This window comes from Hyla sarda, unplaced genomic scaffold (genome assembly GCF_029499605.1).
Source record: "Hyla sarda isolate aHylSar1 unplaced genomic scaffold, aHylSar1.hap1 scaffold_1034, whole genome shotgun sequence".
Lineage (NCBI taxonomy): Eukaryota > Metazoa > Chordata > Amphibia > Anura > Hylidae > Hyla > Hyla sarda.
This window is the reverse complement of record NW_026607653.1, coordinates 1-129,972: the sequence shown is the minus strand read 5'-3', so window position 1 is coordinate 129,972 and position 129,972 is coordinate 1. Positions and strand designations below refer to the sequence as shown.

The following is a 129,972-nucleotide window of genomic DNA, read 5'->3' as shown; positions in this document are numbered from 1 at the left end:
ATTCTCCGTTGAGATATTGCAGCCGCTGCTGTGTCCAGGCCCAGGAGCCTTAGCACTGTGCTGTGATGTCACTCAATACCACTGACATCACTAGGTGTAAACAACATCTCTCCTTTGCTGTGTATGTGACTATGGAGCTGTTTGGTGATGTCGTCTATTACGGCCTTCATAGAAGCAACAGGAGATTGTTGCATCCATCTTGAACCCTCAGAACTACAGTGCTATGATGTCACTCACTTCCACAGGCCTTGCAGAGTGTAAACAACAACAACCCAGCTTTGTTGTGTATGTAACCATAGGGATTTGTGATGTCACCTAGAACCTTCACAGCAGCGACAGCTTTATGAGGAGCATCAGCACTGCTCTGCCTGAGCAGAACCATCACCGCCATAGGTTGTCAAATAACCCGGATTTAACCCACACAGGTAAGTCCAATGGGGTGCAGGCATGTCCTCTATGCTTACAGCTTCCCGTGGGTGTTGGTTTGATACCGTTTGGGGACAGCCAAGGAGGCATCTGCAGGCAACAAAGGTAGGTGTGTGCTTGTGTGTGTGTTTCCTATGCAGATCCTAAGCCCAGTGTCACATGCAAGTAGGAGGAGTAAGAAGGGTTCCTGGCAAATCCGGGTTATGGATTGCATTTAAAAAGGCCCCGTGGGAGTGCAATGGGCCCCTGTCTTGCTGCTTAGCAATAATGGTATGGGTTTAGGTTCTGCTGTGTGTACTGGTGGTTGACTGCCCCCCAGCCCAGAGTGTGCATGGAAAATTGTCTGGCAGCCTCCCTGACAGCAAGCAGTGATAGTGCCCATGAAGGGGACCTTGTTGGGCCCGCCCCTTTCACGGTTATCGCTTCTCGGCCTTTTGGCTAAGATCAAGTGTAGTATCTGTTCTTATCAGTTTAATATCTGATACGTCCCCTATCTGGGGACCATATATTAAATGGATTTTTGAGAACGGGGGCCGATTTCGAAGCTTGCTTCCGTCGCCCTATGCATTGACCCGATATGGCAGTATCTTCGGGTACAGTGCACCACCCCCTTACAGGGTTAAAAAGAAAGATTCCTACTTTCATTGCTACCTGCTTGCTGGCTAGCCAGCTAGCCAGCCCTGTGGGCCTTGCTGCTGCTGCAGCCAAAAAACAAAAGGTGGTGCTGCTGCTGCTTCTGCTGCTTCTGCTTGTGTCTGGCCCCTGTTGGAGCGTCCAGGCACAGGACTTCTGCTGCTGCTGACTAAATGGCCTCCTTAATTGGATCATTTGAGTAGCCAGCACACCTGTGCAGGTAGGGCATGACATGATAGGCAGCTGCCTTGATAGCGGGTGGGTGCTGAATGTTCCTAATTGACAAAATAAGATTAATGCTTATGAAGAAATATAAAATCTCATCCCTTCCCCAATATCGCGCCACACCCCTACCCCTTAATTCCCTGGTTGAACTTGATGGACATATGTCTTTTTTCGACCGTACTAACTATGTAACTATGTAACATAACATGGGGGGGGGGGGGTCTCCTGGCTGTTCACACAGGTGTGTCATTGCTGTACATTGACCATGCATTGCTTCTGTGGTATTGCAAAGGCAAAGACAAATGCTTCCAGCCATCCATTGCACTAATGGATTGGTCATCAGCTGGCTGTCTATGTCCCGCATCAATATAGACCAAAGTACAGAGGGTTAGGCTATGCTATTGTGCACCTACCTGATGCATCAGAAGGTGCGAGGCCCTTGCTAAATTCTGTGCACAGACTTTGAGATCTATGCTTTAGACTGTATCTAAACCTGCTCCAACATGGACTGACATTCTGGCCTACTTTCAGCCGATGCGACTTGTCTGTCGCTGAACAGTCGCTTTTTATGTATTCAGCACCTATGTATAATGTTGTAAAAATGCTCTAGAAGCTAAAGTCGCAGAAATGTCACACATATTTGGCCTGCAACTTTCTGTGCGACAAATTCAGACAGGAAAAATCAGTATAAATCCTTAGAAAATTATCCCCCAGTGTCTCCATCTGCTGGCGGTATTGAATAAGCATTGCTGCACTGATGGGGTATGCATTAGACGAAAAAAAAGAAGAAAAAGAAGAATAATACGCCCAGAAAAGAGGCGAAAAGGAGAAAAACGTAAAAAAACGTGAAAAAAAAGTAAGAGGAAGAGAAGGGAAAAAAAGGTGGAAATGGGTTTAAAAGTGATTTCGGCGGAGAAATATATATATATATATATATATATATATATATATATATATATATATATATGCGCACACACACACATAGATATAAACGTATTCTCCGTTGAGATATTGCAGCCGCTGCTGTGTCCAGGCCCAGGAGCCTTAGCACTGTGCTGTGATGTCACTCAATACCACTGACATCACTAGGTGTAAACAACATCTCTCCTTTGCTGTGTATGTGACTATGGAGCTGTTTGGTGATGTCGTCTATTACGGCCTTCATAGAAGCAACAGGAGATTGTTGCATCCATCTTGAACCCTCAGAACTACAGTGCTATGATGTCACTCACTTCCACAGGCCTTGCAGAGTGTAAACAACAACAACCCAGCTTTGTTGTGTATGTAACCATAGGGATTTGTGATGTCACCTAGAACCTTCACAGCAGCGACAGCTTTATGAGGAGCATCAGCACTGCTCTGCCTGAGCAGAACCATCACCGCCATAGGTTGTCAAATAACCCGGATTTAACCCACACAGGTAAGTCCAATGGGGTGCAGGCATGTCCTCTATGCTTACAGCTTCCCGTGGGTGTTGGTTTGATACCGTTTGGGGACAGCCAAGGAGGCATCTGCAGGCAACAAAGGTAGGTGTGTGCTTGTGTGTGTGTTTCCTATGCAGATCCTAAGCCCAGTGTCACATGCAAGTAGGAGGAGTAAGAAGGGTTCCTGGCAAATCCGGGTTATGGATTGCATTTAAAAAGGCCCCGTGGGAGTGCAATGGGCCCCTGTCTTGCTGCTTAGCAATAATGGTATGGGTTTAGGTTCTGCTGTGTGTACTGGTGGTTGACTGCCCCCCAGCCCAGAGTGTGCATGGAAAATTGTCTGGCAGCCTCCCTGACAGCAAGCAGTGATAGTGCCCATGAAGGGGACCTTGTTGGGCCCGCCCCTTTCACGGTTATCGCTTCTCGGCCTTTTGGCTAAGATCAAGTGTAGTATCTGTTCTTATCAGTTTAATATCTGATACGTCCCCTATCTGGGGACCATATATTAAATGGATTTTTGAGAACGGGGGCCGATTTCGAAGCTTGCTTCCGTCGCCCTATGCATTGACCCGATATGGCAGTATCTTCGGGTACAGTGCACCACCCCCTTACAGGGTTAAAAAGAAAGATTCCTACTTTCATTGCTACCTGCTTGCTGGCTAGCCAGCTAGCCAGCCCTGTGGGCCTTGCTGCTGCTGCAGCCAAAAAACAAAAGGTGGTGCTGCTGCTGCTTCTGCTGCTTCTGCTTCTGCTTGTGTCTGGCCCCTGTTGGAGCGTCCAGGCACAGGACTTCTGCTGCTGCTGACTAAATGGCCTCCTTAATTGGATCATTTGAGTAGCCAGCACACCTGTGCAGGTAGGGCATGACATGATAGGCAGCTGCCTTGATAGCGGGTGGGTGCTGAATGTTCCTAATTGACAAAATAAGATTAATGCTTATGAAGAAATATAAAATCTCATCCCTTCCCCAATATCGCGCCACACCCCTACCCCTTAATTCCCTGGTTGAACTTGATGGACATATGTCTTTTTTCGACCGTACTAACTATGTAACTATGTAACATAACATGGGGGGGGGGGGGTCTCCTGGCTGTTCACACAGGTGTGTCATTGCTGTACATTGACCATGCATTGCTTCTGTGGTATTGCAAAGGCAAAGACAAATGCTTCCAGCCATCCATTGCACTAATGGATTGGTCATCAGCTGGCTGTCTATGTCCCGCATCAATATAGACCAAAGTACAGAGGGTTAGGCTATGCTATTGTGCACCTACCTGATGCATCAGAAGGTGCGAGGCCCTTGCTAAATTCTGTGCACAGACTTTGAGATCTATGCTTTAGACTGTATCTAAACCTGCTCCAACATGGACTGACATTCTGGCCTACTTTCAGCCGATGCGACTTGTCTGTCGCTGAACAGTCGCTTTTTATGTATTCAGCACCTATGTATAATGTTGTAAAAATGCTCTAGAAGCTAAAGTCGCAGAAATGTCACACATATTTGGCCTGCAACTTTCTGTGCGACAAATTCAGACAGGAAAAATCAGTATAAATCCTTAGAAAATTATCCCCCAGTGTCTCCATCTGCTGGCGGTATTGAATAAGCATTGCTGCACTGATGGGGTATGCATTAGACGAAAAAAAAGAAGAAAAAGAAGAATAATACGCCCAGAAAAGAGGCGAAAAGGAGAAAAACGTAAAAAAACGTGAAAAAAAAGTAAGAGGAAGAGAAGGGAAAAAAAGGTGGAAATGGGTTTAAAAGTGATTTCGGCGGAGAAATATATATATATATATATATATATATATATATATATATATATATGCGCACACACACACATAGATATAAACGTATTCTCCGTTGAGATATTGCAGCCGCTGCTGTGTCCAGGCCCAGGAGCCTTAGCACTGTGCTGTGATGTCACTCAATACCACTGACATCACTAGGTGTAAACAACATCTCTCCTTTGCTGTGTATGTGACTATGGAGCTGTTTGGTGATGTCGTCTATTACGGCCTTCATAGAAGCAACAGGAGATTGTTGCATCCATCTTGAACCCTCAGAACTACAGTGCTATGATGTCACTCACTTCCACAGGCCTTGCAGAGTGTAAACAACAACAACCCAGCTTTGTTGTGTATGTAACCATAGGGATTTGTGATGTCACCTAGAACCTTCACAGCAGCGACAGCTTTATGAGGAGCATCAGCACTGCTCTGCCTGAGCAGAACCATCACCGCCATAGGTTGTCAAATAACCCGGATTTAACCCACACAGGTAAGTCCAATGGGGTGCAGGCATGTCCTCTATGCTTACAGCTTCCCGTGGGTGTTGGTTTGATACCGTTTGGGGACAGCCAAGGAGGCATCTGCAGGCAACAAAGGTAGGTGTGTGCTTGTGTGTGTGTTTCCTATGCAGATCCTAAGCCCAGTGTCACATGCAAGTAGGAGGAGTAAGAAGGGTTCCTGGCAAATCCGGGTTATGGATTGCATTTAAAAAGGCCCCGTGGGAGTGCAATGGGCCCCTGTCTTGCTGCTTAGCAATAATGGTATGGGTTTAGGTTCTGCTGTGTGTACTGGTGGTTGACTGCCCCCCAGCCCAGAGTGTGCATGGAAAATTGTCTGGCAGCCTCCCTGACAGCAAGCAGTGATAGTGCCCATGAAGGGGACCTTGTTGGGCCCGCCCCTTTCACGGTTATCGCTTCTCGGCCTTTTGGCTAAGATCAAGTGTAGTATCTGTTCTTATCAGTTTAATATCTGATACGTCCCCTATCTGGGGACCATATATTAAATGGATTTTTGAGAACGGGGGCCGATTTCGAAGCTTGCTTCCGTCGCCCTATGCATTGACCCGATATGGCAGTATCTTCGGGTACAGTGCACCACCCCCTTACAGGGTTAAAAAGAAAGATTCCTACTTTCATTGCTACCTGCTTGCTGGCTAGCCAGCTAGCCAGCCCTGTGGGCCTTGCTGCTGCTGCAGCCAAAAAACAAAAGGTGGTGCTGCTGCTGCTTCTGCTGCTTCTGCTTCTGCTTGTGTCTGGCCCCTGTTGGAGCGTCCAGGCACAGGACTTCTGCTGCTGCTGACTAAATGGCCTCCTTAATTGGATCATTTGAGTAGCCAGCACACCTGTGCAGGTAGGGCATGACATGATAGGCAGCTGCCTTGATAGCGGGTGGGTGCTGAATGTTCCTAATTGACAAAATAAGATTAATGCTTATGAAGAAATATAAAATCTCATCCCTTCCCCAATATCGCGCCACACCCCTACCCCTTAATTCCCTGGTTGAACTTGATGGACATATGTCTTTTTTCGACCGTACTAACTATGTAACTATGTAACATAACATGGGGGGGGGGGGGTCTCCTGGCTGTTCACACAGGTGTGTCATTGCTGTACATTGACCATGCATTGCTTCTGTGGTATTGCAAAGGCAAAGACAAATGCTTCCAGCCATCCATTGCACTAATGGATTGGTCATCAGCTGGCTGTCTATGTCCCGCATCAATATAGACCAAAGTACAGAGGGTTAGGCTATGCTATTGTGCACCTACCTGATGCATCAGAAGGTGCGAGGCCCTTGCTAAATTCTGTGCACAGACTTTGAGATCTATGCTTTAGACTGTATCTAAACCTGCTCCAACATGGACTGACATTCTGGCCTACTTTCAGCCGATGCGACTTGTCTGTCGCTGAACAGTCGCTTTTTATGTATTCAGCACCTATGTATAATGTTGTAAAAATGCTCTAGAAGCTAAAGTCGCAGAAATGTCACACATATTTGGCCTGCAACTTTCTGTGCGACAAATTCAGACAGGAAAAATCAGTATAAATCCTTAGAAAATTATCCCCCAGTGTCTCCATCTGCTGGCGGTATTGAATAAGCATTGCTGCACTGATGGGGTATGCATTAGACGAAAAAAAAGAAGAAAAAGAAGAATAATACGCCCAGAAAAGAGGCGAAAAGGAGAAAAACGTAAAAAAACGTGAAAAAAAAGTAAGAGGAAGAGAAGGGAAAAAAAGGTGGAAATGGGTTTAAAAGTGATTTCGGCGGAGAAATATATATATATATATATATATATATATATATATATATATATGCGCACACACACACATAGATATAAACGTATTCTCCGTTGAGATATTGCAGCCGCTGCTGTGTCCAGGCCCAGGAGCCTTAGCACTGTGCTGTGATGTCACTCAATACCACTGACATCACTAGGTGTAAACAACATCTCTCCTTTGCTGTGTATGTGACTATGGAGCTGTTTGGTGATGTCGTCTATTACGGCCTTCATAGAAGCAACAGGAGATTGTTGCATCCATCTTGAACCCTCAGAACTACAGTGCTATGATGTCACTCACTTCCACAGGCCTTGCAGAGTGTAAACAACAACAACCCAGCTTTGTTGTGTATGTAACCATAGGGATTTGTGATGTCACCTAGAACCTTCACAGCAGCGACAGCTTTATGAGGAGCATCAGCACTGCTCTGCCTGAGCAGAACCATCACCGCCATAGGTTGTCAAATAACCCGGATTTAACCCACACAGGTAAGTCCAATGGGGTGCAGGCATGTCCTCTATGCTTACAGCTTCCCGTGGGTGTTGGTTTGATACCGTTTGGGGACAGCCAAGGAGGCATCTGCAGGCAACAAAGGTAGGTGTGTGCTTGTGTGTGTGTTTCCTATGCAGATCCTAAGCCCAGTGTCACATGCAAGTAGGAGGAGTAAGAAGGGTTCCTGGCAAATCCGGGTTATGGATTGCATTTAAAAAGGCCCCGTGGGAGTGCAATGGGCCCCTGTCTTGCTGCTTAGCAATAATGGTATGGGTTTAGGTTCTGCTGTGTGTACTGGTGGTTGACTGCCCCACAGCCCAGAGTGTGCATGGAAAATTGTCTGGCAGCCTCCCTGACAGCAAGCAGTGATAGTGCCCATGAAGGGGACCTTGTTGGGCCCGCCCCTTTCACGGTTATCGCTTCTCGGCCTTTTGGCTCCGATCAAGTGTAAACTTGGTCTGGGTCAGGGGTGCGGGTGTTCTGCTGAGCAGGAATCCGGAGTGGTGATCTTACTGTGGAATCGACAGACAAGAGAAGAATAATGGCTGGAAAGGAATACCTCCCTGCGATTGAGAAGACTGTACGTTTTGTGGTGGAAACTTCTGACCGGGGTAAGAATCGGATTGAGTACATTGGACATGAACTTGTGGAGAAATTGGGCGGTTTTGGCATGGATAGTTTGTTCTGTGTGCAAGAGAATAGGAAGCAAGGAATATATGATGTGTCCTTCATCTATGAAGCTGATTGCCAGAACTTCTATGAATGTTTGAAAAGAAATGCCAATAACTCTGTCTTGGAAAATGTAAAGTTTTTCCCTCTGTTTGAGATGGGAGTGAAGACTCTGTTTGTACATATGTACAATCCGTTCTTAGACCCGGATATGATTAAGAACTTTCTAAGTATCTACTGTGAAAGTGTCCAAGGGGGAGTGAAGCAAACTAGTAGTTTGGGTGTGTTTAATGGCACATGGAAGTTCTTTGTAAAACTGAAGCTGGATCCTGGGAGCATTGGTGGAGTGAAACACCCACCGGCCAATTTTTCAATCGCTGGAAACCGGGGTTATGTCTATTATTATGGCCAGCCATTGTTTTGCCGTGATTGTTTGCTGTTTGGACATGTTAAAGAGGCTTGTCCAGGTAATAAGAAGTGCCGAAATTGTAAAATGCCAGGGCATGAGGCGGGAGCTTGTCCACAGCCCAGAACTTGTGATCTTTGTGGCCTTGTTGGACATGTGTATAGAAATTGTCCGGAGGTGGCTAAGAGGGAGAAGGAGAAAGAGGCCAGAAAAGATTTGGCAATTAAAAAAAGGGAAAAGGCAAAGGCAGACATGGCAGAAAAGAGTGTGATTGCTAGCATTATTGAGAAAGCAACGGTGGTGGAAGAGAAGGTGCAGGAGGAGATTGAAGAGGAGATGGAGGAGGAGGTGAGAATTGAAGAGGTGCCTAGTCCTCAGGTGTCTGGCACTCAAAAAGTTGAATGGTCGAATTCAGAAGAGGAAAGTGCTAAAGAGAGAGAGGAAGATCTTTTTCGTCCCCCACGGAAGGCGGCGAGAGGTGCCAGTGGTGAAAAGATGGAGCAGACGGTGGTGGAGACGAGTAATCGTTTTGCCGCAATATCTGAGGGTGAAATGGATAAATGCATTGGAGAAGAAACTTCTCCCTCGACACTGAGCCGTAAAGTTCATTAACTCTCTTCTAGGTTTTTTCTTCCTATGGGTTGTTATTTGATTTGATATGTCTTTTTCGGTTAGTTTGTCAAATGTTAGAGTCTTTAAAAATAAGAATAGAAGAGCGGCCATTCTGGAGGAATTGGCAGGAACTAATAATGACATAATTTGTCTACAGGAATGTGGATTGGATTTTCCTCCAAAAAAGGAGGAGTGGAGATATGGACCAGCAGTGTGGTCTTGCTCTAATGTAAATAGAAATGATGGAGTTGGGGTTTTGTTTAGGAATAATAAGTTTAAAGTTTGTAGTCAAATGGTGTTAAGGGAAGGAAGGTGTGTGTTGGTGGAGGTTGGGTTACATGGGTTTAAGTTTAAGTTAATTAATGTTTATGCACCTGTGAATAAGGAGGAGAGGGTGGGTTTGTTTGAAATAATTAAGGGGTTTTTGTCTGGGAAGGAACCAGTGTTGTTAGTAGGTGATTTCAACTGTGAGATTGGGAGGGATGCGGATGTTTCTGGAAATATGCTTAAGAGTATGGTGAGTGATTTCAAGTTAAGAGATGTGGTTGAAGTGTGTGGTGTGAATCCTGTGTTAGCAACATATCATGCTGAGAGTGGAAGGAGTGAGTCAAGATTAGATATGTGTTTTGTGTCCAAAATGATAGGATGTATGTGGTATAAGCAAGAGAGAGTGATTTATTCTGATCATGAGCGTGTGAGTTGTGGTTTGGTGTTGGATGAGATTTGCATAAGTGGGAGGGGTTACTGGAAGCTTAATGTGAAACTGTTGGATGAAAAGGAGGTATATGATAGGTATATTAAGAAGTATAAGTTATGGTGTGAGAAGAAAAAAGAATTTTTGGATTTATTGTGTTGGTGGGAGTGGGTTAAAGAAAGAACTAAGGTTTTTTTCAAGAGGGAAGGTTATAAAAGGAAAGCTAGGGAAAGAAAGAAGTATGAATGGCTGAATAAAAGGTTGGGGTTTCTCATTAAGTTGAAAAAGAAGGGATGGAGAGTGGATGGTAAGATTGATGCTGTGAAAAGAGATATAAAGGATTGGTTGAATGAAAGAGGAAAAGAGTTAATGTACCGAGCAAAAGTGGACAAATTGGAGAAGGATGAAAAGTGTTCAAGATATTTTTTTAAGAAAGTGATTGGGAGAAAGGATGATTTAGTGAGTGTGTATGATAAGGATGGTGGTTTGGTGAGAGGCAAAGCTGTACTGAATGTGGTGAAAGAGTTTTATGAGGACTTATATGCAGTCAAACAGTGTGATAGGGGTTTGGCTGAGGAAGTGCTGGAAGTGATTGATAAGAAGGTAGATTGTAATGAGTATGAGAGTTTAATGAGAGAGATTGGAATGGAAGAAATTAAAAGGACGGTTGATAGTATGGCTAAAAATAAGACTCCTGGAGAGGATGGGTTGCCGGCTGAGTTTTATGTGAAATTGTGGGATGTACTGAAGGATGATATGGAGAGTATCTTTAAGTATATGTGGGCTAATGGAAGATTGGTGGAAAGTATGAAGAGTGGGATAGTGGTTTTGATTTATAAGAAAGGGGATGTGAATGATGTAAGGAATTGGAGGCCGATAACTTTGTTGAATGTGGATTATAAAATATTTGCAAAGCTGATTACAAATAGAATGAGGGACGTGATAGAGCAAGTGATTGGGGAGGAGCAAGTGTGTGGTGTGCCAGGAAGAAGAATTAGTGAGAATTTGTGTTTGTTGAGAGATATATTGTGGGATGGTATGTGTAGAAAGCAGGTGGTTCGTGTGTTGTCAATTGATTTTGAAAAAGCTTTTGACCGTTTGTCGCATGGGTTTTTGTTTAAGGTGCTAGTTAAAATGGGGTTTCCAGGTGATTTTGTGAATATTGTGAGAATGTTGTATAAGGAAGTGTATAGTAAGATTCTGATTAATGGATGGATGACTGAGGAGATTAAAGTATGTTCAGGGGTGAGACAGGGATGTCCCTTGTCACCTATTGCTTTTATTTGTGCTATGGAACCATTATTAGAATTATTGCGTAAGGATAAATGTGTGAGAGGTGTGAGAGTTCCGGGGGGTCGTGGTAAAGAGGTTAAAGTGTTGGCTTATATGGATGATGTATGTGTGGTAAGTGAATCTGTTGCGGCTGTAAGAAGATCCAAGTTATTGGTAAGTCTGTTTTGTGGTGCGTCTGGTTTTAAGGTCAATTGGGGAAAGAGTGAATATAAATGTTTTGGTGGTGTGACTCAGAGTGAGGATGTTGGTATGGAAGGGGTGGAAGGGCCTATTCAGGTGTTGGGGGTGAAGATGGATGAACGGTTGGATGGTAGAAATAGTTGGGAGGATGTGGGGAAGAGAGTGCAAAAGAAATTGAATTTTTGGAGGTTGAGAGAGTTGTCAATGGTTGGTAAGGTTATGATAGTGAAGAGTGTGATTTTGCCAATACTGTTATATGTTGCTGTTGTGTTTCCGCCAAGTTATATGGTTTTGCGAAAGGTGAAAAGAATGTTATTTGTGTTTTTGTGGGGTACAAAGATGGAAAGAGTTAAGAGAGAGATTGTAATGAAAGATGGTAAAAATGGAGGAATGGACTTTCCGAATGTTGATGTGTATCTGGGTGTGAATATTGTTTTTGCTTTGAAAAGAATGATGGGAGGTGAAAAGAGTTGTGCATGTATGGTGAGATATTTGGGTGGCAGTGTGTTATGTAAATTGGGTTGGTTGGAAAGAGATTTGAGAGTGCCTTATGCTTTTGTGTGTCCTAGTTGGTATGTATATGTGGTGAAATTTTTGGAGAATTATAGGTTGATTGGTGTGGGTCCAGAAGTGTTTGTGAGTAAAAAGAGTATGATTGGGTACATTAAAAAAGACGAAGTTGAATGTTCAATTAATATGGTGAGAGCTGTAGATGTGGGGAGAGTGTGGAAGAGTATAATGACTGTTGGAGTAACAAATAGACAACGTGAGATAGTATGGCAGAGTTTGCATGGTGCGTTACCGGTAAGAGAATTTCAAAGAAATAGAGGGATTGGAAGGTATGAGAGGTGTCCAAGAGATGGGTGTGATGGGATTGAGAGTGTGATGCATGTATTTTGGAATTGTGAAATGGCGCAAGGTGTGTGGAAAGGGATGAGTTTGCTGTTTAAAGAATTGACTGGTATAAGGTATATGTCGTATGATGTGGTTATGTTTGGACTTAGTATGGTAGGGAGAGATAAGGAAAGGGTTTTTTTTTGTGTTGCTTGCCATTATTAAAGAAGTACTTTGGGATGTTAGGAATTTATGTGTATTCAAAAGAAAAAACGTGTCGGTGGAGGGTTGTATTAAGTTGATTCTAGATAGGTTATATGTTGTTTATTTGTGTGATAGGAAGAATTTGGGGGATAAGGATGCTGAGGGGATATGGAAGTTTTTGAAATGGAGATATCTTGTAAGTTTGTAATTGGTGATGGTATTTATGTTTGTTTGAAATTGAAAATAAAAAGAAAGACCTAATGATGAGTTGGACTTTACTTCAGAAAGTCTAAGTGACGAAGTATGGAGTTGGATTTTGATGTTTTAATGTCCAAACCTGAAGGTTTAAAAAAAAAAAAAAAAAAAAAAAATCTGTTCTTATCAGTTTAATATCTGATACGTCCCCTATCTGGGGACCATATATTAAATGGATTTTTGAGAACGGGGGCCGATTTCGAAGCTTGCTTCCGTCGCCCTATGCATTGACCCGATATGGCAGTATCTTCGGGTACAGTGCACCACCCCCTTACAGGGTTAAAAAGAAAGATTCCTACTTTCATTGCTACCTGCTTGCTGGCTAGCCAGCTAGCCAGCCCTGTGGGCCTTGCTGCTGCTGCAGCCAAAAAACAAAAGGTGGTGCTGCTGCTGCTTCTGCTGCTTCTGCTTCTGCTTGTGTCTGGCCCTTGTTGGAGCGTCCAGGCACAGGACTTCTGCTGCTGCTGACTAAATGGCCTCCTTAATTGGATCATTTGAGTAGCCAGCACACCTGTGCAGGTAGGGCATGACATGATAGGCAGCTGCCTTGATAGCGGGTGGGTGCTGAATGTTCCTAATTGACAAAATAAGATTAATGCTTATGAAGAAATATAAAATCTCATCCCTTCCCCAATATCGCGCCACACCCCTACCCCTTAATTCCCTGGTTGAACTTGATGGACATATGTCTTTTTTCGACCGTACTAACTATGTAACTATGTAACATAACATGGGGGGGGGGGGGTCTCCTGGCTGTTCACACAGGTGTGTCATTGCTGTACATTGACCATGCATTGCTTCTGTGGTATTGCAAAGGCAAAGACAAATGCTTCCAGCCATCCATTGCACTAATGGATTGGTCATCAGCTGGCTGTCTATGTCCCGCATCAATATAGACCAAAGTACAGAGGGTTAGGCTATGCTATTGTGCACCTACCTGATGCATCAGAAGGTGCGAGGCCCTTGCTAAATTCTGTGCACAGACTTTGAGATCTATGCTTTAGACTGTATCTAAACCTGCTCCAACATGGACTGACATTCTGGCCTACTTTCAGCCGATGCGACTTGTCTGTCGCTGAACAGTCGCTTTTTATGTATTCAGCACCTATGTATAATGTTGTAAAAATGCTCTAGAAGCTAAAGTCGCAGAAATGTCACACATATTTGGCCTGCAACTTTCTGTGCGACAAATTCAGACAGGAAAAATCAGTATAAATCCTTAGAAAATTATCCCCCAGTGTCTCCATCTGCTGGCGGTATTGAATAAGCATTGCTGCACTGATGGGGTATGCATTAGACGAAAAAAAAGAAGAAAAAGAAGAATAATACGCCCAGAAAAGAGGCGAAAAGGAGAAAAACGTAAAAAAACGTGAAAAAAAAGTAAGAGGAAGAGAAGGGAAAAAAAGGTGGAAATGGGTTTAAAAGTGATTTCGGCGGAGAAATATATATATATATATGTATATATATATATATATATATATATATATGCGCACACACACACATAGATATAAACGTATTCTCCGTTGAGATATTGCAGCCGCTGCTGTGTCCAGGCCCAGGAGCCTTAGCACTGTGCTGTGATGTCACTCAATACCACTGACATCACTAGGTGTAAACAACATCTCTCCTTTGCTGTGTATGTGACTATGGAGCTGTTTGGTGATGTCGTCTATTACGGCCTTCATAGAAGCAACAGGAGATTGTTGCATCCATCTTGAACCCTCAGAACTACAGTGCTATGATGTCACTCACTTCCACAGGCCTTGCAGAGTGTAAACAACAACAACCCAGCTTTGTTGTGTATGTAACCATAGGGATTTGTGATGTCACCTAGAACCTTCACAGCAGCGACAGCTTTATGAGGAGCATCAGCACTGCTCTGCCTGAGCAGAACCATCACCGCCATAGGTTGTCAAATAACCCGGATTTAACCCACACAGGTAAGTCCAATGGGGTGCAGGCATGTCCTCTATGCTTACAGCTTCCCGTGGGTGTTGGTTTGATACCGTTTGGGGACAGCCAAGGAGGCATCTGCAGGCAACAAAGGTAGGTGTGTGCTTGTGTGTGTGTTTCCTATGCAGATCCTAAGCCCAGTGTCACATGCAAGTAGGAGGAGTAAGAAGGGTTCCTGGCAAATCCGGGTTATGGATTGCATTTAAAAAGGCCCCGTGGGAGTGCAATGGGCCCCTGTCTTGCTGCTTAGCAATAATGGTATGGGTTTAGGTTCTGCTGTGTGTACTGGTGGTTGACTGCCCCCCAGCCCAGAGTGTGCATGGAAAATTGTCTGGCAGCCTCCCTGACAGCAAGCAGTGATAGTGCCCATGAAGGGGACCTTGTTGGGCCTGCCCCTTTCACGGTTATCGCTTCTCGGCCTTTTGGCTAAGATCAAGTGTCTTGCCCTAAGGTATTCGGGTACCCCTCTCCTCGGCCTTGTGGGATCGCCCAGGTTTATTGCCTGGGCTTCACCCACCTGCTGCTATTGGGGAGAGGGCTTAGTCCCAGGATAACGGGAAGGTGATCATCGGAGGACGGGTCTGCCGGAGAGGATGGCTAATGCGCCGAACGCTCCTAATACAGTACGGCTGTTTATCGAGGAGGAAAAGAGGAGTGCCTACGGGATTTTGCATGTCCAGCAGAAGGTCGTGGAAGGAGTGCTGAGGATGCCGCATGCTTCCATCTTCTGTGTCCAGGTCTTTCCCAGCCAAGGATTCTTTGACGTGACCTTCTACAACCTGGATGATCTCCGTACCTGTCTCTACCGGAGTAAGGAGAATGCTTCTCACCCTGACCTACAAGGGATCCGATTCATTTCCTGCGAGGCTCGGCCTAAGAAAGTTCCAGTGGTAGTGCATATGTACAACCCTTTTGTGCGGGATGAGGAGATCCAGACCTTTCTAAGAAGGTATTGTGTGTCTGTTTCTGGTGCGGAGAGGAAAAATAACATCCTGGGGACTTTCACAGGCATGAGACGTTTTTGGGTGGAGTTTAGGCCTGCCCCCGAGGGTGGTGCTGAAGGTTTTTGTCACCCCCCGCAGAACTTTGCGATAGGGAACAACAGGGGGTTTCTGCACTACCCGGGGATGCCAAGTTTTTGCCGGGACTGTTTTTGCTTTGGTCATACCAGAGAGAACTGTACAACCGGGCAGGTTTGCAGGAACTGCCACAAGCCTGATCACCGCACTGCAGACTGTCCCGAGAAACGCAAGTGTCATTTCTGTGGTTCTTCGGATCACCTGGCTAGGAGTTGCCCCACTTACCAGTCCGGGGCACCCCGATCATATGCAATGGCTCTTCGAGGTGGGACAGTTCCTGAGGACTCCAATGCTGCCAGGGCAGGCGATGCAGAGGTTAGCGTGCTGACCAGTGAAGCAAAGTCTGCCCCTGTTTTTCCTTCCATTTCTAGGTCTGTTCCGGATGCTTTGGTGGCAGAGGGGGAGAAGGCGGAGTCTGTTTCGGGGGCATCTGTTTCGGAGGCCTCTGATCCCCCAGAGGAGATGACTGTGGACAAAGAATCCTTGAAGAGAAAGATGCCGGTGGAAGAATCGGAGGATGACTGTCCGACTCCTCAGAGTCAAAGGATTGAGGACTTTCCTAGCCCGGGAAGGGAGGAGGCAGGTGGAGGGTCGTCATGTCAGATTGATTCTGACTCCTCTTTATCCTCCCTGGGCACAGGTTATTTGGAGGAATGTTCAGTCAAAAAATTGACAAAGACTCTTAAGTTTAAGGAAGGGGAGGCAAAAAATAAGGGTAGAGGTCGGGGAAAGGCTAGGCCTCCTTTTGATAATGCTTGATTTTGTATTTCCTTTTTTTCCTTCAAATGTTTGAATGAGTTTAACAATTGGTTCTCTAAATGTCCGCAGTATTAGATCTTTAGAAAGGAGATCCGCCATTTTTGATTTACTTTCTAGATATTCTTTTGATGTTCTAGGTCTCCAGGAGTGCTGCTTGGATGGGGAGCCAAATATCTCCTGGCCTTATGGGCAATCGGTATGGTCTGGTTCAATGGAACGTAATTCGGGGGTGGGGATTTTGTTCAAAAGTAATGAGTTTGTTGTTAAAAAAGTTGTCCATATTGTTCCGGGTAGGGTATTATTAGTGCATTTTATTTTCAGGGGTTTCACATATAAAGTAATTAATGTTTATGCTCCAACTGGGAGGAAGGAAAGAGGGGAGGTGTTTGAGAAATTATATTTCTTTTTGAGTGGGAGGGATGATGTGTTCCTTATAGGGGATTTCAATTGTATAATAACAGAGGGGGATAGGAGTAGTACTACGGTGGGTGGTGGGTCTGGTTTAGACAGTACTAGTAAGCAGCTTAAAGAGATTGTAAATTTATTTGGGTTAAAGGATTCCTTTGTTGCCCATAATGATGGTACTATCGGTTATACATATTTTTCTAACAATACAAGTTCGCGTATTGATTTCATTTTTGTCTCAAAACTAATGTCTGTTTCTAATTTCAGACGGAGGAGGTTACCGTTCACGGATCATGCCTGGATTGAGTGTGTGGTAAAAGGTGGTGGTCTAAGTGAGTATGGAAAGGGTGTTTGGAAGTTGAATGTGTCTTTATTGGATAATGAATGTGTATTACAAGAATATAGGGAGCGTTTTGATGGATGGGTGTTGAGGAAGGATGCATTTTATAGTGTGGTTGAGTGGTGGGAGTGGGTGAAGTTAGAGACTAAAAGGTTTTTTATTAAAAAAGGGTGTGAGAAAGGGAGGAAAGATAGAGAAGAGTATGAGAGATGGCAAAGAAGGTTAGAGTATTTGTATGAATTGAGGCGTTTGGGGATGAGTGTTGAGAAGGAGATTGAGGAAGCTCGTGGAAGTGTGAATGAGTGTCTGGAGAGGAATGGAAGGAAGATTATTGCACAGGCTAGGGTTGAAGTGAAAGAGAAGGATGAGAAATGTAGCAAATTTTTCTTTAAAAAGGCATTCAGTAAAAAAACTGAGATGATGAGTGTTTTAACGAATGATGGGGTAGAGGTCTTTGGTAAGGATGAGGTGTTAGAGGAAGTGTGGAAGTTTTATTCTGATTTATTCACGGAGAAGGAGCGGGACGTGACTCTAGAGGAGGAATGTTTGGGATATGTGGATAAGCGTTTGGATGAAATTGATGGGTTCTTTATGGAAGAGGATGTGAGGAAGAGTGAGGTGGAGGATGCTGTGAATGGGATGAAGAAAGGAAAGGTGGCAGGGAGTGATGGTTTGCCTGTGGAATTTTATCTTGTGTTTTGGGATATGTTAGGGGATTATGTATGGGAGGTGTGTAAGGAAGTACTTAGGAGAGGGAAGTTATCTAAAAGTATGAGTGAGAGTGTGACTGTGTTATTGTTTAAAAAAGGGGATAAGAGGGATCTTAAAAATTGGAGGCCTATAGCGCTCTTGAATTGTGATTACAAAATTATTGCTAAAGTTATTGCGAATAGGTTAAAGGATGTGATTGATTGTATGGTAGGTGAGGAGCAAATGTGTACAGTGCCTGATCGTAGGATTTCTGAATGTCTGTTAGGTCTGAGGGATGTATTGTGGGACTGTAAAACTAGGAAGCAAGGTGTGGCTGTTGTTACGGTGGATTTTGAAAAAGCGTATGATAGGGTGGTGCATGATTTATTGTTTAGGGTTTTGAGGAGGATGAATGTGCCGGACAGAATGGTGAAGTGGATTGAATGTTTGTATAGGGACATTTATAGTAAGATTCAGGTCAATGGTTTTCTGAGTAGGGAGGTGAGTATAAAATCTGGAGTGCGGCAGGGGTGTCCCCTGTCGCCAATTCTTTTTATTTGTATGATTGAGCCTTTGTTGGGGATGATTAGGAGAGATAAGGTGATGCGGGGTATAGAAATACCTGGTAGTCATGGGAAGGATATGCGAGTGATTGGTTACATGGATGATGTTACTGTTGTATGTAAGTCAATGGCAGGGGTAAGGCGTGCTAAGTTATTGATTGAGTGTTTCTGTTTAATGAGTGGGTTTAAGCTTAATGTTGGGAAGAGTGGTTGTAAATTTTTTGAGGGGTGGGGAGAGAGTGGGTTGTGCGAGTGGCCTGTGAGAGAGGGGGGTGTGGAAGTGCTTGGGGTGGTGTTTGATAATGATTTGTATGGGAAAGAAAGTTGGGAGAGGGTTTTGGGGAGGGTGGGGAATAAAATAAACTTCTGGTCTTTAAGGACTTTATCGATTGAGGGAAGGATTCTGGTTATTAAAGCTGTTATAATTCCTATTTTGCTTTATGTTAATTATGTGTTTCCTCCACCGGATAGGTGTCTGGCAAGAATTATCAGGCAGATCTTTGTTTTCTTATGGAATTCAAGGATGGAGAAATTGAGTCGTGGGAAGGTGGTGAAAAGCAGAATGCATGGTGGGAAAGGAATGATGAATGTGGAAGTGTTCCTGGCTGTGAAGTATGTCAGTTTTTGTCTCGCTGTAAGTAAGAAGGAATGTGTGTTTGGGTGCATGGTAAGGTATTTGGCTGGTAATGTGTTGTTGAAATATAAGCTAATGGAAAGGGACTTAAGGGTACCTGTAAGTTTTGAGGTTCCTTGGTTCTATCAGAGAATAGGGCGGTGTGTCAGGAAAAATAATCTGGAATGTGTGACTGAATGGAATGATAGTAAGAAGGTGATGAAAGTATTGGAGCAGAGAGAAACAGTGGAATGTGTGGGAGGTCTGTCTGAGAAGGATTGTAAGGTAGTGTGGAAAAATGTCAGTCACAAGGAACTGACAAATAAACAAAAGGACTTGTCTTGGATGTTAGCTCATGGGTGTCTGCCAACAAGGGAATTTCAGAGGAGAAGGAGATTGGTAGACAGTGAAGTGTGTCCCAGGGATGGTTGCGGTGGATGTGAGAATTATGTACATGTGTTTTGGGAGTGTGGTTATGCGAAGTCTGTGTGGAGAAAAATGTCTGGTCTAATTAAAAATGTTACTGGAATTGAAATCTTATCCTTTAATATGATGATGTTTGGTTTGTGTGCAGTGGAGAGAGAGAAGGCAAGAGTGTTATGGTTCATAGTAAATTGTGTAAAAGAGGTTCTGTGGGATGTAAGGAATATTAGGATTTTCAATCAAACTGAAGTAAGTGTGAAGGAGTGTCTGGGCATGATCCGTGGTAAAATTTACCTTTACGTATTATGTGATAGGAAAAACTATGGTTCTGATGATGCAGAGGGGATCTGGAAACACAAAAAATGGAAGTACTGGTTATGATTGTATTCTTATTTGTCTTTCTTTTTCTTTTCTTACAGATTATATCCTGATATGAAGGGACAGTTGGAGGGACAGAATCCGCTGCAATTTATTTTTTCTGAGGGAAAGTCATGAAGGGAAAGCTTTTTGTTATATGTACATGTAAAGACATGCTTCCTGTATATATTGTATATGTCAAATATGTGTTATTCATGTGTTTTCAGATGAATATGTAATTTTTTGAATGATTTACTTGGTTATGTATTGTATATTTCCTTTTCAATAAAAAAAAAAAAAAAATAAAATCTGTTCTTATCAGTTTAATATCTGATACGTCCCCTATCTGGGGACCATATATTAAATGGATTTTTGAGAACGGGGGCCGATTTCGAAGCTTGCTTCCGTCGCCCTATGCATTGACCCGATATGGCAGTATCTTCGGGTACAGTGCACCACCCCCTTACAGGGTTAAAAAGAAAGATTCCTACTTTCATTGCTACCTGCTTGCTGGCTAGCCAGCTAGCCAGCCCTGTGGGCCTTGCTGCTGCTGCAGCCAAAAAACAAAAGGTGGTGCTGCTGCTGCTTCTGCTGCTTCTGCTTCTGCTTGTGTCTGGCCCCTGTTGGAGCGTCCAGGCACAGGACTTCTGCTGCTGCTGACTAAATGGCCTCCTTAATTGGATCATTTGAGTAGCCAGCACACCTGTGCAGGTAGGGCATGACATGATAGGCAGCTGCCTTGATAGCGGGTGGGTGCTGAATGTTCCTAATTGACAAAATAAGATTAATGCTTATGAAGAAATATAAAATCTCATCCCTTCCCCAATATCGCGCCACACCCCTACCCCTTAATTCCCTGGTTGAACTTGATGGACATATGTCTTTTTTCGACCGTACTAACTATGTAACTATGTAACATAACATGGGGGGGGGGGGGTCTCCTGGCTGTTCACACAGGTGTGTCATTGCTGTACATTGACCATGCATTGCTTCTGTGGTATTGCAAAGGCAAAGACAAATGCTTCCAGCCATCCATTGCACTAATGGATTGGTCATCAGCTGGCTGTCTATGTCCCGCATCAATATAGACCAAAGTACAGAGGGTTAGGCTATGCTATTGTGCACCTACCTGATGCATCAGAAGGTGCGAGGCCCTTGCTAAATTCTGTGCACAGACTTTGAGATCTATGCTTTAGACTGTATCTAAACCTGCTCCAACATGGACTGACATTCTGGCCTACTTTCAGCCGATGCGACTTGTCTGTCGCTGAACAGTCGCTTTTTATGTATTCAGCACCTATGTATAATGTTGTAAAAATGCTCTAGAAGCTAAAGTCGCAGAAATGTCACACATATTTGGCCTGCAACTTTCTGTGCGACAAATTCAGACAGGAAAAATCAGTATAAATCCTTAGAAAATTATCCCCCAGTGTCTCCATCTGCTGGCGGTATTGAATAAGCATTGCTGCACTGATGGGGTATGCATTAGACGAAAAAAAAGAAGAAAAAGAAGAATAATACGCCCAGAAAAGAGGCGAAAAGGAGAAAAACGTAAAAAAACGTGAAAAAAAAGTAAGAGGAAGAGAAGGGAAAAAAAGGTGGAAATGGGTTTAAAAGTGATTTCGGCGGAGAAATATATATATATATATATATATATATATATATATATATATATATATGCGCACACACACACATAGATATAAACGTATTCTCCGTTGAGATATTGCAGCCGCTGCTGTGTCCAGGCCCAGGAGCCTTAGCACTGTGCTGTGATGTCACTCAATACCACTGACATCACTAGGTGTAAACAACATCTCTCCTTTGCTGTGTATGTGACTATGGAGCTGTTTGGTGATGTCGTCTATTACGGCCTTCATAGAAGCAACAGGAGATTGTTGCATCCATCTTGAACCCTCAGAACTACAGTGCTATGATGTCACTCACTTCCACAGGCCTTGCAGAGTGTAAACAACAACAACCCAGCTTTGTTGTGTATGTAACCATAGGGATTTGTGATGTCACCTAGAACCTTCACAGCAGCGACAGCTTTATGAGGAGCATCAGCACTGCTCTGCCTGAGCAGAACCATCACCGCCATAGGTTGTCAAATAACCCGGATTTAACCCACACAGGTAAGTCCAATGGGGTGCAGGCATGTCCTCTATGCTTACAGCTTCCCGTGGGTGTTGGTTTGATACCGTTTGGGGACAGCCAAGGAGGCATCTGCAGGCAACAAAGGTAGGTGTGTGCTTGTGTGTGTGTTTCCTATGCAGATCCTAAGCCCAGTGTCACATGCAAGTAGGAGGAGTAAGAAGGGTTCCTGGCAAATCCGGGTTATGGATTGCATTTAAAAAGGCCCCGTGGGAGTGCAATGGGCCCCTGTCTTGCTGCTTAGCAATAATGGTATGGGTTTAGGTTCTGCTGTGTGTACTGGTGGTTGACTGCCCCACAGCCCAGAGTGTGCATGGAAAATTGTCTGGCAGCCTCCCTGACAGCAAGCAGTGATAGTGCCCATGAAGGGGACCTTGTTGGGCCCGCCCCTTTCACGGTTATCGCTTCTCGGCCTTTTGGCTAAGATCAAGTGTAGTATCTGTTCTTATCAGTTTAATATCTGATACGTCCCCTATCTGGGGACCATATATTAAATGGATTTTTGAGAACGGGGGCCGATTTCGAAGCTTGCTTCCGTCGCCCTATGCATTGACCCGATATGGCAGTATCTTCGGGTACAGTGCACCACCCCCTTACAGGGTTAAAAAGAAAGATTCCTACTTTCATTGCTACCTGCTTGCTGGCTAGCCAGCTAGCCAGCCCTGTGGGCCTTGCTGCTGCTGCAGCCAAAAAACAAAAGGTGGTGCTGCTGCTGCTTCTGCTGCTTCTGCTTCTGCTTGTGTCTGGCCCCTGTTGGAGCGTCCAGGCACAGGACTTCTGCTGCTGCTGACTAAATGGCCTCCTTAATTGGATCATTTGAGTAGCCAGCACACCTGTGCAGGTAGGGCATGACATGATAGGCAGCTGCCTTGATAGCGGGTGGGTGCTGAATGTTCCTAATTGACAAAATAAGATTAATGCTTATGAAGAAATATAAAATCTCATCCCTTCCCCAATATCGCGCCACACCCCTACCCCTTAATTCCCTGGTTGAACTTGATGGACATATGTCTTTTTTCGACCGTACTAACTATGTAACTATGTAACATAACATGGGGGGGGGGGGGTCTCCTGGCTGTTCACACAGGTGTGTCATTGCTGTACATTGACCATGCATTGCTTCTGTGGTATTGCAAAGGCAAAGACAAATGCTTCCAGCCATCCATTGCACTAATGGATTGGTCATCAGCTGGCTGTCTATGTCCCGCATCAATATAGACCAAAGTACAGAGGGTTAGGCTATGCTATTGTGCACCTACCTGATGCATCAGAAGGTGCGAGGCCCTTGCTAAATTCTGTGCACAGACTTTGAGATCTATGCTTTAGACTGTATCTAAACCTGCTCCAACATGGACTGACATTCTGGCCTACTTTCAGCCGATGCGACTTGTCTGTCGCTGAACAGTCGCTTTTTATGTATTCAGCACCTATGTATAATGTTGTAAAAATGCTCTAGAAGCTAAAGTCGCAGAAATGTCACACATATTTGGCCTGCAACTTTCTGTGCGACAAATTCAGACAGGAAAAATCAGTATAAATCCTTAGAAAATTATCCCCCAGTGTCTCCATCTGCTGGCGGTATTGAATAAGCATTGCTGCACTGATGGGGTATGCATTAGACGAAAAAAAAGAAGAAAAAGAAGAATAATACGCCCAGAAAAGAGGCGAAAAGGAGAAAAACGTAAAAAAACGTGAAAAAAAAGTAAGAGGAAGAGAAGGGAAAAAAAGGTGGAAATGGGTTTAAAAGTGATTTCGGCGGAGAAATATATATATATATATATATATATATATATATATATATATATATATATATATGCGCACACACACACATAGATATAAACGTATTCTCCGTTGAGATATTGCAGCCGCTGCTGTGTCCAGGCCCAGGAGCCTTAGCACTGTGCTGTGATGTCACTCAATACCACTGACATCACTAGGTGTAAACAACATCTCTCCTTTGCTGTGTATGTGACTATGGAGCTGTTTGGTGATGTCGTCTATTACGGCCTTCATAGAAGCAACAGGAGATTGTTGCATCCATCTTGAACCCTCAGAACTACAGTGCTATGATGTCACTCACTTCCACAGGCCTTGCAGAGTGTAAACAACAACAACCCAGCTTTGTTGTGTATGTAACCATAGGGATTTGTGATGTCACCTAGAACCTTCACAGCAGCGACAGCTTTATGAGGAGCATCAGCACTGCTCTGCCTGAGCAGAACCATCACCGCCATAGGTTGTCAAATAACCCGGATTTAACCCACACAGGTAAGTCCAATGGGGTGCAGGCATGTCCTCTATGCTTACAGCTTCCCGTGGGTGTTGGTTTGATACCGTTTGGGGACAGCCAAGGAGGCATCTGCAGGCAACAAAGGTAGGTGTGTGCTTGTGTGTGTGTTTCCTATGCAGATCCTAAGCCCAGTGTCACATGCAAGTAGGAGGAGTAAGAAGGGTTCCTGGCAAATCCGGGTTATGGATTGCATTTAAAAAGGCCCCGTGGGAGTGCAATGGGCCCCTGTCTTGCTGCTTAGCAATAATGGTATGGGTTTAGGTTCTGCTGTGTGTACTGGTGGTTGACTGCCCCACAGCCCAGAGTGTGCATGGAAAATTGTCTGGCAGCCTCCCTGACAGCAAGCAGTGATAGTGCCCATGAAGGGGACCTTGTTGGGCCCGCCCCTTTCACGGTTATCGCTTCTCGGCCTTTTGGCTAGATCAAGTGTCTGGTCAGGAGGATCCTGGGAGTTTGTCCTACCTTTTCCAAGGGGGGCTGCTACGAGGAACCGAAAAGGCGATCGACAAGATGGGTGTTCGCATCCGTTACCTTACATCCGGTGAAACGCGGATTCGTTTTTCCTTTCGCTTTGATGTTGATGAAGACAAGCAAGAACTCGTCCAACTTTCTTATTTTGTGAAAGAAACTCTCTACAAGCTTCTTGGGGTGAAGAAAGAGAACATCGTCTGTCTCAGAGATCCTCGGAAGGGCAGCTTCATCCTAACTCTGGACTCTGCTTATGCATGCCAGAATCTTTTTGAGAAGCTGAAAAGCAATCAAGACCTTGCTGAGCTTGATGGGATCACGGTCACAGTGTTGTATACTGGAGGCGATATTCCTCTAGTTGTGTGTATGCACAATCCCTTTGTGACTGTGTCCCATATTGAGCTCTTTTTGGGGAAATACTGCAGTTCTGTTAAGTATTCCCATAAGGTGATGAATTCAGAAGACCTATGGACGGGGAAACATAAGTTTTTTGTGAAAATGAAGGAGGATGCTACTGGCATTGGAGGGTTGTGTCATCCACCCTCCAACTTTTCTATCGGTCGGGATAAGGGCTATTTGTTTTATCCCGAGATGCCTACTTTTTGTAGGAAATGTAAGAAATTCGGACATACTATGGAAGTTTGCACGGACACTACAGTTCGCTGTGGTCGGTGCAATCAAGAAGGCCATGTTTCTAAGGACTGTGCTAAAATCGTCTGCAACATTTGTGGTGAAGAAGGCCATGCCTTTAAAGATTGCAGTCTCCGTTCCAGTGTAGCTAGATCGTGGGCTGACCGTGTAGCGGGGAGAGTGGGTGTAGTGCAAGCTGAAGTACCACCTGCGAAAGCACCCCAGCGGTCTGAGGCGCCTTCAGAAAAGCCGGCTGTAACTTCTCATGTCGTGGCGGAGCTTATGGACCTTTCTGCTGTGCCTGAGACAGAGGGGAGACCTTCTGTGGAGGGTTCTGGTGGTGGAGGGTCACTAGTGAGCAGTGAAGCCATGGAGGTTGGCGTGAAGGAGATCAAGCGGAAGAAGGAACTTGGAGATGAGCCACAACTTGGCATTAAACGGCCTGTCAAAAAAAGCTCAGACGAATGTGAGGACAGTCAACATGCATGGAGGCCTTCTATAAGATCAGCGTCCGATCCAAAAAATATCAAAGAGTTCGAAAGCCCGGAGTCACCTGTGGGTTTCATATCGGACTCAAACTCCAGTAGCGAATAGCTTCCTTAAAGTGCTCCTCTCTTAATGTGAGAGGTCTAAAGAGCCCTACGAGAAGGGCTGCTTTGTTTAGTTTTTTAGAGACCTTGGACTGTTCTCTGTTCTTTTTACAAGAATGTGGAATTGAACATAGTCCAAATTATGAGGACCTTTGTCGTAGCTGGACTTTGGGACCATCGGTCTGGTCGGGTGACAATCTGAACAGATCTTCAGGTGTTGGGATCTTGTTTAGAGGTTCAGATGTACAAGTTTTGTCCTTCTTAGAAATTATACCTGGTAGAGCGCTATTAGTTAATATTAAGTACAATGGCTCAGAGATTAAGCTTTTTAACATCTATGCTTCTCCTGAAAAAAATGAGAGAGCCGACTTGATTAATGATATTCAGGCTTTTATCCCAGGTTCAACACCTATTTTAATGGCTGGAGATTTTAATTGTTGTATGAGTGGTGATCATCGTGAGAGTGGAAGTGTGCATGTCAGAGTGGATAAAACAGAGAAACAGATTAAGAGTATGACTGAGGATTTTAACTTTACCGATGTCTGGAGGAGAAAATACCCAGACGACCCTGGTTACACATGGGAAAATAATGTCTGCAAATCCAGGATTGATTTTATTTTTTTATCGGAAAGTTTTAATCTAGTTGAGGTTTCTCTTTTATCGAATATTTTCTCTGATCATAAGTTATTACATGCACATGTCACTTTACCTGGCCTAGAGAAAGGCAGAGGCGTTTGGAAGCTCAACACTACTTTATTAGAGGACATGAAAACAAAAAATGATTTTATTGCTGCTTATAACAAATGGAGATTGCGTCAATCCCAATATAAAAATATTTTGGATTGGTGGGAGGATGTTAAAAAGTGGACTAAACTGTTTTTTATCCGTGTGGGCATCCAAAAGGCTAAGGAGAAAAAGTTATGGTTTAAAATGTTAAACACTAAAATCCAAACATATTATAAACTAAAGCAAGCCGGGCTTGAGATGGATGATGTTATTGCTCAGACAAAGAATGAAATAAAAAATGCCATTAGTCAAAAAGGAAAAGAAATGATTTTTAACAGCAAGGTGCAATGTCTGGAGAATGATGAAAAGTGTTCGAGATTCTTTTTTAAGAAGGTGGTGGGAAAGAAAGAAATGATATCTGTAATAGAAGGGAAGATAACTAATGAAGAGATGTTGCGAGAAGCACAAGTATTTTATCAGGAGCTTTTTAATAAAAAAGATATTGATATTTCCTTTACTAATGATGTTTTAGATACCTTGGATTCAAAACTTGACAAAACTGACCAAGAGAGCCTTTGTGATGAAATCTTTTTACCTGAACTTTTAAGCACTTTTAAGAGTTTTTTAAATGGTAAAACACCTGGTTCGGATGGGTTGCCAGTTGAATTTTATCTGTGTTTTTGGTCCATTTTAAAAGATGATCTTTTAGGTATTTTTAACTGTGCTTTTAAATCTGAGATTTTACCTGCGTCCTGGAGAGATGGTGTTGTTACTCTGATTTTTAAAAAAGGAGACATCTCTAAATTAGAAAATTGGAGGCCTATTACCCTGCTAAATACAGACTATAAGGTTTTAGCAAAAATTTTAGCAAATAGGCTCAAGCAGGTAATTTCTAAGGTTATACACAGTGACCAAGTATGCGGAGTACCTGGAAGGAAAATAAGTGATCATCTAAACCTTGTAAAAGATGTTTTATGGTATCAGAAACAATGTGATCAGAAATTGGCAATTTTATCCTTGGATTTTCAAAAGGCTTATGACCGTGTTTCTCATGATTTTTTATGGTTGGTTTTAAAGAAAATGAATTTTCCTGATTTTATTGTTGGAAAAATTGCACTTTTATATAAAAACTGTTTTAGTCGTATTTTAATTAACGGTTTTTTATCCCAAGAGGTATGTTTACAGTCTGGGGTGAAACAGGGGTGCCCCCTATCACCCATTCTTTTCATATGTGCAATAGAACCTCTGTTGAATGTTTTGAGAAAAGATAAGCTCATTAGAGGAGTGCCAATCCCTGGAAGTGGAGGACAGAGCGTAAAGACGATAGCATACATGGATGATGTTAATATTCTATGTCCAGATGAACCATCCCTGAAACGTGCTATCAGACAGACAGAATTTTTTTGTGAGGGCTCTGGCTTCAAATTAAATAAAAATAAATGTGATTGCTTTGCAATAGGGAATTGGGGCAATACGGAGGTGAATGTGCAATATGATAAAATCAAAATCTTGGGTGTCATCTTTGACAATGAAAATAATGGAGAGGAAAGCTGGTCCATCGTCAAAGAGAAAGTGCAAAAGAAAATAAGTTTTTGGAAAATGAGGAAATTAACAATAGAAGGAAAAGTACTGATAATGAAAGCTTTGTTGCTACCTATCATGCTATATTTAAGCTTGGTTTTCCCACCGAGTGAACGCACCTTAAAGTTTTTAAACAAGATTTGCTTTCATTTTTTATGGGGGTCTAAAATGGATAAACTCAGGAGAGATGTAATGATGAAGACAAAGAAATTGGGGGGTAAGGATGTGCCTGATTTAAAAAGGTTTTTATATATTCACTTTTTTTCTATGTGTTTTAATGGCTTGCAAAGAAACTGTTATTGGTCTTATTTTTTAAAATATGCTGCAGGTCACATTTTTAGAAAAAGAAAGTGGATAACCTTACCTTTAACGTCCCCAATCTTATTTATTCCCCCAGCACACTATGTGGTTTTAGAAAAGATTATTCGTATTTATGGCATTGCTAATTTTAGTCAAGAAATTTGTAGTAATGCACGAAAATTAGTTCCTGAAATCAGGAAGATAGAACAGATTTGCTTAATATCTAATTATTCCACTGAGAAATCTCTAAGAGTTTGGAGGATGGTGAATATGGGATTCTTATCTAATGACTTAAAAGATCTGGCCTGGCAGATAGCACATCAATGTTTGCCTACCAGAGAATTCCAACACAGAAGAGGATTGTGTCGTAGTGCAAAGTGCCCGAGAATGGGGTGTCCTAGTGAGGAAACAGTTTTACACCTTTTTTGGAACTGTTTTTACGCCCAAGAGATATGGCATTTGATAGGACCCTTACTAAAATTCATTTCTGATCTTAATTTTTTAAATCATGAAGTTATTTTATATGGATTTTATAATGTTTTATCTGTGGAAAAGTCTCGGGTTTTGTGGATTAGTATAAATTGTATTAAAATTGCACTATGGAAGACGAGGAATATTCTTCTTTTTAAAAGAGACACTATTACCTCTAAAGATTGTGTTCGCCTAGCTCTTAGTGAGATGTATGTTTTCTATTTATTGGATAAAAAAAGATTAGGTCACAAAGTGGCTAAAAGTCTTTGGAATCTACATCTGTGGAATATGCTTTTAGCAGACTAAGTATAATCTGGACTGCGTAAGGTCTTTTAGTCTAAGAATATTATATCTAAAAGTAAAAAATCTGTTCTTATCAGTTTAATATCTGATACGTCCCCTATCTGGGGACCATATATTAAATGGATTTTTGAGAACGGGGGCCGATTTCGAAGCTTGCTTCCGTCGCCCTATGCATTGACCCGATATGGCAGTATCTTCGGGTACAGTGCACCACCCCCTTACAGGGTTAAAAAGAAAGATTCCTACTTTCATTGCTACCTGCTTGCTGGCTAGCCAGCTAGCCAGCCCTGTGGGCCTTGCTGCTGCTGCAGCCAAAAAACAAAAGGTGGTGCTGCTGCTGCTTCTGCTGCTTCTGCTTCTGCTTGTGTCTGGCCCCTGTTGGAGCGTCCAGGCACAGGACTTCTGCTGCTGCTGACTAAATGGCCTCCTTAATTGGATCATTTGAGTAGCCAGCACACCTGTGCAGGTAGGGCATGACATGATAGGCAGCTGCCTTGATAGCGGGTGGGTGCTGAATGTTCCTAATTGACAAAATAAGATTAATGCTTATGAAGAAATATAAAATCTCATCCCTTCCCCAATATCGCGCCACACCCCTACCCCTTAATTCCCTGGTTGAACTTGATGGACATATGTCTTTTTTCGACCGTACTAACTATGTAACTATGTAACATAACATGGGGGGGGGGGGGGGTCTCCTGGCTGTTCACACAGGTGTGTCATTGCTGTACATTGACCATGCATTGCTTCTGTGGTATTGCAAAGGCAAAGACAAATGCTTCCAGCCATCCATTGCACTAATGGATTGGTCATCAGCTGGCTGTCTATGTCCCGCATCAATATAGACCAAAGTACAGAGGGTTAGGCTATGCTATTGTGCACCTACCTGATGCATCAGAAGGTGCGAGGCCCTTGCTAAATTCTGTGCACAGACTTTGAGATCTATGCTTTAGACTGTATCTAAACCTGCTCCAACATGGACTGACATTCTGGCCTACTTTCAGCCGATGCGACTTGTCTGTCGCTGAACAGTCGCTTTTTATGTATTCAGCACCTATGTATAATGTTGTAAAAATGCTCTAGAAGCTAAAGTCGCAGAAATGTCACACATATTTGGCCTGCAACTTTCTGTGCGACAAATTCAGACAGGAAAAATCAGTATAAATCCTTAGAAAATTATCCCCCAGTGTCTCCATCTGCTGGCGGTATTGAATAAGCATTGCTGCACTGATGGGGTATGCATTAGACGAAAAAAAAGAAGAAAAAGAAGAATAATACGCCCAGAAAAGAGGCGAAAAGGAGAAAAACGTAAAAAAACGTGAAAAAAAAGTAAGAGGAAGAGAAGGGAAAAAAAGGTGGAAATGGGTTTAAAAGTGATTTCGGCGGAGAAATATATATATATATATGTATATATATATATATATATATATATATATATATGCGCACACACACACATAGATATAAACGTATTCTCCGTTGAGATATTGCAGCCGCTGCTGTGTCCAGGCCCAGGAGCCTTAGCACTGTGCTGTGATGTCACTCAATACCACTGACATCACTAGGTGTAAACAACATCTCTCCTTTGCTGTGTATGTGACTATGGAGCTGTTTGGTGATGTCGTCTATTACGGCCTTCATAGAAGCAACAGGAGATTGTTGCATCCATCTTGAACCCTCAGAACTACAGTGCTATGATGTCACTCACTTCCACAGGCCTTGCAGAGTGTAAACAACAACAACCCAGCTTTGTTGTGTATGTAACCATAGGGATTTGTGATGTCACCTAGAACCTTCACAGCAGCGACAGCTTTATGAGGAGCATCAGCACTGCTCTGCCTGAGCAGAACCATCACCGCCATAGGTTGTCAAATAACCCGGATTTAACCCACACAGGTAAGTCCAATGGGGTGCAGGCATGTCCTCTATGCTTACAGCTTCCCGTGGGTGTTGGTTTGATACCGTTTGGGGACAGCCAAGGAGGCATCTGCAGGCAACAAAGGTAGGTGTGTGCTTGTGTGTGTGTTTCCTATGCAGATCCTAAGCCCAGTGTCACATGCAAGTAGGAGGAGTAAGAAGGGTTCCTGGCAAATCCGGGTTATGGATTGCATTTAAAAAGGCCCCGTGGGAGTGCAATGGGCCCCTGTCTTGCTGCTTAGCAATAATGGTATGGGTTTAGGTTCTGCTGTGTGTACTGGTGGTTGACTGCCCCCCAGCCCAGAGTGTGCATGGAAAATTGTCTGGCAGCCTCCCTGACAGCAAGCAGTGATAGTGCCCATGAAGGGGACCTTGTTGGGCCCGCCCCTTTCACGGTTATCGCTTCTCGGCCTTTTGGCTAAGATCGGGGTTTATTGCCTCGGTCGGCGCTGAGGGTGCGAGTGAACTGCGCCGCGACTAGCTGCGTAGGTGATCAAGACTGTGGTACTCGTTACCGACAGATTTGGAAAGATGGCTGGATCCAACATGTCTGCAGTGGAGAAGACCGTACGCATCAAGGTGCTAACCACGGATCGTCTAAGAAACAGCATTGAATACATCGGCCATACCATTGTGGAGCGACTGGCAGGATTTTCCTTGAGCGACCTCTTTTGTGTCCAGGAGAACAAGCGCCAAGGTATTTATGACGTGTCCTTCTTATATGATGCTGACTGCCAGAACTTTTATGAGTGCTTAAAACGGAACAGTGGAAGTGAGGTTTTGCGGGATGTGTCCTTTTATCCCCTTTTTGAAATGGGGACAAAGACTTTGTTTATCCACATGTACAATCCGTTTGTTGATGTCTCTATGATTAAGAACTTCTTGAGCATCTATTGTGAGTCTATTGCTGGTGGTACTAAGCAGACAAGCAGCATTGGTGTATTTAATGGCACGTATAAGTTCTTTGTGAAGTTGCGGCTTGATGGAGATTGCATTGGAGGCGTTAAGCACCCTCCGGCGAACTTTACCATTGCTGGTTTCAGAGGTTATCTCTATTACTACGGACAGCCATCTTTCTGTAGAAATTGTCTATTGTTTGGACATGTGAAGGAGGCCTGCCCTGGCAGTAAGAAATGCAGGAACTGTAAGCAACCGGGGCATGAGGCGGGTGCATGTCCACACCCGAGGACCTGTGACCTATGTGGGGAAGCTGGCCATGTGTACAAGAACTGTCCAGTGTTGAAGAGGAGGGAGGAGGAGAGGAGAATGGAAGAGGAAATGGTGGAGAGGAGGAGGGCAGCTGCAGCTGCGGCTGCAGTGGTTCCTGCAAGAGAGAGCGTGATTATTGGAGAGGTACTGTTACGCCGAGCGCTCCGGGTCCCCGCTCCTCCCCGGAGCGCTCGCTACACTTCCCTCACTGCAGCGCCCCGGTCGGTTCCACGGACCCGGGGCGCTGCGTTACCACCTCCGGCCGGGATGCGATTCGCGATGCGGGTAGCGCCCGCTCGCGATGCGCACCCCGGCTCCCGTACCTTACTCGCTCCCCGTCAGTTCTGTCCCGGCGCGCGCGGCCCCGCTCCCTAGGGCGCGCGCGCGCCGGGTCTTTGCGATTTAAAGGGCCACTGCACCGCTGATTGGTGCAGTGGTTCCAATTAGTGTTTACACCTGTGCACTTCCCTATATCACCTCACTTCCCCTTCACTCCCTCGCCGGATCTTGTTGCCCTAGTGCCAGTGAAAGCGTTCCTTGTGTGTTCCTTGCCTGTGATTCCAGACCTTCTGCCGTTGCCCCTGACTACGATCCTTGCTGCCTGCCCCGACCTTCTGCTACGTCCGACCTTGCTTCTGTCTACTCCCTTGTACCGCGCCTATCTTCAGCAGCCAGAGAGGTTGAGCCGTTGCTAGGGGATACGACCTGGTCACTACCGCCGCAGCAAGACCATCCCGCTTTGCGGCGGGCTCTGGTGAAAACCAGTAGTGACTTAGAACCGATCCTCTAGCACGGTCCACGCCAATCCCTCTCTGGCACAGAGGATCCACTACCTGCCAGCCGGCATCGTGACAGTAGATCCGGCCATGGATCCCGCTGAAGTTCCTCTGCCAGTTGTCGCTGACCTCACCACGGTGGTCGCCCAGCAGTCACAACAGATTGCGCAACAAGGCCAACAGCTGTCTCAACTGACTGTTATGCTACAACAGTTACTACCACAGCTCCAGCAATCATCTCCTCCGCCAGCTCCTGTACCTCCTCCGCAGCGAGTGGCCGCTTCTGGAATACGACTATCCTTGCCGGATAAATTTGATGGGGACTCTAAGTTTTGCCGTGGCTTTCTTTCCCAATGTTCATTACACTTGGAGATGATGTCGGACCAGTTCCCCACTGAAAGGTCTAAGGTGGCTTTCGTAGTCAGCCTGCTGTCTGGAAAAGCCCTGGCTTGGGCCACACCGCTCTGGGACCGCAATGACCCCGTCACTGCCTCTGTACACTCCTTCCTCTCGGAAATTCGAAGTGTCTTTGAGGAACCTGCCCGAGCCTCTTCTGCTGAGACTGCCCTGTTGAACCTGGTCCAGGGTAATTCTTCCGTTGGCGAGTATGCCGTACAGTTCCGTACCCTTGCTTCAGAATTATCCTGGAATAATGAGGCACTCTGCGCGACCTTTAAAAAAGGCCTATCCAGCAACATTAAAGATGTTCTGGCCGCACGAGAAATCCCTGCTAACCTACATGAACTCATCCATCTTGCCACTCGCATTGACATGCGTTTTTCCGAACGGCGTCAGGAGCTCCGCCAGGATATGGACTCTGTTCGCACGAGGCGTTTCTTCTCCCCGGCTCCTCTCTCCTCTGGTCCCCTGCAATCTGTTCCTGTGCCTCCCGCCGTGGAGGCTATGCAGGTCGACCGGTCTCGCCTGACACCCCAAGAGAGGACACGACGCCGCATGGAGAATCTCTGCCTGTACTGTGCTAGTACCGAACACTTCCTGAAGGATTGTCCTATCCGTCCTCCCCGCCTGGAAAGACGTCCGCTGACTCCGCACAATGGTGAGACAGTCCTTGATGTCTACTCTGCTTCTCCACGTCTTACTGTGCCTGTGCGGATGTCTGCCTCTGCCTTCTCCTTCTCTGCTGTGGCCTTCTTGGACTCTGGATCTGCAGGAAATTTCATCTTAGCCTCTCTCGTCAACAGGTTCAACATCCCGGTGACCAGTCTCGCCAGACCCCTCTACATCAATTGTGTAAACAATGAAAGATTGGACTGTACTATACGTTTCCGCACGGAGCCCCTTCTAATGTGCATCGGATCTCATCACGAGAGGATTGAACTGTTGGTCCTCCCCAATTGCACTTCTGAAATCCTTCTTGGACTTCCCTGGCTTCAACTCCATTCCCCAATCCTGGATTGGTCCACTGGGGAGATCAAGAGTTGGGGGCCCTCTTGTTCCAAGGACTGCTTAAAACCGGTTCCCAGTAAACCTTGCCGTGTCCCTGTGCTTCCTCATGTAACCGGTCTCCCTAAGGCCTATATGGACTTTGCGGACGTTTTTTGCAAAAAACAAGCTGAGACTCTACCTCCTCACAGGCCTTATGATTGTCCCATTGACCTCCTCCCGGGCACTACTCCACCCCGGGGCAGAATCTATCCTCTGTCCGTCCCAGAGACTCTTGCCATGTCTGAATACGTCCAAGAAAATTTAAAAAAGGGCTTTATCCGTAAATCCTCCTCTCCTGCCGGAGCCGGATTTTTCTTTGTGTCCAAAAAAGATGGCTCTCTACGTCCTTGCATTGACTACCGCGGTCTTAATAAAATCACGGTTAAGAACCGCTACCCCCTACCCCTCATCTCTGAACTCTTTGATCGTCTCCAAGGTGCCCATATTTTTACCAAACTGGACTTAAGAGGTGCTTATAATCTCATCCGCATCAGAGAGGGGGATGAATGGAAAACGGCATTTAACACCAGAGATGGACACTTTGAGTATCTGGTCATGCCCTTTGGTCTATGCAACGCCCCTGCCGTCTTCCAAGACTTTGTTAATGAAATTTTTCGTGATCTACTATACTCCTGTGTTGTTGTATATCTGGACGATATCCTGATTTTTTCTGCCAATCTTGAAGAACACCGCCAGCATGTCCGTATGGTTCTTCAGAGACTTCGTGATAATCAACTCTATGCCAAAATAGAGAAATGTCTGTTTGAATGCCAATCTCTTCCTTTTCTAGGATACTTGGTCTCTGGCCAGGGACTACAAATGGACCCAGATAAACTCTCTGCCGTCTTAGATTGGCCACGCCCCTCCGGACTCCGTGCCATCCAACGTTTTTTGGGGTTCGCCAATTATTACAGGCAATTTATTCCACATTTTTCTACCATTGTGGCTCCTATTGTGGCTTTAACAAAAAAAAATGCCGATCCCAAGTCTTGGCCTCCTCAAGCGGAAGACGCCTTTAAACGACTCAAGTCTGCCTTTTCTTCGGCTCCCGTGCTCTCCAGACCTGACCCATCTAAACCCTTCCTATTGGAGGTTGATGCCTCCTCAGTGGGAGCTGGAGCTGTCCTTCTACAAAAAAACTCTTCCGGGCATGCTGTTACTTGTGGTTTTTTTTCCAGGACCTTCTCTCCGGCGGAGAGGAACTACTCCATCGGGGATCGAGAGCTTCTAGCCATTAAATTAGCACTTGAGGAATGGAGGCATCTGCTGGAGGGATCAAGATTTCCAGTTATTATTTACACCGATCACAAGAACCTCTCCTACCTCCAGTCTGCCCAACGGCTGAATCCTCGTCAGGCCAGGTGGTCTCTGTTCTTTGCCCGATTTAATTTTGAAATTCACTTTCGGCCTGCTGATAAAAACATTAGGGCCGATGCTCTCTCTCGTTCCTCAGATGCCTCTGAAATTGAACTCTCTCCTCAACACATCATTCCTCCTGACTGCCTGATTTCCACTTCTCCAGCCTCCATCAGGCAAACTCCTCCAGGAAAGACCTTTGTTTCTCCACGCCAACGCCTTGGGATCCTCAAATGGGGTCACTCCTCCCATCTCGCAGGTCATGCGGGCATCAAGAAATCTGTGCAACTCATCTCTCGCTTCTATTGGTGGCCGACTCTAGAGACTGATGTGGTGGACTTTGTGCGAGCCTGCACTATCTGTGCCCGGGATAAGACTCCTCGCCAGAAGCCCGCTGGTTTTCTTCATCCTCTACCTGTCCCCGAACAACCTTGGTCTCTGATTGGTATGGATTTTATTACTGACTTACCCCCATCCCATGGCAACACTGTTATTTGGGTGGTCGTTGATCGATTCTCCAAAATGGCACATTTCATCCCTCTTCCTGGTCTTCCTTCAGCGCCTCAGTTGGCTAAACAATTTTTTGTACACATTTTTCGTCTTCACGGGTTGCCTACACAGATCGTCTCGGATAGAGGCGTCCAATTTGTGTCTAAATTCTGGAGGGCTCTCTGTAAACAACTCAAGATTAAATTAAATTTTTCTTCTGCATACCATCCTCAATCCAATGGACAAGTAGAGAGAATTAACCAGATCTTGGGTGACTATTTACGACATTTTGTTTCCTCCCGCCAGGATGACTGGGCAGATCTTCTACCTTGGGCCGAATTCTCGTATAATTTCAGAATCTCTGAATCTTCCTCCAAATCTCCGTTTTTCGTGGTGTACGGCCGTCACCCTCTTCCCCCCCTCCCTACCCCCTTGCCCTCTGGTCTGCCCGCTGTGGATGAAATTTCTCGTGATCTTTCCACCATATGGAAAGAGACCCAAAATTCTCTCTTACAGGCTTCTTCTCGCATGAAGAGATTCGCAGATAAGAAAAGAAGAGCTCCTCCCATTTTTTCCCCTGGAGACAAGGTATGGCTCTCCGCTAAATATGTCCGTTTCCGTGTCCCGAGCTATAAGTTGGGACCACGCTATCTTGGTCCTTTTAAAGTTTTGTGTCAAATTAATCCTGTCTCTTACAAACTTCTTCTTCCTCCTTCTCTTCGTATCCCTAATGCCTTTCACGTCTCTCTTCTTAAACCTCTCATCCTCAACCGTTTTTCTCCTAAATCTGTTCCTCCCACTCCTGTTTCCGGCTCCTCGGACATCTTCTCTGTCAAAGAGATTTTGGCCTCTAAAAAGGTCAGGGGAAGAACTTTTTTTTTAGTGGATTGGGAGGGTTGTGGTCCAGAAGAGAGGTCCTGGGAACCTGAGGACAATATCCTGGACAAAAGTCTGATCCTCAGGTTCTCAGGCCCCAAGAAGAGGGGGAGACCCAAGGGGGGGGGTACTGTTACGCCGAGCGCTCCGGGTCCCCGCTCCTCCCCGGAGCGCTCGCTACACTTCCCTCACTGCAGCGCCCCGGTCGGTTCCACGGACCCGGGGCGCTGCGTTACCACCTCCGGCCGGGATGCGATTCGCGATGCGGGTAGCGCCCGCTCGCGATGCGCACCCCGGCTCCCGTACCTTACTCGCTCCCCGTCAGTTCTGTCCCGGCGCGCGCGGCCCCGCTCCCTAGGGCGCGCGCGCGCCGGGTCTTTGCGATTTAAAGGGCCACTGCACCGCTGATTGGTGCAGTGGTTCCAATTAGTGTTTACACCTGTGCACTTCCCTATATCACCTCACTTCCCCTTCACTCCCTCGCCGGATCTTGTTGCCCTAGTGCCAGTGAAAGCGTTCCTTGTGTGTTCCTTGCCTGTGATTCCAGACCTTCTGCCGTTGCCCCTGACTACGATCCTTGCTGCCTGCCCCGACCTTCTGCTACGTCCGACCTTGCTTCTGTCTACTCCCTTGTACCGCGCCTATCTTCAGCAGCCAGAGAGGTTGAGCCGTTGCTAGGGGATACGACCTGGTCACTACCGCCGCAGCAAGACCATCCCGCTTTGCGGCGGGCTCTGGTGAAAACCAGTAGTGACTTAGAACCGATCCTCTAGCACGGTCCACGCCAATCCCTCTCTGGCACAGAGGATCCACTACCTGCCAGCCGGCATCGTGACAGGTACAGAGTCGTGTGGTGGTTGAAGAGCAAGTGGTGGTGGAGGAGGAGCAAATGGCGGTGCAAGTGGAAGAAGGGGAGATTGAGGATGCTCCCAGTCCCCCGGCTGAGGAGTCGCCGCAAATTGAAGAGTGGTCTTCTTCTGAGGGTGAAGACCGTGAGGAGAGACATAGAGAGAGAGAGGATGACTTTGATCTTTTTCGTCCCCCCAAGAAGACGGCCAGGAAGCTTTCTGGTGGACAGATGGAGTCGACGCTGGTGGCTACGGACAATCGGTATCAACCGCTATCTGAGAGCGACATGGATGCGTGCTCTGCGGGAGAAGCTTCTCCCACACCGCTGAGGAAAGCTACCTAAATAACTTTCTTCTTTTCTGTCAAATTCTTCCTTAGGGTTGTTAAGATGGTGGTATGTCTTTTTTAGTCGGTTCTATAAACGTTAGAGTCTTTAGAAGTAAAGTCAGAAGGACAGTAATTTTGGAGGACTTGGCAGGGAAAAAAGCGGACATTATTTGTTTGCAGGAATGTGGGCTAAATGATATTCCGGGGAAGGGAGAATGGGCTTATGGTCCTGCTGTTTGGTCGGTGTCTGGGCATAACAGGAATGATGGGGTAGGGGTGCTTTTTAAGAGCTTTAAGTTTGAAGTTTGTAGTTATGTGGTAATAGAGGAGGGGAGGTGTATCATGGTGGAGGTTAAGGTGCAGGGGGTTAAATTTAGGTTGATAAATGTGTATGCGCCGGTAAGGAGGGAGGAGCGGGTGGGGTTGTTGGAGGTAATTAAGAGGTTTCTGCCAGGTAAAATACCTTTGGTGTGGGTGGGGGATTTCAACTGTGAAATTGAGGGGAATGTGGATGTATCTGGGAATATTCTTAAAAGTATGGTGTGTGACTTTAAGTTAAAGGATGTGGCTGAAGCGTGTGGAGTGTGTCCTTTGTTAGATACATATTATTCTGATAGTGGAAGTCATAGTTCCAGACTTGATATGTGTTTTGTGTCTAAGGGTGTGTTATGTAAGAATTATATGCAAGAAAAAGTAGGATATTCAGATCATGAGTATGTGTGTTGTGAGTTAGTATTGGATGCAGATTGTGTGAGTGGGAGGGGTGTATGGAAATTAAATGTTAAATTGTTGGAAGTGGAAGGAGTGTATGATAGATATGTTAATAAGTATAGGGGTTGGTGTAAGAAAAAGAATGATTTTCCTGATATATTGTGTTGGTGGGAATGGGTTAAGGGTCAAACAAAAGTTTTCTTTAAAAGAGAGGGATATAAGCGGAATGCTGGGAGGAAGAAGAAGTATGAATGGTTGAATAAAAGATTGGTGTTTCTCAATAAGTTAAAGAAGTATGGCTGGAGTGTGGGTGAGCAGATTGAGGTTGTGAAGAGTGATCTAAAAAATTGGTTGAATGAGAAAGGTAAAGAGTTGATGTATCAAGCAAAACTTGATAAGTTAGAGAAAGATGAGAAATGTTCGAGATATTTCTTTAAAAAAGTTATTGGGAAGAGAGAGGATATGGTAAGAGTGTATGATGATGATGATGGCTGTCTGGTTAAAGGTAAAGCTGTGTTGGGAGTGGTTAAAAAATTTTATGAAGAGTTGTATGCGGTAAAAGATTGTGAAGAGGACTTGCAGGATGAAGTGTTGAGAGTGCTTGATAAGAGGGTGGATGGTAGTGAATATGGGACTCTGATGAGAGAGATTGGAGAGGAGGAAGTGAAGAGGACTGTGGATAGTATGTCAAGAAATAAAACGCCTGGAGAGGATGGGTTGCCTGTTGAATTTTATGCTTGGATTTGGGATGTTGTGAAGGATGATTTGGTGGAAGTGTATAGGTATATGTGGAGGAAGGAGAGAATGGTGGAAAGTATGAAGAGTGGAGTGGTTGTGTTGATTTATAAGAAAGGTGATGTGAATGATGTGAGGAATTGGAGGCCGATAACTTTGTTGAATGTAGATTATAAGGTGTTTGCTAAAATAATTACAAATAGGATGAGAGATGTGGTTGAGCAGGTGATTGGAGAAGAACAAGTGTGTGGAGTGCCTGGGAGAAGAATAAATGAAAATTTGTGTTTGTTGAGAGATTTGTTATGGGATAGTATGAGTAGGAAACAGGAGGTTAGAGTGATGTCGATAGATTTTGAAAAGGCGTTTGATCGTCTGTCACATAGGTTTTTGTTTAGAGTATTAGTGAGAATGGGATTCCCGGGTGATTTTGTAAATGTTGTAAGGATGCTGTATGATGGAGTATATAGTAAGGTTTTGATAAATGGTTGGATGTCTGAGAAGGTGAAAGTATGTTCTGGTGTAAGGCAGGGTTGTCCGTTGTCCCCTATGGCTTTTATATGTGCTATGGAGCCATTATTAGAGATGTTGCGGCGGGATAAGTGTGTTAGAGGGTTAAAAATTCCAGGGAGTGGTGGGAGAGAAGTCAAAGTTTTGGCCTACATGGATGATGTGTGTATTTTGGGAGAGTCTGTGGCTGTTATGAGAAGGGCAAAGTTACTAGTTGGATTGTTTTGTGGAGCGTCTGGGTTTAAGGTGAATTGGGACAAAAGTGAGTATAAATGTTTTGGTAGTATGCAAGGAAGTGAGGATGTGGGTATGAAGAATATTGAAGGTGGTATTCAGGTTTTAGGTGTTAAAATGGATGAAAGATTGGATGGGAGAGAAAGTTGGGGTGATGTGGAGAAGAGAGTGTCCAAAAAATTGAGTCTTTGGAGGTTGAGAGATTTGTCTATGGTTGGGAAAGTGCTGGTTGTGAAAAGTGTAATATTGCCTATTTTATTGTATGTGGCAATAGTGTTTCCGCCAAGTTATATGGTTTTAAGGAAGTTAAAAAGAATTTTGTTTGTGTTTTTTTGGGGTACAAAAGTGGAAAGAGTGAGGAGAGAAGTTGTGATGAAGGATGGTAGTAAGGGTGGAATGGGATTTCCAAATCTAGATGTGTATTTGGGGGTGAATGTGGTGTTTGCGGTTAGAAGGATGATGAGAGGAGAAAAGAATTTTGCATGTATGTTGAGATATTTAGGTGGGCGTGTGTTATGCAAATTAGGTTGGCTGGAGAGAGATTTGAGAGTGCCTTATGCGTTTGTGTGCCCGAGTTGGTATTTGTATGTGGAAAAGTTTTTGGAGAGTTATAGGTTGATTGGTGTGAGAAAGGAGTTGTTTGAAAGTAAGAAGAATGTGTTTGGGTATGTCGCCGCAAGTGAGGTGGAGTGTCCGATTAATATGGTAAGAGGCCAGGATGTGTCTAAGGTGTGGAAGAGTTTAATGACAGATGGAATATCAAATAGACAGAGAGAGATAGGATGGCAGTGTTTGCATGGAGCCCTACCAGTAAGAGAGTTCCAAAGGAATAGAGGAATTGGAAGGAGTGAAATATGTCCGAGGGAAGATTGTAGTGGGGTTGAAAGTGTGATGCATGTGATTTGGAATTGTGACATGGCTCAGAATGTATGGAGAGGGATAGGTCCGTTGTGTAAGGAGTTGACTGGGATTAATAGGTTGTCATATGAGGTTGTGATGTTTGGTCTTAGTATGATTGGAAGAAAGAATGAAAGGGTGTTGTTTGTGTTATTGGCGATTGTGAAGGAAGTCTTGTGGGATGTTAGAAATTTATATGTGTTTAAGAGAAAAGATGTGACTGTGGAAGGAAGTTTAAGAATGATTCTGGATAGGTTGTACACCGTTTATTTACGTGATAAAAAGAAATTAGGTGAAATAGATGCAGAGGGGATATGGAAATTTTTGAAGTGGAGACATGTTGTAAGGGTGTAATGGTGATGGTATTTGAATTTGTTTTGAATTTGCTTTGAACAAATAAAGAATGACCTAATGATGAATTAGACTTCACCATGAGTCAAAAATGACGCGTTATCTAAGTGGTGTTTAGTCTAAACCTGAAGGTTTATAAAAAAAAAAAAAAAAAAAAAAAAATCTGTTCTTATCAGTTTAATATCTGATACGTCCCCTATCTGGGGACCATATATTAAATGGATTTTTGAGAACGGGGGCCGATTTCGAAGCTTGCTTCCGTCGCCCTATGCATTGACCCGATATGGCAGTATCTTCGGGTACAGTGCACCACCCCCTTACAGGGTTAAAAAGAAAGATTCCTACTTTCATTGCTACCTGCTTGCTGGCTAGCCAGCTAGCCAGCCCTGTGGGCCTTGCTGCTGCTGCAGCCAAAAAACAAAAGGTGGTGCTGCTGCTGCTTCTGCTGCTTCTGCTTCTGCTTGTGTCTGGCCCCTGTTGGAGCGTCCAGGCACAGGACTTCTGCTGCTGCTGACTAAATGGCCTCCTTAATTGGATCATTTGAGTAGCCAGCACACCTGTGCAGGTAGGGCATGACATGATAGGCAGCTGCCTTGATAGCGGGTGGGTGCTGAATGTTCCTAATTGACAAAATAAGATTAATGCTTATGAAGAAATATAAAATCTCATCCCTTCCCCAATATCGCGCCACACCCCTACCCCTTAATTCCCTGGTTGAACTTGATGGACATATGTCTTTTTTCGACCGTACTAACTATGTAACTATGTAACATAACATGGGGGGGGGGGGGTCTCCTGGCTGTTCACACAGGTGTGTCATTGCTGTACATTGACCATGCATTGCTTCTGTGGTATTGCAAAGGCAAAGACAAATGCTTCCAGCCATCCATTGCACTAATGGATTGGTCATCAGCTGGCTGTCTATGTCCCGCATCAATATAGACCAAAGTACAGAGGGTTAGGCTATGCTATTGTGCACCTACCTGATGCATCAGAAGGTGCGAGGCCCTTGCTAAATTCTGTGCACAGACTTTGAGATCTATGCTTTAGACTGTATCTAAACCTGCTCCAACATGGACTGACATTCTGGCCTACTTTCAGCCGATGCGACTTGTCTGTCGCTGAACAGTCGCTTTTTATGTATTCAGCACCTATGTATAATGTTGTAAAAATGCTCTAGAAGCTAAAGTCGCAGAAATGTCACACATATTTGGCCTGCAACTTTCTGTGCGACAAATTCAGACAGGAAAAATCAGTATAAATCCTTAGAAAATTATCCCCCAGTGTCTCCATCTGCTGGCGGTATTGAATAAGCATTGCTGCACTGATGGGGTATGCATTAGACGAAAAAAAAGAAGAAAAAGAAGAATAATACGCCCAGAAAAGAGGCGAAAAGGAGAAAAACGTAAAAAAACGTGAAAAAAAAGTAAGAGGAAGAGAAGGGAAAAAAAGGTGGAAATGGGTTTAAAAGTGATTTCGGCGGAGAAATATATATGTATATATATATATATATATATATATATATATATATATATATGCGCACACACACACATAGATATAAACGTATTCTCCGTTGAGATATTGCAGCCGCTGCTGTGTCCAGGCCCAGGAGCCTTAGCACTGTGCTGTGATGTCACTCAATACCACTGACATCACTAGGTGTAAACAACATCTCTCCTTTGCTGTGTATGTGACTATGGAGCTGTTTGGTGATGTCGTCTATTACGGCCTTCATAGAAGCAACAGGAGATTGTTGCATCCATCTTGAACCCTCAGAACTACAGTGCTATGATGTCACTCACTTCCACAGGCCTTGCAGAGTGTAAACAACAACAACCCAGCTTTGTTGTGTATGTAACCATAGGGATTTGTGATGTCACCTAGAACCTTCACAGCAGCGACAGCTTTATGAGGAGCATCAGCACTGCTCTGCCTGAGCAGAACCATCACCGCCATAGGTTGTCAAATAACCCGGATTTAACCCACACAGGTAAGTCCAATGGGGTGCAGGCATGTCCTCTATGCTTACAGCTTCCCGTGGGTGTTGGTTTGATACCGTTTGGGGACAGCCAAGGAGGCATCTGCAGGCAACAAAGGTAGGTGTGTGCTTGTGTGTGTGTTTCCTATGCAGATCCTAAGCCCAGTGTCACATGCAAGTAGGAGGAGTAAGAAGGGTTCCTGGCAAATCCGGGTTATGGATTGCATTTAAAAAGGCCCCGTGGGAGTGCAATGGGCCCCTGTCTTGCTGCTTAGCAATAATGGTATGGGTTTAGGTTCTGCTGTGTGTACTGGTGGTTGACTGCCCCCCAGCCCAGAGTGTGCATGGAAAATTGTCTGGCAGCCTCCCTGACAGCAAGCAGTGATAGTGCCCATGAAGGGGACCTTGTTGGGCCCGCCCCTTTCACGGTTATCGCTTCTCGGCCTTTTGGCTAAGATCAAGTGCAGTTGCCTTGGTCTCGCCTGAGGGTGCGATCTCTGGGTTTACCCAGTTTGCTGGAAGGGATTCTCTTTCTGTGGTTTCGTGCCGACAGTTCTGCCTGGAGAGATGGCTGGTCTGAAGAATACCATTCGTTTGGAGGTGGATCCCGGAAGTGCTGTGAAGAACAATGTTGTTTACCTGGTTCGGGACATCATCATGCTGAAGCTTGGAGTGGACAAGTCAGAAATATTCAGCGTTAATGAGGCTCCTCGCAAGGGTTCTTATGAGGTCACCTTTGAGCAGGAAGGTAGGTGCCTTGATGTTTATGAACGTTTGAGAAATTTCAGCAAGGACCCCATGATGGAGGGAGTGAAGATTACTCCTTTGTTTGGGTTTCAAGAAAAAACTGTCCTTGTGCATGTTTATAACCCTTTCACGGATGTGGCAATAATTGAAAGTTTTCTGCGCCAATATTGTGACTCTGTGCGTGGAGGTGAAAAACAGACCAATGTACTGGGAATCTTTAATTGCAAATATAAATTTGTTGTGAAACTGAAAGTGGATCCCAGTTGTGTTGGTGGCTTTAAACATCCCCCAGCTAGTTTTTCAGTTGCTGGACATAGGGGATATTTATCCTATGCTGGACAGCCTTATTATTGCCGCAATTGTTTTTCTTTTGGCCACGTGAAAGAGAGCTGCCTTAAGGGACAGGTGTGCCGGAACTGTAATGGTACTGGTCACCATGCGGGGAGTTGCCCCAACACAAAAAAATGTGACCTGTGCCGTGAGGAAGGGCATGTTTATAAAGACTGTCCTGGTACAAAAAGACCAAGCTATGCAAGTGCTGCAAGAGGGGCGGAAATTGTGAGGAAGTTGGCCCCTCAAAAACTGAAAGTTATTCCTCAGAAACCTGTGGATGTACAAGTTGCTGTGGCTGATGCATTTAGGAAGCTGGAGGAGGTGATTGAGGGAGTGCAGAGCCCTGTTCACACAGCTGAATCTGTTCATCCCTCTGATCCTGCTAACATAGAGGAGTTTCAGTCCTCTGGAGAGACTAGTTTGTGTAACAGGGAGGGTGGTGGGAAACATAATGTCCAGGATGAAAATAATGATGGCTTCAAGCTGGTGCATGGTGGGAAGTCCGCCAAAAAAAGACGTGGTGAGGAGAGTACGAATTTGGCGCCAGAAACCAGGAACACATTTGAAGTGCTGGAAACGGACATTATGGAGACTGCTGAAAGTGGTGAATAGATATGCCGGGACTTGATATGAAATGTTATCAGGTGGTGAAGCACCTGTTTTCTAATGACTTTGTTATACCTGCTTTGTGTTTTACTATGTGTTCTCAATAGGTTTGCCGGGACTTGATATGCAAATGATATCAGGTAGTGAATCACCTATTTTCTAATGGTTATGTTATACCTGCTTTGTGTTTGTATATAGTTATGAGCATTATTATTTGTTCTCAAAATGTGAGAGTATTTAAAAATAAGGCTAGGAGAGCTGCTATTTTAAGTTTTTTAGCACAAGAGAATGCTTCAATTTTCTGTTTGCAGGAATGTGGTATTGAGTTCGCAGTAAGTCAGGATGAATGGGTGTATGGTCGGTGTGTGTGGTCTGGGAGTTCAGTGAATAAGAATGATGGTGTGGGTGTTTTAATTAAATCACCTGAAATTTCTGTTGAAAGTTATTTAGTTATTGAGCCTGGTAGGTGTATTTCTGTTAATTTATGTTATAAAGGTATTATGTTTCGTGTTATAAATGTGTATGCTTCTGCATGCAAAAATGAAAGAAAAAATTTGTTTGAGAAATTAAAATTTTATGTTCAAGGTAAAATACCTATTATTTTAGTTGGAGATATGAATGTGGACTTATGTAAGAAAGCATTTGATATATCAGGAAGAAAATTATTTGAGTTAGTTTCAGATTTTAGGTTTAAAGATATTCAGGATTTATGCAAAGTTAGTCCTAATTTATGCACTTATCATGCAGATAGGGGGAATGTTCACTCTAAGTTAGATTATTGTTTTTTGTCTGAGAATGTTAATGCATTAAGTTACAGACAGAGGTCTGTTTGTTATTCGGACCATGAGTCTTTGCTGTGTGAGATTGATGTGGGTCAGAATGCTGTGTATGGGAGAGGTTTGTGGAAGATGAATATTAAACATTTAGATAGTGTGGATGTGAGAGACCAGTATGAATGCATATATAAAAAATGGCGTGAAAGGAAAAGTGAGTTTGATAACATTATTTTGTGGTGGGAATGGGTTAAAAAGAAAACAAAATCCTTTTTTAGGTCTTTTGGTTATAAAATTGCTGCTATTAAGAGGGAACAATATGTTAAGTTAAATGCCCGTCTATCCTTTTTGTATAGATTGAGAGACTGTGGTGTGGATGTTCAGAATGAAATTGTGAGTGTTAAAAGGGACATTAATGAGTTTGTGTTGGAGAAAGGGAGGAGTATTATGTATAGAGCTAAATTAGATAAGAGGGAACATGATGAAAAATGTTCACGTTATTTTTTCAAAAAAGTTTTTTCAAAAAAGCCGGTTATTGATGTGATTGTGAAAGAGGATGGTAGTGTTGTGTCTGGTGATGGTGTGAGTGAGGAAGTTGCAGTTTTTTATGAAGAATTGTATGGAGAGAAGTGGAGGGATGAGAATTTGGAGAATGAGGTATTGAGTGTGTTGGAAAGGAAACTTGGAGAGGCTGAGCAGGCTTTTGTTATGCGTGGTATATCAAGTGAGGAAGTTTGGGATGTAGTGCAGAAAATGTCAGCAAATAAGACTCCAGGTGAGGATGGTTTGCCTGTGGAATTTTATCGGTTGTTATGGAATGTGGTGGGGAAGGATGTAGTTGAAGTGTGTCAGTTTATGTGGGAGAATATGGAGGTTGCGGAGAGTATGCGTGGGGGTGTGGTTGTGCTGATTCCGAAAAAAGGGGATTTAAAAAGTTTAAAGAATTGGCGTCCAATTACATTACTTAATTGTGATTATAAGATCTATGCGAAAATTATTGCCAATCGGATGAGAGATGTTGTTGAAAGCGTGGTGGGTGATGATCAGTTTTGTGCTGTGCCTGGACGTCGTATACAGGAGAGTTTGTGTTTGTTGAGAGATTGTTTGTGGGATTGTAAGAGTAGGAAGCAAGATGTGTGTTTGTTGTCATTAGATTTTGAAAAAGCGTATGATAGGCTGTCTCATAGTTTCTTGTTCAGGGTGTTGTTGCGTATGGGTTTTCCGAGTGACTTTGTGTGGAGAGTTAGGAGTTTGTATGATAAAATATATAGTAGGATGCTTGTTAATGGATGTGTGGGGAGAAGAGTGAATGTGTTCTCAGGGGTTAGGCAGGGGTGTCCTTTATCACCAGTGGCATTTATATGTGCTATTGAGCCTCTGGTATGTATGATTAGGAGGGATAAGATAGTGAGAGGTGTACGCATCCCTGGTAGTGATGGAAGGGAGTTTAAAGTTAATGCTTATATGGATGATGTATGTGTCCTGTGTGATTCTGAGTCCGCTGTGAGGAGGGTGAAACTTTTAGTGTCTATTTTTTGTGGTGCATCTGCTTTTAAGGTTAATTGGTTAAAGAGTGAATGTAAGTGTTTTGGTGAGAGTAGATTAAGTAGAGATGTTGGGGTGAATGTTGTGGAGGGGTCTATTAAAGTGTTGGGGATTAAGTTTAGTGACGATTTGGATGGGAAAGAGAGTTGGGAGGAGGCGAAAAAGAAGGTGGAGTTGCGTCTAAATTATTGGAGTTTGAGAAGTCTTTCCTTCATTGGGAAGATTGTAGTTATTAAAAGTGTTGTGTTACCAATTTTTCTGTATGTTGCTATGATTTTTCCTCCCCATTATATGGGTTTGAGGAGCTTGAACAGGGTTCTGTTTGTCTTTTTTTGGGGTTCTAAAGTTGAGAGGTTGAGGAGAGAAATAGTGGTGAAAAATTGGAAGAAGGGTGGTATGAGTTTTCCAAATTTGGAGGTGTACTTTGGAGTGAATATTTTAGTTTTTATTTTAGCTATTATTGGGAGTGATAGAAAGGTGTCCTGTATGACAAGATTTCTGGCTGGTAGATTTTTTGTCAGGTTGAAGTGGTGTGAGAGGGATTTGAATAGGCCTATTGCTTTTGAGGTTCCTAAATGGTATGAGTGGGTTGTGAGGTTTTTGGAGAAATTTGAGTTGATAGAAGAAGAGGTGAGTGTTTTGAAGAATAAACGTTTGGTGATGAAAATGATTGAGAGTAAAGAGGTTGTATGTAATATTAATTCTGTGAGAGGAGCGGATGTGGAAAAAGTTTGGAAGAAAGTGAGGATGGATGGTATGTCTAATAAGCAAAAGGAGATTGTATGGCAAAGTTTGCATGGGGTGTTGCCAGTGAGAGAGTTTCAGAAAGCAAGGGGTTTGGTGAGATGTGATGTGTGTCCTAGGGAGAATTGTAATGGTTTTGAAAGTGTTATTCATCTTTTTTGGAATTGTAAGTATGCTCGTGAGGTTGTGAGAAAACTTGGGCCTTTGTGCAAGGAATTAACAGGTGTGGAATTTTTGTATTATGAAATGATGATGTTTGGATTATGTGTGAGTGGTGGTCAGAATGAAAGAGTGTTGTGGTTATTGTTGTCGTGTATTAAAGAAGTCTTATGGGATGTTCGGAATGTTTATTTGTTTTTGAGAAAGGAAATAAGTGTAAATAATAGTGTGAGGATGGTGTTAGGAAAGCTTTATTTGTGTTATTTGTGGGATGCTAGGAGGGGTGGGATTGATGCGGAGGGTATTTGGAAAACGAAAAAATGGATTCATTCTGTTGATTTATCTTGATGTTTTTCATGTACTTGTAATTTTGTCTGTTTTTGATTATAAATAAAGTTCCCGATGATGAGAGGGTTGTGTGTTACAGAAAGTTTGTAATGCCAGTTTTGAAAGTATTGTTTTGAGTACTTTCATCCCTTATCTGAGGGTTTAAAAAAAAAAAAAAAAAAAAAAATCTGTTCTTATCAGTTTAATATCTGATACGTCCCCTATCTGGGGACCATATATTAAATGGATTTTTGAGAACGGGGGCCGATTTCGAAGCTTGCTTCCGTCGCCCTATGCATTGACCCGATATGGCAGTATCTTCGGGTACAGTGCACCACCCCCTTACAGGGTTAAAAAGAAAGATTCCTACTTTCATTGCTACCTGCTTGCTGGCTAGCCAGCTAGCCAGCCCTGTGGGCCTTGCTGCTGCTGCAGCCAAAAAACAAAAGGTGGTGCTGCTGCTGCTTCTGCTGCTTCTGCTTCTGCTTGTGTCTGGCCCCTGTTGGAGCGTCCAGGCACAGGACTTCTGCTGCTGCTGACTAAATGGCCTCCTTAATTGGATCATTTGAGTAGCCAGCACACCTGTGCAGGTAGGGCATGACATGATAGGCAGCTGCCTTGATAGCGGGTGGGTGCTGAATGTTCCTAATTGACAAAATAAGATTAATGCTTATGAAGAAATATAAAATCTCATCCCTTCCCCAATATCGCGCCACACCCCTACCCCTTAATTCCCTGGTTGAACTTGATGGACATATGTCTTTTTTCGACCGTACTAACTATGTAACTATGTAACATAACATGGGGGGGGGGGGGGTCTCCTGGCTGTTCACACAGGTGTGTCATTGCTGTACATTGACCATGCATTGCTTCTGTGGTATTGCAAAGGCAAAGACAAATGCTTCCAGCCATCCATTGCACTAATGGATTGGTCATCAGCTGGCTGTCTATGTCCCGCATCAATATAGACCAAAGTACAGAGGGTTAGGCTATGCTATTGTGCACCTACCTGATGCATCAGAAGGTGCGAGGCCCTTGCTAAATTCTGTGCACAGACTTTGAGATCTATGCTTTAGACTGTATCTAAACCTGCTCCAACATGGACTGACATTCTGGCCTACTTTCAGCCGATGCGACTTGTCTGTCGCTGAACAGTCGCTTTTTATGTATTCAGCACCTATGTATAATGTTGTAAAAATGCTCTAGAAGCTAAAGTCGCAGAAATGTCACACATATTTGGCCTGCAACTTTCTGTGCGACAAATTCAGACAGGAAAAATCAGTATAAATCCTTAGAAAATTATCCCCCAGTGTCTCCATCTGCTGGCGGTATTGAATAAGCATTGCTGCACTGATGGGGTATGCATTAGACGAAAAAAAAGAAGAAAAAGAAGAATAATACGCCCAGAAAAGAGGCGAAAAGGAGAAAAACGTAAAAAAACGTGAAAAAAAAGTAAGAGGAAGAGAAGGGAAAAAAAGGTGGAAATGGGTTTAAAAGTGATTTCGGCGGAGAAATATATATATATATATATATGTATATATATATATATATATATATATATATATATATGCGCACACACACACATAGATATAAACGTATTCTCCGTTGAGATATTGCAGCCGCTGCTGTGTCCAGGCCCAGGAGCCTTAGCACTGTGCTGTGATGTCACTCAATACCACTGACATCACTAGGTGTAAACAACATCTCTCCTTTGCTGTGTATGTGACTATGGAGCTGTTTGGTGATGTCGTCTATTACGGCCTTCATAGAAGCAACAGGAGATTGTTGCATCCATCTTGAACCCTCAGAACTACAGTGCTATGATGTCACTCACTTCCACAGGCCTTGCAGAGTGTAAACAACAACAACCCAGCTTTGTTGTGTATGTAACCATAGGGATTGTGATGTCACCTAGAACCTTCACAGCAGCGACAGCTTTATGAGGAGCATCAGCACTGCTCTGCCTGAGCAGAACCATCACCGCCATAGGTTGTCAAATAACCCGGATTTAACCCACACAGGTAAGTCCAATGGGGTGCAGGCATGTCCTCTATGCTTACAGCTTCCCGTGGGTGTTGGTTTGATACCGTTTGGGGACAGCCAAGGAGGCATCTGCAGGCAACAAAGGTAGGTGTGTGCTTGTGTGTGTGTTTCCTATGCAGATCCTAAGCCCAGTGTCACATGCAAGTAGGAGGAGTAAGAAGGGTTCCTGGCAAATCCGGGTTATGGATTGCATTTAAAAAGGCCCCGTGGGAGTGCAATGGGCCCCTGTCTTGCTGCTTAGCAATAATGGTATGGGTTTAGGTTCTGCTGTGTGTACTGGTGGTTGACTGCCCCCCAGCCCAGAGTGTGCATGGAAAATTGTCTGGCAGCCTCCCTGACAGCAAGCAGTGATAGTGCCCATGAAGGGGACCTTGTTGGGCCCGCCCCTTTCACGGTTATCGCTTCTCGGCCTTTTGGCTAAGATCAAGTGTAGTATCTGTTCTTATCAGTTTAATATCTGATACGTCCCCTATCTGGGGACCATATATTAAATGGATTTTTGAGAACGGGGGCCGATTTCGAAGCTTGCTTCCGTCGCCCTATGCATTGACCCGATATGGCAGTATCTTCGGGTACAGTGCACCACCCCCTTACAGGGTTAAAAAGAAAGATTCCTACTTTCATTGCTACCTGCTTGCTGGCTAGCCAGCTAGCCAGCCCTGTGGGCCTTGCTGCTGCTGCAGCCAAAAAACAAAAGGTGGTGCTGCTGCTGCTTCTGCTGCTTCTGCTTCTGCTTGTGTCTGGCCCCTGTTGGAGCGTCCAGGCACAGGACTTCTGCTGCTGCTGACTAAATGGCCTCCTTAATTGGATCATTTGAGTAGCCAGCACACCTGTGCAGGTAGGGCATGACATGATAGGCAGCTGCCTTGATAGCGGGTGGGTGCTGAATGTTCCTAATTGACAAAATAAGATTAATGCTTATGAAGAAATATAAAATCTCATCCCTTCCCCAATATCGCGCCACACCCCTACCCCTTAATTCCCTGGTTGAACTTGATGGACATATGTCTTTTTTCGACCGTACTAACTATGTAACTATGTAACATAACATGGGGGGGGGGGGGTCTCCTGGCTGTTCACACAGGTGTGTCATTGCTGTACATTGACCATGCATTGCTTCTGTGGTATTGCAAAGGCAAAGACAAATGCTTCCAGCCATCCATTGCACTAATGGATTGGTCATCAGCTGGCTGTCTATGTCCCGCATCAATATAGACCAAAGTACAGAGGGTTAGGCTATGCTATTGTGCACCTACCTGATGCATCAGAAGGTGCGAGGCCCTTGCTAAATTCTGTGCACAGACTTTGAGATCTATGCTTTAGACTGTATCTAAACCTGCTCCAACATGGACTGACATTCTGGCCTACTTTCAGCCGATGCGACTTGTCTGTCGCTGAACAGTCGCTTTTTATGTATTCAGCACCTATGTATAATGTTGTAAAAATGCTCTAGAAGCTAAAGTCGCAGAAATGTCACACATATTTGGCCTGCAACTTTCTGTGCGACAAATTCAGACAGGAAAAATCAGTATAAATCCTTAGAAAATTATCCCCCAGTGTCTCCATCTGCTGGCGGTATTGAATAAGCATTGCTGCACTGATGGGGTATGCATTAGACGAAAAAAAAGAAGAAAAAGAAGAATAATACGCCCAGAAAAGAGGCGAAAAGGAGAAAAACGTAAAAAAACGTGAAAAAAAAGTAAGAGGAAGAGAAGGGAAAAAAAGGTGGAAATGGGTTTAAAAGTGATTTCGGCGGAGAAATATATATATATATATATATATATATATATATATATATATATATATGCGCACACACACACATAGATATAAACGTATTCTCCGTTGAGATATTGCAGCCGCTGCTGTGTCCAGGCCCAGGAGCCTTAGCACTGTGCTGTGATGTCACTCAATACCACTGACATCACTAGGTGTAAACAACATCTCTCCTTTGCTGTGTATGTGACTATGGAGCTGTTTGGTGATGTCGTCTATTACGGCCTTCATAGAAGCAACAGGAGATTGTTGCATCCATCTTGAACCCTCAGAACTACAGTGCTATGATGTCACTCACTTCCACAGGCCTTGCAGAGTGTAAACAACAACAACCCAGCTTTGTTGTGTATGTAACCATAGGGATTTGTGATGTCACCTAGAACCTTCACAGCAGCGACAGCTTTATGAGGAGCATCAGCACTGCTCTGCCTGAGCAGAACCATCACCGCCATAGGTTGTCAAATAACCCGGATTTAACCCACACAGGTAAGTCCAATGGGGTGCAGGCATGTCCTCTATGCTTACAGCTTCCCGTGGGTGTTGGTTTGATACCGTTTGGGGACAGCCAAGGAGGCATCTGCAGGCAACAAAGGTAGGTGTGTGCTTGTGTGTGTGTTTCCTATGCAGATCCTAAGCCCAGTGTCACATGCAAGTAGGAGGAGTAAGAAGGGTTCCTGGCAAATCCGGGTTATGGATTGCATTTAAAAAGGCCCCGTGGGAGTGCAATGGGCCCCTGTCTTGCTGCTTAGCAATAATGGTATGGGTTTAGGTTCTGCTGTGTGTACTGGTGGTTGACTGCCCCCCAGCCCAGAGTGTGCATGGAAAATTGTCTGGCAGCCTCCCTGACAGCAAGCAGTGATAGTGCCCATGAAGGGGACCTTGTTGGGCCCGCCCCTTTCACGGTTATCGCTTCTCGGCCTTTTGGCTAGATCAAGTGTCTGGTCAGGAGGATCCTGGGAGTTTGTCCTACCTTTTTCAAGGGGGGCTGCTACGAGGAACCGAAAAGGCGATCGACAAGATGGGTGTTCGCATCCGTTACCTTACATCCGGTGAAACGCGGATTCGTTTTTCCTTTCGCTTTGATGTTGATGAAGACAAACAAGAACTCGTCCAACTTTCTTATTTTGTGAAAGAAACTCTCTACAAGCTTCTTGGGGTGAAGAAAGAGAACATCGTCTGTCTCAGAGATCCTCGGAAGGGCAGCTTCATCCTAACTCTGGACTCTGCTTATGCATGCCAGAATCTTTTTGAGAAGCTGAAAAGCAATCAAGACCTTGCTGAGCTTGATGGGATCACGGTCACAGTGTTGTATACTGGAGGCGATATTCCTCTAGTTGTGTGTATGCACAATCCCTTTGTGACTGTGTCCCATATTGAGCTCTTTTTGGGGAAATACTGCAGTTCTGTTAAGTATTCCCATAAGGTGATGAATTCAGAAGACCTATGGACGGGGAAACATAAGTTTTTTGTGAAAATGAAAGAGGATGCTACTGGCATTGGAGGGTTGTGTCATCCACCCTCCAACTTTTCTATCGGTCGGGATAAGGGCTATTTGTTTTATCCCGAGATGCCTACTTTTTGTAGGAAATGTAAGAAATTCGGACATACTATGGAAGTTTGCACGGACACTACAGTTCGCTGTGGTCGGTGCAATCAAGAAGGCCATGTTTCTAAGGACTGTGCTAAAATCGTCTGCAACATTTGTGGTGAAGAAGGCCATGCCTTTAAAGATTGCAGTCTCCGTTCCAGTGTAGCTAGATCGTGGGCTGACCGTGTAGCGGGGAGAGTGGGTGTAGTGCAAGCTGAAGTACCACCTGCGAAAGCACCCCAGCGGTCTGAGGCGCCTTCAGAAAAGCCGGCTGTAACTTCTCATGTCGTGGCGGAGCTTATGGACCTTTCTGCTGTGCCTGAGACAGAGGGGAGACCTTCTGTGGAGGGTTCTGGTGGTGGAGGGTCACTAGTGAGCAGTGAAGCCATGGAGGTTGGCGTGAAGGAGATCAAGCGGAAGAAGGAACTTGGAGATGAGCCACAACTTGGCATTAAACGGCCTGTCAAAAAAAGCTCAGACGAATGTGAGGACAGTCAACATGCATGGAGGCCTTCTATAAGATCAGCGTCCGATCCAAAAAATATCAAAGAGTTCGAAAGCCCGGAGTCACCTGTGGGTTTCATATCGGACTCAAACTCCAGTAGCGAATAGCTTCCTTAAAGTGCTCCTCTCTTAATGTGAGAGGTCTAAAGAGCCCTACGAGAAGGGCTGCTTTGTTTAGTTTTTTAGAGACCTTGGACTGTTCTCTGTTCTTTTTACAAGAATGTGGAATTGAACATAGTCCAAATTATGAGGACCTTTGTCGTAGCTGGACTTTGGGACCATCGGTCTGGTCGGGTGACAATCTGAACAGATCTTCAGGTGTTGGGATCTTGTTTAGAGGTTCAGATGTACAAGTTTTGTCCTTCTTAGAAATTATACCTGGTAGAGCGCTATTAGTTAATATTAAGTACAATGGCTCGGAGATTAAGCTTTTTAACATCTATGCTTCTCCTGAAAAAAATGAGAGAGCCGACTTGATTAATGATATTCAGGCTTTTATCCCAGGTTCAACACCTATTTTAATGGCTGGAGATTTTAATTGTTGTATGAGTGGTGATCATCGTGAGAGTGGAAGTGTGCATGTCAGAGTGGATAAAACAGAGAAACAGATTAAGAGTATGACTGAGGATTTTAACTTTACCGATGTCTGGAGGAGAAAATACCCAGACGACCCTGGTTACACATGGGAAAATAATGTCTGCAAATCCAGGATTGATTTTATTTTTTTATCGGAAAGTTTTAATCTAGTTGATGTTTCTCTTTTATCGAATATTTTCTCTGATCATAAGTTATTATATGCACATGTCACTTTACCTGGCCTAGAGAAAGGCAAAGGCGTTTGGAAGCTCAACACTACTTTATTAGAGGACATGAAAACAAAAAATGATTTTATTGCTGCTTATAACAAATGGAGATTGCGTCAATCCCAATATAAAAATATTTTGGATTGGTGGGAGGATGTTAAAAAGTGGACCAAACTGTTTTTTATCCGTGTGGGCATCCAAAAGGCTAAGGAGAAAAAGTTATGGTTTAAAATGTTAAACACTAAAATCCAAACATATTATAAACTAAAGCAAGCCGGGCTTGAGATGGATGATGTTATTGCTCAGACAAAGAATGAAATAAAAAATGCCATTAGTCAAAAAGGAAAAGAAATGATTTTTAACAGCAAGGTGCAATGTCTGGAGAATGATGAAAAGTGTTCGAGATTCTTTTTTAAGAAGGTGGTGGGAAAGAAAGAAATGATATCTGTAATAGAAGGGAAGATAACTAATGAAGAGATGTTGCGAGAAGCACAAGTATTTTATCAGGAGCTTTTTAATAAAAAAGATATTGATATTTCCTTTACTAATGATGTTTTAGATACCTTGGATTCAAAACTTGACAAAACTGACCAAGAGAGCCTTTGTGATGAAATCTTTTTACCTGAACTTTTAAGCACTTTTAAGAGTTTTTTAAATGGTAAAACACCTGGTTCGGATGGGTTGCCAGTTGAATTTTATCTGTGTTTTTGGTCCATTTTAAAAGATGATCTTTTAGGTATTTTTAACTGTGCTTTTAAATCTGAGATTTTACCTGCGTCCTGGAGAGATGGTGTTGTTACTCTGATTTTTAAAAAAGGAGACATCTCTAAATTAGAAAATTGGAGGCCTATTACCCTGCTAAATACAGACTATAAGGTTTTAGCAAAAATTTTAGCAAATAGGCTCAAGCAGGTAATTGCTAAGGTTATACACAGTGACCAAGTATGCGGAGTACCTGGAAGGAAAATAAGTGATCATCTAAACCTTGTAAAAGATGTTTTATGGTATCAGAAACAATGTGATCAGAAATTGGCAATTTTATCCTTGGATTTTCAAAAGGCTTATGACCGTGTTTCTCATGATTTTTTATGGTTGGTTTTAAAGAAAATGAATTTTCCTGATTTTATTGTTGGAAAAATTGCACTTTTATATAAAAACTGTTTTAGTCGTATTTTAATTAACGTTTTTTTATCCCAAGAGGTATGTTTACAGTCTGGGGTGAAACAGGGGTGCCCCCTATCACCCATTCTTTTCATATGTGCAATAGAACCTCTGTTGAATGTTTTGAGAAAAGATAAGCTCATTAGAGGAGTGCCAATCCCTGGAAGTGGAGGACAGAGCGTAAAGACGATAGCATACATGGATGATGTTAATATTCTATGTTCAGATGAACCATCCCTGAAACGTGCTATCAGACAGACAGAATTTTTTTGTGAGGGCTCTGGCTTCAAATTAAATAAAAATAAATGTGATTGCTTTGCAATAGGGAATTGGGGCAATACGGAGGTGAATGTGCAATATGATAAAATCAAAATCTTGGGTGTCATCTTTGACAATGAAAATAATGGAGAGGAAAGCTGGTCCATCGTCAAAGAGAAAGTGCAAAAGAAAATAAGTTTTTGGAAAATGAGGAAATTAACAATAGAAGGAAAAGTACTGATAATGAAAGCTTTGTTGCTACCTATCATGCTTTATTTAAGCTTGGTTTTCCCACCGAGTGAACGCACCTTAAAGTTTTTAAACAAGATTTGCTTTCATTTTTTATGGGGGTCTAAAATGGATAAACTCAGGAGAGATGTAATGATGAAGACAAAGAAATTGGGGGGTAAGGATGTGCCTGATTTAAAAAGGTTTTTATATGTTCACTTTTTTTCTATGTGTTTTAATGGCTTGCAAAGAAACTGTTATTGGTCTTATTTTTTAAAATATGCTGCAGGTCACATTTTTAGAAAAAGAAAGTGGATAACCTTACCTTTAACGTCCCCAATCTTATTTATTCCCCCAGCGCACTATGTGGTTTTAGAAAAGATTATTCGTATTTATGGCATTGCTAATTTTAGTCAAGAAATTTGTAGTAATGCACGAAAATTAGTTCCTGAAATCAGGAAGATAGAACAGATTTGCTTAATATCTAATTATTCCACTGAGAAATCTCTAAGAGTTTGGAGGATGGTGAATATGGGATTCTTATCTAATGACTTAAAAGATCTGGCCTGGCAGATAGCACATCAATGTTTGCCTACCAGAGAATTCCAACACAGAAGAGGATTGTGTCGTAGTGCAAAGTGCCCGAGAATGGGGTGTCCTAGTGAGGAAACAGTTTTACACCTTTTTTGGAACTGTTTTTACGCCCAAGAGATATGGCATTTGATAGGACCCTTACTAAAATTCATTTCTGATCTTAATTTTTTAAATCATGAAGTTATTTTATATGGATTTTATAATGTTTTATCTGTGGAGAAGTCTCGGGTTTTGTGGATTAGTATAAATTGTATTAAAATTGCACTATGGAAGACGAGGAATATTCTTCTTTTTAAAAGAGACACTATTACCTCTAAAAATTGTGTTCGCCTAGCTCTTAGTGAGATGTATGTTTTCTATTTATTGGATAAAAAAAGATTAGGTCACAAAGTGGCTAAAAGTCTTTGGAATCTACATCTGTGGAATATGCTTTTAGCAGACTAAGTGTAATCTGGACTGCGTAAGGTCTTTTAGTCTAAGAATATTATATCTAAAAGTAAAAAATCTGTTCTTATCAGTTTTCATGCTGGTGGGGATGGGTGCTGCATGGAGGATGCAGGTGTACCAGGGCTTTCCGGGGCTGGTTCTGAGGAATCAGCTCGACGGCTGCCCCGATGTGACCTGTTCCCTCCGGGTCTCGCCATGAGGCTGAGAGGGTCTAGAGCCGAGGTACTTTTGTGCCTCGGGGAGTGGTGACCCCGAGGTGCCGAAACTCACTGGGAGAATAGACTCACTGAGTTGAAGCACGGGCACCATAATCTCTTCACCTTGTGGCACTCACCTCTTGATTCCCGGCCTTCTGGCTAGGATCAGAGAAATTTTTATAGATCCGGCCGGATGTCCGGGCAGTATATCTGCACACATTCACTTATTTATTTCTTTTTTGTCTCACTGTGTCACTTTTTGCGTGTTGTGTGTTCACAGGATTTGTCAGGATGCGGTAGCCCTTCTGGGTGTCCCTCCTGGCGGTCTAGGGGAGGTGTGTGTGGCCATTAGGTTCCGCACCTCCCTGCAAACACCCCGGGTACTCCTGCTTTGGCAGGGTACCTACCGTAATCGGCTCTGCGGGCAGATACCTTGGCCAACGCCAAGGGGGATGCCGGGAGCATTTGTGGTCCCCTAGTAGCTTCGGCGAAAAGGGACATCGAACCTGGAACCTCGCAGGTACCTTTTGGTCCGGAGGCGAAGGGTAAGGTTTGTTGGGGGGCCTCTCTCCTATCGGAGAAGGGCTTGCGATAGACCGCATCCTTTGTGCACGTTTTTTTAGTGTAACACGTTTGCACTTTTTCTTGCACTTTGGGTGAATCGAAAGCACGTTCCTCGGCTTTAGATAAAAAAAAAAAAAAAAAAAAAAAATCTGTTCTTATCAGTTTAATATCTGATACGTCCCCTATCTGGGGACCATATATTAAATGGATTTTTGAGAACGGGGGCCGATTTCGAAGCTTGCTTCCGTCGCCCTATGCATTGACCCGATATGGCAGTATCTTCGGGTACAGTGCACCACCCCCTTACAGGGTTAAAAAGAAAGATTCCTACTTTCATTGCTACCTGCTTGCTGGCTAGCCAGCTAGCCAGCCCTGTGGGCCTTGCTGCTGCTGCTGCAGCCAAAAAACAAAAGGTGGTGCTGCTGCTGCTTCTGCTGCTTCTGCTTCTGCTTGTGTCTGGCCCCTGTTGGAGCGTCCAGGCACAGGACTTCTGCTGCTGCTGACTAAATGGCCTCCTTAATTGGATCATTTGAGTAGCCAACACACCTGTGCAGGTAGGGCATGACATGATAGGCAGCTGCCTTGATAGCGGGTGGGTGCTGAATGTTCCTAATTGACAAAATAAGATTAATGCTTATGAAGAAATATAAAATCTCATCCCTTCCCCAATATCGCGCCACACCCCTACCCCTTAATTCCCTGGTTGAACTTGATGGACATATGTCTTTTTTCGACCGTACTAACTATGTAACTATGTAACATAACATGGGGGGGGGGGGGTCTCCTGGCTGTTCACACAGGTGTGTCATTGCTGTACATTGACCATGCATTGCTTCTGTGGTATTGCAAAGGCAAAGACAAATGCTTCCAGCCATCCATTGCACTAATGGATTGGTCATCAGCTGGCTGTCTATGTCCCGCATCAATATAGACCAAAGTACAGAGGGTTAGGCTATGCTATTGTGCACCTACCTGATGCATCAGAAGGTGCGAGGCCCTTGCTAAATTCTGTGCACAGACTTTGAGATCTATGCTTTAGACTGTATCTAAACCTGCTCCAACATGGACTGACATTCTGGCCTACTTTCAGCCGATGCGACTTGTCTGTCGCTGAACAGTCGCTTTTTATGTATTCAGCACCTATGTATAATGTTGTAAAAATGCTCTAGAAGCTAAAGTCGCAGAAATGTCACACATATTTGGCCTGCAACTTTCTGTGCGACAAATTCAGACAGGAAAAATCAGTATAAATCCTTAGAAAATTATCCCCCAGTGTCTCCATCTGCTGGCGGTATTGAATAAGCATTGCTGCACTGATGGGGTATGCATTAGACGAAAAAAAAGAAGAAAAAGAAGAATAATACGCCCAGAAAAGAGGCGAAAAGGAGAAAAACGTGAAAAAACGTGAAAAAAAAGTAAGAGGAAGAGAAGGGAAAAAAAGGTGGAAATGGGTTTAAAAGTGATTTCGGCGGAGAAATATATATATATATATATATATATATATATATATATATATATATATATATATGCGCACACACACACATAGATATAAACGTATTCTCCGTTGAGATATTGCAGCCGCTGCTGTGTCCAGGCCCAGGAGCCTTAGCACTGTGCTGTGATGTCACTCAATACCACTGACATCACTAGGTGTAAACAACATCTCTCCTTTGCTGTGTATGTGACTATGGAGCTGTTTGGTGATGTCGTCTATTATGGCCTTCATAGAAGCAACAGGAGATTGTTGCATCCATCTAGAACCCTCAGAACTACAGTGCTATGATGTCACTCACTTCCACAGGCCTTGCAGAGTGTAAACAACAACAACCCAGCTTTGTTGTGTATGTAACCATAGGGATTTGTGATGTCACCTAGAACCTTCACAGCAGCGACAGCTTTATGAGGAGCATCAGCACTGCTCTGCCTGAGCAGAACCATCACCGCCATAGGTTGTCAAATAACCCGGATTTAACCCACACAGGTAAGTCCAATGGGGTGCAGGCATGTCCTCTATGCTTACAGCTTCCCGTGGGTGTTGGTTTGATACCGTTTGGGGACAGCCAAGGAGGCATCTGCAGGCAACAAAGGTAGGTGTGTGCTTGTGTGTGTGTTTCCTATGCAGATCCTAAGCCCAGTGTCACATGCAAGTAGGAGGAGTAAGAAGGGTTCCTGGCAAATCCGGGTTATGGATTGCATTTAAAAAGGCCCCGTGGGAGTGCAATGGGCCCCTGTCTTGCTGCTTAGCAATAATGGTATGGGTTTAGGTTCTGCTGTGTGTACTGGTGGTTGACTGCCCCCCAGCCCAGAGTGTGCATGGAAAATTGTCTGGCAGCCTCCCTGACAGCAAGCAGTGATAGTGCCCATGAAGGGGACCTTGTTGGGCCCGCCCCTTTCACGGTTATCGCTTCTCGGCCTTTTGGCTAAGATCAAGTGTAGTATCTGTTCTTATCAGTTTAATATCTGATACGTCCCCTATCTGGGGACCATATATTAAATGGATTTTTGAGAACGGGGGCCGATTTCGAAGCTTGCTTCCGTCGCCCTATGCATTGACCCGATATGGCAGTATCTTCGGGTACAGTGCACCACCCCCTTACAGGGTTAAAAAGAAAGATTCCTACTTTCATTGCTACCTGCTTGCTGGCTAGCCAGCTAGCCAGCCCTGTGGGCCTTGCTGCTGCTGCAGCCAAAAAACAAAAGGTGGTGCTGCTGCTGCTTCTGCTGCTTCTGCTTCTGCTTGTGTCTGGCCCCTGTTGGAGCGTCCAGGCACAGGACTTCTGCTGCTGCTGACTAAATGGCCTCCTTAATTGGATCATTTGAGTAGCCAGCACACCTGTGCAGGTAGGGCATGACATGATAGGCAGCTGCCTTGATAGCGGGTGGGTGCTGAATGTTCCTAATTGACAAAATAAGATTAATGCTTATGAAGAAATATAAAATCTCATCCCTTCCCCAATATCGCGCCACACCCCTACCCCTTAATTCCCTGGTTGAACTTGATGGACATATGTCTTTTTTCGACCGTACTAACTATGTAACTATGTAACATAACATGGGGGGGGGGGGGGTCTCCTGGCTGTTCACACAGGTGTGTCATTGCTGTACATTGACCATGCATTGCTTCTGTGGTATTGCAAAGGCAAAGACAAATGCTTCCAGCCATCCATTGCACTAATGGATTGGTCATCAGCTGGCTGTCTATGTCCCGCATCAATATAGACCAAAGTACAGAGGGTTAGGCTATGCTATTGTGCACCTACCTGATGCATCAGAAGGTGCGAGGCCCTTGCTAAATTCTGTGCACAGACTTTGAGATCTATGCTTTAGACTGTATCTAAACCTGCTCCAACATGGACTGACATTCTGGCCTACTTTCAGCCGATGCGACTTGTCTGTCGCTGAACAGTCGCTTTTTATGTATTCAGCACCTATGTATAATGTTGTAAAAATGCTCTAGAAGCTAAAGTCGCAGAAATGTCACACATATTTGGCCTGCAACTTTCTGTGCGACAAATTCAGACAGGAAAAATCAGTATAAATCCTTAGAAAATTATCCCCCAGTGTCTCCATCTGCTGGCGGTATTGAATAAGCATTGCTGCACTGATGGGGTATGCATTAGACGAAAAAAAAGAAGAAAAAGAAGAATAATACGCCCAGAAAAGAGGCGAAAAGGAGAAAAACGTAAAAAAACGTGAAAAAAAAGTAAGAGGAAGAGAAGGGAAAAAAAGGTGGAAATGGGTTTAAAAGTGATTTCGGCGGAGAAATATATATATATATATATATATATATATATATATATATATATATATATATGCGCACACACACACATAGATATAAACGTATTCTCCGTTGAGATATTGCAGCCGCTGCTGTGTCCAGGCCCAGGAGCCTTAGCACTGTGCTGTGATGTCACTCAATACCACTGACATCACTAGGTGTAAACAACATCTCTCCTTTGCTGTGTATGTGACTATGGAGCTGTTTGGTGATGTCGTCTATTACGGCCTTCATAGAAGCAACAGGAGATTGTTGCATCCATCTTGAACCCTCAGAACTACAGTGCTATGATGTCACTCACTTCCACAGGCCTTGCAGAGTGTAAACAACAACAACCCAGCTTTGTTGTGTATGTAACCATAGGGATTTGTGATGTCACCTAGAACCTTCACAGCAGCGACAGCTTTATGAGGAGCATCAGCACTGCTCTGCCTGAGCAGAACCATCACCGCCATAGGTTGTCAAATAACCCGGATTTAACCCACACAGGTAAGTCCAATGGGGTGCAGGCATGTCCTCTATGCTTACAGCTTCCCGTGGGTGTTGGTTTGATACCGTTTGGGGACAGCCAAGGAGGCATCTGCAGGCAACAAAGGTAGGTGTGTGCTTGTGTGTGTGTTTCCTATGCAGATCCTAAGCCCAGTGTCACATGCAAGTAGGAGGAGTAAGAAGGGTTCCTGGCAAATCCGGGTTATGGATTGCATTTAAAAAGGCCCCGTGGGAGTGCAATGGGCCCCTGTCTTGCTGCTTAGCAATAATGGTATGGGTTTAGGTTCTGCTGTGTGTACTGGTGGTTGACTGCCCCCCAGCCCAGAGTGTGCATGGAAAATTGTCTGGCAGCCTCCCTGACAGCAAGCAGTGATAGTGCCCATGAAGGGGACCTTGTTGGGCCCGCCCCTTTCACGGTTATCGCTTCTCGGCCTTTTGGCTAAGATCAAGTGTAGTATCTGTTCTTATCAGTTTAATATCTGATACGTCCCCTATCTGGGGACCATATATTAAATGGATTTTTGAGAACGGGGGCCGATTTCGAAGCTTGCTTCCGTCGCCCTATGCATTGACCCGATATGGCAGTATCTTCGGGTACAGTGCACCACCCCCTTACAGGGTTAAAAAGAAAGATTCCTACTTTCATTGCTACCTGCTTGCTGGCTAGCCAGCTAGCCAGCCCTGTGGGCCTTGCTGCTGCTGCAGCCAAAAAACAAAAGGTGGTGCTGCTGCTGCTTCTGCTGCTTCTGCTTCTGCTTGTGTCTGGCCCCTGTTGGAGCGTCCAGGCACAGGACTTCTGCTGCTGCTGACTAAATGGCCTCCTTAATTGGATCATTTGAGTAGCCAGCACACCTGTGCAGGTAGGGCATGACATGATAGGCAGCTGCCTTGATAGCGGGTGGGTGCTGAATGTTCCTAATTGACAAAATAAGATTAATGCTTATGAAGAAATATAAAATCTCATCCCTTCCCCAATATCGCGCCACACCCCTACCCCTTAATTCCCTGGTTGAACTTGATGGACATATGTCTTTTTTCGACCGTACTAACTATGTAACTATGTAACATAACATGGGGGGGGGGGGGTCTCCTGGCTGTTCACACAGGTGTGTCATTGCTGTACATTGACCATGCATTGCTTCTGTGGTATTGCAAAGGCAAAGACAAATGCTTCCAGCCATCCATTGCACTAATGGATTGGTCATCAGCTGGCTGTCTATGTCCCGCATCAATATAGACCAAAGTACAGAGGGTTAGGCTATGCTATTGTGCACCTACCTGATGCATCAGAAGGTGCGAGGCCCTTGCTAAATTCTGTGCACAGACTTTGAGATCTATGCTTTAGACTGTATCTAAACCTGCTCCAACATGGACTGACATTCTGGCCTACTTTCAGCCGATGCGACTTGTCTGTCGCTGAACAGTCGCTTTTTATGTATTCAGCACCTATGTATAATGTTGTAAAAATGCTCTAGAAGCTAAAGTCGCAGAAATGTCACACATATTTGGCCTGCAACTTTCTGTGCGACAAATTCAGACAGGAAAAATCAGTATAAATCCTTAGAAAATTATCCCCCAGTGTCTCCATCTGCTGGCGGTATTGAATAAGCATTGCTGCACTGATGGGGTATGCATTAGACGAAAAAAAAGAAGAAAAAGAAGAATAATACGCCCAGAAAAGAGGCGAAAAGGAGAAAAACGTAAAAAAACGTGAAAAAAAAGTAAGAGGAAGAGAAGGGAAAAAAAGGTGGAAATGGGTTTAAAAGTGATTTCGGCGGAGAAATATATATATATATATATATATATATATATATATATATATATGCGCACACACACATATAGATATAAACGTATTCTCCGTTGAGATATTGCAGCCGCTGCTGTGTCCAGGCCCAGGAGCCTTAGCACTGTGCTGTGATGTCACTCAATACCACTGACATCACTAGGTGTAAACAACATCTCTCCTTTGCTGTGTATGTGACTATGGAGCTGTTTGGTGATGTCGTCTATTACGGCCTTCATAGAAGCAACAGGAGATTGTTGCATCCATCTTGAACCCTCAGAACTACAGTGCTATGATGTCACTCACTTCCACAGGCCTTGCAGAGTGTAAACAACAACAACCCAGCTTTGTTGTGTATGTAACCATAGGGATTTGTGATGTCACCTAGAACCTTCACAGCAGCGACAGCTTTATGAGGAGCATCAGCACTGCTCTGCCTGAGCAGAACCATCACCGCCATAGGTTGTCAAATAACCCGGATTTAACCCACACAGGTAAGTCCAATGGGGTGCAGGCATGTCCTCTATGCTTACAGCTTCCCGTGGGTGTTGGTTTGATACCGTTTGGGGACAGCCAAGGAGGCATCTGCAGGCAACAAAGGTAGGTGTGTGCTTGTGTGTGTGTTTCCTATGCAGATCCTAAGCCCAGTGTCACATGCAAGTAGGAGGAGTAAGAAGGGTTCCTGGCAAATCCGGGTTATGGATTGCATTTAAAAAGGCCCCGTGGGAGTGCAATGGGCCCCTGTCTTGCTGCTTAGCAATAATGGTATGGGTTTAGGTTCTGCTGTGTGTACTGGTGGTTGACTGCCCCCCAGCCCAGAGTGTGCATGGAAAATTGTCTGGCAGCCTCCCTGACAGCAAGCAGTGATAGTGCCCATGAAGGGGACCTTGTTGGGCCCGCCCCTTTCACGGTTATCGCTTCTCGGCCTTTTGGCTAAGATCAAGTGTAGTATCTGTTCTTATCAGTTTAATATCTGATACGTCCCCTATCTGGGGACCATATATTAAATGGATTTTTGAGAACGGGGGCCGATTTCGAAGCTTGCTTCCGTCGCCCTATGCATTGACCCGATATGGCAGTATCTTCGGGTACAGTGCACCACCCCCTTACAGGGTTAAAAAGAAAGATTCCTACTTTCATTGCTACCTGCTTGCTGGCTAGCCAGCTAGCCAGCCCTGTGGGCCTTGCTGCTGCTGCAGCCAAAAAACAAAAGGTGGTGCTGCTGCTGCTTCTGCTGCTTCTGCTTCTGCTTGTGTCTGGCCCCTGTTGGAGCGTCCAGGCACAGGACTTCTGCTGCTGCTGACTAAATGGCCTCCTTAATTGGATCATTTGAGTAGCCAGCACACCTGTGCAGGTAGGGCATGACATGATAGGCAGCTGCCTTGATAGCGGGTGGGTGCTGAATGTTCCTAATTGACAAAATAAGATTAATGCTTATGAAGAAATATAAAATCTCATCCCTTCCCCAATATCGCGCCACACCCCTACCCCTTAATTCCCTGGTTGAACTTGATGGACATATGTCTTTTTTCGACCGTACTAACTATGTAACTATGTAACATAACATGGGGGGGGGGGGGGGGGTCTCCTGGCTGTTCACACAGGTGTGTCATTGCTGTACATTGACCATGCATTGCTTCTGTGGTATTGCAAAGGCAAAGACAAATGCTTCCAGCCATCCATTGCACTAATGGATTGGTCATCAGCTGGCTGTCTATGTCCCGCATCAATATAGACCAAAGTACAGAGGGTTAGGCTATGCTATTGTGCACCTACCTGATGCATCAGAAGGTGCGAGGCCCTTGCTAAATTCTGTGCACAGACTTTGAGATCTATGCTTTAGACTGTATCTAAACCTGCTCCAACATGGACTGACATTCTGGCCTACTTTCAGCCGATGCGACTTGTCTGTCGCTGAACAGTCGCTTTTTATGTATTCAGCACCTATGTATAATGTTGTAAAAATGCTCTAGAAGCTAAAGTCGCAGAAATGTCACACATATTTGGCCTGCAACTTTCTGTGCGACAAATTCAGACAGGAAAAATCAGTATAAATCCTTAGAAAATTATCCCCCAGTGTCTCCATCTGCTGGCGGTATTGAATAAGCATTGCTGCACTGATGGGGTATGCATTAGACGAAAAAAAAGAAGAAAAAGAAGAATAATACGCCCAGAAAAGAGGCGAAAAGGAGAAAAACGTAAAAAAACGTGAAAAAAAAGTAAGAGGAAGAGAAGGGAAAAAAAGGTGGAAATGGGTTTAAAAGTGATTTCGGCGGAGAAATATATATATATATATATATATATATATATATATATATATATATATATGCGCACACACACACATAGATATAAACGTATTCTCCGTTGAGATATTGCAGCCGCTGCTGTGTCCAGGCCCAGGAGCCTTAGCACTGTGCTGTGATGTCACTCAATACCACTGACATCACTAGGTGTAAACAACATCTCTCCTTTGCTGTGTATGTGACTATGGAGCTGTTTGGTGATGTCGTCTATTACGGCCTTCATAGAAGCAACAGGAGATTGTTGCATCCATCTTGAACCCTCAGAACTACAGTGCTATGATGTCACTCACTTCCACAGGCCTTGCAGAGTGTAAACAACAACAACCCAGCTTTGTTGTGTATGTAACCATAGGGATTTGTGATGTCACCTAGAACCTTCACAGCAGCGACAGCTTTATGAGGAGCATCAGCACTGCTCTGCCTGAGCAGAACCATCACCGCCATAGGTTGTCAAATAACCCGGATTTAACCCACACAGGTAAGTCCAATGGGGTGCAGGCATGTCCTCTATGCTTACAGCTTCCCGTGGGTGTTGGTTTGATACCGTTTGGGGACAGCCAAGGAGGCATCTGCAGGCAACAAAGGTAGGTGTGTGCTTGTGTGTGTGTTTCCTATGCAGATCCTAAGCCCAGTGTCACATGCAAGTAGGAGGAGTAAGAAGGGTTCCTGGCAAATCCGGGTTATGGATTGCATTTAAAAAGGCCCCGTGGGAGTGCAATGGGCCCCTGTCTTGCTGCTTAGCAATAATGGTATGGGTTTAGGTTCTGCTGTGTGTACTGGTGGTTGACTGCCCCCCAGCCCAGAGTGTGCATGGAAAATTGTCTGGCAGCCTCCCTGACAGCAAGCAGTGATAGTGCCCATGAAGGGGACCTTGTTGGGCCCGCCCCTTTCACGGTTATCGCTTCTCGGCCTTTTGGCTAGATCAAGTGTCTGGTCAGGAGGATCCTGGGAGTTTGTCCTACCTTTTCCAAGGGGGGCTGCTACGAGGAACCGAAAAGGCGATCGACAAGATGGGTGTCCGCATCCGTTACCTTACATCCGGTGAAACGCGGATTCGTTTTTCCTTTCGCTTTGATGTTGCTGAAGACAAGCAAGAACTCGTCCAACTTTCTTATTTTGTGAAAGAAACTCTCTACAAGCTTCTTGGGGTGAAGAAAGAGAACATCGTCTGTCTCAGAGATCCTCGGAAGGGCAGCTTCATCCTAACTCTGGACTCTGCTTATGCATGCCAGAATCTTTTTGAGAAGCTGAAAAGCAATCAAGACCTTGCTGAGCTTGATGGGATCACGGTCACAGTGTTGTATACTGGAGGCGATATTCCTCTAGTTGTGTGTATGCACAATCCCTTTGTGACTGTGTCCCATATTGAGCTCTTTTTGGGGAAATACTGCAGTTCTGTTAAGTATTCCCATAAGGTGATGAATTCAGAAGACCTATGGACGGGGAAACATAAGTTTTTTGTGAAAATGAAGGAGGATGCTACTGGCATTGGAGGGTTGTGTCATCCACCCTCCAACTTTTCTATCGGTCGGGATAAGGGCTATTTGTTTTATCCCGAGATGCCTACTTTTTGTAGGAAATGTAAGAAATTCGGACATACTGTGGAAGTTTGCACGGACACTACAGTTCGCTGTGGTCGGTGCAATCAAGAAGGCCATGTTTCTAAGGACTGCGCTAAAATCGTCTGCAACATTTGTGGTGAAGAAGGCCATGCCTTTAAAGATTGCAGTCTCCGTTCCAGTGTAGCTAGATCGTGGGCTGACCGTGTAGCAGGGAGAGTGGGTGTAGTGCAAGCTGAAGTACCACCTGCGAAAGCACCCCAGCGGTCTGAGGCGCCTTCAGAAAAGCCGGCTGTAACTTCTGATGTCGTGGCGGAGCTTATGGACCTTTCTGCTGCTGTGCCTGAGACAGAGGGGAGACCTTCTGTGGAGGGTTCTGGCGGTGGAGGGTCACTAGTGAGCAGTGAAGCCATGGAGGTTGGCGTGAAGGAGATCAAGCGAAAGAAGGAACTCGGAGATGAGCCACAACTTGGCATTAAACGGCCTGTCAAAAAAAGCTCAGACGAATGTGAGGACAGTCAACATGCATGGAGGCCTTCTATAAGATCAGCGTCCGATCCAAAAAATATCAAAGAGTTCGAAAGCCCGGAGTCACCTGTGGGTTTCATATCGGACTCAAACTCCAGTAGCGAATAGCTTCCTTAAAGTGCTCCTCTCTTAATGTGAGAGGTCTAAAGAGCCCTACGAGAAGGGCTGCTTTGTTTAGTTTTTTAGAGACCTTGGACTGTTCTCTGTTCTTTTTACAAGAATGTGGAATTGAACATAGTCCAAATTATGAGGACCTTTGTCGTGGCTGGACTTTGGGACCATCGGTCTGGTCGGGTGACAATATGAACAGATCTTCAGGTGTTGGGATCTTGTTTAGAGGTTCAGATGTACAAGTTTTGTCCTTCTTAGAAATTATACCTGGTAGAGCGCTATTAGTTAATATTAAGTACAATGGCTCGGAGATTAAGCTTTTTAACATCTATGCTTCTCCTGAAAAAAATGAGAGAGCCGACTTGATTAATGATATTCAGGCTTTTATCCCAGGTTCAACACCTATTTTAATGGCTGGAGATTTTAATTGTTGTATGAGTGGTGATCATCGTGAGAGTGGAAGTGTGCATGTCAGAGTGGATAAAACAGAGAAACAGATTAAGAGTATGACTGAGGATTTTAACTTTACCGATGTCTGGAGGAGAAAATACCCAGACGACCCTGGTTACACATGGGAAAATAATGTCTGCAAATCCAGGATTGATTTTATTTTTTTATCGGAAAGTTTTAATCTAGTTGATGTTTCTCTTTTATCGAATATTTTCTCTGATCATAAGTTATTATATGCACATGTCACTTTACCTGGCCTAGAGAAAGGCAGAGGCGTTTGGAAGCTCAACACTACTTTATTAGAGGACATGAAAACAAAAAATGATTTTATTGCTGCTTATAACAAATGGAGATTGCGTCAATCCCAATATAAAAATATTTTGGATTGGTGGGAGGATGTTAAAAAGTGGACTAAACTGTTTTTTATCCGTGTGGGCATCCAAAAGGCTAAGGAGAAAAAGTTATGGTTTAAAATGTTAAACACTAAAATCCAAACATATTATAAACTAAAGCAAGCCGGGCTTGAGATGGATGATGTTATTGCTCAGACAAAGAATGAAATAAAAAATGCCATTAGTCAAAAAGGAAAAGAAATGATTTTTAACAGCAAAGTGCAATGTCTGGAGAATGATGAAAAGTGTTCAAGATTCTTTTTTAAGAAGGTGGTGGGAAAGAAAGAAATGATATCTGTAATAGAAGGGAAGATAACTAATGAAGAGATGTTGCGAGAAGCACAAGTATTTTATCAGGAGCTTTTTAATAAAAAAGATATTGATATTTCCTTTACTAATGATGTTTTAGATACCTTGGATTCAAAACTTGACAAAACTGACCAAGAGAGCCTTTGTGATGAAATCTTTTTACCTGAACTTTTAAGCACTTTTAAGAGTTTTTTAAATGGTAAAACACCTGGTTCGGATGGGTTGCCAGTTGAATTTTATCTGTGTTTTTGGTCCATTTTAAAAGATGATCTTTTAGGTATTTTTAACTGTGCTTTTAAATCTGAGATTTTACCTGCGTCCTGGAGAGATGGTGTTGTTACTCTGATTTTTAAAAAAGGAGACATCTCTAAATTAGAAAATTGGAGGCCTATTACCCTGCTAAATACAGACTATAAGGTTTTAGCAAAAATTTTAGCAAATAGGCTCAAGCAGGTAATTGCTAAGGTTATACACAGTGACCAAGTATGCGGAGTACCTGGAAGGAAAATAAGTGATCATCTAAACCTTGTAAAAGATGTTTTATGGTATCAGAAACAATGTGATCAGAAATTGGCAATTTTATCCTTGGATTTTCAAAAGGCTTATGACCGTGTTTCTCATGATTTTTTATGGTTGGTTTTAAAGAAAATGAATTTTCCTGATTTTATTGTTGGAAAAATTGCACTTTTATATAAAAACTGTTTTAGTCGTATTTTAATTAACGGTTTTTTATCCCAAGAGGTATGTTTACAGTCTGGGGTGAAACAGGGGTGCCCCCTATCACCCATTCTTTTCATATGTGCAATAGAACCTCTGTTGAATGTTTTGAGAAAAGATAAGCTCATTAGAGGAGTGCCAATCCCTGGAAGTGGAGGACAGAGCGTAAAGACGATAGCATACATGGATGATGTTAATATTCTATGTTCAGATGAACCATCCCTGAAACGTGCTATCAGACAGACAGAATTTTTTTGTGAGGGCTCTGGCTTCAAATTAAATAAAAATAAATGTGATTGCTTTGCAATAGGGAATTGGGGCAATACGGAGGTGAATGTGCAATATGATAAAATCAAAATCTTGGGTGTCATCTTTGACAATGAAAATAATGGAGAGGAAAGCTGGTCCATCGTCAAAGAGAAAGTGCAAAAGAAAATAAGTTTTTGGAAAATGAGGAAATTAACAATAGAAGGAAAAGTACTGATAATGAAAGCTTTGTTGCTACCTATCATGCTATATTTAAGCTTGGTTTTCCCACCGAGTGAACGCACCTTAAAGTTTTTAAACAAGATTTGCTTTCATTTTTTATGGGGGTCTAAAATGGATAAACTCAGGAGAGATGTAATGATGAAGACAAAGAAATTGGGGGGTAAGGATGTGCCTGATTTAAAAAGGTTTTTATATATTCACTTTTTTTCTATGTGTTTTAATGGCTTGCAAAGAAACTGTTATTGGTCTTATTTTTTAAAATATGCTGCAGGTCACATTTTTAGAAAAAGAAAGTGGATAACCTTACCTTTAACGTCCCCAATCTTATTTATTCCCCCAGCGCACTATGTGGTTTTAGAAAAGATTATTCGTATTTATGGCATTGCTAATTTTAGTCAAGAAATTTGTAGTAATGCACGAAAATTAGTTCCTGAAATCAGGAAGATAGAACAGATTTGCTTAATATCTAATTATTCCACTGAGAAATCTCTAAAAGTTTGGAGGATGGTGAATATGGGATTCTTATCTAATGACTTAAAAGATCTGGCCTGGCAGATAGCACATCAATGTTTGCCTACCAGAGAATTCCAACACAGAAGAGGATTGTGTCGAAGTGCAAAGTGCCCGAGAATGGGGTGTCCTAGTGAGGAAACAGTTTTACACATTTTTTGGAACTGTTTTTACGCCCAAGAGATATGGACTTTGATAGGACCCTTACTAAAATTCATTTCTGATCTTAATTTTTTAAATCATGAAGTTATTTTATATGGATTTTATAATGTTTTATCTGTGGAGAAGTCTCGGGTTTTGTGGATTAGTATAAATTGTATTAAAATTGCACTATGGAAGACAAGGAATATTCTTCTTTTTAAAAGAGACACTATTACCTCTAAAGATTGTGTTCGCCTAGCTCTTAGTGAGATGTATGTTTTCTATTTATTGGATAAAAAAAGATTAGGTCACAAAGTGGCTAAAAGTCTTTGGAATCTACATCTGTGGAATATGCTTTTAGCAGACTAAGTGTAATCTGGACTGCGTAAGGTCTTTTAGTCTAAGAATATTATATCTAAAAGTAAAAAATCTGTTCTTATCAGTTTTCATGCTGGTGGGGATGGGTGCTGCATGGAGGATGCAGGTGTACCAGGGCTTTCCGGGGCTGGTTCTGAGGAATCAGCTCGACGGCTGCCCCGATGTGACCTGTTCCCTCCGGGTCTCGCCATGAGGCTGAGAGGGTCTAGAGCCGAGGTACTTTTGTGCCTCGGGGAGTGGTGACCCCGAGGTGCCGAAACTCACTGGGAGAATAGACTCACTGAGTTGAAGCACGGGCACCATAATCTCTTCACCTTGTGGCACTCACCTCTTGATTCCCGGCCTTCTGGCTAGGATCAGAGAAATTTTTATAGATCCGGCCGGATGTCCGGGCAGTATATCTGCACACATTCACTTATTTATTTCTTTTTTGTCTCACTGTGTCACTTTTTGCGTGTTGTGTGTTCACAGGATTTGTCAGGATGCGGTAGCCCTTCTGGGTGTCCCTCCTGGCGGTCTAGGGGAGGTGTGTGTGGCCATTAGGTTCCGCACCTCCCTGCAAACACCCCGGGTACTCCTGCTTTGGCAGGGTACCTACCGTAATCGGCTCTGCGGGCAGATACCTTGGCCAACGCCAAGGGGGATGCCGGGAGCATTTGTGGTCCCCTAGTAGCTTCGGCGAAAAGGGACATCGAACCTGGAACCTCGCAGGTACCTTTTGGTCCGGAGGCGAAGGGTAAGGTTTGTTGGGGGGCCTCTCTCCTATCGGAGAAGGGCTTGCGATAGACCGCATCCTTTGTGCACGTTTTTTTAGTGTAACACGTTTGCACTTTTTCTTGCACTTTGGGTGAATCGAAAGCACGTTCCTCGGCTTTAGATAAAAAAAAAAAAAAAATCTGTTCTTATCAGTTTAATATCTGATACGTCCCCTATCTGGGGACCATATATTAAATGGATTTTTGAGAACGGGGGCCGATTTCGAAGCTTGCTTCCGTCGCCCTATGCATTGACCCGATATGGCAGTATCTTCGGGTACAGTGCACCACCCCCTTACAGGGTTAAAAAGAAAGATTCCTACTTTCATTGCTACCTGCTTGCTGGCTAGCCAGCTAGCCAGCCCTGTGGGCCTTGCTGCTGCTGCAGCCAAAAAACAAAAGGTGGTGCTGCTGCTGCTTCTGCTTCTGCTTGTGTCTGGCCCCTGTTGGAGCGTCCAGGCACAGGACTTCTGCTGCTGCTGACTAAATGGCCTCCTTAATTGGATCATTTGAGTAGCCAGCACACCTGTGCAGGTAGGGCATGACATGATAGGCAGCTGCCTTGATAGCGGGTGGGTGCTGAATGTTCCTAATTGACAAAATAAGATTAATGCTTATGAAGAAATATAAAATCTCATCCCTTCCCCAATATCGCGCCACACCCCTACCCCTTAATTCCCTGGTTGAACTTGATGGACATATGTCTTTTTTCGACCGTACTAACTATGTAACTATGTAACATAACATGGGGGGGGGGGGTCTCCTGGCTGTTCACACAGGTGTGTCATTGCTGTACATTGACCATGCATTGCTTCTGTGGTATTGCAAAGGCAAAGACAAATGCTTCCAGCCATCCATTGCACTAATGGATTGGTCATCAGCTGGCTGTCTATGTCCCGCATCAATATAGACCAAAGTACAGAGGGTTAGGCTATGCTATTGTGCACCTACCTGATGCATCAGAAGGTGCGAGGCCCTTGCTAAATTCTGTGCACAGACTTTGAGATCTATGCTTTAGACTGTATCTAAACCTGCTCCAACATGGACTGACATTCTGGCCTACTTTCAGCCGATGCGACTTGTCTGTCGCTGAACAGTCGCTTTTTATGTATTCAGCACCTATGTATAATGTTGTAAAAATGCTCTAGAAGCTAAAGTCGCAGAAATGTCACACATATTTGGCCTGCAACTTTCTGTGCGACAAATTCAGACAGGAAAAATCAGTATAAATCCTTAGAAAATTATCCCCCAGTGTCTCCATCTGCTGGCGGTATTGAATAAGCATTGCTGCACTGATGGGGTATGCATTAGACGAAAAAAAAGAAGAAAAAGAAGAATAATACGCCCAGAAAAGAGGCGAAAAGGAGAAAAACGTAAAAAAACGTGAAAAAAAAGTAAGAGGAAGAGAAGGGAAAAAAAGGTGGAAATGGGTTTAAAAGTGATTTCGGCGGAGAAATATATATATATATATATATATATATATATATATATATATATATGCGCACACACACACATAGATATAAACGTATTCTCCGTTGAGATATTGCAGCCGCTGCTGTGTCCAGGCCCAGGAGCCTTAGCACTGTGCTGTGATGTCACTCAATACCACTGACATCACTAGGTGTAAACAACATCTCTCCTTTGCTGTGTATGTGACTATGGAGCTGTTTGGTGATGTCGTCTATTACGGCCTTCATAGAAGCAACAGGAGATTGTTGCATCCATCTTGAACCCTCAGAACTACAGTGCTATGATGTCACTCACTTCCACAGGCCTTGCAGAGTGTAAACAACAACAACCCAGCTTTGTTGTGTATGTAACCATAGGGATTTGTGATGTCACCTAGAACCTTCACAGCAGCGACAGCTTTATGAGGAGCATCAGCACTGCTCTGCCTGAGCAGAACCATCACCGCCATAGGTTGTCAAATAACCCGGATTTAACCCACACAGGTAAGTCCAATGGGGTGCAGGCATGTCCTCTATGCTTACAGCTTCCCGTGGGTGTTGGTTTGATACCGTTTGGGGACAGCCAAGGAGGCATCTGCAGGCAACAAAGGTAGGTGTGTGCTTGTGTGTGTGTTTCCTATGCAGATCCTAAGCCCAGTGTCACATGCAAGTAGGAGGAGTAAGAAGGGTTCCTGGCAAATCCGGGTTATGGATTGCATTTAAAAAGGCCCCGTGGGAGTGCAATGGGCCCCTGTCTTGCTGCTTAGCAATAATGGTATGGGTTTAGGTTCTGCTGTGTGTACTGGTGGTTGACTGCCCCCCAGCCCAGAGTGTGCATGGAAAATTGTCTGGCAGCCTCCCTGACAGCAAGCAGTGATAGTGCCCATGAAGGGGACCTTGTTGGGCCCGCCCCTTTCACGGTTATCGCTTCTCGGCCTTTTGGCTAAGATCAAGTGTAGTATCTGTTCTTATCAGTTTAATATCTGATACGTCCCCTATCTGGGGACCATATATTAAATGGATTTTTGAGAACGGGGGCCGATTTCGAAGCTTGCTTCCGTCGCCCTATGCATTGACCCGATATGGCAGTATCTTCGGGTACAGTGCACCACCCCCTTACAGGGTTAAAAAGAAAGATTCCTACTTTCATTGCTACCTGCTTGCTGGCTAGCCAGCTAGCCAGCCCTGTGGGCCTTGCTGCTGCTGCAGCCAAAAAACAAAAGGTGGTGCTGCTGCTGCTTCTGCTTGTGTCTGGCCCCTGTTGGAGCGTCCAGGCACAGGACTTCTGCTGCTGCTGACTAAATGGCCTCCTTAATTGGATCATTTGAGTAGCCAGCACACCTGTGCAGGTAGGGCATGACATGATAGGCAGCTGCCTTGATAGCGGGTGGGTGCTGAATGTTCCTAATTGACAAAATAAGATTAATGCTTATGAAGAAATATAAAATCTCATCCCTTCCCCAATATCGCGCCACACCCCTACCCCTTAATTCCCTGGTTGAACTTGATGGACATATGTCTTTTTTCGACCGTACTAACTATGTAACTATGTAACATAACATGGGGGGGGGGGGGTCTCCTGGCTGTTCACACAGGTGTGTCATTGCTGTACATTGACCATGCATTGCTTCTGTGGTATTGCAAAGGCAAAGACAAATGCTTCCAGCCATCCATTGCACTAATGGATTGGTCATCAGCTGGCTGTCTATGTCCCGCATCAATATAGACCAAAGTACAGAGGGTTAGGCTATGCTATTGTGCACCTACCTGATGCATCAGAAGGTGCGAGGCCCTTGCTAAATTCTGTGCACAGACTTTGAGATCTATGCTTTAGACTGTATCTAAACCTGCTCCAACATGGACTGACATTCTGGCCTACTTTCAGCCGATGCGACTTGTCTGTCGCTGAACAGTCGCTTTTTATGTATTCAGCACCTATGTATAATGTTGTAAAAATGCTCTAGAAGCTAAAGTCGCAGAAATGTCACACATATTTGGCCTGCAACTTTCTGTGCGACAAATTCAGACAGGAAAAATCAGTATAAATCCTTAGAAAATTATCCCCCAGTGTCTCCATCTGCTGGCGGTATTGAATAAGCATTGCTGCACTGATGGGGTATGCATTAGACGAAAAAAAAGAAGAAAAAGAAGAATAATACGCCCAGAAAAGAGGCGAAAAGGAGAAAAACGTAAAAAAACGTGAAAAAAAAGTAAGAGGAAGAGAAGGGAAAAAAAGGTGGAAATGGGTTTAAAAGTGATTTCGGCGGAGAAATATATATATATATATATATATATATATATATATATATATATGCGCACACACACACATAGATATAAACGTATTCTCCGTTGAGATATTGCAGCCGCTGCTGTGTCCAGGCCCAGGAGCCTTAGCACTGTGCTGTGATGTCACTCAATACCACTGACATCACTAGGTGTAAACAACATCTCTCCTTTGCTGTGTATGTGACTATGGAGCTGTTTGGTGATGTCGTCTATTACGGCCTTCATAGAAGCAACAGGAGATTGTTGCATCCATCTTGAACCCTCAGAACTACAGTGCTATGATGTCACTCACTTCCACAGGCCTTGCAGAGTGTAAACAACAACAACCCAGCTTTGTTGTGTATGTAACCATAGGGATTTGTGATGTCACCTAGAACCTTCACAGCAGCGACAGCTTTATGAGGAGCATCAGCACTGCTCTGCCTGAGCAGAACCATCACCGCCATAGGTTGTCAAATAACCCGGATTTAACCCACACAGGTAAGTCCAATGGGGTGCAGGCATGTCCTCTATGCTTACAGCTTCCCGTGGGTGTTGGTTTGATACCGTTTGGGGACAGCCAAGGAGGCATCTGCAGGCAACAAAGGTAGGTGTGTGCTTGTGTGTGTGTTTCCTATGCAGATCCTAAGCCCAGTGTCACATGCAAGTAGGAGGAGTAAGAAGGGTTCCTGGCAAATCCGGGTTATGGATTGCATTTAAAAAGGCCCCGTGGGAGTGCAATGGGCCCCTGTCTTGCTGCTTAGCAATAATGGTATGGGTTTAGGTTCTGCTGTGTGTACTGGTGGTTGACTGCCCCCCAGCCCAGAGTGTAAATGGAAAATTGTCTGGCAGCCTCCCTGACAGCAAGCAGTGATAGTGCCCATGAAGGGGACCTTGTTGGGCCCGCCCCTTTCACGGTTATCGCTTCTCGGCCTTTTGGCTAAGATCAAGTGTAGTATCTGTTCTTATCAGTTTAATATCTGATACGTCCCCTATCTGGGGACCATATATTAAATGGATTTTTGAGAACGGGGGCCGATTTCGAAGCTTGCTTCCGTCGCCCTATGCATTGACCCGATATGGCAGTATCTTCGGGTACAGTGCACCACCCCCTTACAGGGTTAAAAAGAAAGATTCCTACTTTCATTGCTACCTGCTTGCTGGCTAGCCAGCTAGCCAGCCCTGTGGGCCTTGCTGCTGCTGCTGCTGCAGCCAAAAAACAAAAGGTGGTGCTGCTGCTGCTTCTGCTGCTTCTGCTTCTGCTTGTGTCTGGCCCCTGTTGGAGCGTCCAGGCACAGGACTTCTGCTGCTGCTGACTAAATGGCCTCCTTAATTGGATCATTTGAGTAGCCAGCACACCTGTGCAGGTAGGGCATGACATGATAGGCAGCTGCCTTGATAGCGGGTGGGTGCTGAATGTTCCTAATTGACAAAATAAGATTAATGCTTATGAAGAAATATAAAATCTCATCCCTTCCCCAATATCGCGCCACACCCCTACCCCTTAATTCCCTGGTTGAACTTGATGGACATATGTCTTTTTTCGACCGTACTAACTATGTAACTATGTAACATAACATGGGGGGGGGGGTCTCCTGGCTGTTCACACAGGTGTGTCATTGCTGTACATTGACCATGCATTGCTTCTGTGGTATTGCAAAGGCAAAGACAAATGCTTCCAGCCATCCATTGCACTAATGGATTGGTCATCAGCTGGCTGTCTATGTCCCGCATCAATATAGACCAAAGTACAGAGGGTTAGGCTATGCTATTGTGCACCTACCTGATGCATCAGAAGGTGCGAGGCCCTTGCTAAATTCTGTGCACAGACTTTGAGATCTATGCTTTAGACTGTATCTAAACCTGCTCCAACATGGACTGACATTCTGGCCTACTTTCAGCCGATGCGACTTGTCTGTCGCTGAACAGTCGCTTTTTATGTATTCAGCACCTATGTATAATGTTGTAAAAATGCTCTAGAAGCTAAAGTCGCAGAAATGTCACACATATTTGGCCTGCAACTTTCTGTGCGACAAATTCAGACAGGAAAAATCAGTATAAATCCTTAGAAAATTATCCCCCAGTGTCTCCATCTGCTGGCGGTATTGAATAAGCATTGCTGCACTGATGGGGTATGCATTAGACGAAAAAAAAGAAGAAAAAGAAGAATAATACGCCCAGAAAAGAGGCGAAAAGGAGAAAAACGTAAAAAAACGTGAAAAAAAAGTAAGAGGAAGAGAAGGGAAAAAAAGGTGGAAATGGGTTTAAAAGTGATTTCGGCGGAGAAATATATATATATATATATATATATATATATATATATATATATATGCGCACACACACACATAGATATAAACGTATTCTCCGTTGAGATATTGCAGCCGCTGCTGTGTCCAGGCCCAGGAGCCTTAGCACTGTGCTGTGATGTCACTCAATACCACTGACATCACTAGGTGTAAACAACATCTCTCCTTTGCTGTGTATGTGACTATGGAGCTGTTTGGTGATGTCGTCTATTACGGCCTTCATAGAAGCAACAGGAGATTGTTGCATCCATCTTGAACCCTCAGAACTACAGTGCTATGATGTCACTCACTTCCACAGGCCTTGCAGAGTGTAAACAACAACAACCCAGCTTTGTTGTGTATGTAACCATAGGGATTTGTGATGTCACCTAGAACCTTCACAGCAGCGACAGCTTTATGAGGAGCATCAGCACTGCTCTGCCTGAGCAGAACCATCACCGCCATAGGTTGTCAAATAACCCGGATTTAACCCACACAGGTAAGTCCAATGGGGTGCAGGCATGTCCTCTATGCTTACAGCTTCCCGTGGGTGTTGGTTTGATACCGTTTGGGGACAGCCAAGGAGGCATCTGCAGGCAACAAAGGTAGGTGTGTGCTTGTGTGTGTGTTTCCTATGCAGATCCTAAGCCCAGTGTCACATGCAAGTAGGAGGAGTAAGAAGGGTTCCTGGCAAATCCGGGTTATGGATTGCATTTAAAAAGGCCCCGTGGGAGTGCAATGGGCCCCTGTCTTGCTGCTTAGCAATAATGGTATGGGTTTAGGTTCTGCTGTGTGTACTGGTGGTTGACTGCCCCCCAGCCCAGAGTGTGCATGGAAAATTGTCTGGCAGCCTCCCTGACAGCAAGCAGTGATAGTGCCCATGAAGGGGACCTTGTTGGGCCCGCCCCTTTCACGGTTATCGCTTCTCGGCCTTTTGGCTAAGATCAAGTGTAGTATCTGTTCTTATCAGTTTAATATCTGATACGTCCCCTATCTGGGGACCATATATTAAATGGATTTTTGAGAACGGGGGCCGATTTCGAAGCTTGCTTCCGTCGCCCTATGCATTGACCCGATATGGCAGTATCTTCGGGTACAGTGCACCACCCCCTTACAGGGTTAAAAAGAAAGATTCCTACTTTCATTGCTACCTGCTTGCTGGCTAGCCAGCTAGCCAGCCCTGTGGGCCTTGCTGCTGCTGCAGCCAAAAAACAAAAGGTGGTGCTGCTGCTGCTGCTGCTTCTGCTTCTGCTTGTGTCTGGCCCCTGTTGGAGCGTCCAGGCACAGGACTTCTGCTGCTGCTGACTAAATGGCCTCCTTAATTGGATCATTTGAGTAGCCAGCACACCTGTGCAGGTAGGGCATGACATGATAGGCAGCTGCCTTGATAGCGGGTGGGTGCTGAATGTTCCTAATTGACAAAATAAGATTAATGCTTATGAAGAAATATAAAATCTCATCCCTTCCCCAATATCGCGCCACACCCCTACCCCTTAATTCCCTGGTTGAACTTGATGGACATATGTCTTTTTTCGACCGTACTAACTATGTAACTATGTAACATAACATGGGGGGGGGGGGGGGTCTCCTGGCTGTTCACACAGGTGTGTCATTGCTGTACATTGACCATGCATTGCTTCTGTGGTATTGCAAAGGCAAAGACAAATGCTTCCAGCCATCCATTGCACTAATGGATTGGTCATCAGCTGGCTGTCTATGTCCCGCATCAATATAGACCAAAGTACAGAGGGTTAGGCTATGCTATTGTGCACCTACCTGATGCATCAGAAGGTGCGAGGCCCTTGCTAAATTCTGTGCACAGACTTTGAGATCTATGCTTTAGACTGTATCTAAACCTGCTCCAACATGGACTGACATTCTGGCCTACTTTCAGCCGATGCGACTTGTCTGTCGCTGAACAGTCGCTTTTTATGTATTCAGCACCTATGTATAATGTTGTAAAAATGCTCTAGAAGCTAAAGTCGCAGAAATGTCACACATATTTGGCCTGCAACTTTCTGTGCGACAAATTCAGACAGGAAAAATCAGTATAAATCCTTAGAAAATTATCCCCCAGTGTCTCCATCTGCTGGCGGTATTGAATAAGCATTGCTGCACTGATGGGGTATGCATTAGACGAAAAAAAAGAAGAAAAAGAAGAATAATACGCCCAGAAAAGAGGCGAAAAGGAGAAAAACGTAAAAAAACGTGAAAAAAAAGTAAGAGGAAGAGAAGGGAAAAAAAGGTGGAAATGGGTTTAAAAGTGATTTCGGCGGAGAATATATATATATATATATATATATATATATATATATATATATATGCGCACACACACACATAGATATAAACGTATTCTCCGTTGAGATATTGCAGCCGCTGCTGTGTCCAGGCCCAGGAGCCTTAGCACTGTGCTGTGATGTCACTCAATACCACTGACATCACTAGGTGTAAACAACATCTCTCCTTTGCTGTGTATGTGACTATGGAGCTGTTTGGTGATGTCGTCTATTACGGCCTTCATAGAAGCAACAGGAGATTGTTGCATCCATCTTGAACCCTCAGAACTACAGTGCTATGATGTCACTCACTTCCACAGGCCTTGCAGAGTGTAAACAACAACAACCCAGCTTTGTTGTGTATGTAACCATAGGGATTTGTGATGTCACCTAGAACCTTCACAGCAGCGACAGCTTTATGAGGAGCATCAGCACTGCTCTGCCTGAGCAGAACCATCACCGCCATAGGTTGTCAAATAACCCGGATTTAACCCACACAGGTAAGTCCAATGGGGTGCAGGCATGTCCTCTATGCTTACAGCTTCCCGTGGGTGTTGGTTTGATACCGTTTGGGGACAGCCAAGGAGGCATCTGCAGGCAACAAAGGTAGGTGTGTGCTTGTGTGTGTGTTTCCTATGCAGATCCTAAGCCCAGTGTCACATGCAAGTAGGAGGAGTAAGAAGGGTTCCTGGCAAATCCGGGTTATGGATTGCATTTAAAAAGGCCCCGTGGGAGTGCAATGGGCCCCTGTCTTGCTGCTTAGCAATAATGGTATGGGTTTAGGTTCTGCTGTGTGTACTGGTGGTTGACTGCCCCCCAGCCCAGAGTGTGCATGGAAAATTGTCTGGCAGCCTCCCTGACAGCAAGCAGTGATAGTGCCCATGAAGGGGACCTTGTTGGGCCCGCCCCTTTCACGGTTATCGCTTCTCGGCCTTTTGGCTAAGATCAAGTGTAGTATCTGTTCTTATCAGTTTAATATCTGATACGTCCCCTATCTGGGGACCATATATTAAATGGATTTTTGAGAACGGGGGCCGATTTCGAAGCTTGCTTCCGTCGCCCTATGCATTGACCCGATATGGCAGTATCTTCGGGTACAGTGCACCACCCCCTTACAGGGTTAAAAAGAAAGATTCCTACTTTCATTGCTACCTGCTTGCTGGCTAGCCAGCTAGCCAGCCCTGTGGGCCTTGCTGCTGCTGCAGCCAAAAAACAAAAGGTGGTGCTGCTGCTGCTTCTGCTGCTTCTGCTGCTTCTGCTTCTGCTTGTGTCTGGCCCCTGTTGGAGCGTCCAGGCACAGGACTTCTGCTGCTGCTGACTAAATGGCCTCCTTAATTGGATCATTTGAGTAGCCAGCACACCTGTGCAGGTAGGGCATGACATGATAGGCAGCTGCCTTGATAGCGGGTGGGTGCTGAATGTTCCTAATTGACAAAATAAGATTAATGCTTATGAAGAAATATAAAATCTCATCCCTTCCCCAATATCGCGCCACACCCCTACCCCTTAATTCCCTGGTTGAACTTGATGGACATATGTCTTTTTTCGACCGTACTAACTATGTAACTATGTAACATAACATGGGGGGGGGGGGGGTCTCCTGGCTGTTCACACAGGTGTGTCATTGCTGTACATTGACCATGCATTGCTTCTGTGGTATTGCAAAGGCAAAGACAAATGCTTCCAGCCATCCATTGCACTAATGGATTGGTCATCAGCTGGCTGTCTATGTCCCGCATCAATATAGACCAAAGTACAGAGGGTTAGGCTATGCTATTGTGCACCTACCTGATGCATCAGAAGGTGCGAGGCCCTTGCTAAATTCTGTGCACAGACTTTGAGATCTATGCTTTAGACTGTATCTAAACCTGCTCCAACATGGACTGACATTCTGGCCTACTTTCAGCCGATGCGACTTGTCTGTCGCTGAACAGTCGCTTTTTATGTATTCAGCACCTATGTATAATGTTGTAAAAATGCTCTAGAAGCTAAAGTCGCAGAAATGTCACACATATTTGGCCTGCAACTTTCTGTGCGACAAATTCAGACAGGAAAAATCAGTATAAATCCTTAGAAAATTATCCCCCAGTGTCTCCATCTGCTGGCGGTATTGAATAAGCATTGCTGCACTGATGGGGTATGCATTAGACGAAAAAAAAGAAGAAAAAGAAGAATAATACGCCCAGAAAAGAGGCGAAAAGGAGAAAAACGTAAAAAAACGTGAAAAAAAAGTAAGAGGAAGAGAAGGGAAAAAAAGGTGGAAATGGGTTTAAAAGTGATTTCGGCGGAGAAATATATATATATATATATATATATATATATATATATATATATATATGCGCACACACACACATAGATATAAACGTATTCTCCGTTGAGATATTGCAGCCGCTGCTGTGTCCAGGCCCAGGAGCCTTAGCACTGTGCTGTGATGTCACTCAATACCACTGACATCACTAGGTGTAAACAACATCTCTCCTTTGCTGTGTATGTGACTATGGAGCTGTTTGGTGATGTCGTCTATTACGGCCTTCATAGAAGCAACAGGAGATTGTTGCATCCATCTTGAACCCTCAGAACTACAGTGCTATGATGTCACTCACTTCCACAGGCCTTGCAGAGTGTAAACAACAACAACCCAGCTTTGTTGTGTATGTAACCATAGGGATTTGTGATGTCACCTAGAACCTTCACAGCAGCGACAGCTTTATGAGGAGCATCAGCACTGCTCTGCCTGAGCAGAACCATCACCGCCATAGGTTGTCAAATAACCCGGATTTAACCCACACAGGTAAGTCCAATGGGGTGCAGGCATGTCCTCTATGCTTACAGCTTCCCGTGGGTGTTGGTTTGATACCGTTTGGGGACAGCCAAGGAGGCATCTGCAGGCAACAAAGGTAGGTGTGTGCTTGTGTGTGTGTTTCCTATGCAGATCCTAAGCCCAGTGTCACATGCAAGTAGGAGGAGTAAGAAGGGTTCCTGGCAAATCCGGGTTATGGATTGCATTTAAAAAGGCCCCGTGGGAGTGCAATGGGCCCCTGTCTTGCTGCTTAGCAATAATGGTATGGGTTTAGGTTCTGCTGTGTGTACTGGTGGTTGACTGCCCCCAGCCCAGAGTGTGCATGGAAAATTGTCTGGCAGCCTCCCTGACAGCAAGCAGTGATAGTGCCCATGAAGGGGACCTTGTTGGGCCCGCCCCTTTCACGGTTATCGCTTCTCGGCCTTTTGGCTAAGATCAAGTGTAGTATCTGTTCTTATCAGTTTAATATCTGATACGTCCCCTATCTGGGGACCATATATTAAATGGATTTTTGAGAACGGGGGCCGATTTCGAAGCTTGCTTCCGTCGCCCTATGCATTGACCCGATATGGCAGTATCTTCGGGTACAGTGCACCACCCCCTTACAGGGTTAAAAAGAAAGATTCCTACTTTCATTGCTACCTGCTTGCTGGCTAGCCAGCTAGCCAGCCCTGTGGGCCTTGCTGCTGCTGCAGCCAAAAAACAAAAGGTGGTGCTGCTGCTGCTTCTGCTGCTTCTGCTTCTGCTTGTGTCTGGCCCCTGTTGGAGCGTCCAGGCACAGGACTTCTGCTGCTGCTGACTAAATGGCCTCCTTAATTGGATCATTTGAGTAGCCAGCACACCTGTGCAGGTAGGGCATGACATGATAGGCAGCTGCCTTGATAGCGGGTGGGTGCTGAATGTTCCTAATTGACAAAATAAGATTAATGCTTATGAAGAAATATAAAATCTCATCCCTTCCCCAATATCGCGCCACACCCCTACCCCTTAATTCCCTGGTTGAACTTGATGGACATATGTCTTTTTTCGACCGTACTAACTATGTAACTATGTAACATAACATGGGGGGGGGGGGGGTCTCCTGGCTGTTCACACAGGTGTGTCATTGCTGTACATTGACCATGCATTGCTTCTGTGGTATTGCAAAGGCAAAGACAAATGCTTCCAGCCATCCATTGCACTAATGGATTGGTCATCAGCTGGCTGTCTATTTCCCGCATCAATATAGACCAAAGTACAGAGGGTTAGGCTATGCTATTGTGCACCTACCTGATGCATCAGAAGGTGCGAGGCCCTTGCTAAATTCTGTGCACAGACTTTGAGATCTATGCTTTAGACTGTATCTAAACCTGCTCCAACATGGACTGACATTCTGGCCTACTTTCAGCCGATGCGACTTGTCTGTCGCTGAACAGTCGCTTTTTATGTATTCAGCACCTATGTATAATGTTGTAAAAATGCTCTAGAAGCTAAAGTCGCAGAAATGTCACACATATTTGGCCTGCAACTTTCTGTGCGACAAATTCAGACAGGAAAAATCAGTATAAATCCTTAGAAAATTATCCCCCAGTGTCTCCATCTGCTGGCGGTATTGAATAAGCATTGCTGCACTGATGGGGTATGCATTAGACGAAAAAAAAGAAGAAAAAGAAGAATAATACGCCCAGAAAAGAGGCGAAAAGGAGAAAAACGTAAAAAAACGTGAAAAAAAAGTAAGAGGAAGAGAAGGGAAAAAAAGGTGGAAATGGGTTTAAAAGTGATTTCGGCGGAGAAATATATATATATATATATATATATATATATATATATATATATATATATGCGCACACACACACATAGATATAAACGTATTCTCCGTTGAGATATTGCAGCCGCTGCTGTGTCCAGGCCCAGGAGCCTTAGCACTGTGCTGTGATGTCACTCAATACCACTGACATCACTAGGTGTAAACAACATCTCTCCTTTGCTGTGTATGTGACTATGGAGCTGTTTGGTGATGTCGTCTATTACGGCCTTCATAGAAGCAACAGGAGATTGTTGCATCCATCTTGAACCCTCAGAACTACAGTGCTATGATGTCACTCACTTCCACAGGCCTTGCAGAGTGTAAACAACAACAACCCAGCTTTGTTGTGTATGTAACCATAGGGATTTGTGATGTCACCTAGAACCTTCACAGCAGCGACAGCTTTATGAGGAGCATCAGCACTGCTCTGCCTGAGCAGAACCATCACCGCCATAGGTTGTCAAATAACCCGGATTTAACCCACACAGGTAAGTCCAATGGGGTGCAGGCATGTCCTCTATGCTTACAGCTTCCCGTGGGTGTTGGTTTGATACCGTTTGGGGACAGCCAAGGAGGCATCTGCAGGCAACAAAGGTAGGTGTGTGCTTGTGTGTGTGTTTCCTATGCAGATCCTAAGCCCAGTGTCACATGCAAGTAGGAGGAGTAAGAAGGGTTCCTGGCAAATCCGGGTTATGGATTGCATTTAAAAAGGCCCCGTGGGAGTGCAATGGGCCCCTGTCTTGCTGCTTAGCAATAATGGTATGGGTTTAGGTTCTGCTGTGTGTACTGGTGGTTGACTGCCCCCCAGCCCAGAGTGTGCATGGAAAATTGTCTGGCAGCCTCCCTGACAGCAAGCAGTGATAGTGCCCATGAAGGGGACCTTGTTGGGCCCGCCCCTTTCACGGTTATCGCTTCTCGGCCTTTTGGCTAAGATCAAGTGTAGTATCTGTTCTTATCAGTTTAATATCTGATACGTCCCCTATCTGGGGACCATATATTAAATGGATTTTTGAGAACGGGGGCCGATTTCGAAGCTTGCTTCCGTCGCCCTATGCATTGACCCGATATGGCAGTATCTTCGGGTACAGTGCACCACCCCCTTACAGGGTTAAAAAGAAAGATTCCTACTTTCATTGCTACCTGCTTGCTGGCTAGCCAGCTAGCCAGCCCTGTGGGCCTTGCTGCTGCTGCAGCCAAAAAACAAAAGGTGGTGCTGCTGCTGCTTCTGCTGCTTCTGCTTCTGCTTGTGTCTGGCCCCTGTTGGAGCGTCCAGGCACAGGACTTCTGCTGCTGCTGACTAAATGGCCTCCTTAATTGGATCATTTGAGTAGCCAGCACACCTGTGCAGGTAGGGCATGACATGATAGGCAGCTGCCTTGATAGCGGGTGGGTGCTGAATGTTCCTAATTGACAAAATAAGATTAATGCTTATGAAGAAATATAAAATCTCATCCCTTCCCCAATATCGCGCCACACCCCTACCCCTTAATTCCCTGGTTGAACTTGATGGACATATGTCTTTTTTCGACCGTACTAACTATGTAACTATGTAACATAACATGGGGGGGGGGGGGGTCTCCTGGCTGTTCACACAGGTGTGTCATTGCTGTACATTGACCATGCATTGCTTCTGTGGTATTGCAAAGGCAAAGACAAATGCTTCCAGCCATCCATTGCACTAATGGATTGGTCATCAGCTGGCTGTCTATGTCCCGCATCAATATAGACCAAAGTACAGAGGGTTAGGCTATGCTATTGTGCACCTACCTGATGCATCAGAAGGTGCGAGGCCCTTGCTAAATTCTGTGCACAGACTTTGAGATCTATGCTTTAGACTGTATCTAAACCTGCTCCAACATGGACTGACATTCTGGCCTACTTTCAGCCGATGCGACTTGTCTGTCGCTGAACAGTCGCTTTTTATGTATTCAGCACCTATGTATAATGTTGTAAAAATGCTCTAGAAGCTAAAGTCGCAGAAATGTCACACATATTTGGCCTGCAACTTTCTGTGCGACAAATTCAGACAGGAAAAATCAGTATAAATCCTTAGAAAATTATCCCCCAGTGTCTCCATCTGCTGGCGGTATTGAATAAGCATTGCTGCACTGATGGGGTATGCATTAGACGAAAAAAAAGAAGAAAAAGAAGAATAATACGCCCAGAAAAGAGGCGAAAAGGAGAAAAACGTAAAAAAACGTGAAAAAAAAGTAAGAGGAAGAGAAGGGAAAAAAAGGTGGAAATGGGTTTAAAAGTGATTTCGGCGGAGAAATATATATATATATATATATATATATATATATATATATATATATGCGCACACACACACATAGATATAAACGTATTCTCCGTTGAGATATTGCAGCCGCTGCTGTGTCCAGGCCCAGGAGCCTTAGCACTGTGCTGTGATGTCACTCAATACCACTGACATCACTAGGTGTAAACAACATCTCTCCTTTGCTGTGTATGTGACTATGGAGCTGTTTGGTGATGTCGTCTATTACGGCCTTCATAGAAGCAACAGGAGATTGTTGCATCCATCTTGAACCCTCAGAACTACAGTGCTATGATGTCACTCACTTCCACAGGCCTTGCAGAGTGTAAACAACAACAACCCAGCTTTGTTGTGTATGTAACCATAGGGATTTGTGATGTCACCTAGAACCTTCACAGCAGCGACAGCTTTATGAGGAGCATCAGCACTGCTCTGCCTGAGCAGAACCATCACCGCCATAGGTTGTCAAATAACCCGGATTTAACCCACACAGGTAAGTCCAATGGGGTGCAGGCATGTCCTCTATGCTTACAGCTTCCCGTGGGTGTTGGTTTGATACCGTTTGGGGACAGCCAAGGAGGCATCTGCAGGCAACAAAGGTAGGTGTGTGCTTGTGTGTGTGTTTCCTATGCAGATCCTAAGCCCAGTGTCACATGCAAGTAGGAGGAGTAAGAAGGGTTCCTGGCAAATCCGGGTTATGGATTGCATTTAAAAAGGCCCCGTGGGAGTGCAATGGGCCCCTGTCTTGCTGCTTAGCAATAATGGTATGGGTTTAGGTTCTGCTGTGTGTACTGGTGGTTGACTGCCCCCCAGCCCAGAGTGTGCATGGAAAATTGTCTGGCAGCCTCCCTGACAGCAAGCAGTGATAGTGCCCATGAAGGGGACCTTGTTGGGCCCGCCCCTTTCACGGTTATCGCTTCTCGGCCTTTTGGCTAAGATCAAGTGTAGTATCTGTTCTTATCAGTTTTCATGCTGGTGGGGATGGGTGCTGCATGGAGGATGCAGGTGTACCAGGGCTTTCCGGGGCTGGTTCTGAGGAATCAGCTCGACGGCTGCCCCGATGTGACCTGTTCCCTCCGGGTCTCGCCATGAGGCTGAGAGGGTCTAGAGCCGAGGTACTTTTGTGCCTCGGGGAGTGGTGACCCCGAGGTGCCGAAACTCACTGGGAGAATAGACTCACTGAGTTGAAGCACGGGCACCATAATCTCTTCACCTTGTGGCACTCACCTCTTGATTCCCGGCCTTCTGGCTAGGATCAGAGAAATTTTTATAGATCCGGCCGGATGTCCGGGCAGTATATCTGCACACATTCACTTATTTATTTCTTTTTTGTCTCACTGTGTCACTTTTTGCGTGTTGTGTGTTCACAGGATTGGTCAGGATGCGGTAGCCCTTCTGGGTGTCCCTCCTGGCGGTCTAGGGGAGGTGTGTGTGGCCATTAGGTTCCGCACCTCCCTGCAAACACCCCGGGTACTCCTGCTTTGGCAGGGTACCTACCGTAATCGGCTCTGCGGGCAGATACCTTGGCTAACGCCAAGGGGGATGCCGGGAGCATTTGTGGTCCCCTAGTAGCTTCGGCGAAAAGGGACATCGAACCTGGAACCTCGCAGGTACCTTTTGGTCCGGAGGCGAAGGGTAAGGTTTGTTGGGGGGCCTCTCTCCTATCGGAGAAGGGCTTGCGATAGACCGCATCCTTTGTGCACGTTTTTTTAGTGTAACACGTTTGCACTTTTTCTTGCACTTTGGGTGAATCGAAAGCACGTTCCTCGGCTTTAGATAAAAAAAAAAAAAAAAAAAAAAATCTGTTCTTATCAGTTTAATATCTGATACGTCCCCTATCTGGGGACCATATATTAAATGGATTTTTGAGAACGGGGGCCGATTTCGAAGCTTGCTTCCGTCGCCCTATGCATTGACCCGATATGGCAGTATCTTCGGGTACAGTGCACCACCCCCTTACAGGGTTAAAAAGAAAGATTCCTACTTTCATTGCTACCTGCTTGCTGGCTAGCCAGCTAGCCAGCCCTGTGGGCCTTGCTGCTGCTGCAGCCAAAAAACAAAAGGTGGTGCTGCTGCTGCTTCTGCTGCTTCTGCTTCTGCTTGTGTCTGGCCCCTGTTGGAGCGTCCAGGCACAGGACTTCTGCTGCTGCTGACTAAATGGCCTCCTTAATTGGATCATTTGAGTAGCCAGCACACCTGTGCAGGTAGGGCATGACATGATAGGCAGCTGCCTTGATAGCGGGTGGGTGCTGAATGTTCCTAATTGACAAAATAAGATTAATGCTTATGAAGAAATATAAAATCTCATCCCTTCCCCAATATCGCGCCACACCCCTACCCCTTAATTCCCTGGTTGAACTTGATGGACATATGTCTTTTTTCGACCGTACTAACTATGTAACTATGTAACATAACATGGGGGGGGGGGGTCTCCTGGCTGTTCACACAGGTGTGTCATTGCTGTACATTGACCATGCATTGCTTCTGTGGTATTGCAAAGGCAAAGACAAATGCTTCCAGCCATCCATTGCACTAATGGATTGGTCATCAGCTGGCTGTCTATGTCCCGCATCAATATAGACCAAAGTACAGAGGGTTAGGCTATGCTATTGTGCACCTACCTGATGCATCAGAAGGTGCGAGGCCCTTGCTAAATTCTGTGCACAGACTTTGAGATCTATGCTTTAGACTGTATCTAAACCTGCTCCAACATGGACTGACATTCTGGCCTACTTTCAGCCGATGCGACTTGTCTGTCGCTGAACAGTCGCTTTTTATGTATTCAGCACCTATGTATAATGTTGTAAAAATGCTCTAGAAGCTAAAGTCGCAGAAATGTCACACATATTTGGCCTGCAACTTTCTGTGCGACAAATTCAGACAGGAAAAATCAGTATAAATCCTTAGAAAATTATCCCCCAGTGTCTCCATCTGCTGGCGGTATTGAATAAGCATTGCTGCACTGATGGGGTATGCATTAGACGAAAAAAAAGAAGAAAAAGAAGAATAATACGCCCAGAAAAGAGGCGAAAAGGAGAAAAACGTAAAAAAACGTGAAAAAAAAGTAAGAGGAAGAGAAGGGAAAAAAAGGTGGAAATGGGTTTAAAAGTGATTTCGGCGGAGAAATATATATATATATATATATATATATATATATATATATATATATATATGCGCACACACACACATAGATATAAACGTATTCTCCGTTGAGATATTGCAGCCGCTGCTGTGTCCAGGCCCAGGAGCCTTAGCACTGTGCTGTGATGTCACTCAATACCACTGACATCACTAGGTGTAAACAACATCTCTCCTTTGCTGTGTATGTGACTATGGAGCTGTTTGGTGATGTCGTCTATTACGGCCTTCATAGAAGCAACAGGAGATTGTTGCATCCATCTTGAACCCTCAGAACTACAGTGCTATGATGTCACTCACTTCCACAGGCCTTGCAGAGTGTAAACAACAACAACCCAGCTTTGTTGTGTATGTAACCATAGGGATTTTTGATGTCACCTAGAACCTTCACAGCAGCGACAGCTTTATGAGGAGCATCAGCACTGCTCTGCCTGAGCAGAACCATCACCGCCATAGGTTGTCAAATAACCCGGATTTAACCCACACAGGTAAGTCCAATGGGGTGCAGGCATGTCCTCTATGCTTACAGCTTCCCGTGGGTGTTGGTTTGATACCGTTTGGGGACAGCCAAGGAGGCATCTGCAGGCAACAAAGGTAGGTGTGTGCTTGTGTGTGTGTTTCCTATGCAGATCCTAAGCCCAGTGTCACATGCAAGTAGGAGGAGTAAGAAGGGTTCCTGGCAAATCCGGGTTATGGATTGCATTTAAAAAGGCCCCGTGGGAGTGCAATGGGCCCCTGTCTTGCTGCTTAGCAATAATGGTATGGGTTTAGGTTCTGCTGTGTGTACTGGTGGTTGACTGCCCCCCAGCCCAGAGTGTGCATGGAAAATTGTCTGGCAGCCTCCCTGACAGCAAGCAGTGATAGTGCCCATGAAGGGGACCTTGTTGGGCCCGCCCCTTTCACGGTTATCGCTTCTCGGCCTTTTGGCTAAGATCAAGTGTAGTATCTGTTCTTATCAGTTTAATATCTGATACGTCCCCTATCTGGGGACCATATATTAAATGGATTTTTGAGAACGGGGGCCGATTTCGAAGCTTGCTTCCGTCGCCCTATGCATTGACCCGATATGGCAGTATCTTCGGGTACAGTGCACCACCCCCTTACAGGGTTAAAAAGAAAGATTCCTACTTTCATTGCTACCTGCTTGCTGGCTAGCCAGCTAGCCAGCCCTGTGGGCCTTGCTGCTGCTGCAGCCAAAAAACAAAAGGTGGTGCTGCTGCTGCTTCTGCTGCTTCTGCTTCTGCTTGTGTCTGGCCCCTGTTGGAGCGTCCAGGCACAGGACTTCTGCTGCTGCTGACTAAATGGCCTCCTTAATTGGATCATTTGAGTAGCCAGCACACCTGTGCAGGTAGGGCATGACATGATAGGCAGCTGCCTTGATAGCGGGTGGGTGCTGAATGTTCCTAATTGACAAAATAAGATTAATGCTTATGAAGAAATATAAAATCTCATCCCTTCCCCAATATCGCGCCACACCCCTACCCCTTAATTCCCTGGTTGAACTTGATGGACATATGTCTTTTTTCGACCGTACTAACTATGTAACTATGTAACATAACATGGGGGGGGGGGGGTCTCCTGGCTGTTCACACAGGTGTGTCATTGCTGTACATTGACCATGCATTGCTTCTGTGGTATTGCAAAGGCAAAGACAAATGCTTCCAGCCATCCATTGCACTAATGGATTGGTCATCAGCTGGCTGTCTATGTCCCGCATCAATATAGACCAAAGTACAGAGGGTTAGGCTATGCTATTGTGCACCTACCTGATGCATCAGAAGGTGCGAGGCCCTTGCTAAATTCTGTGCACAGACTTTGAGATCTATGCTTTAGACTGTATCTAAACCTGCTCCAACATGGACTGACATTCTGGCCTACTTTCAGCCGATGCGACTTGTCTGTCGCTGAACAGTCGCTTTTTATGTATTCAGCACCTATGTATAATGTTGTAAAAATGCTCTAGAAGCTAAAGTCGCAGAAATGTCACACATATTTGGCCTGCAACTTTCTGTGCGACAAATTCAGACAGGAAAAATCAGTATAAATCCTTAGAAAATTATCCCCCAGTGTCTCCATCTGCTGGCGGTATTGAATAAGCATTGCTGCACTGATGGGGTATGCATTAGACGAAAAAAAAGAAGAAAAAGAAGAATAATACGCCCAGAAAAGAGGCGAAAAGGAGAAAAACGTAAAAAAACGTGAAAAAAAAGTAAGAGGAAGAGAAGGGAAAAAAAGGTGGAAATGGGTTTAAAAGTGATTTCGGCGGAGAAATATATATATATATATATATATATATATATATATGCGCACACACACACATAGATATAAACGTATTCTCCGTTGAGATATTGCAGCCGCTGCTGTGTCCAGGCCCAGGAGCCTTAGCACTGTGCTGTGATGTCACTCAATACCACTGACATCACTAGGTGTAAACAACATCTCTCCTTTGCTGTGTATGTGACTATGGAGCTGTTTGGTGATGTCGTCTATTACGGCCTTCATAGAAGCAACAGGAGATTGTTGCATCCATCTTGAACCCTCAGAACTACAGTGCTATGATGTCACTCACTTCCACAGGCCTTGCAGAGTGTAAACAACAACAACCCAGCTTTGTTGTGTATGTAACCATAGGGATTTGTGATGTCACCTAGAACCTTCACAGCAGCGACAGCTTTATGAGGAGCATCAGCACTGCTCTGCCTGAGCAGAACCATCACCGCCATAGGTTGTCAAATAACCCGGATTTAACCCACACAGGTAAGTCCAATGGGGTGCAGGCATGTCCTCTATGCTTACAGCTTCCCGTGGGTGTTGGTTTGATACCGTTTGGGGACAGCCAAGGAGGCATCTGCAGGCAACAAAGGTAGGTGTGTGCTTGTGTGTGTGTTTCCTATGCAGATCCTAAGCCCAGTGTCACATGCAAGTAGGAGGAGTAAGAAGGGTTCCTGGCAAATCCGGGTTATGGATTGCATTTAAAAAGGCCCCGTGGGAGTGCAATGGGCCCCTGTCTTGCTGCTTAGCAATAATGGTATGGGTTTAGGTTCTGCTGTGTGTACTGGTGGTTGACTGCCCCCCAGCCCAGAGTGTGCATGGAAAATTGTCTGGCAGCCTCCCTGACAGCAAGCAGTGATAGTGCCCATGAAGGGGACCTTGTTGGGCCCGCCCCTTTCACGGTTATCGCTTCTCGGCCTTTTGGCTAAGATCAAGTGTAGTATCTGTTCTTATCAGTTTAATATCTGATACGTCCCCTATATGGGGACCATATATTAAATGGATTTTTGAGAACGGGGGCCGATTTCGAAGCTTGCTTCCGTCGCCCTATGCATTGACCCGATATGGCAGTATCTTCGGGTACAGTGCACCACCCCCTTACAGGGTTAAAAAGAAAGATTCCTACTTTCATTGCTACCTGCTTGCTGGCTAGCCAGCTAGCCAGCCCTGTGGGCCTTGCTGCTGCTGCAGCCAAAAAACAAAAGGTGGTGCTGCTGCTGCTTCTGCTGCTTCTGCTTCTGCTTGTGTCTGGCCCCTGTTGGAGCGTCCAGGCACAGGACTTCTGCTGCTGCTGACTAAATGGCCTCCTTAATTGGATCATTTGAGTAGCCAGCACACCTGTGCAGGTAGGGCATGACATGATAGGCAGCTGCCTTGATAGCGGGTGGGTGCTGAATGTTCCTAATTGACAAAATAAGATTAATGCTTATGAAGAAATATAAAATCTCATCCCTTCCCCAATATCGCGCCACACCCCTACCCCTTAATTCCCTGGTTGAACTTGATGGACATATGTCTTTTTTCGACCGTACTAACTATGTAACTATGTAACATAACATGGGGGGGGGGGGTCTCCTGGCTGTTCACACAGGTGTGTCATTGCTGTACATTGACCATGCATTGCTTCTGTGGTATTGCAAAGGCAAAGACAAATGCTTCCAGCCATCCATTGCACTAATGGATTGGTCATCAGCTGGCTGTCTATGTCCCGCATCAATATAGACCAAAGTACAGAGGGTTAGGCTATGCTATTGTGCACCTACCTGATGCATCAGAAGGTGCGAGGCCCTTGCTAAATTCTGTGCACAGACTTTGAGATCTATGCTTTAGACTGTATCTAAACCTGCTCCAACATGGACTGACATTCTGGCCTACTTTCAGCCGATGCGACTTGTCTGTCGCTGAACAGTCGCTTTTTATGTATTCAGCACCTATGTATAATGTTGTAAAAATGCTCTAGAAGCTAAAGTCGCAGAAATGTCACACATATTTGGCCTGCAACTTTCTGTGCGACAAATTCAGACAGGAAAAATCAGTATAAATCCTTAGAAAATTATCCCCCAGTGTCTCCATCTGCTGGCGGTATTGAATAAGCATTGCTGCACTGATGGGGTATGCATTAGACGAAAAAAAAGAAGAAAAAGAAGAATAATACGCCCAGAAAAGAGGCGAAAAGGAGAAAAACGTAAAAAAACGTGAAAAAAAAGTAAGAGGAAGAGAAGGGAAAAAAAGGTGGAAATGGGTTTAAAAGTGATTTCGGCGGAGAAATATATATATATATATATATATATATATATATATGCGCACACACACACATAGATATAAACGTATTCTCCGTTGAGATATTGCAGCCGCTGCTGTGTCCAGGCCCAGGAGCCTTAGCACTGTGCTGTGATGTCACTCAATACCACTGACATCACTAGGTGTAAACAACATCTCTCCTTTGCTGTGTATGTGACTATGGAGCTGTTTGGTGATGTCGTCTATTACGGCCTTCATAGAAGCAACAGGAGATTGTTGCATCCATCTTGAACCCTCAGAACTACAGTGCTATGATGTCACTCACTTCCACAGGCCTTGCAGAGTGTAAACAACAACAACCCAGCTTTGTTGTGTATGTAACCATAGGGATTTGTGATGTCACCTAGAACCTTCACAGCAGCGACAGCTTTATGAGGAGCATCAGCACTGCTCTGCCTGAGCAGAACCATCACCGCCATAGGTTGTCAAATAACCCGGATTTAACCCACACAGGTAAGTCCAATGGGGTGCAGGCATGTCCTCTATGCTTACAGCTTCCCGTGGGTGTTGGTTTGATACCGTTTGGGGACAGCCAAGGAGGCATCTGCAGGCAACAAAGGTAGGTGTGTGCTTGTGTGTGTGTTTCCTATGCAGATCCTAAGCCCAGTGTCACATGCAAGTAGGAGGAGTAAGAAGGGTTCCTGGCAAATCCGGGTTATGGATTGCATTTAAAAAGGCCCCGTGGGAGTGCAATGGGCCCCTGTCTTGCTGCTTAGCAATAATGGTATGGGTTTAGGTTCTGCTGTGTGTACTGGTGGTTGACTGCCCCCCAGCCCAGAGTGTGCATGGAAAATTGTCTGGCAGCCTCCCTGACAGCAAGCAGTGATAGTGCCCATGAAGGGGACCTTGTTGGGCCCGCCCCTTTCGCGGTTATCGCTTCTCGGCCTTTTGGCTAAGATCAAGTGTAGTATCTGTTCTTATCAGTTTAATATCTGATACGTCCCCTATCTGGGGACCATATATTAAATGGATTTTTGAGAACGGGGGCCGATTTCGAAGCTTGCTTCCGTCGCCCTATGCATTGACCCGATATGGCAGTATCTTCGGGTACAGTGCACCACCCCCTTACAGGGTTAAAAAGAAAGATTCCTACTTTCATTGCTACCTGCTTGCTGGCTAGCCAGCTAGCCAGCCCTGTGGGCCTTGCTGCTGCTGCAGCCAAAAAACAAAAGGTGGTGCTGCTGCTGCTTCTGCTGCTTCTGCTTCTGCTTGTGTCTGGCCCCTGTTGGAGCGTCCAGGCACAGGACTTCTGCTGCTGCTGACTAAATGGCCTCCTTAATTGGATCATTTGAGTAGCCAGCACACCTGTGCAGGTAGGGCATGACATGATAGGCAGCTGCCTTGATAGCGGGTGGGTGCTGAATGTTCCTAATTGACAAAATAAGATTAATGCTTATGAAGAAATATAAAATCTCATCCCTTCCCCAATATCGCGCCACACCCCTACCCCTTAATTCCCTGGTTGAACTTGATGGACATATGTCTTTTTTCGACCGTACTAACTATGTAACTATGTAACATAACATGGGGGGGGGGGGGTCTCCTGGCTGTTCACACAGGTGTGTCATTGCTGTACATTGACCATGCATTGCTTCTGTGGTATTGCAAAGGCAAAGACAAATGCTTCCAGCCATCCATTGCACTAATGGATTGGTCATCAGCTGGCTGTCTATGTCCCGCATCAATATAGACCAAAGTACAGAGGGTTAGGCTATGCTATTGTGCACCTACCTGATGCATCAGAGGGTGCGAGGCCCTTGCTAAATTCTGTGCACAGACTTTGAGATCTATGCTTTAGACTGTATCTAAACCTGCTCCAACATGGACTGACATTCTGGCCTACTTTCAGCCGATGCGACTTGTCTGTCGCTGAACAGTCGCTTTTTATGTATTCAGCACCTATGTATAATGTTGTAAAAATGCTCTAGAAGCTAAAGTCGCAGAAATGTCACACATATTTGGCCTGCAACTTTCTGTGCGACAAATTCAGACAGGAAAAATCAGTATAAATCCTTAGAAAATTATCCCCCAGTGTCTCCATCTGCTGGCGGTATTGAATAAGCATTGCTGCACTGATGGGGTATGCATTAGACGAAAAAAAAGAAGAAAAAGAAGAATAATACGCCCAGAAAAGAGGCGAAAAGGAGAAAAACGTAAAAAAACGTGAAAAAAAAGTAAGAGGAAGAGAAGGGAAAAAAAGGTGGAAATGGGTTTAAAAGTGATTTCGGCGGAGAAATATATATATATATATATATATATATATATGCGCACACACACACATAGATATAAACGTATTCTCCGTTGAGATATTGCAGCCGCTGCTGTGTCCAGGCCCAGGAGCCTTAGCACTGTGCTGTGATGTCACTCAATACCACTGACATCACTAGGTGTAAACAACATCTCTCCTTTGCTGTGTATGTGACTATGGAGCTGTTTGGTGATGTCGTCTATTACGGCCTTCATAGAAGCAACAGGAGATTGTTGCATCCATCTTGAACCCTCAGAACTACAGTGCTATGATGTCACTCACTTCCACAGGCCTTGCAGAGTGTAAACAACAACAACCCAGCTTTGTTGTGTATGTAACCATAGGGATTTGTGATGTCACCTAGAACCTTCACAGCAGCGACAGCTTTATGAGGAGCATCAGCACTGCTCTGCCTGAGCAGAACCATCACCGCCATAGGTTGTCAAATAACCCGGATTTAACCCACACAGGTAAGTCCAATGGGGTGCAGGCATGTCCTCTATGCTTACAGCTTCCCGTGGGTGTTGGTTTGATACCGTTTGGGGACAGCCAAGGAGGCATCTGCAGGCAACAAAGGTAGGTGTGTGCTTGTGTGTGTGTTTCCTATGCAGATCCTAAGCCCAGTGTCACATGCAAGTAGGAGGAGTAAGAAGGGTTCCTGGCAAATCCGGGTTATGGATTGCATTTAAAAAGGCCCCGTGGGAGTGCAATGGGCCCCTGTCTTGCTGCTTAGCAATAATGGTATGGGTTTAGGTTCTGCTGTGTGTACTGGTGGTTGACTGCCCCCCAGCCCAGAGTGTGCATGGAAAATTGTCTGGCAGCCCCCCTGACAGCAAGCAGTGATAGTGCCCATGAAGGGGACCTTGTTGGGCCCGCCCCTTTCGCGGTTATCGCTTCTCGGCCTTTTGGCTAAGATCAAGTGTAGTATCTGTTCTTATCAGTTTAATATCTGATACGTCCCCTATCTGGGGACCATATATTAAATGGATTTTTGAGAACGGGGGCCGATTTCGAAGCTTGCTTCCGTCGCCCTATGCATTGACCCGATATGGCAGTATCTTCGGGTACAGTGCACCACCCCCTTACAGGGTTAAAAAGAAAGATTCCTACTTTCATTGCTACCTGCTTGCTGGCTAGCCAGCTAGCCAGCCCTGTGGGCCTTGCTGCTGCTGCAGCCAAAAAACAAAAGGTGGTGCTGCTGCTGCTTCTGCTGCTTCTGCTTCTGCTTGTGTCTGGCCCCTGTTGGAGCGTCCAGGCACAGGACTTCTGCTGCTGCTGACTAAATGGCCTCCTTAATTGGATCATTTGAGTAGCCAGCACACCTGTGCAGGTAGGGCATGACATGATAGGCAGCTGCCTTGATAGCGGGTGGGTGCTGAATGTTCCTAATTGACAAAATAAGATTAATGCTTATGAAGAAATATAAAATCTCATCCCTTCCCCAATATCGCGCCACACCCCTACCCCTTAATTCCCTGGTTGAACTTGATGGACATATGTCTTTTTTCGACCGTACTAACTATGTAACTATGTAACATAACATGGGGGGGGGGGTCTCCTGGCTGTTCACACAGGTGTGTCATTGCTGTACATTGACCATGCATTGCTTCTGTGGTATTGCAAAGGCAAAGACAAATGCTTCCAGCCATCCATTGCACTAATGGATTTGTCATCAGCTGGCTGTCTATGTCCCGCATCAATATAGACCAAAGTACAGAGGGTTAGGCTATGCTATTGTGCACCTACCTGATGCATCAGAAGGTGCGAGGCCCTTGCTAAATTCTGTGCACAGACTTTGAGATCTATGCTTTAGACTGTATCTAAACCTGCTCCAACATGGACTGACATTCTGGCCTACTTTCAGCCGATGCGACTTGTCTGTCGCTGAACAGTCGCTTTTTATGTATTCAGCACCTATGTATAATGTTGTAAAAATGCTCTAGAAGCTAAAGTCGCAGAAATGTCACACATATTTGGCCTGCAACTTTCTGTGCGACAAATTCAGACAGGAAAAATCAGTATAAATCCTTAGAAAATTATCCCCCAGTGTCTCCATCTGCTGGCGGTATTGAATAAGCATTGCTGCACTGATGGGGTATGCATTAGACGAAAAAAAAGAAGAAAAAGAAGAATAATACGCCCAGAAAAGAGGCGAAAAGGAGAAAAACGTAAAAAAACGTGAAAAAAAAGTAAGAGGAAGAGAAGGGAAAAAAAGGTGGAAATGGGTTTAAAAGTGATTTCGGCGGAGAAATATATATATATATATATATATATATATATATATATATATATATATATGCGCACACACACACATAGATATAAACGTATTCTCCGTTGAGATATTGCAGCCGCTGCTGTGTCCAGGCCCAGGAGCCTTAGCACTGTGCTGTGATGTCACTCAATACCACTGACATCACTAGGTGTAAACAACATCTCTCCTTTGCTGTGTATGTGACTATGGAGCTGTTTGGTGATGTCGTCTATTACGGCCTTCATAGAAGCAACAGGAGATTGTTGCATCCATCTTGAACCCTCAGAACTACAGTGCTATGATGTCACTCACTTCCACAGGCCTTGCAGAGTGTAAACAACAACAACCCAGCTTTGTTGTGTATGTAACCATAGGGATTTGTGATGTCACCTAGAACCTTCACAGCAGCGACAGCTTTATGAGGAGCATCAGCACTGCTCTGCCTGAGCAGAACCATCACCGCCATAGGTTGTCAAATAACCCGGATTTAACCCACACAGGTAAGTCCAATGGGGTGCAGGCATGTCCTCTATGCTTACAGCTTCCCGTGGGTGTTGGTTTGATACCGTTTGGGGACAGCCAAGGAGGCATCTGCAGGCAACAAAGGTAGGTGTGTGCTTGTGTGTGTGTTTCCTATGCAGATCCTAAGCCCAGTGTCACATGCAAGTAGGAGGAGTAAGAAGGGTTCCTGGCAAATCCGGGTTATGGATTGCATTTAAAAAGGCCCCGTGGGAGTGCAATGGGCCCCTGTCTTGCTGCTTAGCAATAATGGTATGGGTTTAGGTTCTGCTGTGTGTACTGGTGGTTGACTGCCCCCCAGCCCAGAGTGTGCATGGAAAATTGTCTGGCAGCCTCCCTGACAGCAAGCAGTGATAGTGCCCATGAAGGGGACCTTGTTGGGCCCGCCCCTTTCACGGTTATCGCTTCTCGGCCTTTTGGCTAAGATCAAGTGTAGTATCTGTTCTTATCAGTTTAATATCTGATACGTCCCCTATCTGGGGACCATATATTAAATGGATTTTTGAGAACGGGGGCCGATTTCGAAGCTTGCTTCCGTCGCCCTATGCATTGACCCGATATGGCAGTATCTTCGGGTACAGTGCACCACCCCCTTACAGGGTTAAAAAGAAAGATTCCTACTTTCATTGCTACCTGCTTGCTGGCTAGCCAGCTAGCCAGCCCTGTGGGCCTTGCTGCTGCTGCAGCCAAAAAACAAAAGGTGGTGCTGCTGCTGCTTCTGCTGCTTCTGCTTCTGCTTGTGTCTGGCCCCTGTTGGAGCGTCCAGGCACAGGACTTCTGCTGCTGCTGACTAAATGGCCTCCTTAATTGGATCATTTGAGTAGCCAGCACACCTGTGCAGGTAGGGCATGACATGATAGGCAGCTGCCTTGATAGCGGGTGGGTGCTGAATGTTCCTAATTGACAAAATAAGATTAATGCTTATGAAGAAATATAAAATCTCATCCCTTCCCCAATATCGCGCCACACCCCTACCCCTTAATTCCCTGGTTGAACTTGATGGACATATGTCTTTTTTCGACCGTACTAACTATGTAACTATGTAACATAACATGGGGGGGGGGGGGTCTCCTGGCTGTTCACACAGGTGTGTCATTGCTGTACATTGACCATGCATTGCTTCTGTGGTATTGCAAAGGCAAAGACAAATGCTTCCAGCCATCCATTGCACTAATGGATTGGTCATCAGCTGGCTGTCTATGTCCCGCATCAATATAGACCAAAGTACAGAGGGTTAGGCTATGCTATTGTGCACCTACCTGATGCATCAGAAGGTGCGAGGCCCTTGCTAAATTCTGTGCACAGACTTTGAGATCTATGCTTTAGACTGTATCTAAACCTGCTCCAACATGGACTGACATTCTGGCCTACTTTCAGCCGATGCGACTTGTCTGTCGCTGAACAGTCGCTTTTTATGTATTCAGCACCTATGTATAATGTTGTAAAAATGCTCTAGAAGCTAAAGTCGCAGAAATGTCACACATATTTGGCCTGCAACTTTCTGTGCGACAAATTCAGACAGGAAAAATCAGTATAAATCCTTAGAAAATTATCCCCCAGTGTCTCCATCTGCTGGCGGTATTGAATAAGCATTGCTGCACTGATGGGGTATGCATTAGACGAAAAAAAAGAAGAAAAAGAAGAATAATACGCCCAGAAAAGAGGCGAAAAGGAGAAAAACGTAAAAAAACGTGAAAAAAAAGTAAGAGGAAGAGAAGGGAAAAAAAGGTGGAAATGGGTTTAAAAGTGATTTCGGCGGAGAAATATATATATATATATATATATATATATATATACGCGCACACACACACATATATATATAAACGTATTCTCCGTTGAGATATTGCAGCCGCTGCTGTGTCCAGGCCCAGGAGCCTTAGCACTGTGCTGTGATGTCACTCAATACCACTGACATCACTAGGTGTAAACAACATCTCTCCTTTGCTGTGTATGTGACTATGGAGCTGTTTGGTGATGTCGTCTATTATGGCCTTCATAGAAGCAACAGGAGATTGTTGCATCCATCTAGAACCCTCAGAACTACAGTGCTATGATGTCACTCACTTCCACAGGCCTTGCAGAGTGTAAACAACAACAACCCAGCTTTGTTGTGTATGTAACCATAGGGATTTGTGATGTCACCTAGAACCTTCACAGCAGCGACAGCTTTATGAGGAGCATCAGCACTGCTCTGCCTGAGCAGAACCATCACCGCCATAGGTTGTCAAATAACCCGGATTTAACCCACACAGGTAAGTCCAATGGGGTGCAGGCATGTCCTCTATGCTTACAGCTTCCCGTGGGTGTTGGTTTGATACCGTTTGGGGACAGCCAAGGAGGCATCTGCAGGCAACAAAGGTAGGTGTGTGCTTGTGTGTGTGTTTCCTATGCAGATCCTAAGCCCAGTGTCACATGCAAGTAGGAGGAGTAAGAAGGGTTCCTGGCAAATCCGGGTTATGGATTGCATTTAAAAAGGCCCCGTGGGAGTGCAATGGGCCCCTGTCTTGCTGCTTAGCAATAATGGTATGGGTTTAGGTTCTGCTGTGTGTACTGGTGGTTGACTGCCCCCCAGCCCAGAGTGTGCATGGAAAATTGTCTGGCAGCCTCCCTGACAGCAAGCAGTGATAGTGCCCATGAAGGGGACCTTGTTGGGCCCGCCCCTTTCACGGTTATCGCTTCTCGGCCTTTTGGCTAAGATCAAGTGTAGTATCTGTTCTTATCAGTTTAATATCTGATACGTCCCCTATCTGGGGACCATATATTAAATGGATTTTTGAGAACGGGGGCCGATTTCGAAGCTTGCTTCCGTCGCCCTATGCATTGACCCGATATGGCAGTATCTTCGGGTACAGTGCACCACCCCCTTACAGGGTTAAAAAGAAAGATTCCTACTTTCATTGCTACCTGCTTGCTGGCTAGCCAGCTAGCCAGCCCTGTGGGCCTTGCTGCTGCTGCAGCCAAAAAACAAAAGGTGGTGCTGCTGCTGCTGCTTCTGCTGCTTCTGCTTGTGTCTGGCCGCTGTTGGAGCGTCCAGGCACAGGACTTCTGCTGCTGCTGACTAAATGGCCTCCTTAATTGGATCATTTGAGTAGCCAGCACACCTGTGCAGGTAGGGCATGACATGATAGGCAGCTGCCTTGATAGCGGGTGGGTGCTGAATGTTCCTAATTGACAAAATAAGATTAATGCTTATGAAGAAATATAAAATCTCATCCCTTCCCCAATATCGCGCCACACCCCTACCCCTTAATTCCCTGGTTGAACTTGATGGACATATGTCTTTTTTCGACCGTACTAACTATGTAACTATGTAACATAACATGGGGGGGGGGGTCTCCTGGCTGTTCACACAGGTGTGTCATTGCTGTACATTGACCATGCATTGCTTCTGTGGTATTGCAAAGGCAAAGACAAATGCTTCCAGCCATCCATTGCACTAATGGATTGGTCATCAGCTGGCTGTCTATGTCCCGCATCAATATAGACCAAAGTACAGAGGGTTAGGCTATGCTATTGTGCACCTACCTGATGCATCAGAAGGTGCGAGGCCCTTGCTAAATTCTGTGCACAGACTTTGAGATCTATACTTTAGACTGTATCTAAACCTGCTCCAACATGGACTAACATTCTGGCCTACTTTCAGCCGATGCGACTTGTCTGTCGCTGAACAGTCGCTTTTTATGTATTCAGCACCTATGTATAATGTTGTAAAAATGCTCTAGAAGCTAAAGTCGCAGAAATGTCACACATATTCGGCCTGCAACTTTCTGTGCGACAAATTCAGACAGGAAAAATCAGTATAAATCCTTAGAAAATTATCCCCCAGTGTCTCCATCTGCTGGCGGTATTGAATAAGCATTGCTGCACTGATGGGGTATGCATTAGACGAAAAAAAAGAAGAAAAAGAAGAATAATACGCCCAGAAAAGAGGCGAAAAGGAGAAAAACGTAAAAAAACGTGAAAAAAAAGTAAGAGGAAGAGAAGGGAAAAAAAGGTGGAAATGGGTTTAAAAGTGATTTCGGCGGAGAAATATATATATATATATATATATATATATATATATATATATATACGCGCACACACACACATATATATAAACGTATTCTCCGTTGAGATATTGCAGCCGCTGCTGTGTCCAGGCCCAGGAGCCTTAGCACTGTGCTGTGATGTCACTCAATACCACTGACATCACTAGGTGTAAACAACATCTCTCCTTTGCTGTGTATGTGACTATGGAGCTGTTTGGTGATGTCGTCTATTATGGCCTTCATAGAAGCAACAGGAGATTGTTGCATCCATCTAGAACCCTCAGAACTACAGTGCTATGATGTCACTCACTTCCACAGGCCTTGCAGAGTGTAAACAACAACAACCCAGCTTTGTTGTGTATGTAACCATAGGGATTTGTGATGTCACCTAGAACCTTCACAGCAGCGACAGCTTTATGAGGAGCATCAGCACTGCTCTGCCTGAGCAGAACCATCACCCCATAGGTTGTCAAATAACCCGGATTTAACCCACACAGGTAAGTCCAATGGGGTGCAGGCATGTCCTCTATGCTTACAGCTTCCCGTGGGTGTTGGTTTGATACCGTTTGGGGACAGCCAAGGAGGCATCTGCAGGCAACAAAGGTAGGTGTGTGCTTGTGTGTGTGTTTCCTATGCAGATCCTAAGCCCAGTGTCACATGCAAGTAGGAGGAGTAAGAAGGGTTCCTGGCAAATCCGGGTTATGGATTGCATTTAAAAAGGCCCCGTGGGAGTGCAATGGGCCCCTGTCTTGCTGCTTAGCAATAATGGTATGGGTTTAGGTTCTGCTGTGTGTACTGGTGGTTGACTGCCCCCCAGCCCAGAGTGTGCATGGAAAATTGTCTGGCAGCCTCCCTGACAGCAAGCAGTGATAGTGCCCATGAAGGGGACCTTGTTGGGCCCGCCCCTTTCACGGTTATCGCTTCTCGGCCTTTTGGCTAAGATCAAGTGTAGTATCTGTTCTTATCAGTTTAATATCTGATACGTCCCCTATCTGGGGACCATATATTAAATGGATTTTTGAGAACGGGGGCCGATTTCGAAGCTTGCTTCCGTCGCCCTATGCATTGACCCGATATGGCAGTATCTTCGGGTACAGTGCACCACCCCCTTACAGGGTTAAAAAGAAAGATTCCTACTTTCATTGCTACCTGCTTGCTGGCTAGCCAGCTAGCCAGCCCTGTGGGCCTTGCTGCTGCTGCAGCCAAAAAACAAAAGGTGGTGCTGCTGCTGCTGCTTCTGCTGCTTCTGCTTGTGTCTGGCCGCTGTTGGAGCGTCCAGGCACAGGACTTCTGCTGCTGCTGACTAAATGGCCTCCTTAATTGGATCATTTGAGTAGCCAGCACACCTGTGCAGGTAGGGCATGACATGATAGGCAGCTGCCTTGATAGCGGGTGGGTGCTGAATGTTCCTAATTGACAAAATAAGATTAATGCTTATGAAGAAATATAAAATCTCATCCCTTCCCCAATATCGCGCCACACCCCTACCCCTTAATTCCCTGGTTGAACTTGATGGACATATGTCTTTTTTCGACCGTACTAACTATGTAACTATGTAACATAACATGGGGGGGGGGGGGGGGTCTCCTGGCTGTTCACACAGGTGTGTCATTGCTGTACATTGACCATGCATTGCTTCTGTGGTATTGCAAAGGCAAAGACAAATGCTTCCAGCCATCCATTGCACTAATGGATTGGTCATCAGCTGGCTGTCTATGTCCCGCATCAATATAGACCAAAGTACAGAGGGTTAGGCTATGCTATTGTGCACCTACCTGATGCATCAGAAGGTGCGAGGCCCTTGCTAAATTCTGTGCACAGACTTTGAGATCTATACTTTAGACTGTATCTAAACCTGCTCCAACATGGACTGACATTCTGGCCTACTTTCAGCCGATGCGACTTGTCTGTCGCTGAACAGTCGCTTTTTATGTATTCAGCACCTATGTATAATGTTGTAAAAATGCTCTAGAAGCTAAAGTCGCAGAAATGTCACACATATTCGGCCTGCAACTTTCTGTGCGACAAATTCAGACAGGAAAAATCAGTATAAATCCTTAGAAAATTATCCCCCAGTGTCTCCATCTGCTGGCGGTATTGAATAAGCATTGCTGCACTGATGGGGTATGCATTAGACGAAAAAAAAGAAGAAAAAGAAGAATAATACGCCCAGAAAAGAGGCGAAAAGGAGAAAAACGTAAAAAAACGTGAAAAAAAAGTAAGAGGAAGAGAAGGGAAAAAAAGGTGGAAATGGGTTTAAAAGTGATTTCGGCGGAGAAATATATATATATATATATATATATATATATATATATATATATATATACGCGCACACACACACATATATATAAACGTATTCTCCGTTGAGATATTGCAGCCGCTGCTGTGTCCAGGCCCAGGAGCCTTAGCACTGTGCTGTGATGTCACTCAATACCACTGACATCACTAGGTGTAAACAACATCTCTCCTTTGCTGTGTATGTGACTATGGAGCTGTTTGGTGATGTCGTCTATTATGGCCTTCATAGAAGCAACAGGAGATTGTTGCATCCATCTAGAACCCTCAGAACTACAGTGCTATGATGTCACTCACTTCCACAGGCCTTGCAGAGTGTAAACAACAACAACCCAGCTTTGTTGTGTATGTAACCATAGGGATTTGTGATGTCACCTAGAACCTTCACAGCAGCGACAGCTTTATGAGGAGCATCAGCACTGCTCTGCCTGAGCAGAACCATCACCGCCATAGGTTGTCAAATAACCCGGATTTAACCCACACAGGTAAGTCCAATGGGGTGCAGGCATGTCCTCTATGCTTACAGCTTCCCGTGGGTGTTGGTTTGATACCGTTTGGGGACAGCCAAGGAGGCATCTGCAGGCAACAAAGGTAGGTGTGTGCTTGTGTGTGTGTTTCCTATGCAGATCCTAAGCCCAGTGTCACATGCAAGTAGGAGGAGTAAGAAGGGTTCCTGGCAAATCCGGGTTATGGATTGCATTTAAAAAGGCCCCGTGGGAGTGCAATGGGCCCCTGTCTTGCTGCTTAGCAATAATGGTATGGGTTTAGGTTCTGCTGTGTGTACTGGTGGTTGACTGCCCCCCAGCCCAGAGTGTGCATGGAAAATTGTCTGGCAGCCTCCCTGACAGCAAGCAGTGATAGTGCCCATGAAGGGGACCTTGTTGGGCCCGCCCCTTTCACGGTTATCGCTTCTCGGCCTTTTGGCTAAGATCAAGTGTAGTATCTGTTCTTATCAGTTTAATATCTGATACGTCCCCTATCTGGGGACCATATATTAAATGGATTTTTGAGAACGGGGGCCGATTTCGAAGCTTGCTTCCGTCGCCCTATGCATTGACCCGATATGGCAGTATCTTCGGGTACAGTGCACCACCCCCTTACAGGGTTAAAAAGAAAGATTCCTACTTTCATTGCTACCTGCTTGCTGGCTAGCCAGCTAGCCAGCCCTGTGGGCCTTGCTGCTGCTGCAGCCAAAAAACAAAAGGTGGTGCTGCTGCTGCTGCTTCTGCTGCTTCTGCTTGTGTCTGGCCGCTGTTGGAGCGTCCAGGCACAGGACTTCTGCTGCTGCTGACTAAATGGCCTCCTTAATTGGATCATTTGAGTAGCCAGCACACCTGTGCAGGTAGGGCATGACATGATAGGCAGCTGCCTTGATAGCGGGTGGGTGCTGAATGTTCCTAATTGACAAAATAAGATTAATGCTTATGAAGAAATATAAAATCTCATCCCTTCCCCAATATCGCGCCACACCCCTACCCCTTAATTCCCTGGTTGAACTTGATGGACATATGTCTTTTTTCGACCGTACTAACTATGTAACTATGTAACATAACATGGGGGGGGGGGGGGGGGGTCTCCTGGCTGTTCACACAGGTGTGTCATTGCTGTACATTGACCATGCATTGCTTCTGTGGTATTGCAAAGGCAAAGACAAATGCTTCCAGCCATCCATTGCACTAATGGATTGGTCATCAGCTGGCTGTCTATGTCCCGCATCAATATAGACCAAAGTACAGAGGGTTAGGCTATGCTATTGTGCACCTACCTGATGCATCAGAAGGTGCGAGGCCCTTGCTAAATTCTGTGCACAGACTTTGAGATCTATACTTTAGACTGTATCTAAACCTGCTCCAACATGGACTGACATTCTGGCCTACTTTCAGCCGATGCGACTTGTCTGTCGCTGAACAGTCGCTTTTTATGTATTCAGCACCTATGTATAATGTTGTAAAAATGCTCTAGAAGCTAAAGTCGCAGAAATGTCACACATATTCGGCCTGCAACTTTCTGTGCGACAAATTCAGACAGGAAAAATCAGTATAAATCCTTAGAAAATTATCCCCCAGTGTCTCCATCTGCTGGCGGTATTGAATAAGCATTGCTGCACTGATGGGGTATGCATTAGACGAAAAAAAAGAAGAAAAAGAAGAATAATACGCCCAGAAAAGAGGCGAAAAGGAGAAAAACGTAAAAAAACGTGAAAAAAAAGTAAGAGGAAGAGAAGGGAAAAAAAGGTGGAAATGGGTTTAAAAGTGATTTCGGCGGAGAAATATATATATATATATATATATATATATATATATATATACACGCGCACACACACACATATATATAAACGTATTCTCCGTTGAGATATTGCAGCCGCTGCTGTGTCCAGGCCCAGGAGCCTTAGCACTGTGCTGTGATGTCACTCAATACCACTGACATCACTAGGTGTAAACAACATCTCTCCTTTGCTGTGTATGTGACTATGGAGCTGTTTGGTGATGTCGTCTATTATGGCCTTCATAGAAGCAACAGGAGATTGTTGCATCCATCTAGAACCCTCAGAACTACAGTGCTATGATGTCACTCACTTCCACAGGCCTTGCAGAGTGTAAACAACAACAACCCAGCTTTGTTGTGTATGTAACCATAGGGATTTGTGATGTCACCTAGAACCTTCACAGCAGCGACAGCTTTATGAGGAGCATCAGCACTGCTCTGCCTGAGCAGAACCATCACCGCCATAGGTTGTCAAATAACCCGGATTTAACCCACACAGGTAAGTCCAATGGGGTGCAGGCATGTCCTCTATGCTTACAGCTTCCCGTGGGTGTTGGTTTGATACCGTTTGGGGACAGCCAAGGAGGCATCTGCAGGCAACAAAGGTAGGTGTGTGCTTGTGTGTGTGTTTCCTATGCAGATCCTAAGCCCAGTGTCACATGCAAGTAGGAGGAGTAAGAAGGGTTCCTGGCAAATCCGGGTTATGGATTGCATTTAAAAAGGCCCCGTGGGAGTGCAATGGGCCCCTGTCTTGCTGCTTAGCAATAATGGTATGGGTTTAGGTTCTGCTGTGTGTACTGGTGGTTGACTGCCCCCCAGCCCAGAGTGTGCATGGAAAATTGTCTGGCAGCCTCCCTGACAGCAAGCAGTGATAGTGCCCATGAAGGGGACCTTGTTGGGCCCGCCCCTTTCACGGTTATCGCTTCTCGGCCTTTTGGCTAAGATCAAGTGTAGTATCTGTTCTTATCAGTTTAATATCTGATACGTCCCCTATCTGGGGACCATATATTAAATGGATTTTTGAGAACGGGGGCCGATTTCGAAGCTTGCTTCCGTCGCCCTATGCATTGACCCGATATGGCAGTATCTTCGGGTACAGTGCACCACCCCCTTACAGGGTTAAAAAGAAAGATTCCTACTTTCATTGCTACCTGCTTGCTGGCTAGCCAGCTAGCCAGCCCTGTGGGCCTTGCTGCTGCTGCAGCCAAAAAACAAAAGGTGGTGCTGCTGCTGCTGCTTCTGCTGCTTCTGCTTGTGTCTGGCCGCTGTTGGAGCGTCCAGGCACAGGACTTCTGCTGCTGCTGACTAAATGGCCTCCTTAATTGGATCATTTGAGTAGCCAGCACACCTGTGCAGGTAGGGCATGACATGATAGGCAGCTGCCTTGATAGCGGGTGGGTGCTGAATGTTCCTAATTGACAAAATAAGATTAATGCTTATGAAGAAATATAAAATCTCATCCCTTCCCCAATATCGCGCCACACCCCTACCCCTTAATTCCCTGGTTGAACTTGATGGACATATGTCTTTTTTCGACCGTACTAACTATGTAACTATGTAACATAACATGGGGGGGGGGGGTCTCCTGGCTGTTCACACAGGTGTGTCATTGCTGTACATTGACCATGCATTGCTTCTGTGGTATTGCAAAGGCAAAGACAAATGCTTCCAGCCATCCATTGCACTAATGGATTGGTCATCAGCTGGCTGTCTATGTCCCGCATCAATATAGACCAAAGTACAGAGGGTTAGGCTATGCTATTGTGCACCTACCTGATGCATCAGAAGGTGCGAGGCCCTTGCTAAATTCTGTGCACAGACTTTGAGATCTATACTTTAGACTGTATCTAAACCTGCTCCAACATGGACTAACATTCTGGCCTACTTTCAGCCGATGCGACTTGTCTGTCGCTGAACAGTCGCTTTTTATGTATTCAGCACCTATGTATAATGTTGTAAAAATGCTCTAGAAGCTAAAGTCGCAGAAATGTCACACATATTCGGCCTGCAACTTTCTGTGCGACAAATTCAGACAGGAAAAATCAGTATAAATCCTTAGAAAATTATCCCCCAGTGTCTCCATCTGCTGGCGGTATTGAATAAGCATTGCTGCACTGATGGGGTATGCATTAGACGAAAAAAAAGAAGAAAAAGAAGAATAATACGCCCAGAAAAGAGGCGAAAAGGAGAAAAACGTAAAAAAACGTGAAAAAAAAGTAAGAGGAAGAGAAGGGAAAAAAAGGTGGAAATGGGTTTAAAAGTGATTTCGGCGGAGAAATATATATATATATATATATATATATATATATATATATATATACGCGCACACACACACATATATATAAACGTATTCTCCGTTGAGATATTGCAGCCGCTGCTGTGTCCAGGCCCAGGAGCCTTAGCACTGTGCTGTGATGTCACTCAATACCACTGACATCACTAGGTGTAAACAACATCTCTCCTTTGCTGTGTATGTGACTATGGAGCTGTTTGGTGATGTCGTCTATTATGGCCTTCATAGAAGCAACAGGAGATTGTTGCATCCATCTAGAACCCTCAGAACTACAGTGCTATGATGTCACTCACTTCCACAGGCCTTGCAGAGTGTAAACAACAACAACCCAGCTTTGTTGTGTATGTAACCATAGGGATTTGTGATGTCACCTAGAACCTTCACAGCAGCGACAGCTTTATGAGGAGCATCAGCACTGCTCTGCCTGAGCAGAACCATCACCGCCATAGGTTGTCAAATAACCCGGATTTAACCCACACAGGTAAGTCCAATGGGGTGCAGGCATGTCCTCTATGCTTACAGCTTCCCGTGGGTGTTGGTTTGATACCGTTTGGGGACAGCCAAGGAGGCATCTGCAGGCAACAAAGGTAGGTGTGTGCTTGTGTGTGTGTTTCCTATGCAGATCCTAAGCCCAGTGTCACATGCAAGTAGGAGGAGTAAGAAGGGTTCCTGGCAAATCCGGGTTATGGATTGCATTTAAAAAGGCCCCGTGGGAGTGCAATGGGCCCCTGTCTTGCTGCTTAGCAATAATGGTATGGGTTTAGGTTCTGCTGTGTGTACTGGTGGTTGACTGCCCCCCAGCCCAGAGTGTGCATGGAAAATTGTCTGGCAGCCTCCCTGACAGCAAGCAGTGATAGTGCCCATGAAGGGGACCTTGTTGGGCCCGCCCCTTTCACGGTTATCGCTTCTCGGCCTTTTGGCTAAGATCAAGTGTAGTATCTGTTCTTATCAGTTTTCATGCTGGTGGGGATGGGTGCTGCATGGAGGATGCAGGTGTACCAGGGCTTTCCGGGGCTGGTTCTGAGGAATCAGCTCGACGGCTGCCCCGATGTGACCTGTTCCCTTCGGGTCTCGCCATGAGGCTGAGAGGGTCTAGAGCCGAGGTACTTTTGTGCCTCGGGGAGTGGTGACCCCGAGGTGCCGAAACTCACTGGGAGAATAGACTCACTGAGTTGAAGCACGGGCACCATAATCTCTTCACCTTGTGGCACTCACCTCTTGATTCCCGGCCTTCTGGCTAGGATCAGAGAAATTTTTATAGATCCGGCCGGATGTCCGGGCAGTATATCTGCACACATTCACTTATTTATTTATTTTTTGTCTCACTGTGTCACTTTTTGCGTGTTGTGTGTTCACAGGATTTGTCAGGATGCGGTAGCCCTTCTGGGTGTCCCTCCTGGCGGTCTAGGGGAGGTGTGTGTGGCCATTAGGTTCCGCACCTCCCTGCAAACACCCCGGGTACTCCTGCTTTGGCAGGGTACCTACCGTAATCGGCTCTGCGGGCAGATACCTTGGCTAACGCCAAGGGGGATGCCGGGAGCATTTGTGGTCCCCTAGTAGCTTCGGCGAAAAGGGACATCGAACCTGGAACCTCGCAGGTACCTTTTGGTCCGGAGGCGAAGGGTAAGGTTTGTTGGGGGGCCTCTCTCCTATCGGAGAAGGGCTTGCGATAGACCGCATCCTTTGTGCACGTTTTTTTTAGTGTAACACGTTTGCACTTTTTCTTGCACTTTGGGTGAATCGAAAGCACGTTCCTCGGCTTTAGATAAAAAAAAAAAAAAAAAAAATCTGTTCTTATCAGTTTAATATCTGATACGTCCCCTATCTGGGGACCATATATTAAATGGATTTTTGAGAACGGGGGCCGATTTCGAAGCTTGCTTCCGTCGCCCTATGCATTGACCCGATATGGCAGTATCTTCGGGTACAGTGCACCACCCCCTTACAGGGTTAAAAAGAAAGATTCCTACTTTCATTGCTACCTGCTTGCTGGCTAGCCAGCTAGCCAGCCCTGTGGGCCTTGCTGCTGCTGCAGCCAAAAAACAAAAGGTGGTGCTGCTGCTGCTGCTTCTGCTGCTTCTGCTTGTGTCTGGCCGCTGTTGGAGCGTCCAGGCACAGGACTTCTGCTGCTGCTGACTAAATGGCCTCCTTAATTGGATCATTTGAGTAGCCAGCACACCTGTGCAGGTAGGGCATGACATGATAGGCAGCTGCCTTGATAGCGGGTGGGTGCTGAATGTTCCTAATTGACAAAATAAGATTAATGCTTATGAAGAAATATAAAATCTCATTCCTTCCCCAATATCGCGCCACACCCCTACCCCTTAATTCCCTGGTTGAACTTGATGGACATATGTCTTTTTTCGACCGTACTAACTATGTAACTATGTAACATAACATGGGGGGGGGGGGGGGGGGGGGGGTCTCCTGGCTGTTCACACAGGTGTGTCATTGCTGTACATTGACCATGCATTGCTTCTGTGGTATTGCAAAGGCAAAGACAAATGCTTCCAGCCATCCATTGCACTAATGGATTGGTCATCAGCTGGCTGTCTATGTCCCGCATCAATATAGACCAAAGTACAGAGGGTTAGGCTATGCTATTGTGCACCTACCTGATGCATCAGAAGGTGCGAGGCCCTTGCTAAATTCTGTGCACAGACTTTGAGATCTATACTTTAGACTGTATCTAAACCTGCTCCAACATGGACTGACATTCTGGCCTACTTTCAGCCGATGCGACTTGTCTGTCGCTGAACAGTCGCTTTTTATGTATTCAGCACCTATGTATAATGTTGTAAAAATGCTCTAGAAGCTAAAGTCGCAGAAATGTCACACATATTCGGCCTGCAACTTTCTGTGCGACAAATTCAGACAGGAAAAATCAGTATAAATCCTTAGAAAATTATCCCCCAGTGTCTCCATCTGCTGGCGGTATTGAATAAGCATTGCTGCACTGATGGGGTATGCATTAGACGAAAAAAAAGAAGAAAAAGAAGAATAATACGCCCAGAAAAGAGGCGAAAAGGAGAAAAACGTAAAAAAACGTGAAAAAAAAGTAAGAGGAAGAGAAGGGAAAAAAAGGTGGAAATGGGTTTAAAAGTGATTTCGGCGGAGAAATATATATATATATATATATATATATATATATATATATATATATATACGCGCACACACACACATATATATAAACGTATTCTCCGTTGAGATATTGCAGCCGCTGCTGTGTCCAGGCCCAGGAGCCTTAGCACTGTGCTGTGATGTCACTCAATACCACTGACATCACTAGGTGTAAACAACATCTCTCCTTTGCTGTGTATGTGACTATGGAGCTGTTTGGTGATGTCGTCTATTATGGCCTTCATAGAAGCAACAGGAGATTGTTGCATCCATCTAGAACCCTCAGAACTACAGTGCTATGATGTCACTCACTTCCACAGGCCTTGCAGAGTGTAAACAACAACAACCCAGCTTTGTTGTGTATGTAACCATAGGGATTTGTGATGTCACCTAGAACCTTCACAGCAGCGACAGCTTTATGAGGAGCATCAGCACTGCTCTGCCTGAGCAGAACCATCACCGCCATAGGTTGTCAAATAACCCGGATTTAACCCACACAGGTAAGTCCAATGGGGTGCAGGCATGTCCTCTATGCTTACAGCTTCCCGTGGGTGTTGGTTTGATACCGTTTGGGGACAGCCAAGGAGGCATCTGCAGGCAACAAAGGTAGGTGTGTGCTTGTGTGTGTGTTTCCTATGCAGATCCTAAGCCCAGTGTCACATGCAAGTAGGAGGAGTAAGAAGGGTTCCTGGCAAATCCGGGTTATGGATTGCATTTAAAAAGGCCCCGTGGGAGTGCAATGGGCCCCTGTCTTGCTGCTTAGCAATAATGGTATGGGTTTAGGTTCTGCTGTGTGTACTGGTGGTTGACTGCCCCCCAGCCCAGAGTGTGCATGGAAAATTGTCTGGCAGCCTCCCTGACAGCAAGCAGTGATAGTGCCCATGAAGGGGACCTTGTTGGGCCCGCCCCTTTCACGGTTATCGCTTCTCGGCCTTTTGGCTAAGATCAAGTGTAGTATCTGTTCTTATCAGTTTAATATCTGATACGTCCCCTATCTGGGGACCATATATTAAATGGATTTTTGAGAACGGGGGCCGATTTCGAAGCTTGCTTCCGTCGCCCTATGCATTGACCCGATATGGCAGTATCTTCGGGTACAGTGCACCACCCCCTTACAGGGTTAAAAAGAAAGATTCCTACTTTCATTGCTACCTGCTTGCTGGCTAGCCAGCTAGCCAGCCCTGTGGGCCTTGCTGCTGCTGCAGCCAAAAAACAAAAGGTGGTGCTGCTGCTGCTGCTTCTGCTGCTTCTGCTTGTGTCTGGCCGCTGTTGGAGCGTCCAGGCACAGGACTTCTGCTGCTGCTGACTAAATGGCCTCCTTAATTGGATCATTTGAGTAGCCAGCACACCTGTGCAGGTAGGGCATGACATGATAGGCAGCTGCCTTGATAGCGGGTGGGTGCTGAATGTTCCTAATTGACAAAATAAGATTAATGCTTATGAAGAAATATAAAATCTCATCCCTTCCCCAATATCGCGCCACACCCCTACCCCTTAATTCCCTGGTTGAACTTGATGGACATATGTCTTTTTTCGACCGTACTAACTATGTAACTATGTAACATAACATGGGGGGGGGGGGGGGGTCTCCTGGCTGTTCACACAGGTGTGTCATTGCTGTACATTGACCATGCATTGCTTCTGTGGTATTGCAAAGGCAAAGACAAATGCTTCCAGCCATCCATTGCACTAATGGATTGGTCATCAGCTGGCTGTCTATGTCCCGCATCAATATAGACCAAAGTACAGAGGGTTAGGCTATGCTATTGTGCACCTACCTGATGCATCAGAAGGTGCGAGGCCCTTGCTAAATTCTGTGCACAGACTTTGAGATCTATACTTTAGACTGTATCTAAACCTGCTCCAACATGGACTGACATTCTGGCCTACTTTCAGCCGATGCGACTTGTCTGTCGCTGAACAGTCGCTTTTTATGTATTCAGCACCTATGTATAATGTTGTAAAAATGCTCTAGAAGCTAAAGTCGCAGAAATGTCACACATATTCGGCCTGCAACTTTCTGTGCGACAAATTCAGACAGGAAAAATCAGTATAAATCCTTAGAAAATTATCCCCCAGTGTCTCCATCTGCTGGCGGTATTGAATAAGCATTGCTGCACTGATGGGGTATGCATTAGACGAAAAAAAAGAAGAAAAAGAAGAATAATACGCCCAGAAAAGAGGCGAAAAGGAGAAAAACGTAAAAAAACGTGAAAAAAAAGTAAGAGGAAGAGAAGGGAAAAAAAGGTGGAAATGGGTTTAAAAGTGATTTCGGCGGAGAATATATATATATATATATATATATATATATATATATATATATATATACGCGCACACACACACATATATATAAACGTATTCTCCGTTGAGATATTGCAGCCGCTGCTGTGTCCAGGCCCAGGAGCCTTAGCACTGTGCTGTGATGTCACTCAATACCACTGACATCACTAGGTGTAAACAACATCTCTCCTTTGCTGTGTATGTGACTATGGAGCTGTTTGGTGATGTCGTCTATTATGGCCTTCATAGAAGCAACAGGAGATTGTTGCATCCATCTAGAACCCTCAGAACTACAGTGCTATGATGTCACTCACTTCCACAGGCCTTGCAGAGTGTAAACAACAACAACCCAGCTTTGTTGTGTATGTAACCATAGGGATTTGTGATGTCACCTAGAACCTTCACAGCAGCGACAGCTTTATGAGGAGCATCAGCACTGCTCTGCCTGAGCAGAACCATCACCGCCATAGGTTGTCAAATAACCCGGATTTAACCCACACAGGTAAGTCCAATGGGGTGCAGGCATGTCCTCTATGCTTACAGCTTCCCGTGGGTGTTGGTTTGATACCGTTTGGGGACAGCCAAGGAGGCATCTGCAGGCAACAAAGGTAGGTGTGTGCTTGTGTGTGTGTTTCCTATGCAGATCCTAAGCCCAGTGTCACATGCAAGTAGGAGGAGTAAGAAGGGTTCCTGGCAAATCCGGGTTATGGATTGCATTTAAAAAGGCCCCGTGGGAGTGCAATGGGCCCCTGTCTTGCTGCTTAGCAATAATGGTATGGGTTTAGGTTCTGCTGTGTGTACTGGTGGTTGACTGCCCCCCAGCCCAGAGTGTGCATGGAAAATTGTCTGGCAGCCTCCCTGACAGCAAGCAGTGATAGTGCCCATGAAGGGGACCTTGTTGGGCCCGCCCCTTTCACGGTTATCGCTTCTCGGCCTTTTGGCTAAGATCAAGTGTAGTATCTGTTCTTATCAGTTTAATATCTGATACGTCCCCTATCTGGGGACCATATATTAAATGGATTTTTGAGAACGGGGGCCGATTTCGAAGCTTGCTTCCGTCGCCCTATGCATTGACCCGATATGGCAGTATCTTCGGGTACAGTGCACCACCCCCTTACAGGGTTAAAAAGAAAGATTCCTACTTTCATTGCTACCTGCTTGCTGGCTAGCCAGCTAGCCAGCCCTGTGGGCCTTGCTGCTGCTGCAGCCAAAAAACAAAAGGTGGTGCTGCTGCTGCTGCTTCTGCTGCTTCTGCTTGTGTCTGGCCGCTGTTGGAGCGTCCAGGCACAGGACTTCTGCTGCTGCTGACTAAATGGCCTCCTTAATTGGATCATTTGAGTAGCCAGCACACCTGTGCAGGTAGGGCATGACATGATAGGCAGCTGCCTTGATAGCGGGTGGGTGCTGAATGTTCCTAATTGACAAAATAAGATTAATGCTTATGAAGAAATATAAAATCTCATCCCTTCCCCAATATCGCGCCACACCCCTACCCCTTAATTCCCTGGTTGAACTTGATGGACATATGTCTTTTTTCGACCGTACTAACTATGTAACTATGTAACATAACATGGGGGGGGGGGGGGGGGGTCTCCTGGCTGTTCACACAGGTGTGTCATTGCTGTACATTGACCATGCATTGCTTCTGTGGTATTGCAAAGGCAAAGACAAATGCTTCCAGCCATCCATTGCACTAATGGATTGGTCATCAGCTGGCTGTCTATGTCCCGCATCAATATAGACCAAAGTACAGAGGGTTAGGCTATGCTATTGTGCACCTACCTGATGCATCAGAAGGTGCGAGGCCCTTGCTAAATTCTGTGCACAGACTTTGAGATCTATACTTTAGACTGTATCTAAACCTGCTCCAACATGGACTGACATTCTGGCCTACTTTCAGCCGATGCGACTTGTCTGTCGCTGAACAGTCGCTTTTTATGTATTCAGCACCTATGTATAATGTTGTAAAAATGCTCTAGAAGCTAAAGTCGCAGAAATGTCACACATATTCGGCCTGCAACTTTCTGTGCGACAAATTCAGACAGGAAAAATCAGTATAAATCCTTAGAAAATTATCCCCCAGTGTCTCCATCTGCTGGCGGTATTGAATAAGCATTGCTGCACTGATGGGGTATGCATTAGACGAAAAAAAAGAAGAAAAAGAAGAATAATACGCCCAGAAAAGAGGCGAAAAGGAGAAAAACGTAAAAAAACGTGAAAAAAAAGTAAGAGGAAGAGAAGGGAAAAAAAGGTGGAAATGGGTTTAAAAGTGATTTCGGCGGAGAAATATATATATATATATATATATATATATATATATATATATACGCGCACACACACACATATATATAAACGTATTCTCCGTTGAGATATTGCAGCCGCTGCTGTGTCCAGGCCCAGGAGCCTTAGCACTGTGCTGTGATGTCACTCAATACCACTGACATCACTAGGTGTAAACAACATCTCTCCTTTGCTGTGTATGTGACTATGGAGCTGTTTGGTGATGTCGTCTATTACGGCCTTCATAGAAGCAACAGGAGATTGTTGCATCCATCTAGAACCCTCAGAACTACAGTGCTATGATGTCACTCACTTCCACAGGCCTTGCAGAGTGTAAACAACAACAACCCAGCTTTGTTGTGTATGTAACCATAGGGATTTGTGATGTCACCTAGAACCTTCACAGCAGCGACAGCTTTATGAGGAGCATCAGCACTGCTCTGCCTGAGCAGAACCATCACCGCCATAGGTTGTCAAATAACCCGGATTTAACCCACACAGGTAAGTCCAATGGGATGCAGGCATGTCCTCTATGCTTACAGCTTCCCGTGGGTGTTGGTTTGATACCGTTTGGGGACAGCCAAGGAGGCATCTGCAGGCAACAAAGGTAGGTGTGTGCTTGTGTGTGTGTTTCCTATGCAGATCCTAAGCCCAGTGTCACATGCAAGTAGGAGGAGTAAGAAGGGTTCCTGGCAAATCCGGGTTATGGATTGCATTTAAAAAGGCCCCGTGGGAGTGCAATGGGCCCCTGTCTTGCTGCTTAGCAATAATGGTATGGGTTTAGGTTCTGCTGTGTGTACTGGTGGTTGACTGCCCCCCAGCCCAGAGTGTGCATGGAAAATTGTCTGGCAGCCTCCCTGACAGCAAGCAGTGATAGTGCCCATGAAGGGGACCTTGTTGGGCCCGCCCCTTTCACGGTTATCGCTTCTCGGCCTTTTGGCTAAGATCAAGTGTAGTATCTGTTCTTATCAGTTTAATATCTGATACGTCCCCTATCTGGGGACCATATATTAAATGGATTTTTGAGAACGGGGGCCGATTTCGAAGCTTGCTTCCGTCGCCCTATGCATTGACCCGATATGGCAGTATCTTCGGGTACAGTGCACCACCCCCTTACAGGGTTAAAAAGAAAGATTCCTACTTTCATTGCTACCTGCTTGCTGGCTAGCCAGCTAGCCAGCCCTGTGGGCCTTGCTGCTGCTGCAGCCAAAAAACAAAAGGTGGTGCTGCTGCTGCTGCTTCTGCTGCTTCTGCTTGTGTCTGGCCGCTGTTGGAGCGTCCAGGCACAGGACTTCTGCTGCTGCTGACTAAATGGCCTCCTTAATTGGATCATTTGAGTAGCCAGCACACCTGTGCAGGTAGGGCATGACATGATAGGCAGCTGCCTTGATAGCGGGTGGGTGCTGAATGTTCCTAATTGACAAAATAAGATTAATGCTTATGAAGAAATATAAAATCTCATCCCTTCCCCAATATCGCGCCACACCCCTACCCCTTAATTCCCTGGTTGAACTTGATGGACATATGTCTTTTTTCGACCGTACTAACTATGTAACTATGTAACATAACATGGGGGGGGGGGGGGGGGGTCTCCTGGCTGTTCACACAGGTGTGTCATTGCTGTACATTGACCATGCATTGCTTCTGTGGTATTGCAAAGGCAAAGACAAATGCTTCCAGCCATCCATTGCACTAATGGATTGGTCATCAGCTGGCTGTCTATGTCCCGCATCAATATAGACCAAAGTACAGAGGGTTAGGCTATGCTATTGTGCACCTACCTGATGCATCAGAAGGTGCGAGGCCCTTGCTAAATTCTGTGCACAGACTTTGAGATCTATACTTTAGACTGTATCTAAACCTGCTCCAACATGGACTGACATTCTGGCCTACTTTCAGCCGATGCGACTTGTCTGTCGCTGAACAGTCGCTTTTTATGTATTCAGCACCTATGTATAATGTTGTAAAAATGCTCTAGAAGCTAAAGTCGCAGAAATGTCACACATATTCGGCCTGCAACTTTCTGTGCGACAAATTCAGACAGGAAAAATCAGTATAAATCCTTAGAAAATTATCCCCCAGTGTCTCCATCTGCTGGCGGTATTGAATAAGCATTGCTGCACTGATGGGGTATGCATTAGACGAAAAAAAAGAAGAAAAAGAAGAATAATACGCCCAGAAAAGAGGCGAAAAGGAGAAAAACGTAAAAAAACGTGAAAAAAAAGTAAGAGGAAGAGAAGGGAAAAAAAGGTGGAAATGGGTTTAAAAGTGATTTCGGCGGAGAAATATATATATATATATATATATATATATATATATATATATATATATACGCGCACACACACACATATATATAAACGTATTCTCCGTTGAGATATTGCAGCCGCTGCTGTGTCCAGGCCCAGGAGCCTTAGCACTGTGCTGTGATGTCACTCAATACTACTGACATCACTAGGTGTAAACAACATCTCTCCTTTGCTGTGTATGTGACTATGGAGCTGTTTGGTGATGTCGTCTATTATGGCCTTCATAGAAGCAACAGGAGATTGTTGCATCCATCTAGAACCCTCAGAACTACAGTGCTATGATGTCACTCACTTCCACAGGCCTTGCAGAGTGTAAACAACAACAACCCAGCTTTGTTGTGTATGTAACCATAGGGATTTGTGATGTCACCTAGAACCTTCACAGCAGCGACAGCTTTATGAGGAGCATCAGCACTGCTCTGCCTGAGCAGAACCATCACCGCCATAGGTTGTCAAATAACCCGGATTTAACCCACACAGGTAAGTCCAATGGGGTGCAGGCATGTCCTCTATGCTTACAGCTTCCCGTGGGTGTTGGTTTGATACCGTTTGGGGACAGCCAAGGAGGCATCTGCAGGCAACAAAGGTAGGTGTGTGCTTGTGTGTGTGTTTCCTATGCAGATCCTAAGCCCAGTGTCACATGCAAGTAGGAGGAGTAAGAAGGGTTCCTGGCAAATCCGGGTTATGGATTGCATTTAAAAAGGCCCCGTGGGAGTGCAATGGGCCCCTGTCTTGCTGCTTAGCAATAATGGTATGGGTTTAGGTTCTGCTGTGTGTACTGGTGGTTGACTGCCCCCCAGCCCAGAGTGTGCATGGAAAATTGTCTGGCAGCCTCCCTGACAGCAAGCAGTGATAGTGCCCATGAAGGGGACCTTGTTGGGCCCGCCCCTTTCACGGTTATCGCTTCTCGGCCTTTTGGCTAAGATCAAGTGTAGTATCTGTTCTTATCAGTTTAATATCTGATACGTCCCCTATCTGGGGACCATATATTAAATGGATTTTTGAGAACGGGGGCCGATTTCGAAGCTTGCTTCCGTCGCCCTATGCATTGACCCGATATGGCAGTATCTTCGGGTACAGTGCACCACCCCCTTACAGGGTTAAAAAGAAAGATTCCTACTTTCATTGCTACCTGCTTGCTGGCTAGCCAGCTAGCCAGCCCTGTGGGCCTTGCTGCTGCTGCAGCCAAAAAACAAAAGGTGGTGCTGCTGCTGCTGCTTCTGCTGCTTCTGCTTGTGTCTGGCCGCTGTTGGAGCGTCCAGGCACAGGACTTCTGCTGCTGCTGACTAAATGGCCTCCTTAATTGGATCATTTGAGTAGCCAGCACACCTGTGCAGGTAGGGCATGACATGATAGGCAGCTGCCTTGATAGCGGGTGGGTGCTGAATGTTCCTAATTGACAAAATAAGATTAATGCTTATGAAGAAATATAAAATCTCATCCCTTCCCCAATATCGCGCCACACCCCTACCCCTTAATTCCCTGGTTGAACTTGATGGACATATGTCTTTTTTCGACCGTACTAACTATGTAACTATGTAACATAACATGGGGGGGGGGGGGGGGTCTCCTGGCTGTTCACACAGGTTCGTCATTGCTGTACATTGACCATGCATTGCTTCTGTGGTATTGCAAAGGCAAAGACAAATGCTTCCAGCCATCCATTGCACTAATGGATTGGTCATCAGCTGGCTGTCTATGTCCCGCATCAATATAGACCAAAGTACAGAGGGTTAGGCTATGCTATTGTGCACCTACCTGATGCATCAGAAGGTGCGAGGCCCTTGCTAAATTCTGTGCACAGACTTTGAGATCTATACTTTAGACTGTATCTAAACCTGCTCCAACATGGACTGACATTCTGGCCTACTTTCAGCCGATGCGACTTGTCTGTCGCTGAACAGTCGCTTTTTATGTATTCAGCACCTATGTATAATGTTGTAAAAATGCTCTAGAAGCTAAAGTCGCAGAAATGTCACACATATTCGGCCTGCAACTTTCTGTGCGACAAATTCAGACAGGAAAAATCAGTATAAATCCTTAGAAAATTATCCCCCAGTGTCTCCATCTGCTGGCGGTATTGAATAAGCATTGCTGCACTGATGGGGTATGCATTAGACGAAAAAAAAGAAGAAAAAGAAGAAGAATACGCCCAGAAAAGAGGCGAAAAGGAGAAAAACGTAAAAAAACGTGAAAAAAAAGTAAGAGGAAGAGAAGGGAAAAAAAGGTGGAAATGGGTTTAAAAGTGATTTCGGCGGAGAAATATATATATATATATATATATATATATATATATATATATATATATATACGCGCACACACACACATATATATAAACGTATTCTCCGTTGAGATATTGCAGCCGCTGCTGTGTCCAGGCCCAGGAGCCTTAGCACTGTGCTGTGATGTCACTCAATACCACTGACATCACTAGGTGTAAACAACATCTCTCCTTTGCTGTGTATGTGACTATGGAGCTGTTTGGTGATGTCGTCTATTATGGCCTTCATAGAAGCAACAGGAGATTGTTGCATCCATCTAGAACCCTCAGAACTACAGTGCTATGATGTCACTCACTTCCACAGGCCTTGCAGAGTGTAAACAACAACAACCCAGCTTTGTTGTGTATGTAACCATAGGGATTTGTGATGTCACCTAGAACCTTCACAGCAGCGACAGCTTTATGAGGAGCATCAGCACTGCTCTGCCTGAGCAGAACCATCACCGCCATAGGTTGTCAAATAACCCGGATTTAACCCACACAGGTAAGTCCAATGGGGTGCAGGCATGTCCTCTATGCTTACAGCTTCCCGTGGGTGTTGGTTTGATACCGTTTGGGGACAGCCAAGGAGGCATCTGCAGGCAACAAAGGTAGGTGTGTGCTTGTGTGTGTGTTTCCTATGCAGATCCTAAGCCCAGTGTCACATGCAAGTAGGAGGAGTAAGAAGGGTTCCTGGCAAATCCGGGTTATGGATTGCATTTAAAAAGGCCCCGTGGGAGTGCAATGGGCCCCTGTCTTGCTGCTTAGCAATAATGGTATGGGTTTAGGTTCTGCTGTGTGTACTGGTGGTTGACTGCCCCCCAGCCCAGAGTGTGCATGGAAAATTGTCTGGCAGCCTCCCTGACAGCAAGCAGTGATAGTGCCCATGAAGGGGACCTTGTTGGGCCCGCCCCTTTCACGGTTATCGCTTCTCGGCCTTTTGGCTAAGATCAAGTGTAGTATCTGTTCTTATCAGTTTAATATCTGATACGTCCCCTATCTGGGGACCATATATTAAATGGATTTTTGAGAACGGGGGCCGATTTCGAAGCTTGCTTCCGTCGCCCTATGCATTGACCCGATATGGCAGTATCTTCGGGTACAGTGCACCACCCCCTTACAGGGTTAAAAAGAAAGATTCCTACTTTCATTGCTACCTGCTTGCTGGCTAGCCAGCTAGCCAGCCCTGTGGGCCTTGCTGCTGCTGCAGCCAAAAAACAAAAGGTGGTGCTGCTGCTGCTGCTTCTGCTGCTTCTGCTTGTGTCTGGCCGCTGTTGGAGCGTCCAGGCACAGGACTTCTGCTGCTGCTGACTAAATGGCCTCCTTAATTGGATCATTTGAGTAGCCAGCACACCTGTGCAGGTAGGGCATGACATGATAGGCAGCTGCCTTGATAGCGGGTGGGTGCTGAATGTTCCTAATTGACAAAATAAGATTAATGCTTATGAAGAAATATAAAATCTCATCCCTTCCCCAATATCGCGCCACACCCCTACCCCTTAATTCCCTGGTTGAACTTGATGGACATATGTCTTTTTTCGACCGTACTAACTATGTAACTATGTAACATAACATGGGGGGGGGGGGGGGGGTCTCCTGGCTGTTCACACAGGTGTGTCATTGCTGTACATTGACCATGCATTGCTTCTGTGGTATTGCAAAGGCAAAGACAAATGCTTCCAGCCATCCATTGCACTAATGGATTGGTCATCAGCTGGCTGTCTATGTCCCGCATCAATATAGACCAAAGTACAGAGGGTTAGGCTATGCTATTGTGCACCTACCTGATGCATCAGAAGGTGCGAGGCCCTTGCTAAATTCTGTGCACAGACTTTGAGATCTATACTTTAGACTGTATCTAAACCTGCTCCAACATGGACTGACATTCTGGCCTACTTTCAGCCGATGCGACTTGTCTGTCGCTGAACAGTCGCTTTTTATGTATTCAGCACCTATGTATAATGTTGTAAAAATGCTCTAGAAGCTAAAGTCGCAGAAATGTCACACATATTCGGCCTGCAACTTTCTGTGCGACAAATTCAGACAGGAAAAATCAGTATAAATCCTTAGAAAATTATCCCCCAGTGTCTCCATCTGCTGGCGGTATTGAATAAGCATTGCTGCACTGATGGGGTATGCATTAGACGAAAAAAAAGAAGAAAAAGAAGAATAATACGCCCAGAAAAGAGGCGAAAAGGAGAAAAACGTAAAAAAACGTGAAAAAAAAGTAAGAGGAAGAGAAGGGAAAAAAAGGTGGAAATGGGTTTAAAAGTGATTTCGGCGGAGAAATATATATATATATATATATATATATATATATATATATATATATATACGCGCACACACACACATATATATAAACGTATTCTCCGTTGAGATATTGCAGCCGCTGCTGTGTCCAGGCCCAGGAGCCTTAGCACTGTGCTGTGATGTCACTCAATACCACTGACATCACTAGGTGTAAACAACATCTCTCCTTTGCTGTGTATGTGACTATGGAGCTGTTTGGTGATGTCGTCTATTATGGCCTTCATAGAAGCAACAGGAGATTGTTGCATCCATCTAGAACCCTCAGAACTACAGTGCTATGATGTCACTCACTTCCACAGGCCTTGCAGAGTGTAAACAACAACAACCCAGCTTTGTTGTGTATGTAACCATAGGGATTTGTGATGTCACCTAGAACCTTCACAGCAGCGACAGCTTTATGAGGAGCATCAGCACTGCTCTGCCTGAGCAGAACCATCACCGCCATAGGTTGTCAAATAACCCGGATTTAACCCACACAGGTAAGTCCAATGGGGTGCAGGCATGTCCTCTATGCTTACAGCTTCCCGTGGGTGTTGGTTTGATACCGTTTGGGGACAGCCAAGGAGGCATCTGCAGGCAACAAAGGTAGGTGTGTGCTTGTGTGTGTGTTTCCTATGCAGATCCTAAGCCCAGTGTCACATGCAAGTAGGAGGAGTAAGAAGGGTTCCTGGCAAATCCGGGTTATGGATTGCATTTAAAAAGGCCCCGTGGGAGTGCAATGGGCCCCTGTCTTGCTGCTTAGCAATAATGGTATGGGTTTAGGTTCTGCTGTGTGTACTGGTGGTTGACTGCCCCCCAGCCCAGAGTGTGCATGGAAAATTGTCTGGCAGCCTCCCTGACAGCAAGCAGTGATAGTGCCCATGAAGGGGACCTTGTTGGGCCCGCCCCTTTCACGGTTATCGCTTCTCGGCCTTTTGGCTAAGATCAAGTGTAGTATCTGTTCTTATCAGTTTAATATCTGATACGTCCCCTATCTGGGGACCATATATTAAATGGATTTTTGAGAACGGGGGCCGATTTCGAAGCTTGCTTCCGTCGCCCTATGCATTGACCCGATATGGCAGTATCTTCGGGTACAGTGCACCACCCCCTTACAGGGTTAAAAAGAAAGATTCCTACTTTCATTGCTACCTGCTTGCTGGCTAGCCAGCTAGCCAGCCCTGTGGGCCTTGCTGCTGCTGCAGCCAAAAAACAAAAGGTGGTGCTGCTGCTGCTGCTTCTGCTGCTTCTGCTTGTGTCTGGCCGCTGTTGGAGCGTCCAGGCACAGGACTTCTGCTGCTGCTGACTAAATGGCCTCCTTAATTGGATCATTTGAGTAGCCAGCACACCTGTGCAGGTAGGGCATGACATGATAGGCAGCTGCCTTGATAGCGGGTGGGTGCTGAATGTTCCTAATTGACAAAATAAGATTAATGCTTATGAAGAAATATAAAATCTCATCCCTTCCCCAATATCGCGCCACACCCCTACCCCTTAATTCCCTGGTTGAACTTGATGGACATATGTCTTTTTTCGACCGTACTAACTATGTAACTATGTAACATAACATGGGGGGGGGGGGGGGGTCTCCTGGCTGTTCACACAGGTGTGTCATTGCTGTACATTGACCATGCATTGCTTCTGTGGTATTGCAAAGGCAAAGACAAATGCTTCCAGCCATCCATTGCACTAATGGATTGGTCATCAGCTGGCTGTCTATGTCCCGCATCAATATAGACCAAAGTACAGAGGGTTAGGCTATGCTATTGTGCACCTACCTGATGCATCAGAAGGTGCGAGGCCCTTGCTAAATTCTGTGCACAGACTTTGAGATCTATACTTTAGACTGTATCTAAACCTGCTCCAACATGGACTGACATTCTGGCCTACTTTCAGCCGATGCGACTTGTCTGTCGCTGAACAGTCGCTTTTTATGTATTCAGCACCTATGTATAATGTTGTAAAAATGCTCTAGAAGCTAAAGTCGCAGAAATGTCACACATATTCGGCCTGCAACTTTCTGTGCGACAAATTCAGACAGGAAAAATCAGTATAAATCCTTAGAAAATTATCCCCCAGTGTCTCCATCTGCTGGCGGTATTGAATAAGCATTGCTGCACTGATGGGGTATGCATTAGACGAAAAAAAAGAAGAAAAAGAAGAATAATACGCCCAGAAAAGAGGCGAAAAGGAGAAAAACGTAAAAAAACGTGAAAAAAAAGTAAGAGGAAGAGAAGGGAAAAAAAGGTGGAAATGGGTTTAAAAGTGATTTCGGCGGAGAAATATATATATATATATATATATATATATATATATATATATATATACGCGCACACACACACATATATATAAACGTATTCTCCGTTGAGATATTGCAGCCGCTGCTGTGTCCAGGCCCAGGAGCCTTAGCACTGTGCTGTGATGTCACTCAATACCACTGACATCACTAGGTGTAAACAACATCTCTCCTTTGCTGTGTATGTGACTATGGAGCTGTTTGGTGATGTCGTCTATTATGGCCTTCATAGAAGCAACAGGAGATTGTTGCATCCATCTAGAACCCTCAGAACTACAGTGCTATGATGTCACTCACTTCCACAGGCCTTGCAGAGTGTAAACAACAACAACCCAGCTTTGTTGTGTATGTAACCATAGGGATTTGTGATGTCACCTAGAACCTTCACAGCAGCGACAGCTTTATGAGGAGCATCAGCACTGCTCTGCCTGAGCAGAACCATCACCGCCATAGGTTGTCAAATAACCCGGATTTAACCCACACAGGTAAGTCCAATGGGGTGCAGGCATGTCCTCTATGCTTACAGCTTCCCGTGGGTGTTGGTTTGATACCG

General features: G+C 44.9%; 37 non-coding genes and 3 pseudogenes across 37 annotated transcripts; all 40 read left to right on the top strand.

Annotated features, from left to right (window-relative positions):
- Nucleotides 1-844: 844 nt before the first annotated feature.
- Nucleotides 845-1,035, top strand: LOC130299079 (U2 spliceosomal RNA). The gene has a single exon (XR_008850277.1). It is a non-coding gene; the product is annotated as a U2 spliceosomal RNA (small nuclear RNA).
- Nucleotides 1,036-3,123: 2,088 nt separating this feature from the next.
- On the top strand, nucleotides 3,124-3,314 carry LOC130299078 (U2 spliceosomal RNA). The gene has a single exon (XR_008850276.1). It is a non-coding gene; the product is annotated as a U2 spliceosomal RNA (small nuclear RNA).
- Nucleotides 3,315-5,402: 2,088 nt separating this feature from the next.
- LOC130299077 (U2 spliceosomal RNA) lies at nucleotides 5,403-5,593 on the top strand. The gene has a single exon (XR_008850275.1). It is a non-coding gene; the product is annotated as a U2 spliceosomal RNA (small nuclear RNA).
- A 6,903-nt stretch (nucleotides 5,594-12,496) lies between these two features.
- Nucleotides 12,497-12,680, top strand: LOC130299091 (U2 spliceosomal RNA). The gene has a single exon (XR_008850287.1). It is a non-coding gene; the product is annotated as a U2 spliceosomal RNA (small nuclear RNA).
- Nucleotides 12,681-19,867: 7,187 nt separating this feature from the next.
- On the top strand, nucleotides 19,868-20,054 carry LOC130299081 (U2 spliceosomal RNA). Its single transcript, XR_008850279.1, has one exon. It is a non-coding gene; the product is annotated as a U2 spliceosomal RNA (small nuclear RNA).
- Nucleotides 20,055-22,144: 2,090 nt separating this feature from the next.
- On the top strand, nucleotides 22,145-22,335 carry LOC130299075 (U2 spliceosomal RNA). Its single transcript, XR_008850273.1, has one exon. It is a non-coding gene; the product is annotated as a U2 spliceosomal RNA (small nuclear RNA).
- Nucleotides 22,336-29,143: 6,808 nt separating this feature from the next.
- LOC130299082 (U2 spliceosomal RNA) lies at nucleotides 29,144-29,319 on the top strand (annotated as a pseudogene).
- Nucleotides 29,320-41,908: 12,589 nt separating this feature from the next.
- Nucleotides 41,909-42,095, top strand: LOC130299090 (U2 spliceosomal RNA). Its single transcript, XR_008850286.1, has one exon. It is a non-coding gene; the product is annotated as a U2 spliceosomal RNA (small nuclear RNA).
- Nucleotides 42,096-49,137: 7,042 nt separating this feature from the next.
- LOC130299083 (U2 spliceosomal RNA) lies at nucleotides 49,138-49,332 on the top strand. The gene has a single exon (XR_008850280.1). It is a non-coding gene; the product is annotated as a U2 spliceosomal RNA (small nuclear RNA).
- A 2,100-nt stretch (nucleotides 49,333-51,432) lies between these two features.
- On the top strand, nucleotides 51,433-51,623 carry LOC130299074 (U2 spliceosomal RNA). Its single transcript, XR_008850272.1, has one exon. It is a non-coding gene; the product is annotated as a U2 spliceosomal RNA (small nuclear RNA).
- A 7,640-nt stretch (nucleotides 51,624-59,263) lies between these two features.
- Nucleotides 59,264-59,453, top strand: LOC130299089 (U2 spliceosomal RNA). Its single transcript, XR_008850285.1, has one exon. It is a non-coding gene; the product is annotated as a U2 spliceosomal RNA (small nuclear RNA).
- Nucleotides 59,454-61,552: 2,099 nt separating this feature from the next.
- LOC130299073 (U2 spliceosomal RNA) lies at nucleotides 61,553-61,743 on the top strand. Its single transcript, XR_008850271.1, has one exon. It is a non-coding gene; the product is annotated as a U2 spliceosomal RNA (small nuclear RNA).
- Nucleotides 61,744-63,838: 2,095 nt separating this feature from the next.
- On the top strand, nucleotides 63,839-64,029 carry LOC130299072 (U2 spliceosomal RNA). The gene has a single exon (XR_008850270.1). It is a non-coding gene; the product is annotated as a U2 spliceosomal RNA (small nuclear RNA).
- Nucleotides 64,030-66,115: 2,086 nt separating this feature from the next.
- LOC130299071 (U2 spliceosomal RNA) lies at nucleotides 66,116-66,306 on the top strand. Its single transcript, XR_008850269.1, has one exon. It is a non-coding gene; the product is annotated as a U2 spliceosomal RNA (small nuclear RNA).
- Nucleotides 66,307-73,955: 7,649 nt separating this feature from the next.
- LOC130299084 (U2 spliceosomal RNA) lies at nucleotides 73,956-74,137 on the top strand. The gene has a single exon (XR_008850281.1). It is a non-coding gene; the product is annotated as a U2 spliceosomal RNA (small nuclear RNA).
- Nucleotides 74,138-76,215: 2,078 nt separating this feature from the next.
- LOC130299070 (U2 spliceosomal RNA) lies at nucleotides 76,216-76,406 on the top strand. The gene has a single exon (XR_008850268.1). It is a non-coding gene; the product is annotated as a U2 spliceosomal RNA (small nuclear RNA).
- A 2,071-nt stretch (nucleotides 76,407-78,477) lies between these two features.
- LOC130299069 (U2 spliceosomal RNA) lies at nucleotides 78,478-78,668 on the top strand. Its single transcript, XR_008850267.1, has one exon. It is a non-coding gene; the product is annotated as a U2 spliceosomal RNA (small nuclear RNA).
- A 2,092-nt stretch (nucleotides 78,669-80,760) lies between these two features.
- Nucleotides 80,761-80,951, top strand: LOC130299068 (U2 spliceosomal RNA). Its single transcript, XR_008850266.1, has one exon. It is a non-coding gene; the product is annotated as a U2 spliceosomal RNA (small nuclear RNA).
- A 2,086-nt stretch (nucleotides 80,952-83,037) lies between these two features.
- Nucleotides 83,038-83,228, top strand: LOC130299067 (U2 spliceosomal RNA). Its single transcript, XR_008850265.1, has one exon. It is a non-coding gene; the product is annotated as a U2 spliceosomal RNA (small nuclear RNA).
- Nucleotides 83,229-85,327: 2,099 nt separating this feature from the next.
- Nucleotides 85,328-85,518, top strand: LOC130299066 (U2 spliceosomal RNA). Its single transcript, XR_008850264.1, has one exon. It is a non-coding gene; the product is annotated as a U2 spliceosomal RNA (small nuclear RNA).
- A 2,093-nt stretch (nucleotides 85,519-87,611) lies between these two features.
- On the top strand, nucleotides 87,612-87,802 carry LOC130299064 (U2 spliceosomal RNA). Its single transcript, XR_008850262.1, has one exon. It is a non-coding gene; the product is annotated as a U2 spliceosomal RNA (small nuclear RNA).
- Nucleotides 87,803-89,891: 2,089 nt separating this feature from the next.
- On the top strand, nucleotides 89,892-90,051 carry LOC130299093 (U2 spliceosomal RNA; annotated as a pseudogene).
- Nucleotides 90,052-90,744: 693 nt separating this feature from the next.
- On the top strand, nucleotides 90,745-90,933 carry LOC130299087 (U2 spliceosomal RNA). Its single transcript, XR_008850283.1, has one exon. It is a non-coding gene; the product is annotated as a U2 spliceosomal RNA (small nuclear RNA).
- Nucleotides 90,934-93,024: 2,091 nt separating this feature from the next.
- Nucleotides 93,025-93,215, top strand: LOC130299063 (U2 spliceosomal RNA). The gene has a single exon (XR_008850261.1). It is a non-coding gene; the product is annotated as a U2 spliceosomal RNA (small nuclear RNA).
- Nucleotides 93,216-95,293: 2,078 nt separating this feature from the next.
- LOC130299080 (U2 spliceosomal RNA) lies at nucleotides 95,294-95,484 on the top strand. Its single transcript, XR_008850278.1, has one exon. It is a non-coding gene; the product is annotated as a U2 spliceosomal RNA (small nuclear RNA).
- Nucleotides 95,485-97,561: 2,077 nt separating this feature from the next.
- Nucleotides 97,562-97,752, top strand: LOC130299062 (U2 spliceosomal RNA). Its single transcript, XR_008850260.1, has one exon. It is a non-coding gene; the product is annotated as a U2 spliceosomal RNA (small nuclear RNA).
- Nucleotides 97,753-99,826: 2,074 nt separating this feature from the next.
- LOC130299061 (U2 spliceosomal RNA) lies at nucleotides 99,827-100,017 on the top strand. The gene has a single exon (XR_008850259.1). It is a non-coding gene; the product is annotated as a U2 spliceosomal RNA (small nuclear RNA).
- A 2,090-nt stretch (nucleotides 100,018-102,107) lies between these two features.
- LOC130299060 (U2 spliceosomal RNA) lies at nucleotides 102,108-102,298 on the top strand. Its single transcript, XR_008850258.1, has one exon. It is a non-coding gene; the product is annotated as a U2 spliceosomal RNA (small nuclear RNA).
- A 2,080-nt stretch (nucleotides 102,299-104,378) lies between these two features.
- Nucleotides 104,379-104,569, top strand: LOC130299059 (U2 spliceosomal RNA). Its single transcript, XR_008850257.1, has one exon. It is a non-coding gene; the product is annotated as a U2 spliceosomal RNA (small nuclear RNA).
- A 2,082-nt stretch (nucleotides 104,570-106,651) lies between these two features.
- LOC130299058 (U2 spliceosomal RNA) lies at nucleotides 106,652-106,842 on the top strand. Its single transcript, XR_008850256.1, has one exon. It is a non-coding gene; the product is annotated as a U2 spliceosomal RNA (small nuclear RNA).
- A 2,092-nt stretch (nucleotides 106,843-108,934) lies between these two features.
- On the top strand, nucleotides 108,935-109,125 carry LOC130299057 (U2 spliceosomal RNA). Its single transcript, XR_008850255.1, has one exon. It is a non-coding gene; the product is annotated as a U2 spliceosomal RNA (small nuclear RNA).
- A 2,088-nt stretch (nucleotides 109,126-111,213) lies between these two features.
- LOC130299056 (U2 spliceosomal RNA) lies at nucleotides 111,214-111,404 on the top strand. Its single transcript, XR_008850254.1, has one exon. It is a non-coding gene; the product is annotated as a U2 spliceosomal RNA (small nuclear RNA).
- Nucleotides 111,405-113,488: 2,084 nt separating this feature from the next.
- On the top strand, nucleotides 113,489-113,648 carry LOC130299092 (U2 spliceosomal RNA; annotated as a pseudogene).
- A 694-nt stretch (nucleotides 113,649-114,342) lies between these two features.
- Nucleotides 114,343-114,528, top strand: LOC130299086 (U2 spliceosomal RNA). The gene has a single exon (XR_008850282.1). It is a non-coding gene; the product is annotated as a U2 spliceosomal RNA (small nuclear RNA).
- Nucleotides 114,529-116,627: 2,099 nt separating this feature from the next.
- Nucleotides 116,628-116,818, top strand: LOC130299055 (U2 spliceosomal RNA). Its single transcript, XR_008850253.1, has one exon. It is a non-coding gene; the product is annotated as a U2 spliceosomal RNA (small nuclear RNA).
- A 2,091-nt stretch (nucleotides 116,819-118,909) lies between these two features.
- On the top strand, nucleotides 118,910-119,100 carry LOC130299094 (U2 spliceosomal RNA). Its single transcript, XR_008850288.1, has one exon. It is a non-coding gene; the product is annotated as a U2 spliceosomal RNA (small nuclear RNA).
- A 2,088-nt stretch (nucleotides 119,101-121,188) lies between these two features.
- LOC130299088 (U2 spliceosomal RNA) lies at nucleotides 121,189-121,379 on the top strand. The gene has a single exon (XR_008850284.1). It is a non-coding gene; the product is annotated as a U2 spliceosomal RNA (small nuclear RNA).
- A 2,094-nt stretch (nucleotides 121,380-123,473) lies between these two features.
- On the top strand, nucleotides 123,474-123,664 carry LOC130299076 (U2 spliceosomal RNA). Its single transcript, XR_008850274.1, has one exon. It is a non-coding gene; the product is annotated as a U2 spliceosomal RNA (small nuclear RNA).
- Nucleotides 123,665-125,758: 2,094 nt separating this feature from the next.
- LOC130299065 (U2 spliceosomal RNA) lies at nucleotides 125,759-125,949 on the top strand. Its single transcript, XR_008850263.1, has one exon. It is a non-coding gene; the product is annotated as a U2 spliceosomal RNA (small nuclear RNA).
- A 2,093-nt stretch (nucleotides 125,950-128,042) lies between these two features.
- Nucleotides 128,043-128,233, top strand: LOC130299054 (U2 spliceosomal RNA). The gene has a single exon (XR_008850252.1). It is a non-coding gene; the product is annotated as a U2 spliceosomal RNA (small nuclear RNA).
- The last annotated feature ends 1,739 nt before the right edge of the window (nucleotides 128,234-129,972 follow it).